The sequence below is a fragment of the Globicephala melas genome, chromosome 5 (genome assembly GCF_963455315.2).
Source record: "Globicephala melas chromosome 5, mGloMel1.2, whole genome shotgun sequence".
Taxonomy (NCBI): domain Eukaryota; kingdom Metazoa; phylum Chordata; class Mammalia; order Artiodactyla; family Delphinidae; genus Globicephala; species Globicephala melas.
The window spans coordinates 104,051,570-104,195,748 of record NC_083318.1 but is presented as its reverse complement, the minus strand read 5'-3'; the positions used below and the strand labels follow the sequence as shown (position 1 = coordinate 104,195,748).

Sequence of the window (144,179 nt, the reverse complement as noted above, 5' to 3'; positions counted from 1 at the left end):
TCCTCTCCATACTTTAGTTCTACTAGAGTATCTGTGAATCGCCAGCATTTATGGATTTACCTAGACCCTATTATGTTAGCAGAGAATGACACGAGAAGGTGGAGAGTCCGTTATAGTCATCTTCTAACTCATTTTGAAACAGATTGTTTATTCTTTTGATTAAGTTATACCTGTTCCAGCTTGTCAAGTGGCAAATTTCAACAGGCTAGGAGAAAGCCTTTAGTGAAACTTCAGTAAAATAACTGAGGCCCAAAATGTACTGACAACTTTCCTCTTTTCACAATAAACTTGGTTTGGCTCTTAACACACTTGTCTAAAATTAGCACTTGGATGAATTTTGGCATTGACCATTGTGAGAAATAAGTACTACTCCTCTTTTTTGCGAGGTACTTCCTGGATATTATGCTAACTCTAAACCCACTTCTCAAAGGTTTAATGGGAAAATCCATCTTAGCCATCAACCGTGCTGCTTGTAAGGGTCACACCAGAATCAGAGAGGCTTACATTGTTTTCAGGTAAATACAGAAAGACTCCCAATTGTCAACTGTCATGGTACCCTGTGGTCCTAAACTAGGACCTTGAAGACCGATGGCTCTCTCCTCTGCAGGGTACAGAAATCCTGACTGTGGCGGTGAGCCACCCTCCCTGGACCCACCCTAAAGCCTTCTTCTGAGCCCTTGCTATCACGCTGGGGCTCTGCCATGGGACTGCTGAGGCTCACCAGCCTCTCTCCTATTCCCTTTGAGAATATTCCCATGCTTGCTTCAGAAACACTCTTCCCCACCCCTGCCCCCATGCCACCATTCTCACTTGCCAGAAATCTACACTTCTTAATGGAAATGAGGGTTAGAAAGAGTGGGGGAATCAGACCAAAGAAAAGGGTTAAAACTGGCCCTCAATACCTTCTCAACACCAACCTGGCTAGTGAGTAAACGGCCAGTAAGTATTTTACAGTGGGGAAGGGGAGCAATTAAGAGCCTCCTCTCCCAGGCTGGGTGATAGATTTACCTCCTTGGACAATTCTATGTGTGTGACATCATTATCCCCATTTCAAAGATGAGATAACTATAGACCAGGGAAGTTCACCAAACACGTAAAATCACATGGCTACTTAGAAGTCAAGCTCAGGATTTGAACCCATGTTTGCTGACCTCACTATCATACAGCCTCAGTGGAATTCTTGGAGAGTTGAACCATCACCCTACCATCACTCTACTTTTACCCAAGCTTTCCTTTATGTTTAAACAATATTCCAAAATCAGCCAATGAAAATCTCTGATGGCAATTGAAGCTATTCAATCTGGGATTATTTTAAAGTAGAATAAAATGCTACAATGCGGATGCCCAATTATTCCACCTAAAACAGTCCAACCAGGCCTGGCTCCAAATCACCATAGTCTAAAGTTTCCTGAAATTGGGAATTCCCTGGTGGTCCAGTGTTTACAACACTTTGCTTTCACTGCCAAGGGTGCAGGTTCAATCCCTAGTTGGGGAACTAAGGTCCCACAAGCCACATAGATAGATAGACAGAGAGATAGATGATAGATAAACAGATAGGTAAAATTTCTTGAAATTAAAATACTGAGCCTGAAAATATTGGAATAGTCATAATCTACACTGGACATCAAATCCTTCCCCCAAATAGATAGGAGTTTCCACTTGACCTGAGAGCCAATCTGACCACTTGAGTTCTTTGGTTTTGGGGGGTTTTTTGGTCTAGGGATGACTAGGTCAACCTCAGAATTGGGGAGATGTGCCTTTTACTTTTATAGTCGTCCCTATAATTACAGGCACCCTAGAACTGCAAAAAGAGCACTGGTCAATGTAATTCAAATTAGCTGTTCTGAAATCTCAGTTTTTTCATCTATAAAAGGATCAAATTAGATTACATAGGCTCCTAGATTATCTCCAGTTCCAGTTAAATAGATGTTTTTAAATCAACACATGGAAAACCTAGCATCTTCTCTACCCCATCTGTGTTCCCTAACAGAATGACACTTTTAACGAGTGTCTAAGCCAGAATCCTGGAGCTATACCTGCCTCCTCTTCCCTCACCTTATCTCTCACCTCACCAACATCCTAATCCCCAGCACACACATTCAATATCAATCATCATTCCCACATTTATACTTCCAGCCCAAATCTTCCCTCTGAGCACCAGACAGATATCCAGTGCCCTCTTGATATCTCTGCCCATATGGCCAATAGGCATTTCAAGGTAGCATTGCCGAAAGTGAGCTTTTAATGTTCTCCCAAACCTGTTCCAAACCCCATTAATTAGTTGCTCAGGCCAAAAAGATTCGTGTCATCCTCAATTCCTCTCTCTCACTCCCATATCCATCATGAAAACAATTCTGTTTGCTCCACTTTGAAAATATATCCAGAATTCTGTCACCTCTTTTCATCCCCACTGCTACCCCAATCCATCTCCATCACCTCTTGTTCCCCTTTCTGCTACTCCAAACACAGCAGCCAGATTGACTCTTTGAAATATGAGATCATGTCATGCTTCAGCTCAAAATCCTTCATTAACTTCTTATCTAAAAGCTAAAGTCCTTACCATGACCTACAAGGCCATATGTTGTCCAGTCTTCTTACCTGCTACTTTACTACCTTATTAGTCAGGGTTCTCCAGAGAAACATAACCAGTAGGAGGTTTTATATACATACATACTGGCAGACAGACAGAGAGAAAGAGACAGATGTATTTCAAGGAATTGAGAAATCGGCTTATATGATTGTGGAGGCTATAAAATTTGAAATTTGTGGAGGAAGCTGGCAGGCTGGAAACTCTTGGGCAGAAGTTGATACTGCAGCCTTGAGGCAGAATTTCTTCTTACTCAGGGTGTCTTAGTTCAGGCTGCTGTAACAGAATGCCAAAGACCAGGTGGCTTATGAACAACAGAAAATTATTCTTCACACTTCTGGAGGCTGGAAGTCCAAGATTAAGACACCAGCAGATTCAGTGTCTGGTGAGAGCCTGCTTCCTGGTTCACAATCAGCCAGTCTACCTTCTCGGTGTGTTGTCACAGGACAGAAGGGACAGGGGAGCTCTCTGAGGTCTCTTTTTTTTTTTTTTAATTTATTTATTTTTGACTACGTTGGGTCTTCGTTGCTGCGCGCAAGCTTTCTCTAGTTGCAGCAAGCGGGGGCTGCTCTTTGTTGCGGTGCACAGGCTTCTTATTGCAGTGGCTTCTCTTGTTGCAGAGCATGGGCTCCAGGCGCACGGGCTTCAGTATTTGCAGCACGTGGGCTCAGTAGTTGTGGTTTGTGGGCTTAGTTGCTCCGAGGCACGTGGGATCTTCACGGACCAGGGCTCGAACCCGTGTCCCCTACACTGGCAGGCAGATTCTTAACCACTGTGCCACCAGGGAAGTCCCGTGAGGTCTCTTTTATAAGATACTAATTTCCTTCATGAGGGCTTCCAAAGGCCCTTCCAAAGGCCCCAAGTTATGATGGCCAATGTCAACTTCAATATTAGTTGTTTTGAAACGGCTGGTATAGAACTGCAATTGTGTTAGAGTGATAAATTAAGTGTGTTCCTTTAAATAAGGAATCTTGGAGGCAGCATCCGCAGGAAGAGTTCATTGGAACAGGAGTAACTGATAGAGACAAGACCCCCTGGGAAATAATCGTTACACCCCACTTGCACACTCCTTGAAATGAACCCACTGAAGGCTCTTCACTAGAGGACCCGATACCCCCTGCTGAGAGCTGTTCTAGACAGACAGCTGCTGGAGGCTCTGTCAGAGTAGAGGGCGACTTCCGCTCACAACCTGCGGCAGGACCAGAGACCACTGCTTGTGCTAAGATGCCTCCTTCCCAGACTTCTCCTTGGAGTGGTTCTTAACCCCTTTCCTATTTTCCCTACTTTGACTAACCTGTGTTTTGTGCAAAAACCAAGTGATTTGTGAATTGAATATTGGCTACATTTTGTATAGCTCTAATGTCATGATTCTTTGCTGGACCCTGAGACAAACACCACACTTCCAAATACCATTACATTGGAGATTAGATTGCAACTTGTGAACCTCCGAGGGACACAAACATTCAGTCTGTAGCACAGAGAAAGCTTGGTTTTGCTTTCAAAGGCTTGCAATGGATTCAGTGAAGCCCATCCACATTATCAAGAATAATTTCCTTTTATTTAAAGACTGCTGGTTGTAGATGTTAACCACATCTACAAAATACCTTCACACTCAACCACTGTGCCACCAGGGAAGCCCAGTCCCTTTTTTAAAAAAAATTTATTTAATTAATTTATTTTTGGCTGCATTTGGGCTTCGTTGCTGTACGCGGGCTTTCTCTAGTTGCAGTGAGTGGGGGCTACTCTTTGTTGTGGTGCTCAGGCTTCTTATTGCGGTGGCTTCTCTTATTGCGGAGCACATGCAGGCTTCAGTAGTTGTGGTACATGGGCTCAGTAGTTGTGGCGCACGGGCTTAGTTGTTCCCTGGCATGTGGGATCTTCCTGGACCAGGGTTCGAACCCATGTCCCCTGCATTGGCAGGCGGATTCTTAACCACTGTGCCACCAGGGAAGCCCCATACTAGTCCCTTGATGTTTCTCAACCCACCAGACATGCTCCCATTTCAAGACCTTTGTACATTACTCTTTTCTCTCCAGAACCTTTTCCTCCAGATATCCACATAACTAGCTCCCTCTTTCCTTTAAGACTTTTTCCTTAGGTCTTTTCAGAATTTCTCACTCCATACCTAAAACTGCAACCCTGCTTACACAGCCTACACACATTTGCATTTCTCCCTCTGTTCTCTAATCTTCTCCTTGGCACTTATCATTATGGAGCATGCTACATATGTTGCTTACTTATGCTCTTTATTGTCAATATTGCCCTTAGAGTGTAAGCTTCCCAAGGGAAGAGATTTGTTTTGTTTTTAATATTCATTTATTTATTCATTCATTCATTTGGCTGCTCTGGGTCTTAGTTATGGCATGCAGGATCTTTGTTGCCACGTATGGGAGCTTCGTTGCTGCACGCAGGATCTTTAGTTGTGGCATGGGGGATCTAGTTCCCTGACCAGGGATCGAACCCAGGCCCCCTGCATTGGGAGCTCGGAGTCTTAGCCACTGGACCACCAAGGAAGTCCAGGAGGTGATTTGTTTTTATGTATTTTGTTCACTGCTATACCCCCAATGCCTGGAACAGCCCATAAAACGTACCAAGTATTTGATATTTTTTTTAATGAATGCATATTTCTTCCATGATTCTAGCTCCTAAATATCTCCTTTGTACCACCCTCTTTTAGACCACCATCATTTCTGACCTGGATTACTGAAAAACCTCCTAACTGGTCTCCCTTCATCTCTTCTTATCCTTCTTCCAATGCAATCTCCAGCTTGCAGCGTTTCTAAATCTGATGATAGCAGTCTCCCACTCAAAACCTTTTACTAGCCCTCACTGTTGTTAAGAATCTGAGAGATTAAGCCTTTGCTGTGTCTCTATCTTCGCTCTACCTGACACTCTGTGCTCCAAGACAGAGCTTCCTATTCCTTGCATGTGCCATGATCGCTCACCTCCTGGTACCCATACACCTGGTTTCCTATGTCTGGAACATTCGTATCCCCTTCATCATCCAGCTAACCCCTTCTCACCTTATCAATTTGGCAGTACACAGAAGCCTTGATGGTGAACTAATGAACCCCTCCAGAAAGGGGGGAAAAAAGTATTTATTTGAAAAGATTACATTCTTAAACTTCTACTTGGCAGATTACTATAGTTAGACTAAACAAACTGTGGATTAAAACAATGTGCACAGATTCCATAACTTCCTCATCTTATGGCCTCCAAAGGAATAACGGCTTAGTGTTGATCTTGCTTTACACCATGATATACCACCTACCCATCATCAGTTACAATATCATATCAACTCTTCTGAGCTCTACAGTGTGCAAGTGACATTCACAGAATGGCTCTGCTCAGAAGGTCAAGTCCAACTCGGATGATACCTCTGCCAATGTTCTCTCCACATTCTCCTTTCCCTTCCCTTTCTTTTGCTATGTAAATGCTATGATTAATATTACCATCATTATTATCTGTGTTCCAAATTATAAATCGCTAGTTATGCTATTCCATCTTTTTCCCTTTCTGGTTATCATTACTTGTGTAAAAATCATTACATTTCTAAAATTGACAGTCAGAGGGGTGGCTCTCAAGAGGGATATTAATTTAAAAGAGAAAAAAAAGCAGACTAAATTCAAAAAATATTTCAGTTTAATAAGAATCTAAATGTTATAGATGGTATTAGTTTAGTCAACAAAATTTTTCCAAAAGCAACTCATCCTAAAATGTAATGCAAAGAAAAATTAATGATAAACGTGATGTGCCTTCATTCATATCAGTAGGAAAAAACTGATGTAACATGTGATCAGAGTAAACTAAATGTTTTTACTTGTTACGAAAATTTGTTGAAATGAAGCCAATGATGTAATGAAGACATGCAAACAAAACTCTTCAACTCTTAAAAAAAAAGAAAAAAGCAAGGGGGGTAGATTCTATGTTTCTAGCATTTGTTGAGAAAGTTAAACCTGTATTTGAGGAATATGAACATTCTCACCCCAAGATAACAAAAAAAATAATAAAAGGTAGTTTTCCAGGTGATCTCAGTCTGAATGAAATTTCTCAGCATCCAAACTATTTGAGCATAATGTGAACTAAGTAACATTAACAAAGTGATTTTCACTTTCTCAAAGTTTCTTAATTCTTGGATAATACAGATATCCCAGAAGGTAAAAGAATCTAGATCCTGCTATAAAATTTTTCATTGCCTTTTAGAAGTATATCAGTAGTATATGAATTTGCATGGTGTGAGTCCTCTGGTCTGGCCCACTCTGAGCAAGTGAAATATTGAACTTAGAGGCATTCAACCTGAAAACGGATTCCTGATGTTGCAGCCAGCATGAAGTCTGATCTAAATCACCTATGTTAACATTTAAATATTTAAATGGATCCATATAAACATCACTGCAAACCTGCATGCAGACTGATATAGTCAAGTACTCTTTTTTTATAAATACACTCAGGGTTAAAACTTAAAGAGCCAATTATACTCTCTCCAATGCGATATAGTATAGCCTAGGTCAGGATGCCTCAACCTTGGTACAACTGACACTTGGGGCTGGATAATTCTTTCCCTCAATGCACAGGGCTGTCTGTGGATTGTAAGATGTTTAGCAGCATCCCTGGCCTTTACCCACTAGATGCCACTAGCATGCCTGAGGTGTGACAACCAACAATGTCTCCAGTCATGGCAAACTGTCTCCTTTGGGGCAAAAGTATCCTCGGTTGAGAACTATTTGGCTGGTTGGTTTTAACTTAGTTGGTCTAAGTTAAAAGTTGGGGCTCTGCAATCTGACTTCCTGAATCCTAACTGAATGTCTTACTGGCTGTGGGACTTTAGCAAGTTACTTCACTTTTCTTTCCATCAGTTTCTTCATCTGTACAATGCTCATTCTAATAGGACCTACCTCAAATATTTCCTGTGAGGATTAAATAAGTTGTTACATAAAGCCCTTATATCAGTCTATGGCAAATAGTAAGCACTTAATAAATTTAAGCTATTACTATTATTATTATTTGGTTTATATAACCATTTACTACTTGAAAATCTACTTCATATACATGCTCTCTCATCTGAGTCTCATATCCCCCTTGTGTGTGGGTATGTGAGGAAGCTTGAACTTATGATGTGTGGGTAAAGGTCTGTGTTGGGTAAAAGCATTTTACCCAGAAGCATTTATTTTTATCATTATTTTCCAGATAAGAAAAGTGAGACATAGAAAAAATAAAAAGAATTGCTTGAAGTCATGCCACTTTTTGTGTGTGTGTGGTAAAATATACATAATATAATGTTTACTACTTTAACCATTTTTATTTGTATTTTATTTTATTTTATTTTTAAATCTTTTGGCCATGCAGCATGTCGGATCTTAGTTCCCAGACCAGGGATCCAACCTGCCCCGTGCATTGGAAACATGGAGTCTTAACCATTGGACCGCCAGGGAAGTCCCTTAACCACTTTTAAAAGTAGAGTTTAATGGCATTAAGTATATTCATGTTGTTGTGGAACCATCACCACCATTCATCTCCATAGCTGTTTTTAAACTAAAGTATAGTTGATTTAAGATATTGTGTTAGTTTCAAGTATACAACAAAGAGATCCAGTTATACATATTTTTTCAGATTACTTTCTGTTATAGCTTATTATAAGATATTGAATGTAGTTCGCTGTGCTATACAGTAAATCCTTATGTTTATATATATAGTAGTGTGTACTATTAAACTCATACTCCTAATTTATCCTTCCCTGTCCTTTCCCCTTTGGTAACCATAAGTTTATTTTCTATATCTGTGAGTCTGTTTCTGTTTTGCAACTAAATTCATTTGTATTATTTTTTTAGATTCCACATATACATGATATCACATAATATTTGTCTTTCTCAGTTTGACTTAATCCACTTAGTATGATATCCTCCAGGTCCTCCATGTTGCAGCAAATGGCAACATTTCATTAGTTTTTATGGCTGAGTAATATTCCATTGTATATATTTATCATGTCTTCTGGGAATAGGCCCTTCATCTAAATTCTTTAGGCAGCTTATGGAGAAGTAAAAAGAAAGACTTCCCAAGTCTTCTGTTTCTTAAAAATAATCAGCCTAAATTAATCTTCATGCCAAGGAGACACATTTCGGGGTGGAAAATTTTGTTCCCTTATTATGCATATATCACATTTTGTTTATCCATTTATCCATTGATGAACACTTAAGTTGTTTCCACTTTTGAGGTATTGGAAGTCACACCCCCTTGTAAGTGAATACTTCTGGCTCTTGGTCTAATGCTCTTTTCCAAATTATCACAAAGGGAACTGATATAACCTATAATCTCCCCCAAACACAAGAGGTTTTCAGGGAAATGGGCATCTCATGTAAAATGATTAGCAAATTGAGACATATTGAGCTTTTATGAATAAATCAATCAAACTAAGCTTGGTGAGTCCATGCTTTAAGATTCCTTAAGATAATATCTCTACTTTCTTCTTTTCCTTCATTAAAAAACGAAACAAAATCAAAAACATTTCACAGAGAGATACCAAGCAACCATTAGCTGATGCAGTATCTCTAGGATTATTTCTAGAGGTAAAACTTCATGGTTGTGGACAAAGAATTGTTGCCTGCCATTTTGTAAACAATAAATGTTGCTTTCCATCAAGCCATCAGCCACTGCAGCCGCCCAACCATGCACCTTGAGGGGAATTCAGGATAGAGAAAAACAGGATACTGGCCCAAAATAGTTAAGATGCATATCAAAGGAATAATGTCAAGGAGCCCAGATTCTTGCATCTTCCCATACATAGAAAAGCACTAAAATTATTAACTTGAGATGTCTGTTTTGTGTGATTAGCAATAAACTTTGATGTTTGACAACATTTTTTTTCCCAGCAAAAACTACTATATATCCTGGCTCTGAAACCACAGAAATGCATCTCGGCGGCAGGGGGCTCGGAGGAGCTCTGGCTCTTTTTGTCTCAGCATAAAAAGAATTCAGTAAAAGGCAAAGTGATAGTTAAGAAGTGATTTATTAGAATAGGACACTTGTGAGCTTACAAACAAGCAGGCAGGCAAGCAAGCGTTAGTGGGTTACATTTTTATAATCAAAGGAAGAGCGGGATTGGGGGGGGAGACCATCTTCTTCCTCCTTCTTCGAGTCTTCCATCAACTCCTCCTAACTGTTGGGTGGGGGAGTTTTTGGCACTATGTGGCCCATCCGGGACTGTCAAGGTGCTATGGAAAAATTATTTCAGGTCTCAGTATAATGATGGTCTTTCACTTTGAAGTGTCACCTTTCCCAAATTACTGCTTGTTATGTGTGAAGAGAGCATGTCCTAGGGGGTCATTAACTTGTTGACATTCACTGGGCGGGATGTAGGCCTTATTTTTCCACTATTGTTTTATTGTCTTCAGGCATGACTCATGCCTCCATTGCATGGTTTTGTTGCTAAGCAAGCCTGTCTGGCTTTGCTGCTAAGCGATTTGCTCTGTTTCACAAGTCAAGCAAGCCCACAAAGTTTCAAGATTTTCCCATTGCTTTCTTGAGTGATCGTTGACTTACTGTGGTTTCCCAAAGCCCCCTAAAGTTCCCTCTCTATCTACAGTCCCCTAGTGGGACTTCTAATTTTTTTTTTGGCTGCACCATGCAGCATGCAGGATCTTAGTTCCCCGACCAGGGATTGAACCTGGGATTGCGCCCTCGGCAGTGAAAGCACAGAGTCCTAACCACTGGACTGCCAGGGAATTCCCTAAACTAACTATTTGATTACCCTACTCTATCCCTATCAGCTCCTCCTTTACCTCTTTGGAGCAGTACACTGTCTGAGAGGGTATAACATCAGGCTATAGTCCTCAGGCCACCAAATAAAACATAATTCTCATTTTTTAGGTTGTGCATCTTTTTTTCAGTTGCCATGGTGAAACATAGAACAGAACTGCTTCTCAGAAAGTAAGTCCATATTATGCCAGAGAGCTGCTTAAGAATGATAAAAGAAAGGTGCTAATGTTTCTCCTGAATTTAAAAAAGTGAGTTTTTTTACTAGCAGAATAAAAAGAATTGGTCCTAATTAACTTTGGGCAAATAAATCAGAGTATTGATTTCACTACAGTAATAAATATTGATTTTTTTTTAATAAATTTATTTTACTTTATTTTTGGCTGTGTTGGGTCTTTGTTGCTGCGTGTGGGTTTTTCTCTTGTTGCGGAGAGCAGGGGCTACTCTTCGTTGCGGTGTGCAGGCCTCTCATTGCGGTGGTTTCTATTGTCGCGGAGCACTGGCTCTAGGTGCGCGGGCTTCAGTAGTTGTGGCGCATGGGCTTCGTTGCTCCACAGCATGTGGGATCTTCCCAAACCAGGGCTCGAACCCGTGTCCCCTGCATTGGCAGGCGGATTCTTAACCACTGTGCCACCAGGGAAGCCCCAATATTGATCATTTTTCTTCAGAAAATGTTTAAAACTATGCCTTTACTGTGGAATGTAATAGCAATTAGCACATGGGAATAGGCATGGACGATGGAGGTACAAATGTAGAGAAATGGAATGATAGATACAATAAGAGGGCACCATTTCATTGAACTGTTAGCTACCATAAATCCCATGACCTGATTTCACTCCAGTGATAAATGGTTTACTTTTAAATAACTTATGCCCTATACTATACTTGCATTCATTTTAAACTTAATTGAGTATGAGCTGAATACAAAATAAAATATCAACTTTTAAATCAAGGTACATAGATGTCAAATCAGTGCTTGAAAACTAGTAAAATATAGTATTAAACAACAACAACCAAAAAGAAAATCCAGAGAGGACTTTCTCTTGAGTTCCCTTGTCCCCATGCCAAGTTTTTACTAGCAATTGATACCACTTCAAAAGCTCAAAGTGCATCTAACGCATTAGAACACATGGACAAAGCTTGCCTGCAAATCTAGCTTACCTCTGCCAGTCCCATCAACACCTGGAACACAGCTCTTCCCTGGAGCTCTCTGAAGAGGGTGGCTCTTTGCTGGGACTAGACAGGGACTGAACCAGAGGAGAAGAGTACAGAGCAGAGCCATGAATATTATCTTGGATCTCCTCCTGCTTCTGATCATCATCATCTACTCCTACTTAGAATCCTTGGTGAAGGTTTTCATTCCCCAGAGGAGAAAATCTGTGGCTGGAGAGATTGTTCTCATTACAGGAGCTGGGCATGGAATAGGAAGGCATACTGCCTATGAATTTGCAAAACGGAAGAGCAGACTGGTTCTGTGGGATATTAATAAGGTACTGGATTCATTTACCCACCTTTTAAAGTTACAAGTGAGACAGGTGTTTAAAAACTTATTTGACTTGGGGCTCCCCTGGTGGCGCAGTGGTTGAGAGTCTGCCTGCCGATGCAGGGGACACGGGTTCATGCCCCAGTCCGGGAAGATCCCACATGCCGCGGAGTGGCTGGGCCCGTGAGCCATGGCCGCTGAGCCCGCGCGTCCGGAGCCTGTGCTCGGCAACGGGAGAAGCCACAACAGTGAGAGGCCCGAACTTATTTGACTTAACATTTGCTTATATTTGTATTTGTCTTTCTCGAAGTTTGGTAACTAAATTCCCTGGAGCCTTACTCTACATATGCATCAGGATGGGTTTTTTGTAGTAGTTGTTGTTTAAAGTACAAGTGCCATATTACCCATCACATCTAGTTGCAGAGAGCGAGTTGGAAGAGGACTATGGTCATGGCACCCAATAGCTTTTTTTTTTTTTTAAGATTTATTTTTTATTTATTTTTGGCTGTCCAGGGTCTTAGTTGTGGCATGGGATCTTCATTGAAGCATGTGGGACCTTTCATTCCTGCGTGAGGGCTTCTCTCTAGTTGTGGCATGCAGGTTTTCTCTCTCTAGTTGTGGTGCGCAGGCTTCAGCGCTCATGGGCTCTATAGTTGTGGCGCATGGGTTCCAGGGCACGTGGACTCTGTAGTTTGCATGCAGGTTCTCTAGTAAAGGAGCACAAGCTCACTAGTTGTAGCGCAAGAGCTCAGTTGCCCCTCGGCATGTGGGATCCTAGTTCCCTGACCAGGGACTGAACCCGCGTCCCCTGCATTGGAAGGCAAATTCTTTACCACTGGACCACCAGGGAAGTCCCCACCAGGATGGTTTGATGAAGGGAACATAACTGAGACCTTAGCAGTGATTTTTATGCCATGATATACAAGTTTGATAACATAGACTCAGGAGCCAGGGTACTTCCAAACTGTTTAAATTGAGCAGACAATTTCTCTCAGCCTCAGTTTCCTTATCTGAAATGGGGATAATATTGGGTTGGCCAAAAAGTTCGTTCGGGTTTTTCTGTACGATGTTCTGTAACAGAAAGAACATCTTACAGAAAAACCCGAATGAACTTTTTGGCCAACCCAATACCTCACAGGATAGGCAAGAACAGGGGTTAGCAAACTACAGCCAATGAACCAAACCTGGCCCCAGAGCAGACTGTTGAGCTAGGAATGTATTTTTTAAAGGTCTGGCAAGACAAAAACCAAATAAAAAAGAAGAATATGTGACAGAATTTCTTCGTGCCTTCTCTCACATGCACGCAATCCTAAAATTTTTACAATCTGCTAGGTGCTTTACTGCCTATTACGTAGTTGGTGCTCAACAAACATATGTTAAGTATATTGTTGAGTATTCTTCTCCATACTCAAACATCTCCTTTCATGATACCACAAAGAGCAACATCTTTCAAGCATGTTCTTTAAGCTATTAGAATGTAGCAAAACAAGTGAAAACTCGTGAGACTTACATGAGCCTTCCCTGGCAGAAAAACCATGTATAATCTCTGCGAGTTAGGCAAGCGGTGCCTCTCAGGAAATTTGCTTACAAACAAGTGGGACATTTTGGACGTGAATTTTAATCTTAAAAAAATTTCTTCTCCAATGCTTTCTCCCTCACTCTTGTCCCCTCACTGACCTACATCTTTTGGAATTTGCTTTTTTCCAATTACAGCATGGCGTTGAGGAAACTGCAGCTGAATGCAGAAAACTAGGGGCCATTACACATGTGTTTGTGGTAGACTGCAGTAACAGAGAAGAGATTTATGACTCTGTAAACCAGGTGAGACTTCAGAATACAAATTTCTTCCCATAATTTTGTGTTCCCTTACATGGAATATGAAAAGGTTCTTTGTGACTGCCTAATTTAAATTAGATTTGTTTTTTTTTTTTAGCCTCTGCTAACTGAGGTAGTTGTGTGAACAAGGAAGGACATAAACCTTTTCCTTCCATATAATCCACTCAACTCTGCCTATTAATTAATTAATTAATCGATTAATTAATCGATTTCATTCTGGTTAGAAGTTTGAGCAGCTGCACAGAGTGACAGAGAAAAGATTTATCATCAGGGAAAAGGATAACTTTCTACTTTCATTTTAGTCCTATTACTTTTGCAGTAATTCCTTTATTTTTTCCTTTAAATATTTCCTCTTTGAGATTTTATTTATGTTGGTGCCAATCTAATCTTCTACAGAAAATATAATATTAATAATTATTATAACAATTTTTAAGGGTAAATATCAAATACAATGGACAAAGCACTCTGAAAATGGTTGTACCCTTTGATTTAATCCCTACAATAACCCTCTTAACCTCACTTGACAGGTGAGCAAACAGATTCAGAGGGTATAAGCCAGACCAGGTCATGTAGCTAGTAGGTGGCAGAGCCAGGATTACTCAATTAGTACTTTAAAAATATTTGGTAAGAACTGATATGTCAGACAAAGGTCATGTAGCTAGTAGGTAGTGAAAACAGGATTACTCAATTAGCACTTTTAAAATATTTGGTTAGAACAGATATATCAATCAACACAAATATTAATTTCATTTTATTGGTAAGTTTCAAAAAATATCTATGATGTACTGGGTACTGAAATTTAGCTGTTAAAAAAAACAGTTTACCCCAGCTTTATGACAGTGTCTTCTTGGCAAGCACTCTTTGGACTAAAGCTCTTTCCTGCCTGAACTCTGAGAGATCTCATCAAACAGAATAAAGAATCTAATCCCTGGATGATATCAGCCCCAAAACTTTAAGTTTCGATACTACACCCAATGAACGTGTTCTTTCTATTTCAACAGGTAAAGAAAGAGGTGGGTGATGTAACTATCGTGGTGAATAATGCTGGGGCAATATATCCAGCTGACCTTCTTAGTACAAAGGATGAAGAGATTACCAAAACTTTTGAGGTCAACATCCTAGGACATTTTTGGGTGAGCGTGAATCAGAAATATTCCTAGTTTGTGTATGTCTGACAATTCCTCTTAAGGTACATGAAGTTCATAATTGAGTTCACATCCTTCTGGATGGGAAACTCCATATCTTTGCCTTAAAACAACAATCATCCAATATTCGTGTCTCTGACAGAAGGGCACAAATTTCAAGGGGACATGACTCACCAGAATGTAGGCTAGTTAGTCTGCCTTATCCACCAGTACCTAACACAAATCCTGGCATGTACTGGGCACTCAAAAAATATTCATGGAGCTTTCCTAAGGATTGTCAGTGTACACCTTTTCAGTGCTTTAGAGAAAATACATACAGTGTACATTCACTTGTGACCTCATGTCATGGAATTTTAGAACAGAAAGGACAAAGAACTCACTACTTGGGTTATATAGGGGTTGGGGGTTCTTCTGGCTGGAACTCTGAGCAAAGCTCTAGGTCAGGCTGGAGCTTAGAGTTAAGGCTCTACAGACCTCTTATAATTGTTTGGTTTTGTGAGACACTGAAATATGTCTTTGTAGAGAGCATTTATATGAATTAATCTTCCAGTGCCTCAATATTAGTGTAGAACATAGGACAGATCTGGATTCTGGAAGAGAGAAGAAAAAAAGAGATGTATTCCCCCATTTTCCCAAGCCCCTCACACATGCTAATGAGAATTAATTATTATGCCCACCAAACTACTTAGAGACCCCATGTATTCGTTGTCTACAGCTGCATAACAATTATATCAAAACTTAGTGGATTGAAGCCAGAATAAATGTTCATATTCCTCTCACAGTTTCTGTGGGTCAGGAATTTGGGGGTGGCTTGGTTTGGCAATTCTGGCTCTATGAATTTGCACAGGGTCCATAGGGTGCATTTATAAAATAGTATTGATATTTCTCACCAAACAGTAAAGCTTTTTGGAGGTAAAGAAAGACTTTTTGTTTCCTGTAACATCAACATATAATGCACAGTATTACAAATAGGGAGATACTAATCTCCCTAATCATGGTACACAATGACCATGGGTCAGTACAGGACTCAGCTTTTTCTGCTCAACTTGATATAGGTACACAAGATTTTAACTCTTCTCATTAGCAAGACAAAGCCCCAAACAAACAAACAAAAAATTACGTGATACCAGATTACCATACGGAATTTTCTCAGCTCTGAAAACTCTGAATTTTTCCCTTAATAATATTGTTTAGATGATGGATCCATAAAAGAGATTTTTGATTCCCTCTGAAGGGAAGAAGAGGGATTTTAAGATGAGTTCTTGGCATGTGGTATGCAGTGCACAGCACTCGATGCCAGCTCAAACCAATTGTTTTAATCTTTTTTTCATTTCTGTCATCGGTGGAGAAGTAATCATGGAATCTTGGCATGTATTTCATTTCATCGAAAAAGTTGTCTTAAATGACATTTTGTCTTAAAAGTAAAACTACCGGACTTCCTTGGTGGCGCAGTGGTTGAGAGTCCGCCTGCCGATGCAGGGGACACGGGTTCGTGCACTGGTCTGGGAAGATCCCACATTCCGCGGAGCGGCTGGGCTCGTGAGCCATGGCCGCTGAGCCTGCGCATCCGGAGCCTGTCCTCCGAAACGGGAGAGGCCACAACAGTGAGAGGCCCGCGTACCGCAAAAATAAAATAAAATAAATAGAATAAAACTACCTAATTTGGAAACTTAACACCTGTGTCATTGTTTCTTTTGGTTCCGCAATGATCCTGAAGATCACAAAGGCACTTCTTCCAGCGATGATGCAGAGAAACCATGGCCACATTGTCACAGTGGCTTCACTATGCGGCCACGGAGTGATTCCTTATATTATTCCATATTGGTAAGTATTACTTTCTAGTAGTGCTATATATTTTTACACTTTTAAGGTTTTATTAGACCTCAGATTCCAGTCCTCATAACAGGTAATTTGTTTTATTTTTCTTTGTTTTATTTATTTATTTCTGGAGAGCTAGAATTGTGTTTTCTTCATTTTTGAATCTTCTTAGAACAAAAAGTCAAGTGCCTTGCAAAAAATAAAAGCTATAAAAAGTCTCATAGCAGATAATTTGGATTTACAGAATGTATACAGTAGTTTAGAATAAACTCTTAAAAATGACTTCTCCTAAAACAAGGAAACTGGTTTTAAATGAAAAATCATTTAAAATATTTTTAGATTTCTGAAAACTCCTCCACAGAGCAATGAAAGAAAACAGTAATGCCAAGCATGTTTCCATTGTATCCTGGAATGAGTAGATGCTCATAAAGGAAATAAGGAACTAAAAAACAAAAATAAAAACAAAAAAAAAAAAGAAGGAACTCACAGACTAAGAAGCAAAATATAAGGAAGTCCAAATGAACACAAATCTACGCCATGGCCTGCATGCCCAAGATAAGCTAAACAGAGTGGCTCCTGGATCAAAACATTTTTCAGTGTGCTTGTGCCATGAAAGATTGTGTGTGTGTGTGTGTGTGTGTGTGTGTGTGTGTGACAGAGAGAGAGAGAGAGAGAGAGAGAGAGGGATTGAGAGAAAGCCTTTACCGTATTAAAAGATGCAGATAGCATATTCCATGCTCTACCAAGGACATAAAGAAACGAAAGTGGGAACTCCCTAAAGACACACTATTTGCAAAATATCTTTTCTTCATACACTCCTTCAATGGCATCTCATTTCCTTATTCTGGTCTTATATCAACCTCATAGAAAAATTTAATTTGTTAACATTTTGGCCAATTCTTTTTGTAACAGCCAATACATGTGTATCAGTGGGTGGGGATGGGGGTGGATAGTTAGTTGGTTTATTACTTACCTACACATCCATGTTCAAGGTTGAATTTGGTCACGGACCAAATTATTTCTGACACCAAATGTAGTCACAGATGTAGTTAATTTTCGCTGTAGGTTAAGGTGTCCTTGCACATACATATGGTTGTTTCAAGCTGCCTCTAGCATCTTAAAACACAAATCAGAATTTCACAGATTAAACATTTAATATTGTTTTAATGTTTAGAAATGGGGAAACCCAATGTAACAATTGTTTTCCTTTTTTCTTTTCCTTTAAGAGAGCAGCCAGCATTTAACTTTATGGTTCTTGTCATCTGAGTCAAAAATACAATTAACATTACATAGCTTCTTATAGGTAATAAAGTTATTATGCATATGCTATTTGATTTAATCCTCAAGATGGCTCTATATTTTATTACCAGCATCTTTTTATAAATGAATTTTATTTTGTTTTTTGGCTGCACTGTGCGGCGTGTGGGATCTTAGTTCCCCAACTCAGGATCAAACCTGCACCCCCTGCATTGGAAGCGCAGAGTCTTAACCACTGGACCACCAGGGAAGTCCCTATCACCAGCATTTTAAAGATCAGAAAATCAAAGGAAGAAGACAAAGTAATATGTTGAAGGTTGCACACACTAACACACCCACATCACCTGAAGTCTTTTTACTCCAGATCTTCACAATGAAATTAAGAAGCCAAAGTGAACTCCGCATTTCAAAAGAGAAACTATCAAGAGAGAGAGAAATGTATAGAGTCCCACAGAAGTTTGTTAATACAGATATTAGTTACATAGTTTTTCTAAACATGATTTTCCTGATTCATATTTTTCAAAATAAAAACAGCAGTAAAAACTGATTAGAAAACAGTTTAAAGATTGAATGGAAAAACCTTATAGGTAGAATGAGCAGTAAGCAAGTCAATCAAAGTTATTAAAATTTGTTCTATTGTTTATCACCGCTAATTAAAAAAATCGGTAAATTTAGAATTCAGTGAAATCAGATAAGAAAATGTAAATGAAAATAGATGACCAAGTGGAAGATTTGGGGGTTTGGCTTTTATGTGTTCTCAAACAAAATCAACATTTTCCTCTCACAGAAAGCTGAGGAATGTTTCACTTTCCCTTAGCTAACAGGGGTGGATAATTCTCTTACAGTTCCAGCAAATTTGCTGCTGTTGGCTTCCACCGAGCTCTGACATCAGAATTTGAAGCCTTGGGAAAAACTGGTATCAAAACCTCGTGTCTCTGCCCAGTTTTTGTGAATACTGGGTTCACCAAAAACCCAAGCACAAGGTAAGGTCAAAATCAAGTTAAGATGGAAATATGGCATGAGAAATTGGTATGAAACCTACATGAGAAATTTTTAGGTGGGTCAAATGAGAAAATAGAAAACAAAAAAACGAAAAAGGAAAAACATTTTTTCTTATTAATGTTATTGTATTGCCTTTATGTTTTCACTTTGAAATTAGATGAACAAAGGGGAAAAATGCATTAGGGGCTAGTAGAAGTGATCAGCTGGCAATGAATCAGGCGTTGGGTATTTATTCGTGTCCAGGTGAAAGACTCAACACACACACATGTGTTAAGAGGGAGTGAGAATGGGGGTGGGTCGGATGGAGAGGTGTGCTTCGGGGGTGATGGCAAGAGTGTCCTCTCCTGGAAACCACACCCCCAAAACGAATGTTACCTCACCTCCCCCCTCCCGCTCGCGGTTCATCCTCCTCAATAGAGTATGGAAAGGCACAGGTATATGCCCCGTTTCCATATTCGACAGCACTGGCCACAGAGCTAGCACAAAGTACTCCAACGTCTTCCAAACTTGCCTGATCCTAAGCGTCATCACTGTGCTTATATAAAAAATACATGTTCTTAGGCTCTTCCTTAGAGATTCTGATTCAGTAGAGTGAAACGAGCTCCAAGAATGTTTTGCTTTGTTTACAAGGAAACCAGGTGACTCTGGAGGCAGGTTTGCAAAACATCGACATAGTAAATATAACCACATGCATTTGATCATGGCTACCACCCCGTCCTCCTTTAAAATACAAATGTTCCGAGATTCCCTGGTGGCGCAGCGGTTGAGAGTCCGCCTGCCAATGCAGGGGACCCGGGTTCGTGCCCCGGTCCGGGAAGATCCCACATGCCACGGAGTGGCTGGGCCCGTGAGCCATGGCCGCTGAGCCTGCGCGTCCGGAGGCTGTGCTCCGCAACGGGAGAGGCCACAACAGTAAGAGGCCCGTGTACCGCAAAAAAAAAAAAAGCAAATGTTCCTAGAAGCGGCAATAAGCTGAGTCTTTAACCCCTCAGTCAAGGTGAATTTCTTTTTTTTTTTTTTCTAAACTGAGAACTTTTTTTTTTTTTAAGTTTATTTATTTATTTTTGGCTGAATTGGGTCTTCCGTTGCTGCGCGCGGGCTTTCTCTAGTTGCGGCGAGCGGGGGCTACTCTTGCTTGTGGTGCGCGGGCTTCTCATTGCAGTGGCTTCTCTTGTTGCGGAGCACAGGTTCTAGGCACACGGGCTTCAGTAGTTATGGCATGAGGGCTCAGTAGTTGTGGCACACGGGCTTGCTTAGCTGCTCCACAGCATGTGGGATCTTCGCGGACCAGGGCTCGAACCTGTGTCCCCTGCATTGGCACGCAGATTCTTAACCACTGCACCACCAGGGAAGTCCAAGGTGAATTTCTTGACCAAGTACTTTGTTTCTGGTAAAGGAGGATTTGAGACGATAAGAGAGGAGAAATTGGCCCTGAAAAGAGGAATAAAGTGGAAAGGTGAGGATAAGGACCCTAAAATTAATACACCTGCTTCACAATTTGCCTTGATTCTAATAAACATTCTGCTACAGGTTAACAAAATATACTGAGCTTGCTAATCTGAAGCCAATTTATTATTGGAAAGGAATTAGTCCTAAATATAGTCATTCAAAGGAGCTAACAAATTTCCTTTTAAGCTCAGCCTCGTTTGAAGCTACTGACTCTGAAACTCTGAATTAGCTGCGTCATCTCCAGAGCTGTAGCCACTCCCTGGCAGTTGAGTCCTTAACTGTGTTAGAACACAAGTACTTAACAAGTACACGGTACCGTACGTAAGTAAATACAGTGATATAATTGGGACTCTGGGCTCAGTTTTCTGAAATAGGAAACTAGGCCCAATACAAATCCTCTTGGTAAGCATTCAGGCTTAGTGTGAGCCCAGAGTACCAGTTCTTCCAGAGGGGAAGGCAAAATAGATGACAAGAGTAAGGCTAATATGATCTCGGGTATGTGGGTTCCTGGGGGTGACCCTGGGGACTGACCCAGGCAATGCTGAAAATTTGGAATTGGTATCACCCAGACTACCTGATTCTGAACTTCCTTGGCAAAGGCTAACATGTCCATATACTAATGTGAGGCTTGGCTCAGAGACAGGGTTGATAGACCCAGGTAGGGGAAATCAGGGAGGGAAGAGGTAGTACCCAATAATTTAGAAAACTATTGATTTGTATTACTCTCTGCTGGCTTGCCACTCAAAGTCATGGAAGCCTCAATCACATAATAATCTGAAGTAAATCACATGTATCTCAGGGAAGGAAGTTATAACAGTCACTACTTACTTAACTCCTCCGCACAACCTTTGTATTCACTAAGCCATTCAGCCTATGCCTAGACAACTTAACTTTGATGCAATACTTTCAATCCATTTACATTTTAATTTCCTGTCATCATCTTGCATTAATGGGCATTCTATACTGGCCTGTGGTTATGAATACTTCTCAAGAACCCATGTATACAGTCTTCAGTATAATCAAGGTCACACCTCTAGTTGTAATGTAATACTCCCTATGCATGTCTTGAACTCTCATTAAACTTCAGCATAGGCAAGTCAGCAGTGAATCTCAAGTACTAAATGCCCTCAAAACAATCCAGCTTTGTGGGATACCTCCACAAGAAAGCAAGTGTACTTAGCTATAGATTTCTCTTCTCATAAGAAGAAAGCAAGTGTACTTAGCTATAGATTTCTCTTCTCATATCTAACAAGCCCTGAAGAAAGATGCCACATGTTTCCTTTCTGTCCTTTGATCAGTCCTACCCACTACTCTTCCTTGCCTGGCTCCTCTTCTCTTCTATTATCTAATTCCTCACCACCATTTTGATGTTTTGACTGAGTGAGCCATGAAACACACCTACTGGATGTGAAAGTAGTAGATTGTGATAACAAAACATCAGTGTGGCATGGGGGAGGGAAGGCAGGTGGCATTTGTGCAGTGACTCCTCCTAGAAGCTTTTATTTTTTATTATTATTTTTTAAATAAATTTATTTATTTAATTTATTCTTTATTTTTGGCTCCGTTGGGTCTTCGTTGCTGCGTGGGGGCTTTCTCTAGTTGCGGCGAGCGGGGGCTACTCTTCATTGTGGTGCACGGCCTTCTCATTGTGGTGGTTTCTCTTGTGGCAGAGTACAGGCTCTAGGCTTGTGGGCCTCAATAGTTGTGGTGCACGGGCTCAGTAGTTGTGGCTCATGGGCTCTAGAGTGCAGACTCAGTAGTTGTGGTGCATGGGCTTAGTTGCCCCATGGCATGTGAGATCTTCCTGGACCAGAGCTCGAACCCGTGTCCCCTGCATTGGCAGGCGGATTTTTAACCACTGCGCCACCAGGGAAGCCCCTGGAAGCTTTTAAATCCTAATTAGTGAAAAGATAATTTTCCTGCTTTTGCTAATTATAAAAAACAACAAAAAGGACCAAACTTTTCTTTTTTAATCACAGACTATTCCCTGTATTGGAAACAAATGAAGTTGCAAGAAGCTTGATAGATGGAGTACTTACCAATAAGAAAATGATTTTTGTTCCATCATATCTCAATATCTTCCTAACACTAGAGAGGTAAGTACAGCACAAAACACCTAAAATACTACAACACTGAGAGAGCTATCATTATGGAGAGTTTTTCAGCTGTGAAATTTGCCATGGAAATTCTCCATGCCTGGGGAGAAGAGTTAAGTTTCCTCTACTATTACCTTACTCAGTCTATAAAAAGAGAATGATTCATTTTCTCTACTCCATCTATTACCTCTGGCCAGTCTTTGCCAGAGACTATTCTAACTGAAGGAAAGACAGTTTAAAGAGAGAATGCAATATGGTGAACTAGCTAAAAATAAAGGGTCTATAAAGAAGCCTGCTGGGGGTTTGATTAAGACTGCATTGAATCTATAGATCAATTGGGGGAGAGCAGACATATTAACAATATTGAGTCTTCAAATCCAAGAGCACAAAGAACACAAGGTATCTTTTTATTTTTTCATCTTTCTCAATATGTCTACACAGTATTTTGTAGTTTTCAGTGTACAAATCTTACACACCTTTTGTCAGGTTTATCCCAAAGTATTTCATGGTTTTTATGCTATTGCAAATGGCATTTTTTTAAATTTTCTATTTCCCATTGTTTGTTGCTAGCATATATTTGATTTTTGCACTTTGATCTGTATTTAGCAACCTTGCTAAACTCACTTCTAGTAGCTTTTTTGTAGATTCTAACAGACATTTTTACACAAATGATCATATTTCCTGCAAATAAAGATACTTTTATTTCTTTTTTTCCAGTCTATATGTTTTTTATTTCTTGCCTTATCACACTGGCTAGAACCTCCTATGCAATGTCAGAGAGGATTGGTGAAAACACACATCCAAGTGTTGTTTCTGATCCTCAGAGGAAAGTAGTCAGTCTTTCACAATTAAGAATGATATCAGCTGTAGATTTTTTTCATTTTCTCTTTATCAGGTTGAAGAAGTTCCCTTCTATTACTACTTTGATGAGCATATTCATCAAGAGTAGATACAGATTTTGTCAAATGCTTTTACTGAATATGTTAAGGTATTATGGTCTTTCTATTTTAGTTTGTTCATATGGTGCATTACACTGACTCGTTTTAAAGATTAAACCAACCCTGCATTGTAATGTCATTGTCTGATTTTTGTGTCAGGATAACACTTACCTCATAAACTGAGTTGGAAAGTATTCCCTCCTCTTCTCTTTTCTGGAATAACTTGTGTTGAATGGGTATTATTTCCTTCTTAAACATTTTGTAGAATTCAACAGTGAAACCATCTGAGCCTGTTGTTTAGCCTCTTAGCTAAACAATAAGCTCCTCAAAGGGAGTAGCCGGTTTTTTTGTTTGTTTGTTTGTTTTGTTTGTTTGTTTTTGCGGTACGCGGGGGCCTCTCACTGTTGTGGCATCTTCCGTTGCGGAGCACAGGCTCCGGACGCGCAGGCTCAGTGGCCATGGCTCACGGGCCCAGCCGCTCCGCGGCATGTGGGATCTTCCCGGACTGGGGCACTAATCCGTGTCCCCTGCATCGGCAGGCGGACTCTCAACCACTGCGCCACCAGGGAAGCCCAGGAGTAGCTGTTTTTAAAGTACTTTAGTCTACCTTATTATAGAGGGCATAATATCAATAGATATTCAGTAAAAACTCAAGGAGAGGTGGAGAGGCAGATGGAATGGATTCTGGTGGTGTTGCTCTGTGAACTCTTAGCATCAGGATTCATTGACAGTTACAGCAATAAGCCTAGATCTTCAGTTTTAGGTCTTTACTCACATAAGATTTCATATAATAGTTTACTAATATGAGAAGGTGAGAAGAGTGGTATATATCAGTGCTTTCTTTATATTTGCATAATATTTGAACTGTGAGTATTAAAAGATACACACAAAAAAAGAGAGAGGTAGATGTGAAGAAAGAACAGAAGAAAACTAAATGCAAACCAGATAACTCTCAGGGTATTTTTAACTGACAACAAAAAAGAACTCTGGTGTCAAAGATTTTAAATTGAAATTTTTTCATCTTTTTTTCATACAGATTTCTTCCTGAACGTGCCTTGGCAGCCATAAATCATGTACTGGATATTCAATTTGAAGCAGTGGTTGGCCACAAAACCAAAATGAAATGAATAAATGTGCTCCAGGCTGAGACGTATGCACCTTAATGATGTGGAACTAAGTTTAGAGTCAATGCTTCAAAGCTCTATTTCACATTTTTCAATGCCATTAATATTAAAAACATTGGTTTGACACTAGCAGTGGTCAAATGAACAAGACTAATCACTTGTCTTTCTATTTCTCGAGATTATTTCTGTAGTTTTAATAGTCGGATCCATTTTTTATTCCATGCCTCTTAAAAACTTCTATGCTTACATAAACATACTTAAAAGGGTCATTTTTCTTTAAGAGATTTCATTTCTTTTCTTTCCGTTTAAAGGTGGACAAAGCTACCTCCCTGACCGTAAATACAAAAAGAACTTATTTACAGAGGGAAGTTTTAAGACTGTTCTTAAAGTAGTCTTCCAAACTGTAGCCAGGCCACAGAATGTCAGCAAGTACACAGTGTGAGTGAGCAGTTAGTGATCAAGTTAAGCAGGCAGCTGTGCTCCAAAAGGCAGAAAGATTACGCCTATGAAACTCAATGTTTGGGAGCTTTCTGTAGCTTCTCCATTTTTCATCAGCCCCAAACAGAGCTTTCTCACCTGATTCTGTCCCTTATATAGCTCTTATATCCACCAAGAGTGGACCCTCCACACTTTCTGCCCTTTTTATAATCTCTTAAAATACTATGACATTATAAAAGGTGACTCTCTCTTGAATCTCAGAGTATCTAAAATTTTAACCCCATGGTAACCTCTTCTTTGTAGTTTATGCTTTCACATATCATTGGTACCAGAGATGTTTAGACAGTTTTGAGCTTCAAAAATGAAAGCTAACACAGGGAAAGGAACTAGGCTGGCTACCTAATAGTGCACCACAGATCTGAGAGATGGAGGGGAAAAGAGAGTGGTCTTTTTTTTTTTCTTAATAGAAAGAAAAATCTGATTCCAACTACATCAAGAATAATCTTGTTTTCTGTGTTTTTCACACATGTTATAGGCTGCTTTTACATCGACTATCCTATTTTATCCTCATTAAAAACAAATCATTAATAAAAACAATTTCTTAAAAACAAATGATAAATGTGTTGTTGTGCTTTTAAAAAATGACCTCTTGTAGTTATAAAATTAAGAGTTTTGATTTCTAATCTCTGAGTCTCTGTGAGCCTCCTTCAGGAAGCAAGGATCTGGGTGGTAGCAGAGAGATCTTGCAGATGTTGAGGGGAACAAGGGGTTCTCCCAACTCCAGCTTCTTTGACAGTTAGGAGTGTTGGTGTATGTGCTGAAACTTACTGAGTCCTTTGTATGTGAGGCACTGAGCAGAGTACTATTGTTTTACGATTTTTTTCCTTGTTACTTTGGCAATAATTTTTGTTCATGATATTCTTTTAATTGTTTGCCTTAAAACTAAGAATTTATGAGAGAAACCTTAAAATGTATTATTTTAAAAGTATGATTATAAAACTTCAAAAGATGAATATGTATAGTAAAAAATATAAACCCACCCCGCACAATCCCAGTCCCTAAATGTACTATTAATGTACAATCTTCCTATCTTTTTCTAATGCATGCACAAGCACATATATGAGAAATACATTACATTCTTTTACTGCATGTGTTACACAAATTGTTTCAAGACACGCATTATATTCTGTAACTTGCTTTTTTAACTGACCAACACATGCCCAAAGCCTTTTCTTTCAGTATATAGAGTTTAACCTCATCCTTTTTCATGGGCACACAGTACTAAATGGTACTATATTTGATCATTCCTTTGTAATATAACATTTAGGATGTTTCCAATTTTTCTCAATTTATTTACTCTTTATTTACTTAACAAATACTTATTGAGTGTCAGCCACAGTTCTAGACTCCGGGAAACATGAGTGAATAAAGCAAACTTCTTGCCTTAATGGAGCTCACATTCTAGTAGGACAAACAACAGACTGCAGATATCATGAGAGAGAGTTTCTAAAGTAATAAGAGTTGGGACTTCCTGGTGGTACAGTGGTTAAGACTCCAAGCACCCAATGCAGGGGACCTGGGTTTGATCCTGGGTCAGGGGGTTAGATCCCACATGCCGCAGCTAAAGATCTCGCGTGCCTCAACTAAGACCCAGCCCAGCCAAATAAATAATAAAATAGTAGAGTCAAGGAAGATCTCTCTGAGAACTAACATTTTTGGGTAGAAATATGTGTGAAGTGAAAGCATGGCCTGTGCAAATATCTAGGGAAAGGAAAGTGCAAATTCTGACGAAGGAACAAACTTCTCTGAAGAGCTGTGTGAGGGCCACTGAGGCCAGAGTGGATGAGCAAGTGGGCAGTGTTGTAGGTGACGTGCCAAAAGAGATACCAGACTGTTGGAGACCACACAGGCCACAGTAAGAAGTTTTGATTCTTCTGAGTGTGAGAGAAAGGATCTGAGGATTTGAGTTAGGAACTGACCCATATAAATGAAATCCCAACATTAGATGCAAAGAAAAACTTTCCCTTTTTAGTCCAATTTTTGGCTTTAAGCCTTTGTGAGTGAAACTCAGAGAAATACCTGGAAGCACAAGTATCGAGCTCTCTTTTTCCTGTATACTTTGACTATTGACTTCTTCCTTGTCAGTTCCAGGTATGTTTCTAAATGTTTTACTATGACAATCTCCATCTCAGAAATCTCCTCAAGGGTACTCACCAACACCAAAATCCCAGTTCCAGGGCTAACTCTAGGGTGTGCAGGGCCCTGGGCAAATGTTTCCTGTGGGTTCCTGTCTATATAAATAAGTCGATTAAAAATGTATTACAGGGACTTCCCTGCCAGTCCAGTGGTTAAGACTCCACACTTCCACTGCAGGCAGCACAGGTTCGATCCCCGGATGGGGAACTAAGATCCTGCAAGCCGCATGGTGTGGCCAAAAAAAACGAAAAAGTATTATATAATTCATAGGTCCATTGAGGTACAGGGATATATTGATGAAGATTTAGAATAATAACAAAATTATTTATTGTCCACTCGATGCAAGTAAAGATTCTTCTTGGTATCCAGGTGCTATTTCTTCTTGTTTGGTTCAAGAGTCATTTCTTTTTTTTCCTTATTATCAAATGAGCCATTTCTTGCCAATTTCATATCTTTCAGCACAAGAAACGATAGTAATGCTATTATTTCTCATAACACCATGGTGCTTGTAACATGTTTGTATTAAAATAATATGAATCTTCTAGCCTCTACAACACTCTGCTACCATCTGTAACATGTTAATCACATCATTACTCTTGATTTTGTGCCATCCATTGTGCTACTTGTAAATACTAGCTTCCAGTCACTCGAAGACTGTTATGGCACTTCTTTGATAATAACCACAAATTCAAGCCTGACCCAGAGTGTGCAGGAAACGTGAATAATTTGTTTTCTGGTCATGTTAAATTTATCATTTAGAATGTTATAGCATAACATGGAACAACACATATTCTATGTCTTGCCTTGAACTCTTTAGGCCATAATTATTGCATTCCTAGAATGTGAACTTTTTCAACACTGACTGCACCTTGTCTCTCATACATCACCACCAGCAGGAAGGGGATTTTAGGCATAACAAAATAAATAGTCAAATTCATGCAAGGAATGTCTGTTTCTCATCTGGGAGAGCTTAACACACTAACCAGGGAGAAGAGAGCATCACCACATCCATCAAAAGGGTCCATTGTTGTGGTGAAGAACATCTAGAAAGCCCTCAGAAGTGATAGATGCAGCCACTCCCAAAGGACTCCTTGACCCATGGTGTAGAACCTACAAAGGGGATGGGGCAAGTGCCCTAAATGCCAGTGGCAAGGAGTGTAAGGACACCTGATGCCACCCCTGGAGCCCTTGGGTGTTATACAACAGAAGTGGCAGCATGGTTAGCACATAGACAGTGAAAGTGGATGCCTGGGCCCACACATATGGCCTGAGCAGTGGACCTTAGATAGCCTAGAGCCCTAAATTAGACCTATATCCAAAATAAGTGCGAATCACCCCAAATCAGCATGTCAGCATCACTTCAACAGCCCAATTTCACATGATCCTGCAAAGGAAATACCTTGCCAACCAGCAGCAGCAGCAATCTGCTCACCAGGCACCTCTCCTAGAACTGGGTTCTGAAAACAGCCCCAGGATGACACCATACATACAAGAGCTCCAGGACATCTGGTCAATTCCATGTGCACAGAGAGACAGACAGCTCTCCAAGGGGAGAAACAGGGCCAGCACCAAAAGAGGACTTAGAACATTTCAAAGAAGTCACTTCAAAGAGGAAGACTCTCTGAGGCGCAGGGCTGAGGCAAGGTGTCTGCGTGCCCAGGTCTAAGAGTAGCAGTGCCCAGCTCCTTCAGATTTGTGCACAGCTTAAAGGGACGCCGAAGTAAATGTATGGCTGAAGAGAAATTTTTCAGTTAGTCTCGGATCTAAATCTTATATTATGCATATGATAATGTTTTTAAGGATGAGATAACATCTAACATTCAAGTTCCCCATTTATTGAGGGCATGATACTCAAAAGACTCATCACAGCATTGCTCTATTCCCTTGCACCATGGCCATCACATGAAAGCATGTTGGAAATGCAAACTCTTAGGTCCCACCCCAGACTTACATAATCAGAGTCTGTACTTTTTTAAAGGAGTCCTAGGTGATTGATATGTACGTTAAAGTTTGAGAAGCATTGCTTTTTATGACATTAACTTTGAATTTAGTGCAGCTCCGTGTCAGAACTTGGCTGTCCTAAATATAATTACAACAAATCCAACAGTTACCTCTGTGCTTATTTCTTCACAAATTATATGAGAAACCATAGAGAGGAAATTCCAACCCCTGTCCTAAGTGTCCTTTCACACTTTCTTTTTGCTTTCTCTTGTATCTAAGATTATTAGATAGCATAACTTTTTCAATTTACTTCTTCAAATATGCTAGGTGTTTTGTTGAAAACCCCTTCTTTATTTGATTGGTTACGCTACATCTGATCAAATTTGCCTGCCAGCTGCTTGCAACAAGAATGGGATTGTAGGAAAGTTAAGTGACATGTATTTCATGAGAACTGTCTTAATCTGTTCAGACTGCTATAACAAAATACCATAAACTGGGTGGCTTATAAACAACAGAAATTTATATCTCACAGTTCTAGAGACTGGGAAATCCAAAATCAAGATGCTGGCAAATTCAATGTCTGGTGAAGGTTTTTCCCTGTGTATTCACATGGCAGAAGGGCGGTGGGGGTGAGAGATTCCTCTGGGGAATATTATTCCTCTTTAATAAGGACACTAATCCCATTCATGAGGTTTCTGCCCTCATGACCTAATCATTTCCCAAAGGCTCCACCTCTAAATACCATCACACTGGGGATTAGCTTTCCACATACGAATTTTGGAGGAACACAAAATTTCAGTCTACAGAAGGAATCTTTTATAGTAACAGTAATCACATTCTGACTTGCCTAGGACGCAATCACTTCCCATTCAAACTAGCTTTACAAACTCAGTGTGCAGTTAAAGAACGGTTATAAATTCACATCAAAATACTTATGAAAAGCAAAATCATTTACCTATTGGACTCTAATAATGAACCATTATTTCAATAGAGATTTTGTTACTTTTAAGTATGAGGCTAACCTGTGTAAATTAAGATAACAATTTCAGGGCTTCCCTGGTGGCTCAGTGGTTGAGAATCCGCCTGCCGATGCAGGGGACACGGGTTCGTGCCCTGATCCAGGAAGATCCCACATGCCGCAGAGCGGCTAGGCCCGTGAGCCGTGGCCGCTGAGCCTGCGTATCCGGAGTCTGTGTTCCGCATCGGGAGAGGCCACAACAGTGAGAGGCCCGCGTACCGCAAAAAAAAAAAAAAAAAAAAAAGATAACAATTTCAGAACAATAACTCAAAACCGAAATTGCCTATTCCAATATCTAATTCAAATAGCTAGAATTTTTTTTCTTTTGGTTTCTCAATACCTTTTTCATTCCAATGGCTCTTTATTCATTAGTTCATACTTTGTTGAATTATTTTGGTGCATTTAGTCCTCACTTTCTCCTCCATTATATTCATTCTCTTTTCAGCCTCCCCTTTCCGAGCTCTTACCCACACACTGATCTGCTCTGAAAACATACCCTATTTTTCAATCACCAAAATTATACTATCTATGTAGGAGGAAAAGAAGACCACTCAATGCTGAATTCAATTTGGAATGATATAACTTAAATACTTCAAACAATATTGTAGTTCTAGCCTACCTGGTTATCTCATAATATTGCAAATTTGAGTGCTCCTTTTTATCTTAGGGAATTCAACAAACAGAATATCCAAAATAAACAGACTGCTCCAACTCACAGACTATTTTCAAACCAAATAGGTCTTTTTCTATAGTTCATGCAAGAAAAGATATTATTCAGCATGAATTTCATTTAAAAAGTGTTGATAGGAAACAGATGATACTAGGCTATAGAAAAATTAGAGATTACGATGTGATTCTTGCTTTAAAGATTACAACAGAGTAGGGCACCAAGTACATTATAAATAACTGTTCACCCAAAGAAAAGTGAAATTAATGCCAGTGAAAATTACTAACAAAGTGAGTTAATCTGGCCTTAGGTGGTTATTTTCCCTTGGTGAAGATGTGTGTTAATAATTTCAAAGTTGAATTCAATTTTTTTAAAATCCTTCAAAATTTTCCTTAATGAAGAAATGACTGGCTGCAAAGAGTTGTTTGAATTGAATATATAATCTAAAGCAGTGGTTCTCAACCCATTTAAGTCACAGCAGCCTTTGAAAGCTTGGTGAAAGTTTTGGCTTCCCTACGGGGGGAAAAAAGCCTATGTATAAACACATAGTTCTGCATACACAGTGTGTAATAGCTAATTTATGTGCTATTTTGAAAGACTTTCTTGATAAACAAGGAAGAAGCCATTTTCTACATGGTGTCAGTATAGGTTCTTTTTCTCTGAGCAAAGTCAGTGACAAACTGACACTAAAAAATATTATTTGTTTAAAATTCTGGAGTAAAGGGGAATTCCCTGGTGGTCCAGTGGTTAGGATTCCAGGCTTTCACTGCCAAAAGCCCGGGTTTGATCCCTTGTTAGGGAACTAAGATCCTGAAAGCCATTTGGAGCAGCCAAACAAAAAAAAACTTTGGAGTCTATACACTAAAGTATTTCTAGTGGGTGGTAGGATTTGAGATGATTTTAAATTTTTTTCTAGTGTCATCTCTGTTGTCAAGATCTTTCCAGGGTTGTTGTTTTTTTTTTAATTTTGAGTTTTATTTTGACAGTTAAAAATTCAACTAAAATATTTTCATAAGAGAAATGCTATTTTCATTTTGGATCAAGAATGCTGTGTGATTATAAATAATGTTACAAAAAATATTATCCAGGAGTTAGAAACCTTTCTTTCTTTCTAAATATTTATTTATTTATTTATTTGGCTGTGCCAGGTCTTAGTTGTGGCATGCAGGATCTTTTTAGTTGTGGCATTCGGGATATTTAGTTGCGGCATGCAAACTCTTAGTTGAAGCATGCAGGATGAAGTTCCCTGACCAGGGATCAAACCTGGGCCCACTGCATTGGGAGCATGTAGTCTTAACCACTAGACCACCAGGGAAGTCCTTTCTTTTTTCCTTTCTTTCTTTCCTTTCTTTTCTTTCTTTCTTTCTTTCTTTCTTTCTTTCTTTCTTTCTTTCTTTCTTTCTTTCTTTCTTTCTTCTTCCTTTTCTTTCTTTTTTCCTTCCTTCCTTTCTTTTCTTCTTTCCTTCTTCCTTTCTTTCTTTCAGCTTTTTATTATACAGACTTCTAAAATATATTTTAAAATAGTATAATGACTCATATACCCGTCACGCTGCCTCTACAATTGTCAGCTTTTTGCCAGCTTGTTCGATCCTTATTTCTAACTGCTTCCACCTCTTCTACTATTTTTTTAAATTGTGACTTTAAAAACTACATAACATTAAATTCACCACCCTAACCACTTTGAAGTGTACAGTTCAATGGTGTTCATTGTATTGACATTCTTGTGGAACAGATTTCTAGAACTTTTTCATCCTGCAAAATTGAAACTCTCTGTCCATTAAGCACTAATTCCCTCTCCCCTCCTGCCCTCAGCTCTTAGCAACCACCTTTCTACTTTCTGTTTCTAGGATTTTGACTACTTTAGATACTTCATAGGAGTAGGACCATACAGTATTTGTCCTTTTGTCACTGGCTCACTTCATTCAGCATAATGTCCTCAAGGTTCATCTATGTGGTATTATGTGAAAGGATTTTCTTTTTTAAAGCTGCATAGTATTCCACTGTGTGTATACACCACATTTTATCTAGTCATCTGTCAATGAACATTTGGATTGCCTCCATCTCTTTCTTCTATTCTTTTTTAATATATTCTATATATGTTATTGGGAATATTCCTTATTTCATATCAATCCAATCCAAGTTAGGCCATTTCATATTAAGTAAGTCAAGCCCCTAATACAATACTATATACATCTGGGTTATCATTATGTTACATGATATATCATTGGGCAGAGGGCATAATCAAAGAAAAGAAAGAAATTTTCAGTGGGTAAAATATTCAATTTTTTAAATCTAGAAATTGTTGCATTGTTATTGATGTTCACAAATTCATCTTTCCAGAGTTTAGAGGAAACAAATTTCCCAGTCAAGCACTAAAACTGGATCATTTATAGAGAAAGTTTGCCTTAATGTGACAATTTCAGATTTTCACCAGCATCAGTGTTTCCTCTAAGATTACAAACGACTCAGATAGTAAACACATTTTAGGGAAAAATTCTTAAATCAGAAAACTACATGTTATCAGCTACATCTTACTACAAAATCAGCTTGAACATTTTAAAATCAGTGAGATAACTGGCAAAATTTGAATAAGATCTGTAGATTATAGAATGATAACAATGTCAATTTCCCAGTTTTAATAATTGTACTATGATATGTGTAAGATATTAACATTTAGAGAAATTGGTTGAAGGTTACACTTGTATTATTTTTGCCACAGTTGTGCAAATCTGAAATTATTTCAGAATAAAAAAGTTTTTGAGTGCTGGTTTCTCTATAGATAATTGGTATCTTCTGAATAAAACTTAGATTTGCCCTTATAAAATCCCAAACTTGGTGGATTAGAGATTGAGAAATGCACAGCCTGGAGGAAGGCAAAAATAAAAGTGTGATAATCTTGGTTATCCTACATCTGAGCAAGAGTAGGGCATGCTGGGAGATTCCTGCCCAGAAACCCAGCTACCTTTCTGTGGGTAAAGGACAGCTAGGTGTCAACAACCAAGCAGAGATACCCAGAAAGTTCCTAATCTTTGACTTTTTTGTAAGAACATAATTTTTATTAGCAAAAAGACAAACTAAATATGAAACTTGGAGCTATGTAGAATACAGGAGAAAGGGAGCCTAATATCATTTTAATTTATTATTTTTAGCATAAAAGAAAATATACCAGTGAAATGAACTAATTCAGCCTTCCTAATAATTGGACATCATTACATTTTTATGAATTTCTTCTCCATGCATTTTTCCTGTGTGCCTGCATGAACTTATCACAAGCTCTCCCTCTGTTCAATAAATGTGAGCTAACACTTGACCCTTTATTGTGCTATTAATATCATCTCTGAGCCTGATATTAAAAACTACGAGTAGCTATTAATTTCACAGTTGTCATTTTGCAGTAAGCAAGCACAAGTCTTATCTTAAGGATAAAGCTCTAGAGAATGGAGCCAGGTATGAAAGAAAACTCTGAGCTAAATTCATATACCACAAGTTAAATAGCTGATTTGAGAAAAATTCAAACAAGCAACCATTTTACTTAAATGGTGCCAAAGTTCCAGTTTCAGTAAACCAGATGGTTTTATATCATATAGACATTGTTGGAGTTCCTTTTCTAACTTTCTAGTTAAGTTAATATGTTGTAGATAAGACCAGCTTCATGGACATGTGTACATTTGCACAGAGTCTTATGCCCAGAAGAACCCCATGAATGATTTAATGCTCTGCTGCTGCCATCTTGAAATTCTTAATAGTTTAGGAACAAGGGATCCTGCATTTTCATTTTGCTCAGGGCCCTGCAGATTATGGATCTGGTCCTGGCTGAAGGCACCTCCAGTACCAATCAGCCCTCATCCAGGGTAAGACTTCATTGACATCATGCCTAAACCCCAGCCTCAGCCTCTGTCCCTTCAAGCTGGAAAGTAAGACTCCACCTCAAGGTGGTTTACCATTTATGTAGAGGTACTCAGTGATGGTTAATTTCTATCCCTTTCCCTCTCTCCTCCTTATTTCCCATTTTTCTGTTCCCCTTTCCTTCTTTCCCACTTTATTCTCCCTTTCTCCTTCCATTTCCTCCCCCTCCTAATTCATCTACCACATTGCCAAGTCCTTCCCCCTCATTCTGCTCCCTCTCTCTCATTTCTAATGTTTTCTAATTTCTAACCATTTGTAATGTTTTAAATTCCCATTCCTCTCTCCCCCTTCCCTTTCTATCTAACCCTCACCCACCTCCATTCCCCATTCAGGTGGGACCTTTGAGAGCTGGTGCCGCAGGACCCAGTGTGGCCAGAGACAACGAGGCTTGGTGTTTCAGCTAAGGCCAGCTCTGAACTCCAAGAGTGACCGTGCTCCGAGGGCCTTCTGATCCGCAGAGATGGAGTCAACTACAGTCCTTTGACTTTTCCAACACACATTTCAAATTTTTTATTACCTGCTTTTTAATCATTCTAGATTGAATCCAAGGAAAATTCACCTGTCAGTTAAAGGATGTCTTAGAGAGCAACTTATCTTTTTGAAACGGCCTGAAAATAGATTTGAGGGAAGAAAGCTCAGAGATCTCTAGGGCTCCTGGAATCCTGGAAATCTGGGTGGAGAGTCTGACTCTGGGGTCATTCTCATCAGCATGGAAACTATTAACGTGTTTTATTTACACTTACGTAACTTATCACCCGATGGTGGCTGCATCATATCAGAGTCTGTACACTATTCATAGAACGCTCTGCCCTCTTTTTTCAGGACCTTGCTGAACAGGAGAAAGTTGAACATTATAAACTCTGGCTGGCAATGCTTAAACAAAAACAAACCAACATAACACATCTGGAGGTGGTGTCAACACAAATGGCAGCAGTTGCTCTTGATTTGCCAGGGCCCCTGCCAAGTGGAGGCCTGATGATTTTGGTATGAAGAACTCGTTTCAGTCTCAGTTAAAGAAAATTCATTATTTGAACTGAAACATGATCCATGTTCACACAGAAGGATATCTTAGTTCAGTCAAGGAGAGATACGGGCTAATCTAGAATAGGTGCCAGAAAAGACATCACAATTCCTACTTTTAGTGGCGGGGGAGGGGGACGGGGAGTGCAAAGTGCCACTTCATTACTGTTTGCTTTCTTGATTTTTAAGGGACTGTGGTTTTCTAGAAGCAGAGAAATTGTGGAAGTAAAGAGAGAAAAAAAATATTTTCATGGGTCAGTGACCAAAAAATGTTTTGCCAAGTAAAGGAGTATGAGAAGCCTGATAATCCTTGTTGTGGTAAAACAAGATACTGTAGCAAATAACCTCCACACTTCCAGTGGTTAGCTAATACAATGAAAGTGTTTTTCTTATTCATATAAAGGACCCAGGCAGGTGTGCCTGGTCAGAGGGCAGCTGTCATGGTTATTCCAGGGTACACGGCCCTTCCTTCTTGTAGTTCTGTTTTCTAGGATCTCAGAGTTCTCTGAAGTGGATGGTGTAAGAGAGAATGGAGAAGAATGGAGAAGCCTCAGCCAATTCTAAGAAACCTGCAGCCCCACCTCATCCACAGATCAATGGAGAAACGAAATGTGCTATATCCATACAATGGAATATTATTCAGCCTTTAAAAAGGAAGGAGATTCTGACATATGCTACAACATGGGTGAACTTTGAAGATGTTATGTTAAGAGAAATAAGCCAGACACAGGAGGACAAATACTGTGTACTTCAAGTTATATGAGGTATCTAGAATAACCATACACATATAGACAGAGAGTAGAACAGTGGTTCCCAGGAGCTGGGGGGAAGGAGGACTGGGGATTGTACCTTTAAAAGGTACAGAGTTTTAGTTTGGGATGATAGAGAGTGGTGATGATTGTACAACAACGTGAATGTACTAAACACTACTGAACTGTACACTTAAAAATGGTAAATTTTGGGGCTTCCCTGGTAGCGCAGTGGTTGGGAGTCTGCCTGCCAATGCAGGGGACGCGGGTTCCGGAGGATCCGACCTGCCGCGGAGCGGATGGGCCCGTGAGCTATGGCCGCTGGACCTACGCGTCCGGATCCTCTGCTCCGCAGCGGGAGGGACCACATCAGTAAGAGGCCCGCGTACCGCAAAAAAAAAAAAAAAAAGTAAATTTTATGTTAAGCATATTTTACCATAATAAAAAAAGGCCTCAGTGTAGAACCAGTCAAGACTATCCAGGAAAAACAATCTTTGGCTGAGCAGCTGCTTTCCAGTGATACCTGCATACTGTGAGAGGGAGCATGGAGTTTGGGTGGACATTTAACTTTTTCTGCCAAACTGGGAAGGAAGAGGTACAAAGCACTGAAATATTCTTTTTAAAAATGACCCAGGACTTCCCTGGTGGCGCAGTGGTTGAGAGTCCGCCTGCCGATGCAGGGGACATGGGTTCGTGCCCCGGTCCGGGCAGATCCCACATGCCGCGGAGCAGCTGGGCCCGGGAGCCATGGCTGCTGAGCCTGCGCGTCCGGAGCCTGTGCTCCGCAACGGGAGAGGCCACGGCAGTGAGAGGCCCGCGTACCGCAAAAAAAAAAAAAAAAAGATCCATTCCTAGGGACTTCCTTGGCAGTCCAGTGGTTAAGACACTGTGCTTCCTCGCAGCGGGCACAGGTTCGATCCCTGATCGCGGAACTAAGATCCTGTATGCCACGTGGCATGGTCAAAAAAAAATAATGCTTCTTGTCAAAGGAAGCATTTGAAAATGCAGCTGAGGCATCCTTCAGACTTCAGCTTCCATGATCACCCCATCTAAATTAGCCTCTTTATCCTGTCATTCTTCACTTTATTGTATTTCTTTCATAGCACCTCCCACTGGTATTTGTTTACTATTTATTTTCTTATTTGCTTAGTGGTTCTCTCCCTTCTGAGAGAATGTAAGCTCCAAGAACTTTATCAGTCTTATTTACCACTGTATCGTAACTACCTGATAAAAGTGCCTGCTATTTATTAAGTGTTAAGTATTTCTTGAATAACTCAACATGCAAAATAGTTGTGTAAAGAAGTGTATTCATTAAGGTAACAATAATCACTTTTACAGATAAATCCCCAAATCCCAGCTGTTCATAGAGTAAGATTTTATTTATCATTCACATTGTTACCAAGAAAGGACTCGCTGCCCAACACACATAGAAGCCAATACTGTAATAGGGAAGAAACTTGCATTCTACTACAGGTCAATCACTAAAGGGATGTTGCCTATAAGCTTAAATTATACATAATGGCCTATCTCTAGGAACCCTGCCTCCCAGGTAATGAGCATTAAGCTAAAATACCTTTGTTTAGCTCATAGGAAATAACCTGACCAGGCCCACCTGTGAATAACTGCAGACAGGAGGAAATTAACACATCCCATCCAGAGGCTGATGGGAAGCTGGAAATGTTTGACTTTACTCCTTCTCCTTTCAGCATAAAAGAAGCCTGAGTACCAACTCAGGCAAGATGGTTTGGGGGGACATGAATGCACCGTCTTCTCGGTCTGCTGGCTTTCCAGATAAAGTTGCCGTTCCTTGCCCCAACAGCTTGTCTTCTCGACTTATTAGCCTGTTGTGTGGTGAGCAATACGAGCTTGGACTCGGTAACACTACTATGGCACTGGCTTTTGAGAAAAGAGCTTGATTGTGAGATTGACGACAAGGAAACAAGAGACAGGCCTCAAATCTGTCTCCCATATCTGGGGTTCGGGATGAAATTTAAGGGGTTGGGGAACAGCTTGGTATGTGGAAATGCTGGTGGGGCAGGTTTCCATCAGAGGTTTGGAAATTGGCCATTTATGGCAAAATACGGCAAAGGGCTTCAGCTCCGGATCTTCCTGGACAACAGACCCTTGGCTTCTGAAAGGGTTCCGGTGTTCAGGTTTCAGTCACATCCTGGTCCTTTGGTTCTGAGTGTTATTTGAGGTCAGAATTTTCTGTGCGCATGCTTCAGCTGCATGACTTGTGGCTTTGTTCCCTTGTCTCTGAAAAACAACTCAGAATCTTGTTGGTGACAGAGTAGAACCAGTTCAAGCTGGTTCTGTGGTTACAACATGAAATCCTTTCAGGAGACCAATTTACTCTCATGTGGCTCTGACCTCCTAGAGGGCTTTGTCCTCGACATTCTGTCACCAGAAGGTGAAAAAGAGAATGGAGGTTTTGGTAGGCTAAGCTTACAAGTGACATATATTGCTTCCTCTTGCCTTATTTTGGCTGGAACTCAGTCACATGGCTACCTCCATGCAAAACTTGTTTTGAAGCTGCAAGTTTTTGATGGATGGATGAATCGTCAGTATTAGAAGCACTAAAATTACTGTTCTTTTCCCAATGTTCCCAATGACAGCAAGATGTTCAAACATGAAAACCTAAAGGTAAATTGTTTATGTAAAATGCATTCAGTTATAACAGAATTGTAGTAAATTTAAAGGAAAATAAAATTATAAAATTACTTTTTAATAAATACTTATGGAAACTACAAGTTTAAAACATTTTATTTCCAGTAAACCTCTGGCCATATTTTTGTTGGGGGTGTCCTTAATGGCTGTGTGCTTCTCTTCCCAGCTCTGCATTCAGGGATATCACATTGGTAGCTTGAAATCTGCCATGGTGGGAGTATTTACACAGGAGAAGGGAAAAAGCCAAATATCAGGGTTTTTAACCTTCCCACCCCAGGAGAGCTAGTCGTTAAACATTTACCAGCCCTGAACCTAGCATTTGCTGCTAAGTTTACTATATGGAAATTTATATTAAGAGGTATTTTACAAACCTATTGGGAATTGTGGGCAAGTTGATCCATAAGTTCAAAAGAAATTAAACAAGTGGGAAAAAATGAAGCAATTATTATCTCTAGAAAAAGCAAAACATATAAATATACTATAATTATAATGCATTATCTGGCTCAGCTAGGGGCAAAATTTTATATAATCATTATCATGAAAGCACCGAATATGGGTTTACTCAAAACTGGAGTGTAATTATATTGGAGGGAAGAAAAACAAGAAGGAGGTCTGTGTAAGGGAGCTAAAATCTTTACCTGTTGTATTGGAAGTGGTGACAGGCATGAGAATGTCCCCTCTCAGATCTCTAGATGCAGGGAGCATATCTACCATGGGCCCAGTTACTGCACTTGGAAATCCATCACCATGTTTATGTGGAGGTCATACCCATGGTGTGCTCCCAGCCAATGACTGAGAGATAGGGGATTCCTCCGATGGGTCACTGTGACTCAAGGACTCCCCAGTTGCCTTGCTGACCTTTCCTTATAGCTGCTCTGTGGTCTAAGGTAACTCCACCCTATCTTCTGCCCTTCCCTATCTCTTGACTTAGTAAGACCTGCAGGCAGTCTGACAGCATTTCCTAGCCTTCTCCAAGGTCCCTTTCCATTTTTTCTCACAGGCATTTACCCTAAGGAAGTTCTCACTTCTCTGTCTGCCTCTTAGAGGGACTGGGCTAACGCTGAAGTCAATAATATCTAAAATTGATGAATCTAATGATTATATCTTTTTTTTCCCTTGAAATACACATGTAAATATCAGAAGAAATAGCTAAAAGCAGTAAAAGTGGTGAAGGGACACACATTTTTAAGTCTTTAGCACTACTTGACTTTTTAATATGTGTATGTATTAACTGTTTTTAACTACATGGTTTAAAAAGTAAAAGACCACTGCTCTAAATATTAGTTGCTTTAGATTGTTGAGGGGAAACAAAATTTTATCTAAACTTTATCATCTGTTCTTCTAGCAATGACTCGTTTCATTTTCATTTTGGATACCAGCAGCGACAGGCTGATTCAATAAACTCCTTGCAAACAGCTCCTCCCAGAGGGAGCAAAATTACCTGCCATCTAAGCGCCACTGCGATGAAAGTACTATTGGCAATGCCCTTGAGTTGTTCTTTCTACATTTAATATATAGAAAAGGATAATTTTGAGAGATGTTATTTTTTTTTCCTTGTCTCCTCCCCACTTCAGGTAGATAAGCCCTCACTATGACTTTTCCTTGGGGATATTTGCCAAGTCCATAAAAAGTTATATAAATCCTCAAGAAACTCACTAGAACTTTTAAACAAAATGTAGAACACCTTTTCACACATAGAAAATGTTTGATAAGGGCTTCCCTGGTGGCGCAGTGGTTGAGAGTCCACCTGCCAATGCAGGGGACACGGGTTCGTGCCCTGGTCTGGGAAGATCCCACATGCCGCAGAGCAGCTGGGCCCGGGAGCCATGGCCGCTGAGCCTGCGCATCTGGAGCCTGTGCTCCGCATCGGGAGAGGCCACAACAGTGAGAGGCCCGTGTACCGCCAAAAAAAAAAAAAAAAAAAAAGCAAAGAGACAAAGTTTTAAAACAAAAAGAGAGAAGAATAGAAAACAGGAGAACCAGAGTTCCAGAGAATACAAGAGGGGAGGAATTAACAAAGAACTATAACCAAAAAATTCCCCTATTTATTTAATCATGAATTCATTTGTTCTCTTTTCAGTTAGTGCCTTCTATATGCCAGACCCTGTGCTGGGTGATGAGAATTCAGCAGTAAACAGGAAAGCAGTAAAATTCCTTATCTCATAGACCTTACTCAGAAATGAAGGTTGTGACTTCTCAAGTAGAAAGAGCCCACTGAATAACATGTGGAATCAATGAAAAAGATTGACAGTGAGACACACCATCATAAATATTCAGAACACTGAGGATGATGAAAAACTCCTAAAATCTCCCAGAAGGAGAAAATCGTTTATACATAAAAGATTGTGAATGAAAAAATAGGCTTATCAACATTCACACTGGAAGCTAGAAGACAATGAAACAATGTCTTCACAATCCCAGGGGAAATTTTCTACCTAGAATTACATTCCCAACCTATTAATCAATATGAGGGTAGAATATAGTCATTTTCAGACATTCCAAATTTTCAGAAACTTTACCCATCATATGTCCTTTCTTGGGAAGCTACTAGAAGAGGTTCTTCACAGAATGGAAAGTAAACTAAAAAAGGTGTAGGACCTAGGAAATAGGAACTCCAACACAGGGAGGCAAAGAAAATTCTAGGACAGGATCTGTGTGTCAGGCCTAGAGGACAACCAATCCCAATCAGAACAGAAGAAAGCTCCAGGGGACAGCTGTTTGCAGAAAGAGGAAGGGGTGGGGGATAGGTAGGGGGGGAGAAAAACAGATTACTTACCTGATATACATGTATAACTTAGAGGAGATTGACCCTGCTCTCAAGACTTTTGAATGAATAAGGGGTGTGTGGATAAAAAAAGAGTATCATTGTTTTTTTAAAAAAAAGAATAAGCTTTTTAAAAAGGCAATTACTGGGATTTCCCTGGAGGTCCAGTGGTTAAGAATCCTTACTCCACTGCAGGGGACGTGGGTTCAATCCCTGGTCAGGGACTAAGATTCCGAATGCCTCGCAGGCAATTAAAAAAAAGGGGGGTGGGAATTGTAAAGGAAAGGAAAAGTAATCATAGTATGATATATGGCTCCCTTGTGAATAATGCTTACACAGTCATAATAATGTAAACTCTCAATATGTGTTTAATTAAAAAGGATCATATAACTATACTGGGAGGTTAGATGGAGGAAGATTGTGCAAGTTTAGAGAGAAGCTGTTGGAAGTGAAAGATGGTTAATTTGTAGAAAGCAATTGGGAATATGTAAAATGACAGAAAAAAAACAAGAAATAGTAGTATAAACATGTTATTTAGAAATGGGGAAATAAATTCCATGAATAGCTAGTTGAAACAAATGTTTCTTCTGGTGAGAAGAATGATGGTGGGAATGAGTGTGGCACTGGACACTGTGTTTCAGCACAAGTCTTGTTAAAATCTGAGTACATGTATTTCTCTGATAAAAATTTAAATTATGAAAAGGCAAATGGTTAAAAATTGATGCTACTTAGAGCAGTTGTCAAAAAGTATGTAATGAAATATAAAAAAATTGCTCAATAAATCTATTTTCCTTAACAGCAAAAAAAAGTGGACTTCTCTGGCTAGTTCAGACACTCATCTTCTGAATCTGAAGGAAGAGCATAGGAATAAGTCATCCATGAAAGTAAGTCCATGACTGCAGCGCAAAAAGAAATCAGGAAGCGTGCTCACTTCAGCAGCACATATACTGATTCACTTTGCTGTACAGTAGAAACTAACACAACATTGTAAAGCAACTATACTCCAATAAAAAAACAACTATCAAAAAATGAAATAAAATTTGAATCACACAGAGAAGATTAGACACTCAAATTTTATGAAGTGTTCCACATTTTGGGGGAGTTTGCGATTAGCAGAGGCAAACTAGTATATATGGAATGGATGAATAACAAGGTCCTACTGTATAGCACAGGGAACTATATTCAATACCCTATGACAAACCATAATGGAAAAGAGTATGAAAAATAATGTATATTGTATATAATGTATATTGTATATATAGATGTATAACTGAGTCACTTTGCCCTACAGCAGAAATTAACACAACATTGTAAATTAACTATACTTCAAAAAAAAAAGAGAAAGAAATGAGGAAGGGCCTAAAGCAATTTAGAAGTGGGTCTACAGTAAATCATTAAATAGACATAAAGTTTTGATCTGCCTTCTGTTCAGCATTTCTAACTGTCATGGAAGTCTTGTTTATAAGGGAACTCTGAGTCATTTGGCAGCCAGATTAGTACTCATATTCTCTTTCCTTCCTAAAAGGGAAGTGGTATAAAATTTGTGGTGTCCAAAAAGAGTAGAAACAATGTTAAATAATGATAAAATATTAAAAACAGAAAGAGATGGGGAGCAGGGAAAGAAAGAGATGGAGCGAGCAAGCAGGTGCATTAAACAGAATTTTATGACTTGACAATTTTTGTTACATTATTATATTGATATAAACTTTGGCAAAAAACTCTTTGAAGCTCCATCTGGAATGAATTTACTACTGGACCAGAAAAATAACTCAGTAAATTCTCGAAGTATTTGAAATGAAAGAGTACTATTCTTTAAATTCCTTCATTTAAATTTTGACAAAAATAAGTAAAACACAGAGATTCTCCAAGAAAGAAAAATAATGGAATAAACAAAAGGACCAAACCTCCTTTCCTCCCCTCAATGATTAATGATATAAATAAAGAAGAAGAAAATGTATTTCTTTATAATCCATTCTCAGCCATGTATCTCATTAATAGTTTGTCCTCCCTTTCACTTACTGAAATCATGCTTAATAATGTGTATCAAATGGAAGTTTTCTTTCAGAGCATATGTAGTGTCCTCTACTGGAACAGGACAGCCCCAAGCCTTCAGATGGCCTTTGTAGCAAGTTAGGGGGGAAAAGGAACAATGATGAAGGAGCCCTTCTCCTCCTTCCTCTTCTCTTTCTTCTTCCTCCTGCTCCTTCCCCTTTCCTCCTCTTTCTTTTCGAACAATCTGCTTAAACAAGAGATAAGGAGATCAGCAGAAAGAGAGTAGCTCAGCTTTGCTTAGCACCGCAATAAACAAAAACCAATTAATTACACTAGCTGAGAGTCTTCATCAGCTTAGAGTCTTAAGGAAAGGAGACGCAAAAAGAAAGCATTACCAAATGAACAATATGTGGGTCAAGGGTGAAGTATTTCTCTATCTCAGGAGCCTGGTAAAATTACTCTAGCTTGTGTTTTTTGAGGCTATTTGGCAAAATCAACTAAAAAAAGAAATAGACTACAAAAGTAAAGATGAAATATTACCTCCTCCCAAAATATGACACTGTAAATAGTTCCTGCCATAGCAGAACCTTTCAAAATCTATTTTTCTGGTGTAATGAAGTGGAAAAATTGAATTCTACAGAATTCCCTTCAGGGAGAATACTGTATCTGCACAGAAGAAATGCCTTGTCTAACCTGCGTAGGTTGGAAGCCAAGAAATTGAGAGGGTCTGAATGTGGGTAGAAAGCCCTACATAAGACAAGTGGATGGATTTTGTGGTAGTTTCAGAAGAGGAAGAGAGAGAGAAAGGAAGAAAAGAAGGGAGGGAAGATGGGGAAGATGGTGGAAGACTAAGACGCGGAGATCACCTTCCTCCCCACAGATACATCAGAAACACCTACTGAACGCTGGCAGAAGACCTCAGACCTCCCAAAAGGCAAGAAACTCCACCACGTAACTGGGTAGGGCAAAAGAAAAAAGAATAAACAGAGACAAAAGAATAGGGATGGAACCTGCCCCAGTGGGAGGGAGCTGTGAAGGAGGAAAGGTTTCCACACGGTAGAAGCCTCCTCGCGGGCGGACACTGTGGGTGGCGGAGGGGGGAAGCTTCAGAGCCACGGAGGAGAGCACAGCCACCGGGATGCGGAGGGAAAAGCAGAGAGATTCCCGCACAGAGGATCGGTGCCGACCAGCGCTCACCAGCCCGATAGGCTTGTCTGCTCACCCGCCACGACTGGCGTGGGCTAGTAGCTGAGGCTTGGGCTTCGGAGCTTACACCCCCAGGGAGAGCACTGGGGTTGGCGGTGTGAGCACAGCCTGCAGGGGGTTAGTGCGCCACAGCTAGCCGGGAGGGAGTCCGGGAAAAGTCTGGAGCTGCCAAAGAGGCAAGAGACTTTTTCTTCCCTCTTTGTTTCCTGGTGCGCGAGGAGAGGGGATTAAGAGTGCTGCTTAAAGGAGCTCCAGAGACTGGCGCGACACGCGGCTATCAGCGCGGACCCCAGAGAAGGGCATGAGACGCTAAGGCTGCTGCTGCCACCACCAAGAAGCCTGTGTGCGAGCACAGGTCACTCTCCACACCTCCCTTCCGGGGAGCCTGTGCAGCCAGCCACTGCCAGGGTCCCGGGATCCAGGGACAACTTCCCCGGGAGAACGCACGGCGAGCCTCAGGCTGGTGCAAAGTCCCAATGGCCTCTGCCGCTGCAGGCTCGGCCCACACTCCGTACCCCTCCCTCCCCCTGGCCTGAGTGAGCCCCCGAATCAGCGGCTCCTTTAACACCGTCCTGTCTGAGAGAAGAACAGATGCCCTCCTGCGACCTACATGCAGAGGCAGGGCCAAGTCCAAAGCTGAGCCCCAGGAGCTGTGCAAACAAAGAAGAGAAAGGGAAATCTCTCCCAGCAGCCTAAGGAGCAGCGGATTAAATCTCCACAATCAACTTGATGTACCCTGCATCTGTGGAATACCTGAATAGACAATGAATCATCCCAAATTGAGGAGGTAGATTTTGAGAGCAAGATTTATTATTTTTTTCCCTTTTCCTCTTTTTGTGAGTGTGTATGTGTATGCTTCTGTGTGAGATTTTGTCTGTATAGCTTTGCTTTCACCATTTGTCCTAGGGTTCTATCCGTCCGTTTTTTGTTTTTGCTTTAGTTTTTTTTAACTTCTTAAAACAATTTTTTAATAATTATTTTTTATTTTAATAACTTTATTTTATTTTATCTTTATTTTATTTTATCCTCTTTCTTTCTTTCTTTCTTTCTTTCTTTCTTTCTTTCTACTTTTTCTCCCTTTTATTCTGAGCCATGTGGATGAAAGGCTCTTGGTGCTTCAGCCAGGAGTCAGTTCTGTGCCTCTGAGGTGGGAGAGCCAACTTCAGGACACTGGTCCACAAGACACCTTCCAGCTCCACGTAATATCAAATGGTGAAAATCTCCCAGAGATCTCCATCTCAACACAAGCACCCAGCTTCACTCAACAACCAGCAAGTTACATGCTGGACACCCTATGCCAAAAAACTAGCAAGACACCCATTAGCAGAGAGGCTGCCTAAAATCATAATAAGGCCACAGACACCCCAAAAAACACCACCAGACGTGGACCTGCCCACCAGAAAGACAAGATCCAGCCTCATCCACCAGAACACAGGCACTAGTCCCCTCCACCAGGAAGCCTACACAACCCACTGAACCAACTTTTGCCACTGGGAACAGACACCCAAAACAACGGGAACTACCAACCTGCAGCCTGCAAAAAGGAGACCCCAAACACAGTAAGATAAGCAAAATGAGAAGACAGAAAAACACACAGCAGATGAAGAAGCAAAACAAAACCCCACCAGACCTAACAAATGAAGAGGAAATAGGCAGTCGACCTGAAAAAGAATTCAGAATAATGAGAGTAAAGATGATCCAAATCTTGGAAATAGAATAGAGGAAACGCAAGAAACACTTAACAAGGACCTAGAAGAACTAAAGATGAAACAAGCAATGATGAACAACACAATAAATGAAATTAAAACTACTCTAGAAGGGATCAATAGCAGAATAACTGAGGCAGAAGAACGGATAAGTGACCTGGAAGATAAAGTAGTGGAAATAACTACTGCAGAACAGAATAAAGAAAAAAGAATGAAAAGAACTCAGGACAGTCTCAGAGACTTCTGGGACAACATTAAATGCACCAACATTTGAATTATAGGGGTTCCAGAAGAAGAAGAGAAAAAGAAAGGGACTGAGAAAATATTTGAAGAGATTATAGTTGAAAACTTCCCTAATATGGGAAAGGAAATAGTTAATCAAGTCCAGGAAGCACAGAGAGTCCCATACAGGATAAATCCAAGGAGAAACACACCAAGACATATATTAATCAAACTGTCAAAAATTAAATACAAAGAAAACATATTAAAAGCAGCAAGGGAAGAATAACAAATAACACACAAGGGAATCCCCATAAGGTTAACAGCTGATCTCTCAGGAGAAACTCTGCAAGCCAGAAGGGACTGGCAGGACATATTTAAAACGATGAAGGAGAAAAACCTGCAACCAAGATTACTCTACCCAGCAAGGATCTCATTCAGATTTGATGGAGAAATTAAAACCTTTACAGACAAGCAAAGACTGAGAGACTTCAGCAGCACCAAACCAGCTTTACAACAAATGCTAAAGGATCTTCTCTAGGCAAGAAATGCAAGGGAAGGAAAAAACCTATAATAACAAACTCAAAACAATTAAGAAAATAGGAATAGGAACATACATATCGATAATTACCTTAAATGTAAATGGATTAAATGTTCCCAAAAAAAGACACAGACTGGCTGAATGGATACAAAAACAAAACCCTTATATATGCTGTCTACAAGAGACCCACTTCAGACCTAGAGACACATACCGACTGAAAGTAAGGGGATGGAAAAAGATATTCCATGCAATGTAAACCAAAAGAAAGCTGGAGTAGCAATTCTCATATCAGACAAAAAAGACTTTAAAGTAAAGACTATTAGAAGAGACAAAGAAGGACACTACATAATGATCAAGATCAAGGGATAGATCCAAGTAGAAGATATAACAATTGTAAATATTTATGCACCCAACATGGGAGCACCTCAGTACATAAGTCAAATACTTACAGCCATAAAAGGGGAAAACAACAGTAACACATTCATAGTAGGGGATTTTAACACCCCACTTTCACCAATGGACAGATCATCCAAAATGAAAATAAATAAGGAAACACAAGCTTTAAATGATACATCAAACAAGATGGACTTAATTGATATTTATAGGACATTCCATCCAAAAACAACAGAATACACATTTTTCTCAAGTGCTCATGGAACGTTCTTCAGGATAGATCATATCTTGGATCACAAATCAAGCCTTGGTAAATTTAAGAAAATTAAAATTGTATCAAGTATCTTTTCTGACCACAATGCTATGAGACTAGATATCAATTACAGGAAAAAGTTCTGTAAAAAATACAAACATATGGAGGCTAAACAATACACACTTAATAACGAAGTGATCACTGAAGAAATCAAAGAGGAAATAAAAAAATACCTGGAAACAAATGACAATGGAGACACGACGACCCAAAACCTATGGGATGCAGCAAAAACAATTCTAAGAGGGAAGTTTATAGCAATACAAGCCCACCTTAAGAAACAGGAAACATCTCGAATAAACAACCTAACCTTGCACCTAAAGCAATTAGAGAAAGAAGAACAAAAAAACCCCAAAGTTAGCAGAAGGAAACAAATCATAAAAATCAGATCAGAAATAAATGAAAAAGAAATGAAGGAAACGATAGCAAAGATCAATAAAACTAAAAGCTGGTTCTTTGAGAATAAACAAAATTGATAAACCATTAGCCAGACTCATCGAGAAAAAAAGGGAGAAGACTCAAATCAATAGAATTAGAAATGAAAAAGGAGAAATAACAACTGACACTGCAGAAATACAAAAGATCATGAGAGATTACTACAAGCAACTCTATGCCAATAAAATGGACAATCTGGAAGAAATGGACAAATTCTTAGAAATGCACAACCTGCCAAGACTGAATCAGGAAGAAATAGAAAATATGAACAGATCAATCACAAGTACTGAAATTGAAACTGTGATTAAAAATCTTCCAACAAACAAAAGCCCAGGACCAGATGGCTTCACAGGCAAATTCTATCAAACATTTAGAGAAGAGATAACACCTATCCTTCTCAAACTCTTCCAAAATATAGCAGAAGGAGGAACACTCCCAAACTCATTCTACGAGGCCACCATCACCCTGATACCAAAACCAGACAAGGATGTCACAAAGAAAGAAAACTACAGGCCATTATCACTGATGAACATAGATGCAAAAATCCTCAACAAAATACTAACAAACAGAATCCAACAGCACACTAAAAGGATCATACACCATGATCAAGTGGGGTTTATGACAGGAGTGCAAGGATTCTTCAATATATGCAAATCAATCAATGTGATAAACCATATTAACAAATTGAAGGAGAAAAACAATATGGTCATCTCAATAGATGCAGGGAAAGCTTTTGACAAAATTCAACACCCATTTATGGTAAAAACCCTCCAGAAAGTAGGCATAGAGGAACTTTCCTCAACATAATAAAGACCATATATGACAAACCCACAGCCAACATCATCCTCAATGGTGAAGAACTGAAAGCATTTCCACTAAGATCAGGAACAAGACAAGGTTGCCCACTCTCACCACTCTTATTTAACATAGTTTTGGAAGTTTTAGCCACAGCAATCAGAGAAGAAAAGGAAATAAAAGGAATCCAAATCGGAAAAGAAGAAGTAAAGCTGTCACTGTTTGCAAATGGCATGATAGTATACATAGAGAATCCTAAAGATGCTACCAGAAAACTACTAGAGCTAATCAATGAATTTGGTAAAGTAGCAGGATACAAAATTAATGCACAGAGGTCTCTGGCATTCCTATACACTAATTATGAAAAATCTGAAAGGAAAATCAAGAAAACACTCCCATTTACCATTGCAACAAAAAGAATAAAATATCTAGGAATAAACCTACCTAAGGAGACAAAAGACTTGTATGCAGAAAATTATAAGACACTGATGAAAGAAATTAAAGATGATATAAATAGATGGAGAGATATACCATGTTCTTGGATTGGAAGAATCAACATTGTGAAAATGACTACTACCCAAAGCAATCTACAGATTCAATGTAATACCTATCAAACTACCACTGGCATTTTTCACAGAACTAAAACAAAAAATTTCACAATTTGTATGGAAACACAAAAGACCCCGAATAGCCAAAGCAATCTTGAGAACGAAAAATGGAGCTGGAGGAATCAGGCTCCCTGACTTCAGACTATACTACAAATCTACAGTAATCAAGACAGTATGGTACTGGCACAAAAACAGAAAGATAGATCAATGGAACAGGATAGAAAGCCCAGAGATAAACCCACGCACATATAAACACCTTATCTTTGATAAAGGAGGCAGGAATGTACAGTGGAGAAAGGACAGCCTCTTCAATAAGTGGTGCTGGGAAAACTGGACAGGTACATGTAAAAGTATGAGATTAGAACACTCACCAACACCATACATAAAAATAGGCTAAAAATGGATTAAAGACCTAAATATAAGACCAGAAACTATCAAACTCTTAGAGGAAAACATAGGCAGGACACTCTATGACGTAAATCACAGCATGATCCTTTCTGACCCACCTCCTAGAGAGATGGAAATAAAAACAAAAATAAACAAATGGGACCTAATGAAACTTCAAAGCTTTTGCACAGCAAATGATACCATAAACAAGACCAAAAGACAACCCTCAGAATGGGAGAAAATATTTGCAAATGAAGCAACTGACAAAGGATTAATCTCCAAACGTTATAAGCAGCTCATGCAGCTCAATAACAAAAAAACAAACAACCCAATCCAAAAATGGGCAGAAGACCTAAACAGACATTTCTGCAAAGAAGATATACAGACTGCCAACAAATACATGAAAGAATGCTCAACATCATTAATTATTAGAGAAATGCAAATCAAAACTACAATGAGATATCATCTCACACCCATCAGAATGGCCATCATCAAAAAATCTAGAAACAATAAATGCTGGAGAGGGTGTGGAGAAAAGGAAACACTCTTGCACTGCTGGTGGGAATTTGAATTGGTTCAGCCACTATGGAGAACAGTATGGAGGTTCCTTAAAAAACTACAAATAGAACTACCATATGACCCAGCAATCCCACTACTGGGCATATACCCTGAGAAAACCAAAATTCAAAAAGAGTCATGTACCAAAATGTTCATTGCAGCTCTATTTACAATAGCCAGGAGATGGAAACAACCTAAATGTCCATCATTGGATGAATGGATAAAGAAGATGTGGCACATATATACAATGGAATATTACTCAGCCGTAAAAAGAAACGAAATTGAGTAATTTGTAGTGAGGTGGATGGACCTGTCATACAGAGTGAAGTAAGTCAGAAAGAGAAAGACAAATACCGTATGCTAACATTTTGTTATAAAGCAGAAACTAACACACCGTTGTAAAGCAATTATACTCCAATAAAGATATAAAAAAAAAAAGAAAAGAAAAGATGGAGTAGGGTGGTGGAAGGAGGATGACAAAAACCTACATGGTGACATCTCTTTGGGACCACCACCATTCTTCATGCAGATCTGCAGGAAAAAATCATGAAAGACTGGAAGTTTAGTGAGTAGAAAATGGTGAATACACAGATTTAATCTCCAGGGTCTCACGGGGCTGATCAGAGACAGTCTGCAGGGATGGAGAATGTTGACGGCAGAGAGCAGTGTGTGGAACAAGGAGGACGCTGGATCTTCACAGACCACGATATGAGGGTTTTAAGCAGGGTTTAGCTAGCTCTTTCAGGGACCAGGCGTCCAAATGACGTAGAGGTAACCAGTTTTTTTGTTTTATTTTGTGATTTTTTTTTTAAAAGTCTCCAGGCTGTTTTGAACTAAGGTGGAAAATTCAGTTCGATCTCAGATGAAATCATAATTTTAGAGCCAGATTTGCCTCTCATGGTTACTACCAAACTATTAGACTCCTGGTGACAGAAGGGGAATAGACCCTAATATAGCATGACCTCTGAGGGCCTTTGGAATTCAACAGTCAGTGTCACAGGGAAATCAGGGAAACTACTGAGACAGTGACTACAGACTGGAGTTGGGGGGAGTGAGGGTTAAGGGAGGTGTAATCTAAGAAAGAATGTTTCAGACAAAGACCCAGACATACCCAGTGCCATATGACCTTCTCAGAATGCAAAAGTCCAAGAAACTCCTGATGATCTAGGTGGCTGGATATTGATTTTCACCCCAACCCTTATCCTACTTTACCTACTTAAAAAGGATTTTCTGAAGACCAAATGGCTTCTGTGGGGTTGCTGATCAGGCAGATATGAGGAACTCTGGTCTAGACCACATATCACCAGTAACTAGAAACATTTTAGAAGAGAGCAGGGTTGGGAGAAGAGAATTTGAAGTTGTAAGTAGAACATACCACTGACATAGCGAAAGGATGGCAATTAATATAATGTGCAGGATCCAGCATTGGGAATTGGCTTGGATTCAAGGCACCCATGCTTTTATATTGGTGAAAAAATGCTGGCCAGAGTTCAAAAAACATTGCTACAACTCAAAAGAAAATTGCTACAACTCAAATTGGCAAATTTGGGAGCTATGCACAAATGGGAATTTGAAAAGACCTCCATATATGTGTTAATACACAGAGGACTTTTGCCATGAGAGATGCAATAAGGTGGTAGAAAACACAATTTGGAAAATAGGACCAGTTGGAGGACATTGCTCTAATAGCAATTTAAGCAAAAATTACCGTAAGAAGTCAAGTTGAAAGACCTCCTCTCCTCCCCCCACTCAGGGTGAAAAGATATATCACTTTAGATTTGGGAGCAGATGCAAAAGTAACTCACTTCCCCTTGTTCACCCTGGATCTTAGTGGCTGATTACACATACATGTATTATACCCTCTCTAACCAATAAATGATGTTCATATACAAGTCATTCGCCTAAAAAAACCCACAACTTCCCAAATTTGATTCTTGGCTGTCTTTACATATTCAGCAAACTTTGGTCCCTACTTCTGGTCTCTACCCTGGCACTCTGTCCTAACACAGGGCATTGTTTACTGTGCACAGCTCTATGGCAGAAGCAGCTCCTGTTGTCGTAGGTGAGGATTCCACAGCCTTGGGGCTGGACCCAAGAGGTAAAGAGAAGGCATCCAGATGAAAATCAATACTTATGGCCTTAGAGGTTCAAATAGCAACATTAAGTAAACTTAAGCAATATGAGAGGTAAAACAGGTCTTTCTCCAAGGATAAAAATCCTCCTAAAACAAGAACACTAGATACAAAAGATTCTAGAATAGTCCCGAGTTGTGCCTAGCAAGTGTAACTACTTGAATCCTAGCTTCTTCTAATTTTTTTCTGTCCTTGAAACAGTTTCAGGATCATTTCTAAAGAGTCCCTGCTATAGCAGGCCAGATGGAAAAAAAGAAAAAGGACGTTGTTTTCATAGTGCAGATTACAACATTGCTCTCCTTGCATCAGCTGAAAAGCAGTGATCTGAAAATTTCCTGACTTGCTCAACGATTTTATCATGTAAAGAAGGTGACCAGGGGAATTGCTCCTCTGTGAAAAACTCTGACCAGTAGGGAGGAATTTGTTGGTGAAATGAAAATGACAAGAGTCTTGGGAGAAAGTTACAGTCAGTTAGTATTAGAAATACTTAGGATGAAGAGGCAAGGACTCATGAGGCACAAAATTGCTACCTTTAAATATTCGAAGAGCATCCATGTGAAAGAGAAATTTAGATTGTTTTATGTACCCCTAAGAAGGGAAATTGGATCCAATGAATAGAAACTGCAGGGTAATAGATTTCAGTTATTATAAAGAAATAACTCTCAAAAATACTCAGTGCTCTTCAAAGATTTGATAACTATAATTATCAGTGCCACCTTTTTTGGGTTTTGCTTTATTTTTAATCTCATATTACACAAAAGTAGAGAAAGTTACTGTTAAAGGTGGGAAGTTCTCTGTTGCTAGGGGTGTCCAAGCAATGACCGGGAGGCCTTGTGGTTAGAATTTGTCCTATATGTATTGGAATACTTAGTGACATATTGGTACATAACCAACTACTCCGAAGTTTAATGGCTAAAAACAAAGGTATTTACTTAGCTCATGATTCTGTGGGTGGGCACTTTGTTGTAAATTTAGCTGGACAATTCTTTCCTGGCTAGGTCCACCCATGTGGTTATACAGCAGGGAGGAGGGTCTCAAGAGAGGAAATGTACAAAGCAGTGGCAGAACATCACTGCATCCTGTTGGCCAAAACAAGTCACAAGGTCAACCAAGATTCAGGGAGAGAGGAAATAGACTTACCTCTTGATGGCAGGGGTTAAAAAGTCATGTTGAAAAGGGCCTGGTACTTCCCTGGCAGTCCAGTGGTTAAGACTCCATGCTTCCAATACAGTGGGTGCGGGTTCGATCCCTGGTCGGGGAACTAAGATCCCACATGCCACGAGGTGCGGCCAAAAAAAAAAGGGTGGGGGGGCCTGGCTACAGGGAAGATGAGGGATTGTGTTCATTCTCACAGTCTTGTACAAAAAGTCACTCAATTATCTTTAACAGAGGAATGATGTAATCAAATAAGTGTTCCAGAATGATCACCCAGGCAATATGTTGAGAGCCATTGCTTTAACATTTCTCAACTTTTACTAAAGAAAGCATGCAAATTATATACAGTCAGTCTTCACTTTTCATGGTTCTGATATTCACAATTCAGTTCCACAGGATAGTTAAATAACACCATCCCCAAAAAATCTCTATTACCAATCTCTATTACCCTGGTAGAGTAACTGAGTAATTACGTAAGTATCAACTTTACAGCTTGCTTTTTAGTCCACAAATCACTATGTAAATAGCAGATGCACACATGATCAGTGACCAATCATGTCACTCCTTTTGAAGTCTGGCAGTGATTGGTCACTGCACATCTGGAATTCAGTTCACACACAGACAGCAAAAATGTAGTTGTGGTCCCCTCTTGTTTCCCAGCGATAAACCCATGTGACATTTTACAAAATGAATCATGGAAAGAAGGAATTGGCCAAGAAAGATGAAAGTACAGCAAAGAAACAAAAAGTGGTATCACTAGATATAAAATTCAAATCAAACATAAATGGAGTTATAAAGAGCAGACCATGGGATATTGACATTACATATGCAGCCAGAGAAACTTAGTGAAGGCAAACTTATTGACATAAATGAGGAAAGCAGTTGTAATGAAAAAGATAGAGATGCCCCAGGGGAAAAGGCAACAGAAAAACACTTTACATTAAAGCAACTCTTGGAGATATTTTACAACATTGAAAACACAAAAGATAAAATATTGGAAGCTGATCCAAACTTAGAAAGGAATATGAGAATTAGTTAAAGCTTAGAAAAGTTACCTACTCCATATCATAAGTTATGCAATTAGAAGAAGGCGGGCACTACTCAAACTATTTGTGATACATTTTTTACAAATAAACATTTAAATTCTCAATATGTCTAATGTTTTAAATTACAATGTACTAAATAAATATTAGTTTTACTATTTTTTTGATTTCCTTATACATTCATAACCAACAGTAAAACAGTTTTAATGTTTTGACAGAAGGCCGCGGAACAATTGCGGTTCTTCCCATTGATGCTGAAGATTGCTATGTATGGTTTCAGCAGACTAGTCATTTTTATGGTCCCATAGTACCAGGCAGAGAGGACTCCCTGTTCTAGATACTTCCTTCTCAGTCCATGAGATTGTTTTTTATAGTTACTAGATTTGGAATTGTTTTGAGTGTAATAACTCTGCAATTAATAAACAAAGAAAAAAATTAGATGTTAGAAAATCAAATTGAAAACAAATTGGGTTTTAATAAATAAAAGTATTTTTTAATTAGAACTTATCCCATAGCTTTAAAAAAAAAAAAAAATTAGGGGCTTCCCTGGTGGCGCAGTGGTTGAGAGTCCGCCTGCCGATGCAGGGGACACGGGTTCGTGCCCCGGTCCAGGAAGATCCCACATGCCGCGGAGCGCCTGGGCCCATGAGCCATGGCCGCTGAGCCTGCGCGTCCGGAGCCTGTGCTCCGCAACGGGAGAGGCCACAACAGTGAGAGGCCCGCGTACCGCAAAAAAAAAAAGATTAAACTGCTTTAGGATCTAGTAAAATCCTCCCAGAAGGAAAACTGGAGATATGCTTTTCCCCAAATATACTTCAGAGGCAATGATAATGATGCATAATGAGCAACAAGCAGATCTTTATCAAGAATCAAAGCTTCCTGCTAAAGAATGGAAATCAGTTACAGTCTCATCTAAAATGAAAAGCTTCCAATTTTAAAAGCATGCCAGTGTTTTTGGTGGTGGAGGCTCACTGCCAGTCTTGGACCCAGCATACTCTGTTTGCATTGGCCCCTCTGGTCATATGAGCTAGAGGAATGAATAAAAGCACCTCAAAGGCCACTTCTTCAAGTAACTTTCCTATGCCCTTTTGGTTCAGTTCAAAAATGCTGGTGAAAGCATTAAGGCTGAACACCAAATTATGTGTTCATCAAAACAAGTTCACACACCAAAAAAAGCTTTAAAAAGATAAATGACTGAATCATAGCTCTCCTCTCCCACAATTAAATGGATCCTAATAATATCTTTTTTTCTGGAAAAGAAGAAGAAAATAGGAAAAACAGTGAAAATGCAAAAGTGGGCCTTGTATATGTTACAGGAATTTCTTCTGAGACGCTCTTCATACTAAGTTACCCTTACAATCTAAATATGGATTTGTTGGGAATTCCCTGGTGGTCTAGTGGTTAGGACTCTGCACTTTCACAGCAGGGTATCTGGAGTTTGATCCCTGGTCGGGGAACTAAGATACTGCAAGCTGCATAGTGTGGCCAAATTACTATGGAGTTGTTTTTAGGTAATAAGAAAACTCATATTTATTTATTGAGCAAATATCTACATAGCTTTTACTATATGCCAAGCACTGTCCTAAACACTTTATGAATATTCACTCTGGGAATCATCTTAACAACTCTTTTGGGTATTTTTATTTACCTCATTTTAGAAGAAACTGAGGCACAGAGATGTTAAGTAACTTGCCCCTTATCATGTTACTAGTGTAGTAAATCTGGAATTTGAACGCTGGTAGACTGGTGACAGAGGCTGCACCCCTTTTCACTATGCTGTGACCTGTTGTTAATTTTTTCCATCTAACAGTTTAGTTTGGTGTGTTTTTGTATCTCTTTTCAGATCCCTCCCACTGATCTCTATTCTGCTGAAACTTGTAAAGCATTATCCTCTTTACCCATTTATAGGAACTTGCATCTGATTCCTAACCTATGATTTTCATTCAGTGTAATGGTCTATGAACATTCAGTGAGATCCCATTGTATATAAGGAAGAGATATGTCTTTGTTTATTAAAAAGACAGAGGCCTACCTATTTTTATAAAGTGACAGTCTTTGAAGAAATAATTATATTTATCCACTTTTAGTATCAGCATGTATCAGGCAATGTGCTAAGCACTTTTATGTGCAGTTTCTCCCATGCTCCACACAATAACTCTAAGATGGAGGTATTATTAGAATTCCCATTTTATAGATTAGAAAACTAAAGTTAAGAGAGGTTAAGTAACTTGTTCAAAGTGACACAGCCAGTAGGTTGTGGAGCCTAGATTCAAGGCTTAGGTTTATCTGACTCTGAAGATCATTGTTTTGTCCGTATTTCTATGCCATTCTACATCACTTTATTTCCTTAAAAGGATAGTCAAAGATAAAATTCTCCCTCTGTAAGATGATAAGCCACACAGATACCCAATGTGGCTAACCTTTTATAGTCAACAAGTCATTGATGTATGCCAAACCAGAATAAATACTACATAATAAAATTTAAAGGGAAGTTAAATCAAACTGTAATGTAAACATCCCTTCTAAGATAAATTGTCATTAATGTTTCTTACCTATTCCAGACCATGTCTCAAAAAAAAAAAAAATTCAGACACTTTACAAACACCTTACACAAGTCTTGCACAAAACACTTAACACTGATGACGTTTCCAAAAACAATTACATTTTTCATAACCTAGATGGCCTTCAAAGTGTTCAACAGTCCCAGTCATAGTTTTCAAAACCACACATTTCTCAATATTAGTGAATGAATATAACACTTCAAAAAATATGCCATGTACCCTTTCAAGCATCACTTCCTTTGAAAAAGAAATAAAAAGATGGGACTTCCCTGGTGGCACAGAGGTTAAGAATCTGCCTGCCAATGGAGGGGACATGGGTTCGAGGCCTGGTCTGGGAAGATCCCACATGGCGCGGAGCAACTGAGTCTGTGTGCCACAACTACTGAGCCTGCTCTCTACAGCCTGTAAGCCACAACTACTGAGCCTGCTCACCTAGAGCCCGTGCTCTGCAACAAGAGAAGCCACCGCAATGAGAAGCCCGTGCACCACAATGAAGAGTAGCCCCTGCTCGCCGCAACTAAAGAAAGGCCGTGCGTGGCAACAAAGACTGAACACAGCCAAAAATAATTAATTAATTAATTTTTTAAAAAAAGAGAAATAAAAAGAGTGCAAAAAGAAACAGTGTGTATTAAATTAGTTTTAGACACGGTGCCTAATGTTTTTTCAAAGCAGATTAGCTTATAACTTGGAGGCTCTTCTACATGCTTATTTATAACTTGGCTATTCTATAGTAAATGATTTTTTTTTTTTTTTTTTTTTTTGGCGGTACGCGGGCCTCTCACTACTGTGACCTCTCCCGCTGCGACCTCTCCCGCTGCAGAGCACAGGCTCTGCACGCGCAGGCTCAGCGGCCATGGCTCACGGACCCAGCCGCTCCGCGGCATGTGGGATCTTCCCGGACTGGGGCACGAACCCGTGTCCCCTGCATCGACAGGCGGACTCTCAACCACTGCGCCACCAGGGGAGCCCAAGAGTAGTAACTTTTAAGGTAAAAACTCCATTCATTTCAGAAGAACTTGTTTGGTTATGATCTTTTTACATGAACTTTACCTATTCCATTGGGAATTTAACAAAATACATTTAAGAAAACATAAAAGAAACCTGGTTTAAAATGGGATGCTTCATTACACGGCCAAATTAACCATAAAGCATCTATTCACTACTTCATCATGTCTTAATTCTCAAATTTTCCTCAGCAAGAACTCTTTGTCATTTCTGCCCCACACCAAAGCCCCATATTTTTTAAAGTTTGAATTTTCAAGAACAAATATTTTTAAGTAATAAACAATTTCCTCCATTTTATAGGTGTTGGACAGAGGGGTGCAGGAGCTGACCCTCAAAGCCATGGGTCAAGCCTGTCCTGGGAGTGGAGAAGGAAATGAGATTCACATAGAATTTGAGAGTGAAGCAAGAAACTAAGATGGGTCTGATGAGAATTAGATGAAGTAACCCCAGGAGCATCTTTGCCTTCAAACAGTGTTGAGAAGATAAGCAGAGCAGCAGGAAACTCTTCCTCAGCATGCAATTACACAAATCCACAAACACATTCCTTCCTGATGCGTTTCCCACAGTCCCTTCACCAGCCCAGGATATCTAAATCAAGTGATTTTTACCTGCATCACCTAAAGCTTGAATAAAAGTTTGAAGAATTTTTCTACACATCACTGAAAAACACATGCTATGTGGCATGGTCTCTCTCAGAGCTCACACCTGTAGTCAAATTCCTAGGCGCCTAAAATAAAGGTAGCTGCCCACTCTCAAACCAGCGCCAAAGAGAAAGTGTATCTTGCCCCCCTCATCACAGCCACCATCCCTTTTTACATATCACTCCCCCACGCTCTAGCATTACAGGGAGTTACAGCTAAGGCTAGATTGAAGGGCTTAATGAGTGGAAAGATTAAACAAAACAAAAACAAAAGAGCCATCACAAACTGCAAATTAAGGGATCAGCAAAACCCCTGCTGGTTTAAAAATCCTATTCGACCTTGCCAATGCACTAATTAATATAATAAAAGGCACAAAGATCTCGCTTAAAATTAAATGAGCAGGCTGCCCACGCAGGGCTTGCTGCCCACTCTCCGAGCAATCATCTGCTTAGAATGTAACCAATTGTCTCCTCCGGAGGTTAAAGGAAGGGAGGGAAAATTACTTTGGCAGAGAGTTTAGCAGTTAACTATGCCCTTTTGAAAATAGAATTCGTATGCTGCTTTTAATGCCAAGCACATACAATGTCAAGTAAATTGGTCTTAATACCAAACATGATAGAACTGCAGCAAATGGATAAAAGTGCTACCATTTATATTAACAAAAATAATAGGAAAAACATGGACACAATTTATCTCATAGTGTTAACCAGTATTTGAAATTTTTCTTCTTTCCAACTTTCACTCGTCTCGTATCTAGAAAAGGGCTTGGCACATACTGGGCACTCAATAAATATGTGTTTAATAATTACTCTAGTTAAAAAACTATACCCTTGTTGACGTCCCACAGACACTGTTAAAGTTAGCGTTTCAATATTAGTTCTTTTTTTAAATTTATTTTATTGAAGTATAGTTGATTTACAATGTTGTGTTAATTTCTGCTATACAGCAAAGTGATTCAGTTATAGATATACATACATTCTTTTTTACATTCTTTTCCATTATTATTTATCACAGGATATTGAATATAGTTCTCTGTGCTATACAGTAGGACCTTGTTTTTTATCAATACTAGTTCTTGATGCCCAAACTCAGAGGCCAAACATCTCGTTTTGCTTTATTCAATCCATAATCATTTATTATGCCTCTCACTGTCCTAGGCACAATAAACAACATAAAAATATTAAAGCTTCCCTGAGCAGCTTACATTCTGGTCCTCAAGAGAAAAATGCACAGATAGGAAAAGGTAACAGTACAGAGAAATAAGAACTGAGTGACTTATAGCTGGAGTAAACTGCTATACTTCTATTACTGTTTCTTGATAAATAGTAAAAGATGCCATTTAAATTTTATTTATTTATTTATTTATTTTGGCTGTGTTGGGTCATCATTTCTGTGCATGGGCTTTCTCTAGTTGCAGCGAGTGGGGGTCACTGCCATTTATTAAACATCTTCTATGCACTGGACTCTGAAGTAGGTGGTTTATGTACATAATTTCATTTAATTCTCACAGATTGCTTCACAATAGGTTTTACAATCCCTAGGTTTATAGAAAAGAAAACAGTTACTAAGAGTTACTCAAGGTGATGCCATTAGTAAAAGACCAAGTTGAGGATTCCAGATGTCTTACTTCAAAGATTACATATTCTTTCCAAGATGTCATGCTGTCTCCTATTTTTAAAAGGTAGAAAGTATGCTGTGCCTCTCCTCAGAGCTACAGAGATATTTAGGAGATGTAGCCTAGATAGTGAAATTCTGGAATTGCTAGGACATTTTGAGAAATTTATGAGAAGAAAAATGGTCCAAGAATTTGAAATCTGGATTATTTAGGAAAATTTGTGCTCTCTGTTCACTGTACATATGTAAAGAATGAAAGATCACTTAACGATAGGCAGGGAAATTTCATGAAAGGGATGAGATTTGAGCTATGCCTAGAGGAATCTAAAATTAAGATTCATCCTTAAACTCAAGGAGCAAATGGTCAAACAAAGGAGAAAGATATGAATCAATGGACATTTATACAGGATAAAGACACTTAGAACTGAACTAATTTTTCCTGTATACAATTAAAACATGGGTTTTGTAGTTAGTATGTTTAGCCTCAGGCACAGTTCTTAGTGATGGCCGTGACTCATATTGAACACATTCTTCATTTTCCTAGGACATGAAAACCAGGGTTCTTATAACTCGAAGGACCAGTGATACTATACATTTCAAAACTAAATACAGAATTTGTAATTCTGTTATATATTATTTTAAATAACAAAGGCAAAATATAATCATAAAAATTCTAGCAATAAAATAAAGCATAAAGTAAAAGTCCCCATCGCCCCCCCTTAATCCTACTCCCCTGGAATCCTCCCTTTCATTGATTATTCAACAAATATTTATTGAGTACCTACTTTGTGCCAGGCAATGTCCTATCGAGACTCTTGGACAATCCATGAACAAAATAGACAAATATTTTTGTTCTCATAGATTTTACATTCTAGAGGGAGAAAAGCAACAAATAATAAATATTTAAATTATATGGTATATTAGAAGGTGCTAAGTACTATGGGAAAAAAAAGTAAAGCAGGGCAAGGAGGGTTAGGAATGCAAGATGGGTGGGTGCAATTTTAAACAGGGAGCTCAGGTTAGGCTTCATTGAGAAGCACCATTCTCCATGCAAATCCAAATACACACTCACTATTATTTTTACAACATAAGATCATATTTTAACATCATTTTTTTCAGTTCAGAAATAGATTGTGGGTGTAATTCTGTGTCATTATGTATGGATCTGCTTCATTGTTTTTAGTCATGGCATGGTATTCCATTATATTTGTGTACCATTACTCATTTAACCAATTTTGTCTTGAAAGTTACTTAATCTGTTTCCAAGTTTTCTTACTACCACAAACAATGCTGCAGTGAACATCTTTTTATATGTATCCATGTACCTACAGAAATGCTACTGTAGGACCAAGTTCTAGAAGTGGAATTGTTGGAGCAAAGGATGGGCACATTAAATATTTGATAGAGAATGCTAAAGTGCTTCCTGAAAAGTTGTACCAATTTACACTCCTATCAGCATTATTTAAAAGTACATGTCTTTTCTCCTACACCTTCATGATCACTAGGCACTACTATTTCATTTAGTAGTCTTTGCCAATATGCCAATCTTTGCCAATATGATTGGTTTTTAAACAAAATGCTCTTGCAAAATATTTGCAGTTCTCTGATTATGATTTTATCATGTGTTTATTTTTCATTAATTTATAATAAGTATTGGTTGTCAAAATTAATTTATAAAGTAATCTACTTATGTGGTTATCTAATATTCAATTCTACAATTGTCTCCTACAAAATGCTTTAAATATTTATCAATATTAATTGAAATATTATTATTAAATTACAGAGTCCTCATAGTAGTATTCTTTAAAATGTTCTGACTTTTCACTAATTCTAGAGCCTTAATTTTCTCTTGTCTTATAAACTGTAAGTATATCATTTTAACTTAAGACTTCCAATTCATTCTCACAGCCCCTATAACATTTTATCAAAGATCTTGCTAGCTTTTCAACAAACTGGGTTATGACCCAGAAAAGAAAAACAAATGCACTTCTTTAAAATACTAAGTACAATTGGGAGCTTGAATTGAACAGTGTAAGGAGTGGGACTTTATTACAACCACCAATGAGCCAAGGACACTCTTCAGAATTATATTTGGGACTGCTCATAAGATTTATAGAAGAAACTAACTTGATTCAAAGGAGATTCAGCCATTCAGTTAAAGACTAATGGGAAGAGATACAACATTTGCTTTTTATTTTACCTCTTCTTGGCACTTCTAGGTTTTCTTTCACCCCTGACTTGTGTGTTAGATATGGTTAAGCATCCTTAATTCCCCTATGTTACAATCTTCTTTTATATGACTCAAGTTCATCTTGAGAACACGAAAATGACCACGTGAAGTCAGAACTGGGGGATACAAGAGTAAGGGCATTGCCTAAGTACTGAAGGCAGAAAGAACTCTGCCTGTTTCCACTCTTGTCCCACTACAATCCAATGTCTGCACAGTAGTGAGAATGAGAGCAAGGCTAGAAAAAAAATCAGATCACAATATTTTGCTTTCCTGATAGCTTTCCACTGCCCTTAAAACACAAAGTCCTTAAAAAGTCTGAGAGCATTTGGCTCCTGAGTATACACCTGACTCCCCTCTCCTACTTCTCTCCCACTCTGTCACCACATTCCAGCAAAACTTGCCTTTTTTCTGTATCCCAACACACCGAGTTTCTTTATACCACAAGACCTTCATATGTGCATTTCCCTCCAGCTCCAACACTTTCCCTGGGTGATCATGTGATAAGATCTTTCATAGCACATTACGGTAGGCTGTTGAAAAATATTTGTTAAAGGAAAAAGGTGGTAAATATTAGAGTTGGTCATATATTAATTCACTTAGTACATTTTGATCATCTATTATGTGCTAAGCATTGGTGATATAAAGATGAACATAAGACAAGTTACAGCCTTACTTTTCTTTTCAGTAGAAAAAGGATTGTTGTTTTAGATGCTTACAGAAATCTTAAAATACTGACTTGAAAATACCAACTTTGAAACATGATTTCTAAATCAAGAGTTAAATTAATATGGAAACAAACTAACAATAAAGCTGAAATTCAAAGATCCTTCCCCATTGTGCAAACTGATTTTTGTTTTCTTATTGAGTTTTTCCAGATGCAATTACCCAAATGTTTTCATCTTTTGGGATAGTCCTGTGACTAACTCCATGTCTGCTATAAAAACAGATTTTGGATTCTTCCCTGAGGCAGTGGTTAAGAATCCACCTGCCAATGCATGGAACAAGGGTTTGAGCCCTGGTCCAGGAAGATCACACATGCTGCGGAGCAACTAAGCCCATGCACCATAACTACTGAGCCTGAGCCCTAGAGCCCACAAGCCACAACTACTGAGCCTGTGCGCCACAACTACTGAAGCCCCCGCACCTAGAGCCCATGCTCCACATCAAAAGAAGCCACCACAATAAGAAGCCCGCACACCACAACAAAGAGTAGCCCCCACTTGCCATAATTAGAGAAAGCCCACATGCAGCAATGAAGACCCAATGCGGCCAAAAATAAAATAAATAGAATAAATAAATTTATTAAGAAAAAACAGGGGTTTCCCTGGTGGCGCAGTGGTTGAGAGTCTGCCTGTCGACGCAGGGGACACGGGTTCGTGCCCTGCTCCGGGAAGATCCCACATGCTGCGGAGCGGCTAGGCCCGTGAGCCATGACCGCTGAGCCTGTGCGTCCGGAGCCTGTGCTCCGCAATGGGAGAGGCCCGCATACCGCAAAAAAAAAAAAAGAAAAAGAAAAAACAGGTTTTATGATCTTTGATACATGTTTGCATATGTAAGTATATAAAAAGATTTTTGTAAAATCTTTTTATATACTTAAAAAAGATTTTTGTAAAATCTTCTTATCCTTGAATTCTGGATTTTTATCCTATCTGAATTATGTTTGAAATGGACAAGTATTACATATAGTAGAAGATCAATCAAATAAAAAGGATCCAGAGTAAAATTTATCCAAGAAATAAACATGGTAAATTTCAAGAAAATATGGTTAAAGAGAGGTTTTTAGAAGGCAAAGAGGAAGAAAGAGATTTCATGCTGGATGACCTAAGCCTTCAAAGGTGAAGTAGAAGACCACATCTTCTGTTGGAGTGGAAGAGTCACAGAATCTGAGGGCCTGAGAACATGGGTAAATCTTAGAGAAACACAGTGGAAAAGGTGGGAGTAATTTAAGAGGACATGAAAGTGATCAGATAGAAATTTGCAGTAATCCCAACCAATAGGGTTTTTTTTTACAGTTTCGAAATCAATAAAGAGAACAATGATAGTGTCCTAGGTTTGGAGATAACTAATAGAAATGGCAAGTGGGCAGAAAAGTCAAGGGCCCTAGGAAAAGTAAAGAGAATAGTGTAAAAATCCCATGTGCTCATCATCCATCTTCAGTAATTATCTCCTCATAGTCAATCTTATTTTATTTTTACTTCCACACTCCTCAATTCATTAGATTATTTTGAAGAAAATCCCAGATATGATACCATTTCACCTAGATTTTAGTATGTATCTCTAAGAGCTCTTAAAAAAAACCACAACATAATCACAATACTGTTATTACATCTGAAAAACTAAATTCTTAATACAAATATCCAATCCATGTTCAAGTCACTCTAACTGCTTCATAATTTTTTATAGTTTTGTCCAATTCAGAATCCAACTGGAATATACGCACTACATGTGCCTTATAGGTTTTTTTTTATCTTGTATATTCGTTTTATTTTTTTTAACATCTTTATTGGAGTATAATTGCTTTACAATGTTGTGTTAGTTTCTGCTGCATAACAAAGTGAATCAGCTATACCTATACATATATCCCCATATCCCCTCCCTCTTGCGTTTCCCTCCCACCCTCCCTATCCCACCCCTCACAAAGCTCTGAGCTGATCTCCCTGTGCTATGCAGCTGCTTCCCACTGGCTATTTATTTTGCCCACTAGCTATTTTACATTTGGTAGTGTATCTATGTCAATGCTGCTCTCTCACTTCATCCCGACTTCCCCCTCCCCGTATCCTCAAGTCCATTCTCTACGTTATAGGTTTTTTAAGTTTCTTCAAACTTATAGTTTTCCCTCCCACTCTTTCTTTCTTTGCAATTTGTTGTCGAAGAAACTAGAAGTAGGAGACACACTCAGATATGCAGCCTGGGCTAGATTTCGTAGGGCTTTATAGGCGATCGTAAGAACTTTGGGTTTTAAGTGCAATGGAAAGCCACTAGGAAAGTAAAACGTCATCTCAATTTTTTTTTTTTTTTTTTTGCGGTATGCGGGCCTCTCCCTGTTGTGGCCTCTCACGTTGCAGAGCACAGGCTCTGGACGTGCAGGCTCAGCGGCCATGGCTCATGGGCCCAGCCGCTCCACGGCATGTGGGATCTTCCCGGACCGGGGCACGAACCCGTGTTCCCTGCATCGGCAGGCGGACTCTCAACCACTGCGCCACCAGGGGAGCCCTCATCTCAATTTTTTTAGCCTCGTTCTCATTCTGGCAACTGTGTGGACAATGAATTATGGTAGGCGAGAGTGGAAACAGTCAGAGCCATCACCATCTCTAGCACTCAGGCACTGCCCTTAGTCTTATATCTCTCAGTTACTACTTCACATGAAGATTTTCCTGTTTTCAAGAAAATCAATGACTACATTGGATGTATGTAGAGGTTTTCTACCGAATAGCTCTCTTTGGGACAAAAGACAACCTTCTTTTTGGGATTCTTGATCATGAACATGAGTGAACATACAGCAGATTAATCTTGGCATGGCGGGGAATAAGTCATCACTTGCTCTGAAGTGCTCCCCTCTGTGCAGAGACAAAGTGGACCTTGGCCAGACTCTCCAGTATGAACTGAATCCCACTGTTAGCAGCTTGCAGCACAAGCCTCACTGAGTCTGCTTGAGTTGGCAGCATTAAAAGAAACTCAGCCCTTGTTAACTATCAGAGCCAAATGTCCCATCCTGTTTTTTTCCCAGCTGCCACTTCAAAATAAAGTGAATGTTTCAAAGTCTATTGAGTACTGCAAACAGAGCTCAAAGATTTAATAAAAACACACATTTCAAAGAGAATTCATATGGAAGCTTTTGAGATTGCATGCTGCTGATAACATCTGAAATGTAAGTGCCAGGAAAGGGCCTTTCCTAACCCAGGATAATTAATAATAATAAAAAATTGTTGTATTCCTCTGCTTAAAAAGATTAAAATTTCCAGTATCCTCTAGAAGGCACAATAATAGTTGTCACCATGAATTATTTTTTATAAACATATTTCCTGTTTACCAGTTCCTTTGGAACTTTGTTGCATAGTCACAATGGCAAGCCAAATAATGTGTTGGTTGAATGGATTCCATGTCAGACTGCTTGGGTTTGAATTCTAGCTCTGTTCCTTTCTTAATTGCATAACCTTAGGCAAGTTACTTAATCTCTCTTGAGTTCAGGTTTCCTCCTCTAAAAAGTGGTGATAGTAATAGGACTATGTCATAGGCTTGTGATAAGCACTAAATGAGTTAATATCTGCAATGGATTTTGAACACTAACAATAGTGTTAGAAAGTGTTAGGTATTATTAGCTACCTCCAAAGTTTTAAAATGTTGTTGAGGCTATGATTGTTTTGTTTTGATTTTTTAAGTGCACAACTTAGTGGGTTTTGGTATTTTTACATAGTTGTGCAACCATCACCACTATATAATTCCTAGTCATTCTCCACTTCCTGACAGCCATTAATACACTTTGGGGCTCTATAGATTTGTCTACTCTGGCCACTACATTTAAATGAAAGCATAGGATATGTGGCATTTTGTGTCTGATTTATTTCACTTGGCATAATGTTTTCAAGATTTATCCATGTTGTAACCTATATCAGTACTTCATTTCCTTTTAGGGCTGAATAATATTCCTTGTATGGACATACCACATTGTGTTTATCCACTATGTATCAGTTGATGGACATTTGGGTTGTTTCCAGTTTGGGGCTATTACAAATAATGCTTCTATGAATATTCACATACAAGTTTTTGTACGGACATAAGTTTTCAATTCTTTTCGGTAAATACCTGGAGTGGAATTACTGTGTCATGCGATAACTTTACTTTTAACTTTTTGAGGAGCTGCCAAACTGTTTTCCAAGGTGGTTGCACCATTTCATATTCCCACTAGCAATGTATGAGGATTACAATTTTCTTACATTCTTGTCAACACTTGTTATTGTTTGTATTTTTTATTATAGCCATCCTAGTGGGTGTGAAGTAGCATCTCACTGTGGTTTTGATTTGCAATTTTGCTAATGACTAATGATGTTAAGCATTTTTTCACATGCTTGTTGGCCATTTGTATACCTTTGTTCGAGAAATGTTTATTCAAGTCCTTTGCCCATTTTAAAATTGGGTTGTCTTGGGCTTCCCTGGTGGCGCAGTGGTTGAGAGTCTGCCTGCCAATGCAGGGGACACGGGTTCATGCCCTGATCCGGGAGGATCCCACATGCTGCAGAGCGGCTAGGCCCGTGAGCCATGGCCGCTGAGCCTGTGCGTCCGGAGCCTGTGCTCCGCAACGGGAGAGGCCACGACAGTGAGAGGCACGCATACCACAAAGAAAAAAAAAAATTGGGTTGTCTTTTTATTGTAGGATGTAAATATTCTTTATACATTCTGGATACAAATTCCTAATCAAATATATTATTTGCAAACATTTTCTCCCATTCAGTGAGTTGTCTTTTCACTTTCTTGATGATGTCTTTTGAAGCTCAGAAATTTTAGGGTTGAGGAAGCCCAACTTTAAAAATTTGCTTTTAATACTTGTGCTTTTGGTGTTGTATCTCAAGACCTAATCCTAATCCATTGCCTAATCCAAAGCCACAAAGATTTATGCCTAGGTTTTCTTCTAAGAGTTTTATAGCTTTAGTTTTGTTTTCTTTTTAATTAATTAACTTATTTATTTTTTATAGCTTTAGTTTTTACATTTAGATCTTCAATCCATTTTGAGTTAATTTTTGTGTATAGTACAAAATAGGTATCCAAATTCATTCTTCTACATGTGAATATCCAATATGTCTATCCTTCCACCAGTACCACACTGTCTTGATAACTGTAGCTTTGCAGTAAGTGTTTTTTATTTTTGGCCATACTGCCTGGCATGTGAGATCTTAGTTCCCCGACCAGGGATTGAACCTGTGCCCCCTGCAGTGGAAGTGCAGAGTCTTAACCACTAGACCTCCGGGGAGGTCCATGTAGTAATTTTTAAAATTGGGAAATGTGAATTCTCCAACTTTGTTAATTTTTTAAAGACTGTTTTTAGTTATTCTGTGTGCCTTGCATTTCCACATGAATTTTAGAATCAGCTTTTCAATTTCTGCAAAAACGGTTGCTGGGATTATGTTGAATCTCTAAATCAATCTGGAAAGTATTAACATCTTAAATGTTATTAAATCTTCCAATTTATGAACATGAGATATTTTTCCATTTATTTAGGTCTTCTTTCACTTCTTTCCACAATGTATATGGTTTTCAATGTACAAGTCTTGGATTTCTTTTGATGCTATTGTAAATGGAATTGTTTTCTTTTTTTTTTGCAGTACGCGGGCCTCTCACTGTCGTGGCCTCTCCCGTTGTGGAGCACAGGCTCCGGACGCACAGGCTTGGTGGCCATGGCTCATGGGCCCAGCCACTCCGCGGCATGTGGGATCTTCCCGGACCGGGACACAAACCTGTGTCCCCTGCATCGGCAGGCGGACTCTCAACCACTGAGCCACCAGGGAAGCCCTGGAATTATTTTCTTAATTTCATTTTTGAATTGTTTATTCTAGTATATAGAAATACAACTGATTTTTTTGTATTGATCTTGTAACCCGCAAACTTGCTGAACTTATTTATTAGCCCTAATAGTTTGTGTGTATGCATGTACTCCTTAGGTTTTTCTACATAGAAAGTCACGTCTTCCATGAATAGAGAAATTTTTACTTTTTCCTTTCCAATTTGTATGTCTTTTATTTCTCTTTCTGGGCTAATTGCCCTGGGTAAACCTCCAGTACAATGTTGGACAGAAGTGACAAGAGAGAACATCTTTGTTCCTGATATTAGGGGGAATCTTTTAGTCTTTCATCATTAAGTATGATGTTAGCTGTGATTTTTCATATTTATTCTTTGTCAGGATGAGGGAATTCTCTTCTGCGTCTAGTTGTGTGCTTTTATCATGAAATGGTGTCGGCTTTTGTCAAGTAGTTTTTCTGCATCTACTGAGATGATCATGTTTCCCTTTCATTCTTTAATATGGTATATTAAAATGATTGATTTTCATATGTTGAACTGTTCTTATATTCCTGAGATAAAATCCCTCTTGATCAAGGTGTACAATCTTTTTAATGTAATACTGGCTTCATTTCACCAGTATTTTATTGAAGACTTTTGCATTTATATCCATAAGGGATATTGGTTTATAGTTTTCTTTTCTTATGTCTTTGTTGGTATCACAGTAATACTAGCTTCATAAAATGAGTTGGGAAGTTAGAACAAATCTAGGAATCTGTCCATTTCACATAGGTTATCTAGACCTATAATTGGCATATAATTTTCATAGAATTCCCTTATAATCTCTTTTTAATTCCTGTAAGGTTGGTAGTAATGTCCATGCCTATATTTGTGATTTTAGTAATTTGAGTCTTCCTTCTTTTGTTCTTGGCCAGTCTTGCTAAACCTTTGTCATTGTGTTGATCTTTTTCAAAAAGACAGCTTTAGATTTCTTTGATTTTCTCTCTTGTTTTCATATTTTCCATTTTATATAATTCCAGTCAGTTATTATTTCCTTCCCTCTGTTTGCTTTCAGTTTAATTTTCTCTTCATTTTTTAGTTCCTTAAAATATACAATTAGGTTATTGATCTACAGTTTTTCTTCTTTTCTAATGTAGGCAAGTGCAGCTATAAATTTTTTTTCCTGCTCTAAGACTCTGCCTGTTGAGAAATCATTAAAGGCTAAATGCATGAAATATAAGATAATGCTTAGCATCCGAGGATCTTAAAGTATTAACAGGACACAGATTTTTTTTTTTTTTTTGGAAGGGAGAGCAGAAACAGAACACCTTATCATTACTAATGGTAAATTTGTATTATTATCTTTAATATACCAACTAAAAGCTATCAAGCCTAACATTATTTTCAGAAGTAGGATATAAATGATAAATATATAACTTATAACCTTTCTCTCCATTAATTTCTCCCTGTACATCAGCAAATATTTTCCTTATTCCCATGCCGATATATTTATCTCAGTCTCGTAATTTATTTATTAAACTAATGGTTGCATCAGTACGTTGCTTATTAAGACTTCCAATGAAATAAACTAGAACTAGGCTAACTTTCTGTTCCCCTAATTATCATGTTTTTAAAAAGCGTTTTTGGAAGAGAGTTCCTACTAAGAACAGCTAAATAAACTAAAATTTTAAGAAAGAAATATATACTGGAAAGTACCTCATCATTCAAGTCCCAACTCAAACAAAAAGGCTTCTTTGAAGCCTTTTCTGACCATCTAGAAAATTATGTGTCTCTATAACCTTCCAATATATTCTTTTATAGGATTTGCCATGTTTTTTTTGTTACTGTTTGTGTTATTATAGTGTCTTCTCCCATAGGCTGTTAAACTGTGAGTTCTAGGAGGGTGAGGGACAGTCTTTATTCATCACTGTGTTACCAGGACCTGACACAGTGCCTGCGACTCAACACTATTCATCTGGGAACATGGTTACCAACCAGTTCTGGGATTTTAGCCACAAGGATATGTGACACCTTGGAAGTTTGTTTCACATCTTTGGCTTCTCATTTACCTTCCATTGTCAAAGAGTTTGGGGTTGTTATTGTCATCTTCATTTTAAAATTAGAGCAACACAATACAGAGAAGTTAAATGACTTTCCAAAAGTTACATAATGAATAAAAGTCTAGTCTATAAATACATTTTCAGTCATCAACGTTCTAGAATGATGTTATGCTCTTCCCTGAGGCTGCTCCCATAAGGTGTCAATTAATGAATCAAGATAATGCTTTTTGTACTATAAGGCAAATATCCCTAAAGTAGAAGGAAAATGACAAATTTTACAAAATTTGTCTAGAAGAAAGTCTACTGTTGTTTTAAACTTTCCCTTTAACCTGGTATCAAAGCTAACTTTTAGATTGTTTCCTTTTGTTTCCATTTCTTCTACCTTGGAGGTAGAGTGCTTCCTACACTACTGCTCTACTGCACTACCACTACTACTATACCAATATATTCCAGCAGAGGGAGCTCCAAGTGTTTTACAACTATTACTATGGTGCCTTCGCTTCCTCCCACTGTGCCTATCTCAAAGACAAGCTTTGGCTTAATTCTGGTGCCAAGTCATTGAGTGGGTCTGGCTTTCCCCTGGGGGTATATTAGGAACTGGTAGGGTTTGAAAAACCTGAAGAGAGAGACTCTGTGTTTTATCATTCATATTCCATTAAGGAGCTCGTATTTAAATATACAATATGAAGTATAGAACATAATTTTTAATGCTTGATTTGTTATAGTTAGAGATCATGATAGATCATGATTCACTGATAACAACCATGCTTTTTCCCCCACAAAGGTGTAGCTTATCCAATTCATCTCAAAGGATGACACAAGTATATTTTTACATTTTATTCTTTTAGCAGGTCAAATACTTAAAAATATCTCTACAATCTACACTATGGACCCAGAACTCATCCCACTCTAAAATCTAGTGGTACATCCAAGAATTTAATGCTGATTGTGGTAAATCGTTGGCTTGCCTGGGTTTTTAGTAGTTTACGCAACATCAAAATGATAATGAAGAGTACGTTGTGGAGTGCTTCTAAAAGATTCATTTAGCTTGAAATAAGCATTTTTTAAAAAACATTTATTTAAAATAATAAATCAAAGAATAAAAAAAGAAGTGGAAAAATACTGAGTATCTTCTATAGGCTGACTATGGTGTAGGCATAAATGGTAACATGATAACAATTTCATTTACAAAAATCAATTCAAATAAACTAAGGATTTAGATATAAAATGTGAAACTCAAAAGTTTTAGAAGAAAATTTTTTAAGTCTCAGTTGGAAAGGAGATATAAAAACCTCAACCCATTAGGTAAAGATTGATAGATTTTATTATCAATACATTCTAATTAAAAACTGATTATCTAAAGATATCATTAAAAAGTAAGAAGCGGGCTTCCCTGGTGGTGCAGTGGTTGAGAGTCCGCCTGCCGATGCAGGGGACACGGGTTCATGCCCGGTCTGGGAAAATCCCACATGCCATGGAGCAGCTGGGTCCGTGAGCCATGGCCACTGAGCCTGCGTGTCTGGAGCCTCTGCTCCACAATGGGAGAGGCCACAACAGTGAGAGGACCGTGTACCACAAAAAAAAAGTAAGAAGCCACAAACTGGAAGATGTTTAATACTCAGATAATGAACAGAAGATTACTATTTAGGATATTGAAAATTATTCCTAAAAACTAATCAGAAAAAAGAACAAAAATCCAATAGAAAAATAAGGAAAAAATTGAAGAAGAATTTTGCAGAAAAGGAAATCTAAATTAGTAGTAAACATATGAAACATTAAAATCTCATTCATAACTAGATAAATTTAAATTAAAACCAGGAGATACTATTTATATTTACCAGATTGGCAAAACTTATGAAATCTGACAAAACTAAGTGCTGGTCAGAGTGTGCGATGACTGAAATCCTCAGAAACTTTCCTAAGTGTAAATCTTGGAAGACAATTTGGAATTATCTAGTGATATCAAAGTTATGAACACTGTGAAATCACAAATTCCACTTCTAGAGAAACTCTTGCATTTGCTATGTAAGCTTGTACATGTCACAAATGTACATAACAGCGTGGTCTGTAATAGAAAAAAGAAAAACTGGAAACAACTCAATACCTATCAACAGGGGGGATGAGTAAATTATGGTATAGGCATCCAATGCAATACTACACAGTAGTAAAAAAAATGAATAAACCATCAACAAGGACAAATCTTACATATAATGTTGAGCAAGAAAAGCAAGTTGCAAAAAAAATACATATAATATGATATTGCTTATTTAAAGTTCAAAAGCTTGCAAACTAAATTCATAAACATACATTCAGGATAGTATTTACCTCTGTGGGAGAGAGAGAGAAATGTGTTTGGAAAGGAACCCTCAGAGTAAGACTTTAATTATTCTTTTTACCTTATGTATACACATATACTGTTAAGTGCAGAATAAATTTAATTATTTTAAAATATTGAAAATTGTACGCATAAAACTCTATTAGCTCTGAAGGGAGAAGTCCTCTAGATAGAATGTGATGGGTCTAAATTAGAGTCATGGTTGTAGAGATAAAGCTTTAGGAGAAAATCTGTGAAATATTATGAACTAAGAAAATGCGTAATCATGTTTGATTGGATTTGAGTACAAAAAAGAAAAAAAGATTAAAAAGAAGCTCTGTTATTTCAAATTTTGGAGGCCAAGAGAGTTTAGATGGAACTGAGAGGGGTGGGAATGGCAACAGATTGGAAGTCAGGACTCAATATGCTGAAACTGAATATTGATAGGAAAGCTAATGGAGAGATGCAGTTGGTTGCTAGGTTGCTTTCACTGATGTGAAAGGTCATTGGTACAGGGGTTGAGGTTAAACTTAAGTGTGAATTAGATATCTGAAGCAAGGAGAGGTCAGAGTTCTTTCTTAGGACTGTTCTTGGAGGAAGAATAACCAACCAATTAATAAAAAGCAATGAGATCAACACTGTAAAGCAATTATACTCCAATAAAGATGTTTAAAAAAAAAAAGCAATGAGATCATAACCTCCAGCTAGTATTACAGCAGCATTGTCTTCCTACAATTGTCTTTATGTACGGAAACAAGGCAAATCATAAAAAAAGGAAAAGAATGACCAATGGGAATATTAAAAATTTCATCCTTGTTATTAATCAGAGCAATGAAATTAATTATTGGCAAAGGCTTAAAGAAGAAAATAGAGTTGATAGAACTGTCAGGAAATAAACAACCTCATACATTGCTGGTAGGAGTCACTTAGGTAAGATGTCAAAAATCTTTTGAATATATGTGTTCTCTGATGTAGCAGTTCCACTTTTGCGGAAGTACCTTGATGATTTAGTTAGAAGTTACATTTAGTTACAAGTTATACAACCTAGTAATTTTTTTTTTGAAAACTGAAAAACTCAAAATAACTAAAAGTGAAACTTGATTGAAGGAACAGTAGTAGTTAAGTCCATACAGTGAAACACTCTGCAGTCATTTTTGTTAAACATAAGTATTTTTTGACTTGTCAAGTTATTCAACATATATTCTTCAGTGGGGAAAAAAAGCAATTAAAAAAGCCTACTTTAATTCATGTAAAGAAAATGTTCCAAAATATTTTTGGAAGGTAATATTTCACATTGAGAAGTAGAGGCAGGTATTTTTGGAACTGGCAAGATATTACCAGTTGCTATTTTAGAATAGTGGTGTTATTTTTATTTTCTAATTTTTTAACAATAAGCATATATTGCTTTTATAATAAGATTTAAAAAACACTAACTTTATTTTTAATTTTTTTAAATGTCTTTGGAATTTTTCTTAGGTGGATCAATAATATGTTTAGATATGAAAGCAAAGAAAGAGGAAAATGTCAGGACAGAGAAGGTATATAAAGAAAAGTACATCTTGTATATTCCTACCACAAATGGGTTGCATATCATTGGTGATGTCATATCATTCTACCCTAGAAGTAAACTTGAAGGTAAGAATTTAAGTCCGTATTTCATTTGGGAGGTGATTCCAAGAAGCACTGGCAGCAGCAGAGAGGGAGAGAGAAAAACAAAGGGAAGGAAGCTAATTAAGGATGAATTATCATGCAGATCACCCCTGTGGGCAGCTGGGATCAAACCCCAGGGGAATTCTGGGAACCCGTGTAGAAGGTACCTCAGAGTTGCCTGCCCCCTCCCCCCATCAGGTCGGTGAGGTTGCTTGATTTTTAGTCACCAAGTCCCTTCAGTCACTATTTGAGAGCTGCTTGTGGGGAGATGGGAGACAGTAGAACTTCCCAGCGCTTCTAGTCTCCTCTGCCTTTGGGCTAGTGAGGCAGATAGAAAAAGCCATCAGGTAAAGAGTTGCAGGTGTCTGCTGATGGAAGTCTAGCTTTGACCTGCATACTCCACTATCCAACTTCAGAAACACCCCTACAAACATATCTAGACTTCTTGTGCTTTCTAATGGTGATTTTATTTATTTATTTTTATTAAAATTTTTTTTTACATTTTTATTGGAGTATAATTGCTTTACAATGTTGTGTTAGTGTCTGCTGTATAACAAAGTGAATCAGCTATATGTATACATATATCCCCATATCCCCTCCCCCTTGAGCCTCCCTCCCACCCTCCCTATCCCACCCCTCTAGGTGGTCACAAAGCACTGAGCTGATCTCCCTGTGCTATACTGCTGTTTCCCACTAGCTATCTATTTTACATTTGGTAGTGTATATAAGTCAATGCAGCTCTCTCACTTCATCCCAGCTTACCCTTCCCCCTCCCCATGTCCTCAAGTCCATTCTCTACATCTGTGTCTTTATTCCTGTCCTGCCCCTAGGTTCATCAGAACCATCTAATGGTGATTTTAGATAATTTTTTCACCTTGAGTGTCCACAAAATAATATGAAGGTATAAGCATCTGCTGGGGCAGGTAAGGGGTGGGGATAAAATCAGGGAGGGAATTAAGAAGATTACAATTTGTTTCAACTGGTCTGTGCTGAGCGCTGTGTTAGGTACTATGGAGATAGAACAGAAGCATAACTCGTAAATTCTGGTCCACAGAGCTTACAATATAACAGGATACTCACATACATTTAAAACATTTAAGTGATAATAAAGGCTGTATATGGTTAAGTGTCAGCGTGAATGATGCAGATAAAAATGCCAACTGAGGAGAGAAACATTTCTCTATTTAAAAGGGGGTCATACACTTGAATCGTAGACCAGACCTGTGGATTATATGACAGTTGAAAATGAGGGTAGGTGATAAGCCCAGCATGAACAAAAATGTCGGAGCAGGTGACTGAATATCTTCCAGTTGTCTTTCTAAATCCCTCTTCACTCTTCTCTATACAGCTTTGTGCCAGAAAATCTACGTTGATGGACAAAATTAACAGACTTCCTTATCCACTGGCTTCCAGAAGCTGCCTTTGGCAGGGGTTGTCACCTGAAGTCAAAGAGAAGGAGAGGGAGATTGGGGTACTTCTATCCTAGTACCCTTCCTGCAGGGAGTCATCAAGGCTTTATTACAGTCAGCAGGCCTCTACACACAGCTTTCTCTCCCCTCCAGTTCTGGTAACTGCTCTCTTACTATCTCAGGAGTACTGCATGCTCCTTTTAGCTTTTCCTAGAACCTGTCCACACCTTTATTAAATTTGCCTCAAATGGCTCATTAAATGTACCGTGAGTCATCTGCCAGCAGCCTGCCTGAGAGTGTGAGAGCGGGCTTCTTGGGAGGAGAGAGGAGGGAAACTTTTGTTTTTTATATAAATTTATTTATTTATTTGGCTGCATAGGGTCTTTGTTGCTGTGTGCGGGCTTTCTCTAGTTGCGGCGAGTGGGGGCTACTCTTCGCTGTGTTGCGTGGGCTTCTCATTGCGGTGGCTTCTCTTGTTGCAGAGCACCGCTCTAGGTGAACGGGCTCAGTAGTTGTGGTTCGTGGGCTCTAGAGTGCAGGCTCAGTAGTTGTGGCGCACGGGCTTAGTTGCTCCGCGGCATGTGGGATCTTCCCAGACCAGGGCTTGAACCCATGTCCCCTGCATTGGCAGGCGGATTTTTAACCACTGTGCCACCAGGGAAGCCCAAGAGAAGGGAAACTTTTGGCAGACCTTGAGGAAAGGGTTCACATTGAGAAGTAGAGGCAGGTAAGATGGACACTGCTTTTAAATTTTTTCTAAAGGAAAAAGGTAGTCCAGATTTAAGGACAGTAGCCTGAGTGAAGTTTAAAACTCCTTGACTGACATGTAAATGACTGCTTGCCAAGGCAGCACGCAGCAAAGGTGATCACATATCTTCTATCCTGAGCCCTCTTTGGCCTCATCTGTTTTCTATTCAACAGTTGTGAGCATGAAGCAAGAGTCTTATTGTGGCACCTCCAACCAGGTAGGCACGGGCTTCTGACTCAAGGCTCAGTTGATGATAAAAGTAGCAACTGGAACTTCACATATAGGCTGAACAACAGGCTACTCTATTCTAATAACCCAGTTTTGCCTCTGAGGAAATTGGCTGAAAGTTTTTCTTTTGGTTCTGCTTCCTTGAAAATGAAATGCAATTATAATAATATCTCTTTTTCAACGTTGGCTTATAAACTTCCAAAGAGAATCACTTACAAAGAGGATCTGAAAATTTGAGCTTCTTTCTGTACCATCTGTGCAGGGATTATGAGTGCGTGAGTCTGTGGTTACAGGACAGCTTGTAACCATTTAGGGGAAAATTACACCATCATCCCAAGGTTGCAACATGATAACCTCAAAGTATTGTCTTAAGGTTTCTGTGCAGAACTGTCAAGGCCTAGTGAAATAAATGCACACACCCTATCTGATTACTCAACCCTGGTTTATCTCTTTCAATCAATGGTTTTCACCTGCTGATCTCTTCCTGTCTCCTGACTATTGTTCTTCCTTCTCCACTGTCCCAGTGAAAGAACAGTCCTAAATCGTTAATTAATAAGGAAAGAAAGCCTGCAAGCCTGGGCAGTCCACTTTGCCAGTTCTAAAATTTAGAAGCAGCCACATTTTGTTTATCACATACAAATATTATCCTTTTCACAACTGGAACTTCTAACACTGGAAGGCTTGTAGTAGGACTATTTTCGTGGTTCAGTGGTCATGAGGGACCTAGGCTCTTTCTGTCATTCTTCCATCATCCTGTACATGACTTTCACCCTCAAATAACCTCATAGTCCAAGGTGGCTGCTAAAACTCAAGCCATTATTTCCAGGAAGAAAGAAGGATAAGAGAGGTACCTTCCAGCTGAATCAATTCCCTTTAAGCAGCCATCCCTAAAGTCCCATGCAACACTTGTACTTACACCTTATGAATAGAACTTTGTCAGGGAGCGTGACAAATAATTTGTTAGCTGGGTACCTAGTCATCCCTTCAAAAAAACTGGGGTTCTTTCATTAATGAAGAAGGCAGGAAGATACTGTTTAGGAACTAGCAGTATCTGCCATTCTGCACTGTAATTTAAAAAATTCAAAAAAAAAAAAAAGAAACCTTTGAGGGATAGAATTTCTTTGAGAACGTGAAGATGATATCAGAAAGCTAATGTAATATAGATCTACAGTAGTTTTCATAGAGATCATACATTTGGAATAGTATTGGAATTGAAACACAATTACATTTGTATCACTGTACCACTTTCTACCATACATATGGATACAACTTTGCTCAGAAGTGTATTGCACACATTTCAAACGTTGGAAAACAAAGTTTCTCTAAATGGGTTTTTCTAATAATTAAAGTCAGGAGACTTCTGGAGTGTGGTAGGGATAGAGGCAAAATGCTCTTATCCTGTTATGTCACGTATTGCTGGAGAGAAGATTCCACAGCTCCCACAAAGGCAGCTTGAAAGTTCAACCATGTCTAGGCAGTTCATGGGAAATGGAAAGTGATTTGACTTGGGCAGGATGGAATAGCCAAAGTGAAATGTTAAAAGTGGAGGGGGAAAAAGCAAACCTGAATTAAATGATACGTTTTAAAAACTCACCAACACAACAGGTAATTTTCCAAAGAAATAATTTAGTGCACAACCTTAACTGGCAGTGGCTATACCAAGGATGCCTTCTGTTTTAGCTCCATCTACTGACCTGCCCCCAAACTACCCAAAATAAATAATCACTCTAAACAAGAACAGTGTACCTGCTATGTAAACATATCCTCAAGTACTGTCCTCTGGTCAACGCTGCAGCCCCACTACTTCCATTCAAATCTTTAACTCAAATTCCCTGTTATATAGATACTCTGGAGGCACCAGTGAGAATTAGCCATCGTGCTTTAAGAAGCAGAGTTGAATAGTTGCAACGGAGATCTGAAGGTCCGCAAGCCTAAAATATTTTCTTCACAGAAAATATTTGTTGGGTCCTTCTTTATTGCACAAAGTTGATATGCAATCTTTTATTTCCCAAGTATTTGTTAATCAGCCACCTCATATCAAGTACTGTGCTCCTACTTTCTATTTAAGAAGTTTTCAGACAAATGAAAGAATAGATATCTAACTAAAATGCTCACTGACATGTGCTACCTGAGGGGCAAAAAATAGGTTGTAATGTGAGCACGTACAGGAAGCATTAATGTGAGCATGTACAGGAAGCATTAGAGAGGAGGGGAACTGTAACCGGGATAGACTTCCTGATGAAAACAGTAACTAGGTTGATGTTGGTTGGTGAGTAGGAGTTAACCAGGCAAAGAGGGAGAAGGCATAGCAATTACAAAGGCCCAGAGAGAAATTAGGGAAATTTAAGTATTTCAGAGATGAGAGTGAAAAATGGTCAACAAAGGCTTAGAGATACCTGTGTCAGATTAATGGCAAGGGTAATGGATGGAAGAACTATCATAAAGTAACTAAAATAGGTTAAGTCAGGCCACTAGGGTGAGGCCAGAAAATGCAGCCATCCAGTATATCATGGGGCAGAAGGCAGGAAGTGATTGTTAAGGGAAGCTGAAGCTGGCAGTTGGCTGAGGAGGAGGGTGATAAAATGGGAGTTGAGGAGTGGGAAGAAAGGTAACTGCAAACCAGTGACTCTGACCTGGACAGGAGGGGTGGTCTTGCTTGTTCAGACTCTTTAAGGAAATTTTCATAGGCAGGCAGCTGTCCAAGGGACTGCCCACTGACTGAAAGCTTTGCCTCCACTGCAAATGAAAATAAAATGGTCCCCTTCATTAGTGTTTCCAAATCCCTTGGCAGGCCCCATTTGAAATTCTTTTGGAGATTGTATAAAGCCTTTTATTCCAGGATTAGAGATAAAGACTTAACATGCAAATGTCAATTGAGGTTAAAACATTGCAATTTATTTGGACCAAAGTACAACAGACAGTGAGCCAACAGATATCAGATCTTTACCAATTTTAATTTATGGAACTTTAGGGAAGGTAAGGGGTCTCTAATGAAAGGTCCTTACTTATTAAGGCTAGTCCTGTTTATTCTCAAATGGAGCTAGGGAAGAATGAATAAAAGCTAAGAAGATATCTTTGTCATATTTAGGAAATGTGTGTTCTTTTCTTTCACTGAGGTTGTAGCAGAGGAAGAAGTTATCCTTGACTCTCCTAGGGTCTCTGTCTACCTCTGAAAACTAAACGGACAAAGACAGATGAACAGGATAAAAGCATACACATTTTACTGAATTTTTACGGGTATGTGGGAGACTTCATGTACATTCAAGAGAATGAAGACTCAAAGAAGTGACCTCAGCAAGAAGCTTTTACACCTTTTAGACAAACAATAAGTGTGTGAAGAATTGACAAGACAGTGGTGTTTGGGCTAGGGTTAGTAAGTGGTGAAGAAGTAACTAGGAAGATAAGGGTTAGTTTATCTTAGGTATGTTTATACAGACTTCTCGGCCCTAAATTCCATCTCTGGCAGTATAAATGTCTTCTTTACTCCTGGTATAGGGAGGATACTTTTTATATGGGAGTTTGATGACCTGTTTTGGGGAAGAAGAGTGAGGCGGGAATGAAGAGTGACCTTCCTGCTTCTGTTTTCTCAAATTCTTTCAGTTTAAGATATTCAGTATTACAAGGTGCCATATTTTGGGGTAGCATGTTCTGAATCCTATCAAGATGTATCTTGTTTTGTAAGATTTTATTTTTAAAAATAATTATTTGAGAGCATTGTTGTGGATATATCACATTTTAGGGAAGGATTCCCCCCCCCCCAGTTTATTGTTATTTGGTTTGAGAATTTCATTTAACTTTCAGAATTTTTGCCTGACTCCCCTCTCCCAACAAAAAGCTCTATATTGGTATACCTTATATGTTCCCCACTCCCCTTGCCACCCTCTGCATACCTTTTTATTTCTCATTATCTGTTTAGTCTGTCTCCTCCACTAGATCTTAAGTCTCCACAAGGGCAGGGACTATTTGGTTTTGTTCACTGTGTATCTCCCAGTTCCTAACTCAGTGTCTGGCATATAGTAGGTGCTCACTAAATATTTTTGAAAAAATAAATGGTAACAATATTGAAATATTGTGTATATTTCTTTGACGTTGTTAGTAACTACAAGTAGTTTGGTATTTGTCAATTAGCAGAGGAAAAAAGAGCAGTTCTGTTACATAAGCATTTTTTAGAAGATACTGCACATGCAATTAAAAAGAAGTTCAGATTATAAAAAAATTCTATTAGAACATGGTCTTATTAAATATATAGTATTACATCATGCTTCCAAATTTTACAGTGTGTGTGTGTGTGTGTGTACACTAAAACTGGTCTTGCTCTATTTTTCAAAATGTATTTACATTAAATTTGAAAAATATAATGTTCTGAAGAGAAATATTCTGAAGTATTAAGATTTATTTCTATTTCTGCTATTTAAAAAAATAAAAGTGATTTTTTTCCCCTAGAAACGAAAATTCAAAGTCATTTTGGGGTTTTTACATAAGATGCTAATGTTAAAAAAAAAAACTCTTTTCTAGCAAAATCAATCCAAACCTATGTGTTAATATTTATAAATGTACCTAGGATTGAATTTATTCTGAAACAGATTCCTAGGGTTGTGAAAGCTAGAGGTTGCTCTAACAAAAGACACATTTTGGGGAATATCCTTCTTCAAAGTTTTTTCTTTGCTCTCTCATTATCCCCCTCCTCCTACATTTCATTGACTTTATCGAAAAATCAGTTTATTTCAACATCATTTTTACTTGCAATGGTTGTTAGCAGCGAGTGCTTAGGTCAATCAATGGCTTCCGTGGGCTTATAAACTGTGGTTATGTGCTTATAAACACCAGCTGTTTTATGTATCCTTTGTAGAGCCTGTGGAGAAACTGACAGTAATAAAAGTAGAAGCCTTTTTTTCCCTTTTTTTTTTTTTTTTTTAGAGACATAAACCCTAAGAACCCTCACCATGATCAGGAGGGGACTTATAGTACTGCCACAGAAGTGAAGAAACGGGTAACTCCACAGGTATTTATGCCATGGCCTATCTAAAAATGTGTTTTGGGGACGTCCGCTAGGCCCTGGCCCGTCAGCATCCGGCAGGATAACGCTCCCAGTCGGGTGAAAACTCCAGCTACCCAATCGGAGCTGGGCTCGGAGAGCACGTGGGGCGGGGGCGGACCACCGGAGGAGGTAATTGGAAACCACACTTCCCAGAGTGCTGTGCGCAGGCGCGGGCGAGAGGACGCCAGGCACTGGCTGGGCTCGGCGAGGCCGCGCAACAGAGCGCGCGTCCGTCGGGTTCTCGCTTGGGGCTGGTAAGGCGCCGCTCGGGGCTGCGGGAACCTGATAGCGCGGCTGTATCCTTGGCGAGGCCGGGAGGAACCAAGCGGAGGGACGAGCAGAGGACTGAGGTAACCGGACGCTCGTTCCGCCTCACTTCCCTCTTCCTTTGTGCGGTGCTGTCCCCTCCTGCCAAGTCCTCCCTACCCCAGATCGTAGCGCCGCCCGGGCTCGTGCCTGCGGCGCGGGGAAACTCCAGCCCTGCGCGCAGTAACCCAAACTCCACAGCTGATAGGGTTTGGGCCCATTAAACCGCTGCACTGTTTCTGTGGCTCTCACGAGGTCGCGTTCCCCGAGGGAAACCCCAGTCTCTGACTCTGTCATTCTCGCCAGCGGCCCCCTGGCTCGCTCGTCTGGGTCTTTCGAAGAAGAGAGGGGCAAGCAGGTGGTTCTCGGGGGTCCCGGGCATGAGCAGTGCGGTGCGGCGGGCACGGGTTCGGGGTCCGGGGAGGGCGGCCCTACACCCCTGGGACCCGCGGCCTGTGGGGTGGGGCAGGCAGGCTGACTCCGGGCTCTGCGGCGCCGGACGCGCGGCCCGCCGGGGGTTAACCGCTGTCCTGGATGCTCGCTGCGGGGGCTTGCTGCCCTCCCGGAGGGTTAGCCGCCCCTCTGGGACTGGCCCGCTTGAGGGGTTCGTGGCCCGTCGGGACTGGCCGGTCCGCGGGGCTCGCTGAGGATCGGACTGCCTGGTGCTGGGGGCTTGCAGCCCGCGCCCGGTGGACCATCCGCGGGGGTGGAGACCGGATCGAAGAGTGCCTCCCGGTGAGACACCAGAAACTGCAGCCTCTTTCAAAACACGCAGCTGCTCAATGGAGTTGTTTTACAGTCACGGATGCCTGCTCTCTCCTCCTTTCTCTCAGTTCTGGGCTTAGCTTGCTGGTTTCCTGCGGGAGGCGATTTATCTACTTCGCTCGAGTTTTCTAGCCCAGGGCTGGTCCTTTACTGGATTCGCACTGTCCTAGCGTTTGGGTGCCTGCGTTTGAAAAGCTTTTTATATGTTTTCGCACTTGGCAGTGTTGGATCGGATGACTTTTTGTAGAAAATTGAACTTTTCTCAGTATTCCTTCTAATCTGCATTAATAGCATAACTACGTTTGGCCCTTTACCTTATGCTAATGTTACCACTTTGGGAGAAAGTTCTTGAAAGAAACTGGTTCGACACAGGTATTTTATCTGCTCGTTGCACGTTTTTTTTCTTTGTTTTCTTTGCATTGTTTTTTTTCCTGTGTAGGTTGATACTTGCTGACCCTTGGTGTTCTTCATTTTCATTCTATGAGGAAATCCTTTTCCTCCACCTCCCTCGAGTCTTGATCCTGCCAGAGGGTAGACTTGGGTAAGCAGAGGATCTCTCTACTTGGCGGTGGCTTTTTTCATTGGCTGCTGCTTTTCCTTCTCCTTCCTAGGGGCACCCACTTTAGTTTGTCAGTCAACCCATGACCTACTTCAAACTTTCAGTCACTTTGTATAGCGCCCTTAAGATACGAAGAGTATAAATATCAAAAGAAATCTTAAGATAGCATACTCTATTGCATTTAGCTTCATCATGTTAACAGTTAAAGCTGTTAATTCTTTCAGCATTTGATAAGATTACTATTATTTTCTAAGATGGTAATATATTCTGTAATAATTGCACATTCTGTATCCTGGCAGGAAATTTAATTCACAGCCAGTGAGGGCAATTTTAAAAAATACTATTTCCTCATTTGTTAAGAAGAAAGTGAAGCAGATAAATTAGACCTCCCCCCCAACATTTATCAAAATAGTTTATATTTAGAGCAGTTTTAGGTTCATGGCAAATTTTTTTTTTTTTTTTTGCGGTACGCGGGCCTCTCACTGTTGTGGCCTCTCCCGTTGTGGAGCACAGGCTCCGGACGTGCAGGCTCACCGGGCATGGCTCACGGGCCTAGCCGCCCCGCGGCATGTGGGATCTTCCCGGACCGGGGCACGAACCCGTGTCCCCTGCATCGGCAAGCGGACTCTCAACCACTGCGCTACCAGGGAAGCCCCGTAGCAAATTTAAGTGGGAGGTGCAGATTTCATATACCCCCTGCCCGCATATGCCCCCTGCCTTGCCCCATGTATGCACAGTCTCCCCTAACAAAATCCCCACACCAGAATGGTACACTTGTTACACTCGATGAACCTGCATTGATACATCATCACCCAAAGTCCAGAGTTTACATGAAGGTTCACTCTTGGTGTTGTACATTCTGTGGGATTAGACAAATGACCCTTTTTCAAAAAATCAAGAACTCTTTTAGAGTTGTAGAGAACTGAAAATGGGTTTGTCATTTTGAAAAGATTAAAGGGGCTATTTTGAACCTCCTAAAAATTAATTTCAAATAGCTTTTGTGTTTTAAAACATTGGATATTTAAACTGGTTTCTTATATTTGAATTTTCAACAAAGAGTCATTTATTTTTGTGTATTAAGAACTAAAGAGTTGAGGGAGAAGAAATGCTTCGTAGAATAAGAAAATGTCATATTTTTCAGTCCTGAAACTCATTAGCTTGAGAGTTTCTTCACTTTTCTGAAAAACATGTTTTATGTAAACCAATGAAGCAAGAGGAAATGGAACATTTGAAATATACTTTTTTAAAAAAATTGATGTCAGTATTCAAGATACAACTACACTAAAATCTGACCCATTAGGCTTTTTTTAAAAAAATCTATTTTCTTTGTGTGAGGGGCTCTTGTGGAAGCATCAGGATATAATAACATATTGAGCTCAGTTCTGGAACTAGGCAACTCTGGATTACAATACCAGCTCTTCAGTTGTTGGCTCTGTGACTCTGTCAAGTTATTTTCTGAACCTCTATTTCCTTAGCTGTAAAAGGGGGTAAAAATATTCATTTTTATAATGTGAAGTCATTTTATAAACTGTAATGCACTATCATATTTATCAGTGTCATTAGTCACATGCTGTATTTCAAAATGTTGCCAGTGTAGTTTATTTTCTGTTGAATACTGCTTATGTAAGTACTGTCAAACTTCTTTTTTTAAGGGTTGGCTGTACAAGAGAGTTCATTGTCTGGTTATGAATAATTTAGTTGGTTCTTGTGAGTCAGAGGTAAAATTATGGAAGAGGGTCAAAGGGACCTTGAGAAAATTTCTACTTTGTATGTGGTTCTTAACCTGGATCTGTGGATGTGTCCATAAATGGTCTTCCAAGAGTCTGAATTCTGTGTAAATTTGTGTTTTTCTGGGGAGAAGACCCACAGCTTTCAATGTATGTTTAAAAGGAGTTCACGGCCCTTTTTAACTGAACTGAAGCATTAGCTTCAGTTATCTAAGGAGGTTTCTTTACTAGATATTTTGCAGATTATTTTTAAAATTTTTTTTTGATAAAGGAAAGTGAACAGAATTTTGTGTTTGTGTATGTGTATACAGATAATTTTTGAAGCACCGTGAGTGCCTGTTTTTCTTCTAGAAATAGAGCTTGATATTTTTGATATATTATATTCATACCAATAAGAGTGCTGCTGCTTATACCTGGAGCGCACACCACTGATTGATCCATTATTGTTAGGCAGATAATGTCCACTCCTCCTCCTACCCCTCCAGGCTTGATGGGCGTTAAAATGCATGGCAAAGAATGTCACCCTGATACAATCCAGCATGTTAGAATATGATTTTGAAATGCTAAAAGATAATTTGGTTTGTTTATTCTAAAATTTGGACTTTTTTCTTTTCTCAACAAAACACCAGATGCTAAAGAAAACTAAGCATTTTCTCTTCCAAACTAGATGATGATACTTACATAGTATATTTATGTTGTAATATTTCTTTTTATATAACACGGAATGTGAAGTTATATTGAATTCTAATTGATGATCATTTTAACATTCAGCATTGCTAGTTTGGAAAGAATGTGAAATTTACAGTCAGCTTATGTAGATTAAATTTTAATTTGTGATTTTAATTATGACATTTAAAATTAATCTTATTTGCATTTTGGGAATTTCAGAAGTAGGTTAGTGTTCTAAGTTTGAGTTCATTCCTGTAATAGAGTTTGGAAGTAAGCTATATCAGACTGCCCTATTTTCTTTGTTAGTGGTAGATTGCTGGGCTATAAGGCTTTACAGTGTGAAGCGAACTTCTGTTTCTGGATCAGTTACCAGTAGCAGTCACAAGGTCTGAAGAGTATGAGGTGGATGAAGTGATGGTATACAAACTTATGAATGAGTGTATCCAGTGGAGTAATGTCGTTTTAAAAAATTATTAATTAATTAATTAATTTGTTTATTTGGCTGCGTCGGGTCTTAGTTGAGGCACGCAGGATGTTCGTTGAGGCGTGCGGGATCGTCCATTGAGGCGTGCGGGTTCTCTCTTCTGTAGTTGTGGTGTGCGGGCTTCAGGGCGCGTGGGCTCTGTAGTTTGCGGCAGGTGGGCTCTCTCATTGAGGTGCATGAACTCAGCAGTTGTGGCCTGCAGGCTTAGTTGCCCCGTGGCATGTGGGATCTTAGTTCCCTGACCAGGGATCGAACCCACGTCCCTTGCATTGGAAGGCAGATTCTTTACCACTGGACCACCAGGGAAGTCCCCCTCTTTTTTGAGTTTTTTTCTTTTATTCCCCCCTCTTTTTTTATTTTTTTATTTTTTTGCCGTATGTGGGCGTCTCACTGCTGTGGCCTCTCCCGTTGCAGAGCACAGGCTCCGGACGCGCAGGCTCAGCGGCCATGGCTCACGGGCCTAGCCGCTCCGCGGCACGTGGGATCTTCCCGGACCGGGGCACGAACCCGTGTCCCCTGCATCGGCAGGCGAACTCTCAACCACTGCGCCACCAGGGAAGCCCCTCTTTTCCCCTTGGATATTGGTATTTTCATTTGATAGCTGAATGCTTTTCAAAGTTCAAGGTTCTAAATAAATACTTGGGGATTTATAAAGTAGCAGAACTATGTTCAGCTCTCTAGATTTGCACTTTATAAAAGTAGTCTGAGAGGTCTATATGGATCTTGAAGATCAGTTAGAGATGAATGTCAGCATTTGCATAGTGTGTGTATATCTGTATACACACACACATATATATAAAAGTCACTGTGTTGCATCTTTAGTTATTTTAATGCAGAGGATTGTGTATTTCTTTAATAATGAAAGTTTGAGTTAAATTAATTGGATACAGAAAACAGGAATCATTTCAGCAAAAATTTTATCTATGGAAATACTGTCACGTTGAGAAGATCAGTGATTTTATAAGGGAAAAGAATCTGAAAAAATACGTATAAGTGAATCACTTTGCTGTTCACCTGAAACAAACACAACATTGTAAATCAACTATACTTCAATTTTTAAAAAATCTGTGATTTTATGTGTGTTCTCTTACTCTTGAACTTTAAAAAAAATTCAAAAATTTTCTGTATGGGGAGAATATTATTAACATCCATATTTAATTCTTAAAATCTATACATACCATACAAAGATGTAGTTACACTCCCTGTACAAAGACAGTTAGTGCCATCTTTGGCCTAGTGTTAAAAGTTTTGGCTGTATAGTCACGCAAGCCTGTGTTGAGTCTTGGGCATTGCCACTTATAGCTGTGTGACCTTGGGTAGGTTTCTTAACTTCTGTGAGCCTTATCGTCTACAACTGTAAATATAGGAATAATACCTCTTTGAGTTGTCCTGAGGAGTGGAATGAATAAATGTGAAATATCTAACTCAAATAATAGCAGTTACTTGTATAACTTCTGTGCCAGACAATTTATTAACTCAGTCCTTATAACAGTTTTATGGATTATGAAATTTGTACTGTAACTTTCCTCATTTTTACAGGTAAAGAAACTGAGGCTGATAAAAGGTTATATAACTTAACCAAAGTCATACATACAAAGTAGATAGTAAGCACTCAACTAATGCTGACTGTTTATTTTTTTAAAAAAAAGACTTAGAGTAATATAGCCAGTTCTCATCTTTTGCTATAGTGAAAAATGAATCTGAATGTAGATCACTATATAGCATATTTTGTTTCTTTGCTGGAAAAAACGTTGATTGAAGGATTGTGTTCCTCACCAAGGGCTGAGGATCACATAATTTGTAAAAGTAATAATGTCCATTTATTGAATGCTTGCTGTGAACTAGACACAGGGCTAAGTACTTTACTTATACTACTTCATTTATCCTTCCCAACAGTCTTACAGAAAGCTGAGGCTCAGAGTGATTTTAAGTGACTTGCCCAAGGTTACACAACTAGCAGGGACTCTCAAAACTGGCTCTAAAGTCTGCTATTAACCACTAGTTTATGTGCCTTGTGTTATATATGACTATAGATTTCTCTAAAAAGAAAGGCAACAGCTTCAATAATTTTAAATAGGAAAAAAGTACTCTCATAGTTTAGAACTAGAAGTACAATAGGCCCTCTGAATCTGCAGATTCCATATATGCAGATTCAAGGAAACTCAGATCGAAAATATTCAAGAAAAAAATTCCAGAAAGTTCCAAAAAGCAAAACTTGAATTAGCTGTGCACTGGCAACTATTTACATAGCATTTACATTGTATTAGGTATTATAATTAATCCAGAGAGGATTTAAAGTATATGAGAGGAGGATGTACATAGGTTATATGCAAATACCATGCCATTTTATATAAGGGACTTGAGCATCATTGCATTTTGGTACGAAGTGCCGTGTCCTGGAACTAATCCCCCAGGATATCAAGGGAAGACTGTAAACAGCAATTTCCCAGATCTATGGTCTTGTAGGCCAAACCCAGCTTGCTTCTGGTTTTGTAAAGTTTTATTGGAACACAACCACACTCATTACTTTATTATCTATGGGTGCTTTCCTACCACAATGGCATAGTTGAGTAGTTGGGACAGTCTCAGTGACACATAAAGCCTGAAATATTTACTGTCTGGCCCTTTACAGAAAAAGATTGTTGACCCCTGACCTAGACCAATGCTGTTCTTTTATAAATGAAGAAATTGAGACATGAGAGATTAGGTAACTTCCCAATAATGCAGTAGTTAAAATCCAATTCTGATACCTAACTCACTGTTTTTTCTCCTATACCGTGCTACTTCTTAAGTCCTATAAAATCAACAAGTGTACCATATAATCATTATATAAGGGACTTTAAAGTATTATAAAATGTTTATAATATATAGGAATATTTAACCTAGTTAAAACAGAATGCTAGCTATAATAAGAGTAAACATTTAGTCATTTCTCTTTCTTTCTTAGAATTTGAAGAGCTTTGGGATTACACTTTGTATAGCCCATGCCTTAAAGTTCTGCAGCCAGCTTTAAACTTATATTTCCTTATTTTCCTTCACAAATTTCTCTGTAAAAAATAGAGGCTTTGGAATTGTTTCATTAATTGATTGTAAACAGCAGTTCAAGTTAGAAACCTATCACATATACATCTATAAAATACAGATCATACAGTTTGTACCTAGTTTCTTCTACTTACCGTTACATTATCCGTGGAAGTTTTTAAGCATTGAGGTGATGTGTTGAGATTTGAATTTGGGAATGATAACTGGCAGCAGTAAGAAGGATGTATTGGGGAGAGAAGAGGCTGTGGGGAGGCTATAATAATAACTGTGAGATGATGGGGCCTGTGACTAAAGTGGTGTGGCTGGAGAAGCAAGGCCAACAATATGAGAAAAATTTAGGGAGGAGAATGTATGAAACTTGGTTATAGTTGGATAAAGTGGAATGGGAACTTTGAGTACATGTGAGCTATTGCATTCAATGGGCAGCCCTCTTGATCACCAAGGCTAGTTTAGGCTCTCCCATATTATCCAGCATATTTCTCTACTATTGCCTTTACCACATTATTATTATCACCTGTTTGTGTCCCGTCTAGATGATTCAAGCTCCTTAATGTTGGGAATTATGTCATGTCTTATTCATCTTTTGGGGGGACAGATTACTTTAAAAAATTAGATTATGCTTTTGCATACATTTTTTTTTTAAAAAAGAAAAATACAGGGCTTCCCTGGTGGCGCAGTGGTTGGGAGTCTGCCTGCCGATGCAGGGGACACGGGTTCGTGCCCCGGTCCGGGAGGATCCCACAGCCGCGGCTGGGCCCGTGAGCCATGGCCGCTGGGCCTGCGCGTCCGGAGCCTGTGCTCCGCAACGGGAGAGGCCACAACAGTGAGAAGCCCGCGTACCGCAAAAAAAAAAAAAAGAAAAGAAAAATACAAGAGATAGATTGGTTAAGGTATTCCTAAATTTCTTCACATTTAGGATCTGACTCTTGAAGCATTTTAATGAGTCCCTTGTTTTTCCATTCATTATAATCTCATCCATCTAGAGGATTGATGATGCAGCCTTTCTTAAGTGTGCTGTATCATCTTCTGAGGGATTTTCGTCTAGGCCACTAACAACACCATTCCTCAAATTTTAATGTGGATACTTTCTTGGTGTAATACATGTTATTTTTGCATGTATCTTAGTAGCAAAACATAATACAGCCTCACCTATTGTGGCTACTTGCCTTGCTTGTGTCTCATAAAGTAGTGCTTTTCAGACGCTGTAGTGAAAAACTAGTCTATGAACTAATACTTTGGTAAAGACAACAAAAATAAATTACTGGAAAAATGAAATGAAAAAAAGGACACACAAAATTCAAACTTCAATTTTTTATGAAATTCAACAGACATAAAATTACTTTCAAATATAGCTTTGCTATCAGAGTTTCTAGACACTCCATTTGTGTACTGCCTCACTGCAGACCTGTTTAAAAAAAAAAAACGTTTGTGGACCAGATCCATTTTGAATAGTACTGCTAGTACTGCTGTAAAGCACTTTGTTGTTGCTTTTCATATTCATCTTTGAATTTCCAGAACCTGCAATATTACATGTGATGACTGATTGAATGATTAATATAAGACAGATGGTGTTTATCCTTAACACTGACAGTGTTTGTTTTTTAATTGAAATTTCTTGAAATGTTATAAAACCACATGAGTAGTATATCCTTAGTATATATATGCATATGTTGGTTTATGTGCTTATTTTGTAAAAATAAAAGGAAGTTGCCAAACTCCAAAGAGAAGACTGATTCTTGTATAGCCATGGTAACAATTAGTCATCAGACCAATTTCAAATCTGCTTACTCAATAAATGACAGTTCTTTAGCATTCATTTTAAGTCAGTGTAATAAATCAACAACAGCTTCCCTTAGTGAACAAGATTTTGCAAGCCTCTGCAAGTCCACCAGCCACCGAACGCCACACTTCCTCGCAAGCTCTATGTAAGATTAGCAATGTGCTCTACTCAGAGGGACTATGCCTGACTAGCATGGCTCTCCCTGAAGTAAGAATTATTATTTAGCTTTGTGTTTTTTGCTTTATTTCATATATTGAGTGGGAAATATCTCATCTTTTGACACTTGGAAACAAATTATTGGTAAATTAATTTTTTAGTAGGCTTCATGTTTTTATTCAAGTAATTATCATCTGTTATCTGAGTACAACCCTGTGACTTCTATGACATTCTCAAGTAAAAATAATAATAGGGGCTCCTCTTAAGAGTTTGCAAATGCAATTCACATATTTAGGTAAACTTCAAGTCCTTTTTTTAAAAAAAAACTGTTTATACTAGACCTTTAAACTATTGTGACTGTAATAAATTAAGTGGTCCAGTTCAGACAAGGAAATGATTATTGGTAGTGAAGCCTCAGTAGAATGCCTTCTCAATAAAACAGACTCTAAAATAGAAACATCTTTCAAAATATACAGTGCAGTGAAAATGTTGTTTTTAGACCAGGGAAATGACAGTAGTATTTAACAAGCAGATTCTGATAACAAATAACAATTGTATCTAAACATGCTAATGCTAAGAAACACATTTTTTTTGTAAGTCACAGTAAATTCTTGGAAGTTTCATGTACCTTTACTGAGTAGGAACTACTGAAGCTGTAATTCAGTTTGTCAAAGCAGCAAATTTTCCTTTAATTATTGGCATAATATATTTTTTTCTGGACCATTTCATTCAAAATTTAAAATCTCTATACTCTTTGCTTTTGTAAATAAAAAGGAAATAATGAGTATAGCTTAATTTTTTTCTGACTTAAAAGTAAAAAAATAAATTTTAAGAAACATTTACCTGTGAAATGAAGTAATTCAAAAATGTCTGCTAAGTGACATCCTTTATGATTGTGATTAAAATAATATATGCAGAATTCAGTGTTATTTTAGTTAAGATAATTTATATGTTGATTTGGATAATAGAAAAACACTCTCCAGGGTTCATAATTAATCTGTTCATCCATTCCAAAAGTATTTTTAGCACCTCTGTTTACCATGTGTTGTGCTCAACATGGGAACAGTAGGAGTGCGTAGAAAGTGCCTATATTTTGGGGACTTACATAGTGTTACGGTAAAGACTAATAGTGAATAGGCAATTATTACGAGTATTATAAATTTGACTAAAAAGTTGAGTATGGTATAATCCACTATATAAGTACAATGAAAAAGATGTGATTAAATTGTTATAGGAGCACAGAGGAAGTACACCCAATCCAGACTAGGAATAAGGGAGATTTTCAGGGCTGGCCTTTTTGAGCAAATGAACCTCAGCTGAGTCTTAACAAGTGAGTAGGTGTCAGTTGATAAGACTGGGAGTTGGTAAAGGGCATTTCAAAATGAGAAGATAGCCTGAACAGAGGCAGAGAGGTATGAAATAGCATGAAGTGTGTGGAGAATTACGTGCGGTCATGTTTTCCTCTATACAACATAAGGTGGGGTTTACCATCTTATTTCACAAATCCACACGAGTTAAGTTTGGTAAATACACACACATTCTCTGTCAACTTTCAGATATAGCTCTAAAATTAATCAGAAACTGCTATAAAATATATTTTGTATCATTTAAAATCTTCTAACTGAATTGTAAAGAGTACAAACTAAGGTTATTTTAAAGAAGAATGAGTCTAATAGCACTATTGCTGCCTGTAGTAAGTACTGCATCAGTAACTATATAGCGTTGAGTTTACTTTAGAGGTGCTTTCAATCAAAGTGCCATTTGGAATTCTTTCTACTTAGTACTCTTCTGATTAATATTTAGTATAAAAGTCACTCTTTGCCTGTAAAGACCTTTCTGAGGATAATACAGTATGAGTTAATACAGTATTCTGCATAATAGTATTTCATCTTGATAGTACATGCTAAAATGTCAGATTATAAATGCAAAGAAGTTTGAAAAAAGAAAATAAAGTGGGCTGACTTCACATAGTAGTACCTTTATGCTTTTGCTGTAAGGCCTCTTTTCTGTGATTGTGAATTGTTGTGTTTACATGTAAAAGTACATTATTTTTTGTTGTGTATTTCCTGCAGTGAACCAGTAAAACCTATCTTCTTCTGTTTGAAGTATTTTTTTCTTCAGAACTTCCTATTTTGTTGGTTGATGTGACTTTACTGGCTCTTAGAGGAACAATAAAAATGACCTCAACTTCCTGTCTGCCTCAGTGTCATAATGTGCCAGGGTATGATAGAAACAAACTTCCGTGGACCATCTCTTTTTTTCTGGTGTTTTTAACCTCTTAATATATTGGGGAAGGAGGAGTATCATCTTTTTTTCTTCCTAGGAGTCAGAATCTTAGATACATTAAAAAAAATTCTGGGTTAGAGTTTAGGTGGAGTTACACTTGCACTCATTATTAATATGCAGTCTTTATAAGTCTCACAGTCAGTTCTTATTAGGATGTTATCTCTTTTTTTTTTAACGTCTTTATTGAATTTGTTACAGTAATGCTTCTGTTTTTTATGTTTTGGTTTTTTGGTCGCAAGGCATGTGGGATCTTAACTGGCCAACCAAGGATCGAACCTGCACCCCCTGCATTGGAAGGCAAAGTCTTAACCACTGGATCTCCAGGGAAGTCCCTCGGCTAAGTTCTATAGAGTGAGTGTCCTAGGGTAAATATTCTTTTCCTGCTCCTGTCTTCCTGTTCTACTTTATATAATAGACTTTTTAAAAAGTTGAAAACATTGCATTCTTTAAATAGACCATTTTAAAAGAATTTAGTATAGAAAGTTTTTGAGCTGTTGTGTCTTGCCCAAATCTGATGTCAAATGTAAAAGTAATTTTATCAAAATGAATATTTGTTAATGCCCTTTTTATAGAGCAGTCCTCTGACAAAGGAAATAATTTTATGACCATAATAAAGCCTTTTACTAGATAGAAGCTAGAGTAGTTTGATATAAGGTAAGATACGTAGATGTTTTTGAGACATAATCTTTTCAAAGAGTTCACACTGTATTAAGCAGATATGTCTAAAACACAAGGGGAAGAAAACTAAATGAATTAGAGAAGTCAAACTACTGTTTGTTTTCATAGAAGGGAGATCACATCCCATTGGAAGAATTAGAGAAGACTTCATGAAAGAAGCATTACTTAATAGGCTAGGCTTTCACATCATTGCCCCATGAGGAACAGCTTGAGAACTTGTACATAAACTTGAGGAAAATGGAATTTGAGGAAAAGTCTGTGATATAGTAGAAGAAGAATGGGCTTAATCAGAACTGAATTGAAACCCTAACTCCCACCATTTTTTAAAAAATAAATTTATTTTATTTATTTATTTTTGGCTTCATTGGGGTTTTGTTGCTGCACATGGGCTTTCTCTAGTTGCAGAGAGCGGGGGCTACTGTTCGTTGCGGTGCGTGTGCTTCTCATTGCAGTGGCTTCTCGTTGTGGAGCACGGGCTCTAGGTGTACAGGTTTCAGTAATTATGGCACACGGGCTTAGTTGCTCCGCAACGTTTGGGATCTTCCTGTACCAGGGCTCAAACTCACGTTCCCTGCATTGGCAGGCGGATTCTTAACCACTGCACCACCAGGGAAGTCCCTTCCACCATTTTCTACCTGTGTGACAGCAAGTCAGGGATGTTTAGGCTGTCTGTAATGTAGTTGTGATGCTTAAATGACAGAGTACAGTCTGCCCTCTGTATCTGCACATTCTGCATCTGTGGAAAGGGAGGGCCAGCTGTATTATGCCATTTTGTATAAGAGACTTGAGCATCGTTGGGTTTTGGTATTTGAGGGGGGTCCTGGAACCAATCCCTCATGGATGAGGGATGACTGTATATGTAAGATTTCTGGAAAAATATGTGACACCCAGTGGTTTAGTAAATAGTCCTTCCCCTCCTTTTCCCTACTTTATGTCAAAAATTAATGGAGGAAAAGATTGGGAGGTAGGCTGAAGTCAGAGCAAGGAGAGTCTTGAATGCCTGGATAAGCTGTTGAAATACATAACATTAAGCAGTTTGGAAGGGACACTTATAGCTAGATAAATCTGGCAGCCTTGCCCTTGATGGATGTTTAGGGATGGGACAAAGGAGCATTAATGGTTAATGGAAGATATGAATTAGAGTACAGTGAAAGAGAGTAGAGTTCAATGAGAGTAGGAAGAAAGAGATGAATAGGAGAGAGATTTTTCCCAAGTAGAAATCAGGGGAATTAAAACTGATGGGTCATGTAAGTCGAAAAAGGAGTCAGATTGGCTCAGGATTTGAATTAGGGCAACTGAAAAAATGGCGTTGCCACTTGCAAAAGCAGAGGAATTAGAAAAAATAGCTGGTTTTACAAGGGGGAATTAGACTTTGATTTTTCATGTATTTTTGTTCTGTAATTCTGTTTCACTTGCAGTATGCTCTGAACAGTAGTGCAGGGGTTAATAGCACAGACACTTGGAGTCCTGCTGGCTAGGTTTGAGTCCTGACTCCACCACTTAAAATTATTGTATCTTCTTGGTGAATTGACCCTTTTATGTATGTAGTGTCTTTTTTTTTTTTTTGAGGTAAACTACTCACAACATAAAATTTCCCATCTAAACCATTTTTAAGTGTACAGTACATTAGTGTTAAGTGTGTTTACATTGTGCAAAAATGAAATGCTTATACCCATTGAACGGCAACTCTTCTTTTTCCCCACCCCTCAGCCTCTGGTAATCACCATTTTATTTTTTTCTAAGAATATGACTACTTCAGATACCTCATATAAGTGGATTCATGCAGTATTTGTCTTTTTTGTGACGGCCTTATTTCACTTAGCATAAATGTCCTCAAGGTCCATCCGTGTTGTGGCATATAACAATTTTCTTTTTTTTTTAAGACTGAATAATACTCATTCTATGAATAATACTCATTCTATGTGTATACCACTTTTTCTTAATCCATTCATCCATTGATGGGCATTTAGGTTGCTTCTACCTCTTGGCTGTTGTGAATAATGCTGCAGTGAACATGGTTACGCAAATATATCTTCTTGGTCCTGTTTTCAGTTCTTTTGTATATATACACAGAAGTGGGATTGCTGCATGATGTGGTAATTCTATTTTAGATTTTTGCGGAACTGTCATACTGTTTATGTTCTATCTGTACTGTATTAATATTCCCAGCAACAGTGTGTAAGGATTCCAGTTTCTCCACATCTTGGCCAGCATTTGTTATCTTCTGTTTGTTTTGAAAGTGTGAGGTGGTATCTCATTGTGATTTTGACTTGCATTTCCCTAATGATTAGCGATGTTAAGCACCTTTTCGTATGTTTATTGGCCATTTGTATTTCTTTGGAGAAATGTTTATTCAAGTTCTTTGCCCATTTTTAATTGGATTGTCAGTTTTTTATTGTGTGTTATAGGAGTTTATTATGGATATTAACCCCTCATCAGGTATATGGTTTGCAAATATTTTCTGCCATTCTGTGGGTTGCCTTTTTACCCTGTTGATTGTTTCCTTTGCTGCACAGAAGTTTTAAAGTTTGATATAGTCCCTGTTTGTCTATTTTTTTTCTTTTGTTGCTGGTGCTTTTGGTCATATATCCAAGAAATCATTGCCAAATCCAGTGTCAAAGTGTTTTCCCCATGTTTTCTTCTAGGAGTTTTATAGTTTCAGGTCTTACATTTAGATCTTTAATATACTTTGGGTTAATTTTTGTGCATGGTGTAAGGTAAGAGTCAAACTTTATTCTTTTGCATGTGGATATCCATGTTTTATATAGTGTCTTTTTATTATCACTAGTAATTTTCTTTACTCTGAAGTTTGTGTTTGATAATGCAGCCACTTCCATTTTCTTTACTATTACTATTAGCATTACTATTAGCATGGTATATCTGTTTCTATCCTTTTAACTTATTTGTATCTTTATACTTGAAGTGGCTCTTTTCTTGTAGGCAACTTATAGTTGGGTCTCACTTTTTTTTTTTCCCCCCACTTTTTCTTATCCAGTCTGTCTTTTTCTTTTTTTTAGCCTTTATTTGAGGTAATTGTAGATTCACATGCAGTCGTAAGAAATAATAGATCTTGTATATCCTTCACCCAGTTTCCCTCAATGCTAATATCTTGCATAACTTTAGAACAATATCACAACCAAGGAATTGACATTAATATAGTCTGCTTACCTTATTCAGATTTCTCCTGTTTCACATGCACTAATTTATGAATGTATATGTTATCACATGTGTAAATTCATGTGACCACTACCACAGTCAAGATATAGTATAGTTCTATCACAAATATCTTTTGTGGTACCCATTTACAACCCCAGCCACTCCTCTTCCTTCATCTTTCCCTATCTCCTGGCAACCACTAATCTTCTCTCCATCTCTATAATTTTGTCATTTCAAGATTGTTACATAAATGGAATCATATAGTATGTAACCTTTTGAGACTTTTTTTTTTCATGCAGCATAATGTTGTATGTTTCAATGGCTTATTCTTTTTTTATTGCTGAGTAGTATTTCTGAGTCTCTGTCTTTTAGTTGGGGGTGTTTAGACCACTTATATTTAACATGATTATTGACATAGTTGGGTTTAAATCAGCCATCCTTCTCAGGTTTTGGCAAACTATGACCCAAGGGCCAAATGACACCAACTGTTTTTATAAATTAAGTTTTACTGAAATACATCTATGCTCATTTACTTACTATTGTCTGTGGTTGCTTTTGTGCTCCATTGGCAAAGTTGAGTAGTTGTGATAGAGATTTACCATCTGCGAAGCCTGAAATGCTTACTATCTGACTGTTTACCAAAGAGGTTTTCAACAACAAATTGGGGTATTTGTTTTCTATTTGTTCCATCTGTTCATTGTTTATTCTGCATCAGAAATGTGAGCTTAAAAGATAGTAGAGTGGTTGCTGCCTATTAGAACATCTACACATGCTTTCCTCAGATAAAAGTTTAGACCTGACAGAAGGTGTCTGTATTAGTTCTCTACTCTGTTTAACAGACTACCATTAACTTAGTGGCTTAAAACAACACACATTTATTATCTTTCGGTTTCTGTGAGTAAGGAGTCTGGCTTATCTGGGTCCTTTGCTCAGGATCTCACAAAAGCTGCAGTCAGGGTGTGGGCCAGTCTTTGTTATCCTGTGGATGCTTAACTATGGAAAAAATCTACTTCCAAACTCATTTAGGTTGTTGGGAGAATTTCTTTGCAGTTGTGTGACTGAGGACCCTAACTTTTTACTGACAGTCAGGTGGAGGCCTCCCTCAGGTCCTGGGGATTGCCTATAGTTTCCTGCTACGTGGCTCTCTCAAGGCTTGCAGGAGAGGCTCTCACACAAGCTTATGTAATGTAACATAATCAAGAGAGTGACAGTTCATCACCTTTCCATATTCTGTTGGTTAGAAGCAAGTCACAGGTTCTTCTCATACTCAAGGGGATTATATGAAGGCATGACTCATTAGGGGTCACCATCATGTGTCCACCACAGTAACTTTAAGAAGATACTAATAACTATTGGGATTTCCCTGGAGGTCCAGTGGTTAAGACTTCGCGCTCCTAATGCAGGGGGCATGGGTTCAATCCCTGGTTGGGGAACCTAAGATCTTGTATGCGGCGTGGCGCAGCCAAAAAAAAAAAAAGTATATTAATAACTATAATCTGTAGTCTTATATTGACCATTTTGGTTACTGTCAAAAGCTGGAAATGTTGATGCAATTAACAGTAAAGAGGTAATACAGGAAAAGACTAGTTAAGGTATTTATCTTTTTCAAAAACTGCATAATAAGTGAAGCTTCCACGCTAATAATACCAGTATTTGCAACATGGGTCATACTTTCATAAGCACTTGTAAATCCATTATTGCGTTTGATATAATTCTCAGAATAGTCTTATGAAGTAGATAGGTATACCTATTTACAGATAAAGAAATTGAGGTTAGCAAAGACTTCAAAAAAAGCCAGTAAGTGGTATAATCACAGATTTTAACTTAAAGTCTCTTTGTTTCTGTCACTAAAATAGGATTGTAGCGTAGAACTATTGGTGGTGTGAATAGTCATCAAATATGCTTTGATAATGAGTAAGTTTGACTTTATGTAAATATTAGTAAATTCGATGTGAAAATGCAAATGAAATGAGATTTTTATAATGCAAGTGTCCGTGTTTAGCAACACCGTATCTCTAATCCCCAGAATATTTCTGTAAGGTAAGTAACTGGTTTCTCTGTTTCACAGAGGAGGTAACGAAAGTTTAAGCAGATTGTCATTTACCCAAGGTTACTCAGTTGGTAAATGGTGGAACCATGATCTGACCTCAAAATCTAGGATGAACCTATTTCAGTCAAAATACCCTCTTTTTTTTTTTTTTTTTTTTTTTTTTTGCGGTACGCGGGCCTCTCACTGCTGTGGCTTCTCCCATTGCAGAGCACAGGCTCCGGATGCGCAGGCTCAGCGGCCGTGGCTCACAGGCCTAGCCGCTCCGCGGCATGTGGGATCTTCCTGGACCGGGGCACGAACCCGTGTCCCCTGCATCAGCAAGCGGACTCTCAACCACTGTGCCACCAGGGAAGCCCTACCCTCTATTTTTGCTTTGCATCATCGGATAGTCTTTAAACTTAAAATTTTTAGCTCATAGCCTCTCTTTTTGGAGATAGTGCATTCCACATCCTGAAAGTCATGTGCTATTGAATTATTCTCAAATTAGATTTTTGTTTAATGTGATAAAATACACATAGCATAAAATTTACCATCTTAATTATTTTTTTTTTTTTTGCGGTACGCGGACCTCTCACTGTTGTGGCCTCTCCCGTTGCGGAGCACAGGCTCCGGACACCCAGGCTCAGCGGCCATGGCTCACGGGCCTAGCTGCTTCGTGGCATGTGGGATCCTCCTGGACCAGGGCACGAACCCATGTCCCCTGCATTGATAGGCGGACTCTCAACCACTGCGCCACCAGAGAAGCCCAACCATCTTAATTATTTTTAAGTGCATGTTTCAATGGTATTAAATACATTCACATTGTTATGCCGTCATCACCACCATCCATTCCTATAACTCTTTTCATCTTGTAAAACTGAAACTCTGTACCCATTAAACAAGCCCCCATTCTCCTCTCCCCACAGCCGTTGGCAACCATCATTATACTTTCTGTCTTTATGATTTTGACTACTTGTACCTCATATATTAAATCATACAGTTTATCTTTTTTTGACTGGCTTATTTCACTTAGCATAATATCTTTAATGTTCTCAAGGTCTTCCACATTATGGCATATTGCAGAATTTCCTTTTTAAGGCAGAATAATATTTCATTGTATGTATATACCACATTTTGCTTATCCATTTGTCTATGGACACTTGAGTTGCTTCCACGTTTTAGCTGTCGTGATTAGAGCTGTTATGAACGTGCGTGTATAAATATCTCTTCAAGACCTTGCTTTCAGAGTCACAGACATAGAAAACAAACTTATGGTTACCAAAGGGGAAATGAGAGGGGGAGGGATAAATTAGGAGGTTGGGATTAACATATAGGTAACCAACAAGGACCTACTGTATAGCACAGGGAACTATATTCAGCATTTTATAATAACCTGTAAGGGAAAGTAATCTGAAAAAGAATATATATTATATACATATGTATATATGTGACTGAATCACTGTGCTTTACACCTGAAACTAACATGACATTGTAAATCAGTTGTACTTCAATTAAAAAAAAAGATCTTGCTTTCAATTCTTTTGGATATATATCCAGAAGTGGAATTGCTGCATGATATGGTAATTCTATTTTAAATTTTTTGAGGAACTACCACACTGTTTTCCACAGTGGCTGTACCATTTTATATTCCCACCAATAGTACACAGGGGTTCCAGTTTCTCCCCATCCGTGCCAACACTTGTTGGCTTTGGTATCAGGATAATGCTGGCCTCATAGAATCAGTGAGGAAGTGTTTCTTCCTCTTCAATTTTTTGGAAAAGTTTGAGAAGGAATGATATTAGTTCTTTAAGTGTTTGGTAAAATTTACCAGTGAAGTCATAAGGTCCAGGGCTTTTATTTGTTGGGAGATTTTTTTTTTTAACATCTTTATTGGGGTATAATTGCTTTACAATGGTGTGTTAGTTTCTGCTTTATAACAAAGTGAATCAGTTACACATATACATATGTTCCCATATCTCTTCCCTCTTGCGTCTCCCTCCCTCCCACCCTCCCTATCCCACCCCTCCAGGCGGTCACAAAGCACTGAGCCGATATCCCTGTGCCATGCGGCTGCTTCCCACTAGCTATCTACCTTACGTTTGTTAGTGTGTATATGTCCATGACTCTCGCCCTGTCACAGCTCACCCTTCCCCCTCCCATATCCTCAAGTCTGTTCTCCAGTAGGTCTGTGTCTTTATTCCTGTCTTACCCCTAGGTTCTTCATGACATTTTTTTTCCTTCTTAAATTCCATATATATGTGTTAGCATACGGTATTTGTCTTTTTCTTTCTGACTTACTTCACTCTGTATGACAGACTCTAGGTCTATCCACCTCATTACAAATAGCTCAATTTTGTTTCTTTTTATGGCTGAGTAATATTCCATTGTATATATGTGCCACATCTTCTTTATCCATTCATCCGATGATGGGCACTTAGGTTGTTTCCATCTCCGGGCTATTGTAAATAGAGCTGCAATGAACATTTTGGTGCATGACTCTTTGAATTTTGGTTTTCTCAGGGTATATGCCCAGTAGTGGGATTGCTGGGTCATATGATAGTTCTATTTGTAGTTTTTTAAGGAACCTCCATACTGTTCTCCATAGTGGCTGAACCAATTCACATTCCCACCAGCAGTGCAAGAGTGTTCCTTTTTCTCCACACGCTCTCCAGCATTTATTGTTTCTAGATTTTTTGATGATGGCCATTCTGACTGGTGTGAGATGATATCTCATTGTAGTTTTGATTTGCATTTCTCTAATAATTAATGATGTTGAGTATTCTTTCATGTGTTTGTTGGCAGTCTGTATATCCTCTTTGTAGGAAGGTCTATTTAGGTCTTCTGCCCATTTTTGTATTCGGTTTTTTTTTTTGTTATTGAGCTGCTTGTAAATTTTGGAGATTAATCCTTTGTCAGTTGCTTCATTTGCAAATATTTTCTCCCATTCTGAGAGTTGTCTTTTGGTCTTGTTTATGGTTTCCTTTGCTGCGCAAAAGCTTTTAAGTTTCATTAGGTCCCATTTGTTTATTTTTGTTTTTATTTCCATTGCTCTAGGAGGTGGGTCAGAAAGGATCTTGCTGTGATTTATGTCATAGAGTGTTCTGCCTATGTTTTCCTCTAAGAGTTTGATAGTTTCTGTCCTTACATTTAGGTCTTTAATCCATTTTGAGCTTATTTTTGTGTATGGTGTTAGGGAGTGAGCTAATCTCATACTTTTACATGTACCTGTCCAGTTCTCCCAGCACCACTTATTGAAGAGGCTGTCCTTTCTCCACTGTACATTCCTGCCACCTTTATCAAAGATAAGGTGTCCATATGTGCGTGGGTTTATCTCTGGGCTTTCTATCCTGTTCCATTGATCTATCTTTCTGTTTTTGTGCCAGTACCATACTGTCTTGATTACTGTAGATGTGTAGTATAGTCTGAAGTCAGGGAGCCAGATTCCTCCAGCTCCATTTTTCGTCCTCAAGATTGCTTTGGCTGTTCGGGGTCTTTTGTGTTTCCATACAAATTGTGAAATTTTTTGTTCTAGTTCTGTGAAAAATGCCAGTGGTAGTTTGATAGGGATTACATTGAATCTGTAGATTGCTTTGGGTAGTAGAGTCATTTTCACACTGTTGATTCTTCCAATCCAAGAACATGGTATATCTCTCCATCTATTTGTATCATCTTTAATTTCTTTCATCAGTGTCTTACAATTTTCTGCATACAGGTCTTTTGTCTCCTTAGGTAGGTTTATTCCTAGATATTTTATTCTTTTTGTTGCAATAGTAAATGGGAGTGTTTTCTTCATTTCAATTTCAGATTTTTCCTCATTAATATATAGGAATGCCAGAGATTTCTGTGCATTAATTTTGTATCCTGCTACTTTACCAAATTCACTGATTAGCTCTAGTAGTTTTCTGGTAGCATCTTTAGGATTCTCTATGTATAGTATCATGTCATCTGCAAACAGTGACAGCTTTACTTCTTCTTTTCCGATTTGTATTCCTTTTATTTCCTTTTCTTCTCTGATTGCTGTGGCTAAAACTTCCAAAACTATGTTGAATAACAGTGATGAGAGTGGGCAACCTTGTGTTGTTCCTCATCTTCGTGGAAATGCTTTCAGTTTTTCACCATTGAGGATGATGTTGGCTGTGGGCTTGTCATATATGGCCTTTATTATGTTGAGGAAAGTTCCCTCTATGCCTACTTTCTGCAGGGTTTTTATCATAAATGGGTGTTGAATTTTGTCAAAAGCTTTCTCTGCATCTATTGAGATGATTATATAGTTTTTCTCCTTCAATTTGTTAATATGGTTTATCACATTGATAGATTTGCGTATATTGAAGAATCCTTGCATTCCTGGAATAAACCCCACTTGATCATGGTTTACGATCATTTTAATGTACTGTTGGATTCTGTTTGCTAGTATTTTGTTGAGGATTTTTGCATCTATGTTCATCAGTGATAATGGCCTGTAGTTTTCTTTCTTTGTGACATCCTTGTCTGGTTTTGGTATCAAGGTGATGGTGGCCTCGTAGAAGGAATTTGGGAATGTTCCTCCTTCTGCTATATTTTGGAAGAGTTTGAGAAGGATAGGTGTTAGCTCTTCTCTAAATGTTTGATAGAATTCGCCTGTGAAGCCATCTGGTCCTGGGCTTTTGTTTGTTGGAAGGTTTTTAATCACAGTTTCAATTTCAGTGCTTGTGATTGGTCTGTTCATATTTTCTATTTCTTCCTGATTCAGTCTTGGCAGGTTGTGCATTTCTAAGAATTTGTCCATTTCTTCTAGATTGTCCATTTTATTGGCATAGAGTTGCTTGTAATAATCTCTCATGATCTTTTTTATTTCTGCAGTGTCAGTTGTTACTTCTCCTTTTTCATTTCTAATTCTATTGATTTGAGTCTTCTCCCTTTTTTTCTTGATGAGTCTGGCTAGTGGTTTATCTATTTTGTTTACCTTCTCAAAGAACCAGCTTTTAGTTTTATTGATCTTTGCTATTGTTTCCTTCATTTCTTTTTCATTTATTTCTGATCTGATTTTTATGATTTTTTTCCTTCTGCTAGCTTTGGGGTTTTTTGTTCTTCTTTCTCTAATTGCTTGAGGTGCAAGGTTAGGTTGTTTATTCAAGATGTTTCCTGCTTCTTAAGGTGGGCTTGTATTGCTATAAACATCCCCCTTAGAACTGCTTTTGCTGCATCCCATAGGTTTTGGGTCGTTGTGTCTCCATTGTCATTTGTTTCTAGGTATTTTTTGATTTCCTCTTTGATTTCTTCAGTAGTGTATTGTTTAGCCTCCATGTGTTTGTATTTTTTACAGATCTTTTCCTGTAATTGATATCTAGTCTCATGGCGTTGTGGTCGGAAAAGATACTTGATACAATTTCAGTTTTCTTAAATTTACCAAGTCTTGATTTGTGACCCAAGTTATGATCTATCCTGGAGAATGTTCCATGAGCACTTGAGAAAAATGTGTATTCTGTTGTTTTTGGATGTAGTGTCCTATAAATATCAGTTAAGTCCATCTTGTTTAATGTATCATTTAAAGCTTGTGTTTCCTTATTTATTTTCATTTTTGATGATCTGTCCATGGGTGAAAGTGGGGTGTTAAATTCCCCTACTATGAATGTGTTACTGTCGATTTCCCCTTTTATGGCTGTTAGTATTTGCGTTATGTACTGAGGTGCTCCTGTGTTGGGTGCATAAATATTTACAATTGTTACATCTTCTTCTTGGATCGATCCCTTGATCATTATGTAGTGTCCTTCTTTGTCTCTTCTAATAGTCCTTATTTTAAAGTCTATTTTGTCTGATATGAGAATTGCTACTCCAGCTTTCTTTTGGTTTCCATTTGCATGGAATATCTTTTTCCATCCCCTTACTTTCAGTCTGTATGTGTCTCTAGGTCTGTAGTGGGTCTCTTGTAGACAGCATACATATGGGTCTTGTTTTTGTATCCATTCAGCCAATCTGTGTCTTTTGGTGGGAGCATTTAGTCCATTTACATTTAAGGTAATTATCGATATGTATGTTCCTATTCCCATTTTCTAAATTGTTTTGGGTTCGTTATTATAGGTCTTTTCCTTCTCTTGTGTTTCTTGTCTAGAGAAGTTCCTTTAGCATTTGTTGTAAAGCTGGTTTGGTAGTGCTGAACTCTCTCAGCTTTTGCTTGTGTGTAAAGGTTTTAATTTCTCCATCAAATCTGAATGAGATCCTTGCTGGGTAGAGTAGTCTTGGTTGCAGGTTTTTCTCCTTCATCACTTTCAGTATGTCCTGCCACTCCCTTCTGGCTTGTAGGGTTTCTGCTGAGAGATCAGCTGTTAACCTTATGGGAATTCCCTTGTGTGTAATTTGTTGTTTTTCCCTTGCTGCTTTTAACATGCTTTCTTTGTATTTAATTTTTGACAGTTTGATTAATATGTCTTGGCGTATTTCTCCTTGGATTTATCCTGTATGGGACTCTCTGTGCTTCCTGGACTTGGTTAACTATTTCCTTTCCCATATTAGGGAAGTTTTCAACTATAATCTCTTCAAATGTTTTCTCAGTCCCTTTCTTTTTCTCTTCTTCTTCTGGAACCCCTGTAATTTAAATGTTGGTGCGTTTAATGTTGTCCCAGAGGTCTCTGAGACTGTCCTGAGTTCTTTTCATTCTTTTTTCTTTATTCTGCTCTGCAGTAGTTATTTCCACTATTTTATCTTCCAGGTCACTTATCCGTTCTTCTGCCTCAGTTATTCTGCTATTGATCCCATCTAGAGTACTTTTAATTTCATTTATTGTGTTGTTCATCATTGCTTGTTTCATCTTTATTTCTTCTAGGTCCTTCTTAACTGTTTCTTGCATTTTGTCCATTCTATTTGCAAGATTTCGGATCATCGTTACTATCATTATTCTGAATTCTTTTTCAGGTCGACTGCCTATTTCCTCTTCATTTGTCAGGTCTGGTGCATTTTTATGTTGCTCCTTCATCTGCTGTGTGTTTTTCTGTCTTCTCATTTTGCTTATCTTACTGTGTTTGGGGTCTCCTTTTTGCAGGCTGCAGGTTTGTAGTTCCCGCTGTTTTTGATGTCTATCTCCAGTGCCTAAGGTTGGTTCAGTGGGTTGTGTAGGCTTCCTGGTGGAGGGGACTAGTGCCCGTGTTGTGGTGGATGAGGCTGGATCTTGTCTTTCTGGTGGGCAGGTTCACGTCTGGTGGTGTGTTTTGGGGTGTCTGTGGCCTTATTATGATTTTAGGCAGCCTCTCTGCTAATGGGTGGGGTTGTGTTCCTGTCTTGCTAGTTGTTTGGCATAGGTTGTCCAGCACTGTAGCTTGCTGGTCGTTGAGTGAAGCTGGGTGCTGGTGTTAAGATGGAGGTCTCTGGGATATTTTCGCCATTTGATATTATGTGGAGCTGGGAGGTCTCTTGTTGACCAGTGTCCTGAAGTTGGCTCTCCTACCTCAGAGGCAGAGCCCTGACTCCTGGCTGGAGCACCAAGAGCCTTTGATCCACACGGCTCAGAATAAAAGGGAGAAAAAGTAGAGAGAATTAGTAGAAGTATGAAGAAAGAAAGGAAGGAGGGAAGGGAGGAAGGAAGAAAGAAAGAAAGAAAGAAAGAAGCAAAGAAGTAAAGAAGGCAAGAAGGAAAGCAAGGAGGGAGGGAGAGAGGAAGGAAGGAAGGAGGGAAAGAAGGAAAAAAGAAAGAAAGAAGATACAGTAAAATAAAATAAAGTATAATAAAGTTATTGAATTAAAAAATACTTATTTAGGAAAAAAAAGGGACGGATAGAACCTTAGGACAAATGTTGGAAGCAAAGCTATACAGACAAAATCTTACACAGAAGCATACACATACACCCTCACAAAAAGAGGTAAAGGGGAAAAAATCATAAATCTTGCTCTCAGAGACCACCTCCTCAATTTGGGATGATTTGTTGTCTAAAGGAGGGAAGGAAGGAAAGGAAGGAAGGAAGGAAGGAAAGAAGATAAAGTATAATAAAGTTATTAAAATTAATTATTAAGAAAAAAAAACCATGGACGGATAGAACCCTAGGACAAATGGTGGAAGCAAAACTATACAGACAAGATCTCACACAGAAGCATACACATACACATTCACAAAAAGAGGAAAAGGGGAAACAATCATAGATCTTGCTCTCGAAGCCCACCTCCTCAATTTGGGATGACTCATTGTCTATTCATGTACATGATGTACCTGTACAGATGCAGGTACATCAGGTTGATTGTGGAGCTTTAATCCGCTGCTTCTGAGGCTGCTGGGAGAGATTTCCCTTTCTCTTCTTTGTTCTCACAGCTCACAGGGGCCTCAGCTTTGGATTTGGCCCTGCCTCTGCGTGTAGGTCGCTGGAGGGCGTCTGTTTTTTGTTCAGACAGGACGGGGTTAAAGGAGCCGCTGATTCGGGGGTTCTGGCGCACTCAGGCCGGGGGGGAGGGAGGGGCACTGCGGGCGGGGCGGGTCTGCGGCGGCAGAGGCCGACATGACGTTGCACCAGCCTGAGGCCCGCCGTGCGTTCTCCCGGGGAAGTTGTCCCTGGATCCCGGGAACCTGGCAGTTGGGGGCTGCACAGGCTCCGCGGAAGAGGGGTGTGGATAGTGACCTGTGCTCGCACACAGGCCCCTTGGTGGCGGCAGCAGCAGCCTTAGCATCTCCCGCCCGTCTCTGGGGTCCGCGTTTTTAGCCGCGGCTCGCGCCCGTCTCTGGGGTTCGCGCTTTTAGCCGCGGCTCGCGCCCGTCTCTGGGGTTCGCGCTTTTAGCCGCGGCTCTCGCTCGTCTCTGGAGTTCCTTTAAGCAGCGCTCTTAAACCCCTCTCCTCGCGCACCAGGAAACAAAGAGGAAAGAAAAAGTCTCTTGCCTCTTCGGCAGGTGCAGACTTTTCCCCGGATTCCCTCCCGGCTAGCCGTGGTGCACTAACCCCTTCAGGCTATGTTCAGGCCGCTAACCGCAGTCCTCTCCCTGCGCTCCAACCGAAACTGTTGGGAGATTTTTGATTACTGATACAATCTCTTTACAAGTTATAGGTCTATTCAGATTTTCTATTTCTTTGTGATTTAGTCTTAATAGGTTTTGTGTTTCTAGGAACTTGTCCTTTTCATCTAGGTTATCCAATTTGTTGATGTACAGTTCATAATTTTCTCTTACAGTTCTTTTTATTTCTTTAGAATCAGTAGTAATGTCCCCATTTTCATTTCTGAATATAGTGATTTGAGGCTTATCTCTTTTTTCTTTTTTCTTGCGGTACGCGGGGCTCTCACTGTTGTGGCCTCTCCCGTTGCAGAGCACAGGCTCCGGATGCGCAGGCCCAGCAGCCATGGCTCACGGGCCCAGCCGCTCCGCGGCATGTGGGATCCTCCTGGACTGCGGCACAAACCCGTGTCCCCTGCATCGACAGGCGGACTCTCAACCGCTGCGCCACCAGGGAAGCCCTTCTTTTTTTTTCAATTTTATTTATCTTTGGCGGTGTTGGGTCTTCGTTGCTGCGTGGGGCTTTCTCTAGTTGCGGCGAGCAGGGGCTACTCTTTGTTGCGGTGCATTGGCTTCTCATTACGGTAGCTTCTCTTTTTGCGGAGCACGGGCTCTAGACGCACAGACTTCAGTAGTTGCGGCACAAGGGCTCAGTAGCTGTGTCCCGTGGGCTCTAGAACGCAGGCTCAGTAGTTGTGGCACATGGGCTTAGTTGCTCCATGGCATGTGGGATCTTCCCAGACCAGGGATTGAACTCATGTCCCCTTCCTTGGCAGGTGTGTTCTTAGCCACTGCACCACCAGGGAAGTCCCTCTCTTTTTTTCGTAGTCTGTCTAGCTGAAGTTTTGTCAATTTTGTTGATCTTTTCGGAGAACCAACTTTTGGCTTGATTGACTTTCCTCTATTGTTTTTCTCTTCTCTGTTTAATTTCTCTTTGCTCAAACCTTTATTATTTACTTCCTTCTGCTAGATTTGGGTTTAGTTTATTCGTCTTTTTTCTAGTTCCTGAGGTTTTAAAGTTAGGTTGTTGATTTGATTTTTTTTTTGATGTGTTTAAAACTGTAAATTTCCCCCTTAGTGGGAAATTAGCTTAGCTTTCACTGCATCTCATGTTTTAGTATGTTGTGTTTTTGTTTTCATTTGACTCTAAGTATTTTCTAATTTCTCTGTGATTTCTTCTTTGATCCATCAGTTGTCTAAAATTGTGTTAATTTCCACAATTTTGTAAATTTTTCGGTTTTCTTTTTTGTTATTGATTTCTAACTTCATTGTGTTGTGGTTAGAGAAGATACTTGGTATATCTATCTTTTAAAATCTATTGAGTCTTAATTTGTGGCCTAATATGTTGTCTCTCCTGGAAAACGTCCCATGTGCATGTACTTGAGAAGAATGTGTATTCTGTTGTTGGGTATTGTTCTGCATATGTCTGTTAGATCTAGTTGGTTTATTGTGTTAAGTCCTCTGTTTCCATACTTATGTCTGGTTGTTTTGTTCATTATTGTGAGTAGGCTATTGAAGTCTCCAACTATTATTGTAGAACTGTCTGTTTCTCCCTTCATTTCTTAGTTTTTGCTCCATATGTTTTCATGACTTGTCATTATATATGTAAATGTTTATAATTGTATATCCTTGCTGTATTGAACCTTTTATTAATATATACTGTCCTTTTTTGTTTCTTGTAACATTTTTTATTTAAAATCTTATTTTTGTCTGATACTAGTGTAGCCACTTTGGCTCTTTTTTGGTTACTGTTTGCATGGAATATTTTTTTCAATCCTTTTCATTTCAACCTGTTTGTGTTTTTGGATCTCAAATGAGTCTTGTGTAGACAGCATATAATTGGATCATGTGTTTTTATTCATTCTGCCAATCTCTGTCTTTTGATTGGAGTGTTTATTAATTCATTGATGTTTGTAGTAATTACTGATTAGGAAGGACTTATTTCTGGTATTGTGCTATTTGTTTCCTATGTGCCTTAGAGCTTTTTGAGCCTCATTTCTTGTATTAATGTCTTCTTTTGTGTTTAGTTGATTTTTTTTGTAGTGAAATGTTTAAGTTCCTTTCTTATTTTCTTATGTGTATACTCTATAGGCATTTTCTTTGTGGTTATCATGAGGATTACATTTAACATCCTACAATTATAATACTCTAATTTGAATTTATACTAGCTTAGCTTCAATAACAGACAAAAACTCTGCTTCTTTACAGTTTCATCTCTACCCTTTTCAGTTGTTGATGTCACAAAATTGCATCTTTATACATTGTGTGCCTAAAAACATGAACTAAAAATTCAAATTATTAAAATTGTTTAATTTAAATTTTATTTAAGTTTTATTTTTTACTTATTATTTTAAGTATTCTCCTAAATTATGTAGGAAACGTGATTTGGTGTAACAAAGCAAAATTACAGTAAAACTAGCTTTTTACATTAATAATTCTTTAAAAATGTATTTGTCTCTCAAATATAAAAAGTACAGTTACAAACCACTGTTACAATAATACTAGCTTTTCTACTTACCCATGTATTTACTTTTATATTCATATAGCTTTGAGTTACTGTCTAGTGTTCTTTCATCTCTTTCATCTTGTAGGTCTCCCTTGAGTTGCAGACCAGGTCTAGTGATCATGAACTCCCTCAGCTTTTGTTTATCTGGGTGTGTCTTACTTTCTCTCTCACTTTTGAAGGACAGTTTTTCTGGATATAGATCCTTCATTGACACATCTTGTCTTTTAGTACTTTTAACATATCCGCCCATTGTCTTTTGGCCTCCAAAGTTTCTGATGAGAAATCTGCTGATAATCTTATTGAGATCACTGGTATGTGATGATTCACTTCTCTTCTTGTTTTCAAGATTCTCTCTTTAGCTTTTTGGAAGTTTGATTATAATATGTCTTGGTGTGGGTCTCTTTGAGGTCATATTTTTTGGAGTCTCTTGGATGTTTATGTTCATGTCTTTCATTAAATTTGGGAAGTTTTCAGCCAGTATTTCTTCAGATATTCTCTCTGCCCTCTTCTCTGTCTTTTATCCTTCTAGGACTCTCATGATATGTATGTTGATCTGTTTGATGGTGTTCCCCAGGTCCCTTAGGTGCTGTTTATGTTTCTTCAATCTTTGTCAGACTTGATAATTTTCATTGTCTTAGCTTCAACTTTGCTAAATCTTTTTTCTACCTGCCCAGATCTGCCTTCAAATCCATCTAATGATTTTTTTTTTACATTTATTTTTGGCTGCATTGGGTCTTCATTGCTGCACGTGGTCTTTCTCTAGTTGTGGCGAGCGGGGTCTACTCTTTGTTGTGGTGCATGGGCATCTCATTGCGGTGGCTTTTCTTGTGGCGGAGCACAGGCTCTAGGCGTGTGGACTTCAGTAGTTGTGGCTAGTGAGCTCTAGAGCGTAGGCTCAGTAGTTGTGGTGCACAGGCTTAGTTGCTCCATGACATGTGAGATCTTCCCAGACCAGGGCTTGAACCTGTGTCCCCTGCATTGGCAGGCGGATTCTTAACCACTGTGCCACCAGGGAAGCCCCCCTCTAATGAATTTTTAATTTCAGTTATTAATATTACAGTTCCAGAATCTCTCTGTGGTTCCTTTTTAGGTTTTCTGTTTCTCTATTGATAGTTCCATTTTGTTAACACAAATGACTTTGTTCACATCTTCCTTTAGTTCTTTGAGCATCTTCAAGACAGTCTTTTTAAAGTCTTTGAAAAAGAACTAATGGCATTTTTACTAGACAGAGACAGTTTCTGTTGATTTATTTTTCCCCTTGAATAAGCCATACTTTTCTGTTTCTTTGTATGCCTTGTGATTTTTTTGGTTGTTAAATACTAGATGTTTGAGTCTAATAATGTGGTAACTCTGAAAATCAGATTTTTCCCTATTCCTTAAGGCTTGTTGTGGTTTTTTTGTTGTTTGGCTTTTTTTTTTTTTTAATTGTTGTGGGCTGTCTTTATGATGAAGATCAGCTTGAGGTTTAAACTTAAAGTCTTCTCAGGTCTTTTCTGAGCCTTTTCCTGGGCATGCATGGTCACTTTCTGATTTTCTTTGTATATGCAGTTGTTTTTTAATGTCTTAGTCTTTAGTGTCTTACTTCCAAAAGGGGAAATAGTGAAAAATGCAGCGGTAAAGGGCACCAGCCTTTAAAATATCGTGGAAGTCACTTCAGATGAGAGGGAGGGGCCTGCAACAGCGGGAGGAGGTGCAATCACAGTGGCTGGCCACCTCTTTGTCTGCACCTCTGTGATCAGAAACAGTAGTGAGCAATCAGAGGAGAGATCCCTGATATTCAGAGGGTAGAGTCCTTCTTGCCTACTGTGGCTTCTGCAAACTCTGTGCAAGCTGCTCCAGAAACACATGCACAGCTGCTTGCCACATGGCTGAGGGTGGGCAGCTGCTACTGTACACAGAGCTGACATTGACCAAAGTCAGCTGTAATTTACTAAGTCTTCTGGAAGTTGTAATCCTTCAGCCGACTCCAGAGTTTCAAAACAGTTACATCAGACAGATTCTGTCAGTGCAGTTGTTGTCTATGTGGGGAGACAGATTCCTTGTGCTTCTACTCCACCATCTTCCCACAATTTTCCAATTAGATTTTAAAGGAGTCCCTTCACTGATACAATTAGCTGAGGTGGCTTATGTGACATTTAGTGTAAAAATACAAAGTCACCTGTTCTTCTTTCAACAGTGATTTATATGGTCATTTTACATATACGGTATTGGTAAACTATAATTTCTAGTAATCATTTTTTGAGTGGTTGTTTTATGTGTGTTTTGTTATGTTTTTCAGTCTCAGCTAACTGGACAATGGCAGTTGAGTAGGTTTTGAAAAATGTCTGAAGTTTAGTGGACTGCATCTACCTTCTCCCCATCTACCTTTTCCCCGTCCTTTACAAAAGAATAAATGGAATGTTTGAGAAGAGAGCTGTATTAAAAGAAGAGTGTTACAAATGGCTTCAGAATCTGTAAATGCAAAACAAGCTAGGAATCGCTTCACAAAGGGGAAGAGGCAACAGCACCAGCAAGTAAAGAACAGATCTTCACTTGGTGATGGTGATGGAGAAGACTCCTTTATCTTTGAAGCAAATGAAGCTTGGAAAGATTTTCATGGTTCTCTTCTTCAGTTTTATGAAAATGGAGAACTCTGTGATATCACATTGAAGGTGAGACTGTCTTTTTTTCTTTCCTCAATCTCTTCAGTGTATTATATAAAATAAAGGTTTCTATAACCATGCAAGGCAAATTTTTGTTGCTTTACTTATTATAGTCAGAACGGTTTTAGTTTCAACCCTTTATTACATTGAAGGGGAAGGGACATAAGGGAGGGTAAGTAAAGGGAACCTAGCATAAGATAAAATTATTATACTAATTAAATGTTGATATTCACTATTTCTTAGTTTCACTTCTGAAAGTTCTGGAGCCCTAAAACAACAAATAGTTATTATTTGTGAAATGGATAAATTGCTGTTGACCAGATAAGCTTTTTTTTTTTTGGCTGCACTGTACGGCTTGCGGGATCTAAGTCCCCTGACCAGGGATTGAACCTGCACCCTCCTCAGTGAAAGTGTGGAGTCCTAACCACTGGACCACCAGGGAATTAGCTTTTAACTTGTGAATTAAAAAATCTTGATGTTGGGAATTCCCTAGTGGTCTGGTGGTTAGGACTCCATGCTTCCATTGCAGGGTACATGGGTTTGATCCCTGGTCAGGGAACTAAGATCCTGCATGCTGCCTGGCGCAGCCAAAAAAAGAAAAAAGAAAAAAAAACCAACTTGATGTATTCACTTACTTTTGATGTTGGTTAGAAGTCAGAATTCTTGGTTTTATATGTAGCTCCACTAATGTTTAACTGTGTGTTCCTATTCTGGTGTAAGCATATCTTGTTTTTCTGCACTTTTTTGCTTTATTGTGTTTCTCAGATAATGTGTTTTTTTGTTTGTTTGTTTTAAACAGATTGAAGGTTTGTGGCAGCCCTGAGTTGTCAGGTGATGGTTAGCGTTTTTTAGTCTAAACATAACTTTTATATACACCGGGAAACCAAAAAATTCATGTGACTTGCTTTATTGAGATATTTGCTTTATTGCAGTGGTCTGGAACTGAACCTGCAGTATCTCCAAGATATGCCTGTAATTTAATCTCTATTTCAATATTACCGTCTTTAAGTGAGATTGTTTATTTTTACCTGATAGTGAAGTAGAGTGTTTTTTAGACTTGGATGAAAAAGTCTTTAGTAAACTTTGTCTAAGGCCTATATGATTATGTTGCTCTGCTACAAAGGACAGTTTTAATAAAGTTGGAAAATTGATAAAGCAGTGTTGAAGAGCCTGTGTTCTAATTATTTCTCATAGCTCATTTAAAGTACTTCTTACTATTCCTATCTCTCAGTGTAATATTAAATTTTTTTGAGGATTTATGTGTATACATGCAGCATTTTCCACATGAGATTTGCCACTTTGGGATCTTTTAGATTTTGCTTTCTGCTCCTGATCAGCCAGGTTCTTAGAGCTCAGAGTTGTGGGGATTGAGGACACCCTTAGAGAATCAGATCAGGGACACTCAGCAAAAGTCTGTAAACTGAATGCATAAATTCTGAGTTTTAGGCCCAGAATGTCCAGGAGTATAGTGTTATACTGTAAATAAATGACCTACATTCTCTTTACTTAAACTTTTAATTAGGACCTACAAATATGTAAAGACACTAAGATATTGAGAAGAAAACTATTAAATAATTTTACTAGCTTTATGTGAAATTTAGCCATGTATAAATTTTAATGAAGGAAGACCTAAACTGTAGGTATAGAACACCTGATCTGTATAGTATATTATGTTTAATCTAATGCCATTCTAATTTTCAACGCAAGTGTGAAATTCAGTGACCCACACTGGATTTGACAAAAATAAAAATGTAAAATAGATTATTTGAATTTAATAAATTATCAGTTCATCATATCAGTATATGTTGGAAAATAATTAAATAGAATATTATTGATTGTATACATTTTATAATTGGATCTTAGAATAATTTTTACTAGCTACTGCATGTAAACTTTCTTAAGTGAAAAGTAAGGATACAGCCATTTTAGGGCAAGTGATAACTAATCTCATAACTTTTCTTTGTTTATTGGGTAACTTCAGCAATAGGTTGAAGTGAAAACCTCAGAAGAATCTATGGTGGAAAAAAAAAGAATATGGTGGAAACCCAAAATTACTGTGTTTGAAGCAGTGATAGAAGTCATTTAGCAATGAGAAACTTTACTAATTGAAAGGAGCTATCATTTTTATTTTTTCAACTGTAAAATTATGATGATGATTAGGTTTTTGTGAGGAATAAGTGAATTGATAACATGTGAAGTCCTTACAACAGTGCTCAGTACATAATAATAAATAATCAGCTGTTAGGATCATTATGTGTACTATTCTTGTTGTTCCAAAAGTATTAGATAATGCTGCTACAGTATATTCTTATCATTAGAAAGAACTGTAGCTTAATCTTTTAGCAGGTCTGTTATTGGATTTGTTTCTTAATTCTAATTCAACATTTCTTAAACTTTCAGAATTTTAACTGTCACAGAACAACTAAACCAAGCAGGATTATGGGTAGTTTACAATGCTCTGTTCAATACAAACTTCACTTTTTACATTCATATAACCTTGAGGATTATACTTTGATATATTCATCTCCTTTTTTTATTAGTATGCTTCATTAGATCATTATTGCTTTTAGGACAAGCATTTTAGAAAGACAGTTATCAAAACTGGTTTTATTGTTCATATGTAAGGCCATTAGTGTGTTTTTAAATTCCAAAGTGAGCACTGATATTGGAAAAACAAACTCATTTAACAGATATTTACTAAGGTCTTACCCTAGTATATGGAGAGTATAAATAAATCTGAATAACGTGCTGTACTTGCATTGAGGGAGTTTGAAATTTAGCTGGAGATAGGCACATACACAGCTAACTAAAATACAATTTAGTGATTGTCATTTTATGATATTTTTATGGAAGCATAGGAGAGGATCTGTTAACTATGTCTGAGAGGTGATTGGAAAGGCTTCACATAGGAGATTATATATAATCTTGAGGTCATTCCAAGGAAAGGTAAAACTTGTTTATATATTATTATGTATTTATTAGTGAAAATATTTTAGAACAGTATATCTAGTGGCAGCTCTAAAGTTATGTATGAGGGAAGATTCTTAAGGGCAACAATTTGGTGGGGAAAAGGCAGAGGGAAATTGTCTTGAAAGGGGTATTGCATAGCTCTCATAATGCTTAAATTATACATCATAGATCAACAAGACTAGCATCTACAAAGATGCTTTTATTTATGTTTTATGTAGTTTGAGGAAATGTCATTATCCTTGTTAAAGATCATAGTTAATTTTACCTCAAGAAGTTGATAGAGATTATTAGAGGAGGACAATCCCTTACATCACCTCTTGATGCCATCACTGATTATGTTTCAGTCATGTTGTTTGGCATTTTTTTTGAAAGTGCACGTTTCTGTGATTTTTTTTTTTAAAACAAGTATTTATAGGATTCTAATGAACACGTTCAAGACTCTAAGTGTTATAATTATTGGCTGTCAAAACTTTCAACTGATCAGGTAAGAATAAGTGCTCTGAAAGATTGCAGAGAAACAAAGTATTTGAACTGCATTATAGTAGTATACTTCCAAGAGGTAGAAATGATAAAATTGTTATCCTTATAAATGTAGCAGTTAACTCCTGACCAGAGAGCAGGCATAATCTAATAAAAGAGAAATGATAAAGGAGAAAGTGATTTTTTTAAAATATAAATTTATTTATTTTATTTATTTTTTATTTATTTTTGGCTGTGTTCGTTGCTGCACGCCAGCATTCTCTAGGTGCGGTGAGCGGGGGCTACTCTTTGTTGTGGTGTGCAGGCTTCTCATGGCGGTGGCTTCTCTTGTTGTGGAGCACAGGCTCCAGTAGTTGTGGCTCGCGGGTTCTAGAGCACAGGCTCAGTAGTTGTCGCGCATGAGCTTAGTTGCTCTGCGGCATCTTCCTGGACCAGGGCTTGAACCCATGTCCCCAGCATTGGCAGGCAGATTCTTAACCACTGCGCCACCAGGGAAGCCCGAGACAAACGTAAGGTAGATAGCTAGTGGGAAGCAGCTGCATGGCACAGGGATATCGGCTCGGTGCTTTGTGACCGCCTGGAGGGGTGGGATAGGGAGGGTGGGAGGGAGGGAGACGCAAGAGGGAAGAGATATGGGAACATATGTATATGTATAACTGATTCACTTCGTTATAAAGCAGAAACTAACACACCCTTGTAAAGCAATTATACCCCAATAAAGATGTTTAAAAAAAAGTGATTTTATATTTAACACTTAAGCATTCTGTGTTAAGAAGTCTAATAAAATGATCACTTCTACTTTTGTCCATTCAAATAGTAAGTCAGTATTTTGATTTTATTTTTAATGTTGCTCAGAAGAAGGGATATTTGAGTGTTTATATCCATAGATCCTTGTTTATTTGACCCCCAAAATGCTACCTAAAAATTATTGTTTTCATTGTGTAGGTTTTTAAAGTAAACGTAGTGAGATAAGATTGTAGAACAGTGAATGTGACTAGACATTGTGATATGGTAATTCACTACAAGCCAAGACATTGAGTCTTATACATTTAACCCCTTCTTGACCTGGCAATTAAACATGTTTATGGCTACTCTGACTGAATAAAATTGGTGGATTATTGAAAAAGAGTAGCTAATTGAGATAAAAGGGCAAAATTACAAGGGCTTAAACTGAAAAATTAGAATACAGCTTATAAATGTACATAAAAGGAGACTTGGGTATATAGGCTTTTTTCCTTCCAGTCTTCATTTCTGTTCTATGTGTTTTCTACACTTTTATTTCAATATCGGTCTCAAACATTTAGCTTGAGTTACTGTTAAGTAAAGTACTAAAAATGTCAAAGAAGTAAAAATTAAATCAATTGAAAAATTGTTCAGTTATCAACATATTGAACATTATTTATTGCTTTGAAATTTTGATGAAGGGATTATTCTCAAACACTGCTGATGGATATGTAAATTCATTCCTTGTTTTTCATGGATGGTTTGGCCGTATGTATCAAGAGCTGTAAAAAGCTTATATTTATTGACTCATTAATTCTGCTTTTCAGATTTTATCTCAAGGAAGTATTCTGAAATGTTGAAAAAACTTCCTGTTCTAAGATACTGTTTATATTTAAAATATGGAAAAGTTGTCTTAATGGCTGATATCAGAATAAATAAACTGTGTTACATCCACTGTGTAGAATAAGCATGAAGAGTTGAAAGTTTTCAGAAACTTAGGAAAAGGTGACAAAGTTCAGGACAGTCTATTATGTTTCAAAATGCATGGGAAAAAGTTAAAAGGAAATATGCCAACAGGTTGACAGTATTTGTTGAATTGTGAGTAAATTTTTTCCCTTATATTTTTCTGTACTTTCTTGATTTTACACTTTAAATATATATTGTAGTTGAGGGGAAAAAAGAAAACTTGAAAAGTAAGTGACCTTTAATGTAAGATAATAGATAGGTTCCTTTTGAAAGTCAGGGCTGATAGTTAATGGAATTTTTTATATATATATAAATTTATTTATTTATGGCTGTGTTGGGTCTTCATTGCTGCGCGCAGGCTTTCTCTAGTTGCAGTGAGCAGGAGCTACTCTTCGTTTTGGTGTGCGGGCTTCTCATTGCAGTAGCTTCTCTTGTTGCGGAGCATGGGCTCTAGGCGCGCAGGATTCAGTAGTTGTGGCTAGCGGGCTCTAGAGTGTAGGCTCAGTAGTTGTGGCGCACGGGCTTAGTTGCTCCGCGGCATGTGGAATCTTCCCAGACCAGGGCTCGAACCCATGTCCCCTGCGTTGGCAGGTGGATTCTTAACCACTGCACCACCAGGGAAGTCCCTGTTTCATTGTATTTTGATCCCTATTGGCTAATCCATGGACAGTTACTCAAGGTTTGGATTAGCGGTTTGTATTTCAAGCTTTTGTTAAAAAATAAAGGATCATTATGTTAATGTTGATATTCAACATATTTCACTACTTGGGTTTAAGCTTGACGTGTTTTCTTTTCCCCGAGCATCTTGAATTATTCATATGTTCACTTATCTAATCAAAATGTAAATTAGAAAATTCCCTAGTATCAAGGACATATGCTATAGTATTTATATCATTTTAAATGGTATAATAATGTCTAATATTTTGTAGTTTGTGTATTTTTCACCCAGTTTTAAACATCTAGTCTTTAGACTTCGATTTCTTTCATTTTAAAATTTCTGATAAAATATTTTTGGTAATTGATACTTATATTTATGTACCAGAGAAGAAAAATTTAGAAATAAACTCTTAAGAACATGAGACTGCATAGTGTCAAAGGAAAGCTAATAAATGCATAAAAGCCCATATTTTTTATTTTTGGCTGTGCTGGGTCTTCGTTTCTCTGCGAGGGCTTTCTCTAGTGGCAAGCGAGGGCCGCTCTTCATCGCGGTGTGCAGGCCTCTCACTGTCGCGGCCTCTCCTGTTTTGGAGCATAGGCTCCAGACGCGCAGGCTCAGTAGTTGTGGCTCAGGGGCCTAGTTGCTCTGCGTCATGTGGGATCCTCCCAGACCAGGGCTCGAACCCGTGTCCCCTGCATTGGCAGGCAGATTCTCAACCACTGTGCCACCAGATAAGCCCCTTGGAAGGAGTTCTTTAGACCCAACCAAGTTGTCAGTTACTTGCCGCGCAGTCTTAATTTGGATGTTTGGTGGTCGTCTGGGTGGATCTTTTCAAGTCCAAAGACATAGAGCAATAGGAGAATGAGAAAGACTGAGTGGGAAAAGCCTTGGCCTCAGTGCGCTTCTTCACGGCCAGAGAACTGGTCTCTGCCAGATCCTGCAGGCGACGTCAGCTGCCACTTAATGGGCTACTGGAATCTACATGGCTCAGGATAAGTCCCAGCCACCCTTCAGAGGGGAGCCATAGCCCAATAGGCGGATCGAGATTATGGCCTTTGAGGCCCCGCATTGGGTGCCAGAAAAGATGTTGCAGGAAAGAGAGTGGGGTGCGAGAGGATGGTCACATCCCAAGTCATGTCTGAGTCCCTGGGATGGCCACCAAGTGTGGGTTCTTGGCTTTGTGCAGGCAAGAATTCAAGAGCAAGACATAGTAAAGTGAAAAGTTTATTCAGGGAGATACACACTCCATAGACAGAGTGTGGGCCATCTTGGAAGGCAAGAGGCCAAGCCCAAATTTTTTGATGTTCCTATTTCATATATAAGGCTCAAAGATCTTTTTAAAGTTAAGATGGGTATTTATTTATTTATTTATTTTTACAAAAATGTTAGTTTGCATTAGCCCCACATTCACAAAACTTAGAAAACGAAAGAAAATGCCCAGCCATTGTAGAACTCTAACATCCAAGTATCAATTCCTTTATTCCAATCAAAAACAATGTTCCCAGAATTCAGCACAAAACTGGAAACACTGCTGCTACCAGCCATAGTCCATAACAGTAACTTTAAATTGTCCAAGGGGATTAAGGAAGCATTTTAAATACTGTCACTCCTACCGAAGGATTTTAGGCAACGAGAATTTATTCTCATACAAGAATAAATTTGCATTTTATCATTAAACAGTATGAGGGCCTTAACTGGGAATTACCAGTTTATAAACTTTCTCCCCCAAATTTGTGAATATATCTGAATGTTAAAATTTTCTTATTTAGACGATGGGTATTTATTCTAAAAGGGTGCATAAGGGTATGATTTTGTGTGTATGTGTGTATATTAAATATACATGTTTTAGTTTATTTGAATCAAATTAAAGTTACAGAGGGACAGAGCCTTATAAACAACATGAAGATAGCTTGAGGGCCATTGATTTGTACAGCTTGGATGAGAAGGCATTGTAAAAATGATGTTTATCTGAAAATTGTAGTACTTTCTTTTCTTAAAAAAAAATACTAAAAAAAAACAACAACTTTGTGTCGAGGGCTGACTTTCAGTAGATTGCAGCGAGGGAGCTCCTCTGCTACCTATAAAACCCCGACCCAGAAGCAGTCGTCTACGAATGGTTTAGCACCAATTTCCCAATGAACGTGCAGTGCGTGACAGGCAAGGGGGCGGCCGCCTTTCTGGCCGCACCTGTAGTACCTTATTTTATAGTACTATTATGTAATAGAGTCTTTGTAAGTTGTTTAATTGAGCAGGTTTATGTCATGTGAGATTTACAGATATTTACATAGAAACTAAATCTCAGTGGTGGCCAGTGCAGATGATCAAAAAAAAAAAAGATATTTTTAGACTATTTTTTAAATGTTTAATATCAGCTTTCAGATCCCATTTTAGGGCTAGTGTGAATTTGAGAACATGCCAAGCTTTCTGCTGTAGTATAGTTTACAACTTGAATCTCAGTAGACTCTAAATCCTGCCTTCTAAATTATTTTAACAAAGTGAATATAGTATAACCAACAGAAACAATCATCTTGTACTTGTTGAAATAAGTGATATTCATTCTTCCTCTACATTAGTGAAAAAAGCTGGGTAAGGGGCATTTATAAGCAAAACCTTTTATACATTGTAACATTCCTCAGGCCTTTTTCTTTAGGAGTTCTTATTTTAAAATTAGTTCCCAAATAATGAAACACAACTATAAGTGTATTACATAATCAAAATGTTACATGGAAACAGGATAATTGCTAAAACACTACTATCCTATTACTTGTACTCATTGATTATTTAACATAAAGTGCTGGGAAAACTGGATAACTACTGTGTTAAAAATAAGATGAGTAAGAGGTACAAACTATATGTATAAAATAAGGTACAAGGATATATTGTACAACACAGGGAGTATAGCCAATGTTTTATAATAACTGTAAATGGAGTATAACCTTTAAAAATTGTGAATCAGTATATTGTACAACTGTAACATATAATATTGTACAGCAACTATACATCAATAAAAAAAGATATCTGTCTTCTCAGTACCAAAAAATTCCAGATGGAAATAGATTTGTGAAAAACATAAAACTAGAAAAAATACCTGTAAATATTTATGGACTGTTAGAATGATTCCCATTTCAAGCATAGCACCTAAGGCAGAAGTCATAAGGAAAAAGATTGATTGGATTATATAAAAGTCCATAGGGAGTGAATAAAATTTTGAAGCATACTTATAAAAGAGAAGTTTTGAAATGTATATATGACAAATGACTAATATTCTAAATGTCTGAGGAGTTCTTACAAATGAGAAAAAAAGTCATAGAAAGAGTTCTTAGAAGAAATAAACGTAGTCCAAAATTTATGAATGATTCAATCATATTAGTAACAAGTAAACTAAAACAATGAGGTATTTCATACATTGAATTGGCAGATTTTTCTTAAGATAACATTCAGAATATGGCACAAATATTGTAAGCAGATCAGAAATGGACAATTTAGTAGTATGTATCCAAATTGTACTTATCCTTTGAAACAGCATTTCTGTTTTTAGGAATTTATCTCTAGGAAATAATAGAGAATGTAAACAAAGATTCTCCTACAACAAAGTTCACTACTGTGTTTGTAATGGCAGACTATTGGAAGCAATCTAATTTTTCAACAAAGTGGTGAGATTTCAGTGTTATTACATTTCTATAAGATATCATTTCAAAATGATTTAAATAGGAAATGAAAAAACTTCAGTTAAGCTCATAGTAAATACTAACATTGATTTGTTTACTCTCCTTCAATTTTCTCACTGGTAAATTGTGGATAATAATAGTATCGACTCATAGGGGCATTGGGACAATCGAGTGAGTTAATATATGAAAAGCACTTAGAATAGTGCCTGACACGATAACTGTAGTTAACAATATTGTGTTGTATATTTGAAAGTTGCTAAGAGAGTAGATCTTAAAAGTTCTCATCAGAAAGAAAAAAATTTGTAATTATATGAGGTGATGAATAGCTTACTAAAACTGTGCTAATCGTTTCACAATATATACATATATCAAATCATAATGTTGCATACCTTAAACTTATACAACATTGTATGTCAATAAAATTGGAAAAAAAGAAGGGACTCTTAGACCAAAAAAAAAGTATAGTGCCTGATACATAGTAAGTGCTAGGTGATGTTTGCTATTAGCCTCATTAATTCACAAAATGCTTCTGAAATGTGAGATAATACAGAAAAATCATAGTTTATGGTATAAAACATTATGGATACATGTATAAAAGATTTGACTCTAACTTGGAAGAAGAAAATTGCGTGACCTTAAGAAATTGGCCTAGATTGAAAGTAAGTGACAAAGGATTACATTGCTAAAACAAATACACTAAACTTGTCTGGAGTTTTTATCCCTGCTATACAGCATGTACTCAATGCTGATCTCAGGCTAATTTTGATATTAAACTGAGTCTCTCTTTGTTTTGTTTTGAACAGGTTGGCTCAAAGCTAATCTCTTGTCACAAACTGGTATTGGCTTGTGTTATTCCCTACTTCAGAGCTATGTTTCTCTCTGAAATGGCTGAAGCCAAGCAAACACTGATTGAGATCAGAGATTTTGATGGTGATGCAATAGAAGACTTGGTAAAGTTTGTCTATTCTTCACGACTCACTTTGACTGTTGACAATGTCCAGCCTCTCTTATATGCAGCCTGTATTCTACAGGTTGAACTGGTGGCTAGAGCTTGTTGTGAATACATGAAGTTACATTTTCATCCCTCCAATTGTCTGGCAGTAAGAGCCTTTGCAGAAAGTCACAATCGAATAGACTTAATGGACATGGCGGATCAGTATGCCTGTGAGCATTTTCCTGAAGTGGTGGAGTGTGAAGACTTTGTAAGTGTGTCACCCCAGCATCTCCATAAGCTTTTGTCCTCCAGTGATCTAAATATTGAGAATGAAAAGCAGGTCTATAGTGCAGCCATCAAGTGGCTTCTTGCCAATCCTCAGCATCATTCCAAATGGTTGGATGAAACACTTGCACAGGTAGGGATGAATAAGATTGTGTATAGAAATGAAATGATATGGAAGCAAATCAGCATGTTCCATTTATCATAAAAAGTGTAGATTATCCGTTGATGTAATATGATGTGAAAATGGCTTTGACTCTTTCCTACTTACTAAATCATTTAAGGATAAGTCTGAATGTGTCTTATTTGAATTAGAAAGATCATTACTTGCTTTTTAACCTGAATATTTTAAAAATCCCTTTGAGATATCTTTAGATATCATCTAAAGCAATCTAAATTGCTTTAGAACTTGGCACATTGAGCTTCATTCAGATTTTAGAAGGTAAATGAGTTTTAAAAAGAGAACATGCTGCAGTGAAAGTAGAGAATGAACTGTCCAATTGCAACTTAAATTTTATATCTGCAACTATTCACAATCTTAGGTTCGTTTGCCGCTGTTGCCGGTTGATTTTCTTATGGGTGTTGTGGCAAAAGAACAGATTGTCAAACAAAATCTAAAATGTAGAGATTTATTGGATGAAGCAAGAAATTACCACCTTCACTTGAGTAGCAGAGCAGTACCTGACTTTGAATACTCCATTCGGACTACCCCAAGGAAACATACTGCTGGTAATTAAATTACTCATTTTATCAACTCTGCTCTAAGGAATTTTGTTGTATTTGACGGTTGGTTATGTTTGCTGAAACCTAATTGTAAGATAATTAGTATCTGATTGTCTTAAAGTAATAATTGGCAAGTAAGGTTATATATGAATTCTTACTGTGCATGATTTCAGATAGTTTTACCAATAAGCCAATTTTTTAAAAAGCTGTAACAAGACTTATACACTCTGGAGAGCCTGCTGAAATATCTTTTCTTTGGGGGTCTTTTTGATTCTTCTAGGCAGAATTAGATCCTCTGTCATTTTTGCTTAAATGACACTTGCTTTTCACATCTTACTATGTTGCACTGAAATTTATTTGACATGTTTTGAGCCCTTCAGAGACAGGTAGGTATCTTAATAACTTTGTATCCCTGGTACCAAACATGGAGCTTAACACATACTGCATATTTAAATGTTTATTTTTGCATTTTATCACATCAAAAGAAAGGTACTTAATACATCTAATGTTAATAGTATAACAGACCACATTAAACTCTTAGAATATAAAGCTCTTATACTTGAGGAGGCATGCATTTTCGCCTTTATTTGCCATAATTTACAGACTTTCATGTTTTCCCAAGAAAATAGTTTTATGTTCACTTATGTTACTCTTTAAAAAGAATATATTTGTGGGATAAGGGAGAATAAATGTGGTCAGTGAATTCTGGAATCAGTACTCTGAACACAGACTTCCTGTACATCTGCTGTGACCTAATGTGGTTATTAAAAAAAGAGATCCGTGGAATAGCCTAAAAACAACAAAAGGCAGTACATGGTAATGAATAGTGGGACTTTATCTAGATAGTATAAAGAAAATTTGAATGTTGTAGATCTGCCTATGAAGAAGTAGTTCTTCTAAATAGTTTAACATGAAAAGGATGGCTTATTTTTCTTTTATAGGTTGGTTTCAAGTATTAAATTTTTGAAGTGTAGATTTTTTTTAGTTGTGAATCCTGTTTTAAGAAGTCAAGGTATTTAATTCTTCAGATTCAGACTTGAATTCAAAGATTTTGGCAGTCTAGGTTATATGCCAAATGTATTAGACCCTCATATACATGATCTCTTACATGATTGCAAGAACTTTATGAAGTAGGTTTTAGTGAAGGATTTGATCCTTATTGTGAGAAAGGTGGTGTTATTCCATTTTATGGATGAGGAAGCTAAGAATCAGAGTGAAAGGATGCCCAAGGCTACACAGAACAGTGGAGAAAGGATTTGTGTCGTGATCTTTTTACTTCATTTTAATTTTTTTCCTTCCATGTCATGTCCCTAGGTGACCTATGTAGCTGAAATATTAGGGTCCACTTAAATAAAATCTAATCAATAATTGGGATTACATTCTGGGATTATAATTCCAGCTGTGCCATAAAACATCTGTAATTTGGGGCAGATTTCTTAATCTCTGAAGGCTTCAGTTTATAAATAATTTTGACTGCAGGATCTTTAAAATCTCTTTCAACCTTAATTATTTCATTTAATTTAATTCTTTAATTCTTTTTAATTTTCAACTTTAATTCAACTTTCAACTTTAATTTAATTCTTTCATTTAATTTAATTCTTTAATTCTTTAATTTAATTCTTTTTAATTCTTTCAACTTTAATTCTCTGACTTAAAACATTGAATTGGTTGGAAAAGATAGCACAGGCAGTTCTGGTCATTCATGTATGTAGTCATTCAGCAAACATATATTAAGTGCCTACTATGTGCCGGGTTCTGGGTTAGGCATTAGAAATGCAAACACACAAATAGACTACAGCCGTTCCTATTTTGAGAGAACTTTCAGTCTGATGTAGGGAAATAGACATATGAATAAGTAAATGCCATAAAGTATTAAAGGTACTTTGATATAATCAAAAGGTATAGTGGGAAGCAAAAAGAGTGGTTATTTTTACTTTGGAAGGGACAGAGGTTTTATAGGGAAAATAACCCCCAGTCTTAGTTTTGAATAATAAATAGATGTTTTTCTGGGTGCCAGTTAGAGAAAAGGGTATTCAGTTTATTTTACATTTATTGAATGTTTAGTACACGCCAGGCACTGTACTCGTCTTTATTAGTGCATAAACGCTTAACACACTATCTTAATCTCGCTTAGACTCTGGTGACAGATATCAGCATAATAGATCATTTCAATACTGTATGTTACATGAATGAGAGTTACCAAAAGTTGTTACCAGAACATTGAGGATGATCACTATATGGGTGATGCAGGAGCTTAAACATTAAAGGAAAGACAGGGAGAAAATCGCGTTGGACAATGCAAGGCCTTTATGCTCTACTAAGGCTTTATCCTGTAGAGCAGTGGTTCTCATAGTGTGAAGCAAGTGGTGGCCTCTTGACCAGCAGCATGACCATTCACTTGGGAAGTTTTTAAAAATTCAAAATTTTGGACCTACCCCAAACCAACTGAATCAAACTCTTGGTGGGGGAGGGGTCAGGCCCAGCAATCTGTGTTTTATAAAATAGCTCCTCTGGTGATTCTGAATCAGAATAAAGGGTTTTTTTTTTTCCTTTTTTTTAATTTGGCTGAGTCGGGTCTTAGTTGTAGCACACGGGATCTTTGTTGAGGCATACAGGATCTTTTAGTTGCAGCATGTGGGATCTAGTTCCCTGACCAGGGTTCGAATCCAGGCCCCCTGCATTGGGAGCATGGGGTCTTAACCACTGCGCCACCAGGGAAGTCCCCAGAATAAAGTTTTGATTTGTTAAGAAAAATTGTGGTAAAACACATATACCATAAAAATCACCATTTTAACCATTTTTAAATGTACAATTTAGTGGCATTCAGTAAAATTTTTAAGAACTACTGATACAGGTAATGAAAAGCTGTTGAAAGAGCCTTTTAATTAGATTATTCAGTTGACAGTCTGAAAGCAAAAGAGTACTAAGTGATAAGAGAGAACAAGATTTTGCAGTAATAGCTGATGAGGGCCTGAACTAACAGTGGCTGTGGGAATAGCGAGGGAGAGAAAGGATACCTCAGGGAAGGACGAAGGTCTTTAGGTGGGTGAGGAAGGGAGATCTTTTATGATGGGTTTGAGGTGCCTCTGGGACATCAAGTGGAAATGTGGCTTAGAAGTGTAGATTGGAAGGCATTATGATACAGATGGAATTTTAAGTAAAGGGATTGAACTTTTCCTGTGTAAGCATGAAGTATGTGAGAAGTAGGCTGAGAATGAAACAGAAAACAGAAAAGAGAGAAATGATTGGAGACAAAAGGAGACTTTGATATTATGGAAATCAAGAGTTAAGGAGTTTCCAAAAAAACTAGGGTGATCAGTATATCAAATGTTGTAATTGTATTCAGTCAGAAATTAACTTTATGAGTTTGTTGGATTTTGTCATGACCTTACTAGCAAGAGCAATTTTTCAGGGTGGGTGAGGAACTCAACCGTATTATAGTGGAATGTTAACAAGCTGAGATAACTGATGTATTCTATTCTTTGAAAAGTTCAAATGAGGGGGAAGAAAAGAAAATTAGATTTTTAGTGGTATAATGACGTTAAATGCTATCCAAATAATTTTTTTTTCCTGTTAATCAAAATTTTGAGTTCGTAAGTTTTTTTCCACACTTATTTATCTATTTTTTTTTTTTTTTTTGGTTGGGGGAATTTCCTGGCAGTCTAGTGGTTAGAACTCCATTCTCTCACTGCCATGGGCCTGGGTTCAATTCCTGGTCAGGGAACTAACATCCCACAAGCCATGTGGTATGGCCAAAAAATAAAAAATAAAAATAAAATTAGCTGTAAAAAAAAAAAAAAAGGGGGAGCTGTGATTTTAACCTCTATTTTGTGGCTTTACCTTTAGGTGTGCTATTTTGTGTAGGTGGTCGCGGTGGATCGGGTGACCCCTTTCGCAGTATCGAATGCTATTCTATCAACAAAAACAGTTGGTTCTTTGGACCAGAAATGAACAGTCGAAGGCGACATGTGGGTGTAATCTCAGTGGAAGGTGGGTCTGCTTTTGTGTTAAATCACATCGTGTCACCACAATGGTCTTTTAAATATTTGAACTTTGAGAATTTCTTTCTATAAGAAAATTCCTACATTATAAAATATGTTTCAGTATATCAGGTTATTTGGTGAATGTTTACTTGTTTTATGCCCATAGATGCTCAGTGTACAATCTCTTGCATATGGATGCTTAACAGGAGATGAGTATTAAGGAAAAGGGAGTTAAAATATTCTGAGTTATATTTACAAACTAACCAAACTAAAGAAAAATATTTATTGAACACAAATAATAAATATATATTAACTTTTTTCTATACCTAATTATTATTATTGAAATGAGGTTTTTTACCTGGTTACTAAAAATGAATTAATTGCAGAACCATGGATAAATTGTTAGGAGAATTAAAAAGTCACTTTTCTTCCAGTTATAGAAGTATAAATGCTTTGGGGAGAAATAAGAAAACATATTTTCATAAAAAACAAAAATCATCTGTAACCCAGACACCTAAATAGTCACAGTTACCATTTTGGTATGTTAATAGTTCCAATTTTTATTTGTTTCATTTAGAAAAGGTTTGATATATTAAGAGTTTTATATTTTCTTTATACAAGAGCATTTTTTCATTTTATTAAACATTCTTTGCAAGGATGATTAGTGATTTCATCTACTAAGTAATAAAAAGTTGGGAAACCTAAGGGCAGGATAATGTTTGAACATTTAAATAACTTGTAAAACAGCGTGTTTCAGGCATTTTATTAAGCAGAAGCTTACATTTATTTTCATTTGACTACTGAAGTGACTTGATCATAATGTTGAACAGAAGAATATTTGTTGAAAGTTAATTGTGCTATTTTAATTATATATTGATTATATATAAATTTATTTACTTGGAAACAAATGAAAATACTTCTTTACTTTACAGGTAAAGTGTATGCAGTGGGTGGACATGATGGAAATGAACATTTAGGTAGTATGGAGATGTTTGATCCTCTCAATAATAAATGGATGATGAAGGCATCAATGAACACAAAGAGGTAGATGAGCATGGACATTTATTTTGATTTGTTGGTGGAAAATAAAGAAAGCTTCCTATAACTGAAAGGGCTAATTTTTTACTCTACATTTTTAGAAACTTTAAATACCTTCCTAAACACATTTTGTGAAAGCATCCAATGTGATGCTTCGTTATAACTTTCAAAATTTTCCTGAGAATTAAGAATAGAATCATGTCTTTGAGTATGATAATGATTGTCATAGTTTTGACTCATACCTGAGCATTTATTTAAATTTTTATTTTGAAATAATTTAAAATTTTCAGAAAAGTTTCAAAAATAGTTGCGTTCCTATGTACTAGTGGTGCTCAACTGAAGATAATTTTGCACATGGGGATACACTGACATCTAGTTTTCTATTCTTGATTAATTTAACATAGTATTTTTAACTGAGTTTTCTTGTGTGTTAGAAGTATGAAAACTTAGATGGAAATGTGAAGCGAGTTCGGCTGAAAAGAGATTTTTGGCCTTTTTTTCACTCATGAGGAGAAAGAATCTTAGTGGGGAAAACCTAGCCTTAAAATACACTACTTATCTATAAATGACATTTTAATACTTTAGTAGGGCTTGATTTATGCTACATGGTAACTACAAACAGTTTAAATTCTAACACATGAATTAAAATAGGGGAGAAAATCCTTAAGTACATTTTTAATCTTTATACTCTTGCCTCCTTATCATGCTAAGCTGGTTTTAGCTGAGAATTGAGTGAAACTTGTCTAACAAAATAGCAGTTGAATTTCTTTAATCTTCTAAAATATACCCTGAGCACTACAATAGCTTTCCAACTGTATAAAAAATAATAGAACTGCATTTATTTTCTCATGTTATTTGTTTTTATAATTTGTATCCCCCCAAATCATTGTTTCGGTGTGTATTCCAAAATAATATTCATATGTTAAATACCTGGTTTTCTGTTTTTCCCCCTTTTTCTTTTTCATCTTTTCACTAAAATGGATACTGATGTTTGTTCAAGGTATGGTTTTATTGAAACCCATCATCCTAACAGAGCATCTCTAGGGGTTGATTTATTTATTCAGCAAATACTGGTTAAATGCCCATTACAGGATATACCAAGTGCTGAAGATACAGCAATAAATAAGACAGCCATAGAGCTTACATTCTAGAAGGCAAGATAGAAATAAAGACATAATTACAAGGGTAATAATGCTAGCACTAGCGTAAGTAAAGAATGCTTGAGAGTGGAGTCCCATTTAACCTAAGGTCTGAAGGAACAAAAGAATTTAGACTCATTAAGTGGTGGGTGGTGGGTGGTGTAAGGTTGGTGGATGGAAAGAGATGAAGAGCCTTTGAAAATCTGGAGATGAATGAGAGCTGAGAGCATGAAAGAAGTCCCATGTGGCTGACAGATCAAAGGGGATAGTGTCAACAGACAGCTGAAATAGCAGGCAAAAAATAAGGGCCTTTCAAGTTTGCCAAGATTTTTTAATCTGGTGCGCTTTGAAATACACACACATTTTTTTTTTGATAGTAGGGGAGTGATAGAATCAGATTTCTCTTTTCAAAGATCCTCTGCTATGAAATGGAGAATGTATTTGAGGAAGACCAGAGTGAAAACAGTCTGGGAAACCAAAAGGGTTATTGTAATATTTTTAGTCGAAGAAATAATGGTGGCTTGGACTAAAGTGGAAGAAGTTGAGATAGAAGAAAGAGGACATATTTGAGAGAGTTCAGAAGTGTACAATCAACAAGAGTTTATAATAATTAGATGTGGGAGGCAAAAAGAACAATAAGGAAGAGGCTAAGATGATCCTTAAGTTTCTGGCTTAAACAACTGGATATGGATAGTGGTGTGACTTTCTGCATTAGGAAGAGCAAGACGGTGTACAGGATCAAGTTTTTGTTTGTCTTCTAATGGGTATATTAGTTTTCTCTTGCTGTGTAACCAATTATGACAAACTTAGAAGCTTAGAACAACATCCATTAATTAGTTCACAGTTCCACAGGTCAGAAGTCCAGGAACTGTAACTGAGTTTTCCACTTAGGCTCCACAAGACCAAAATCAAGGTGTAAGCTGTAGGCTCTAATGGAGGCTCTGGGGAAGAAACTACTTCCAAGGTCATTTAGGTTATTGATAGAATGCAGTTCTTTGTGATTGAAGGACTGAGTTTCTTGTTTTTACTGGCTGTAGGCCAGGGGTCACTCTCAGCTCCTAGAAGCCATTCTGAGGTCCTTTCCAAGTGCTCCCCTCAATCTTCAAACTAGCAGCGACTTGTAGAATCCACCACGTTCTTTGAGTTTCTGACCTGTCTTCTGCTACCAGCTGGAGAAACCTCTCTGCTTTTATAGGGCTTACGTGGTTAGATTAAGCTCATTCAGGTAATCTCCACTTTGCCATGTAACGTAGTATAATCATAGGAGTAAAACCAGAGGGTGAATATTGTGGAGGAAGACATCTTAAAATCTGCCTAGCACAAGGAGGTAGACAGTAAGTTTCACTTAGATTAAAGTTAAGGTTGAAGATCCAGACACACAGATTTGAAGTAGAAGCTGTATATATATCTGGAAATACATATTAGAGTTATAAATCTATGGAAAGAATGAAATTGCCTACAGAGAGAGTATAGGGTGATAAGAGGCCTTAGGGAACTTCATAATTCAGTGACAGCATAGAGAAGAAGGCACTGGTAAAGGAAGCTGAAAAGTACCAGCCAGAGATGTAATGGAGGAGGAAACTCAAACATGTGATGTCACAAAAATCAAGAGAGTTTTGAGGAGTAAGAAATAATCAATAGTGTCTTATGGTCTTGTGATTTAGGGGGTGGAGGGAGGGGGGAATTATATGGTCTACTCACTTCTGCCACGATATAACACTTGTATATTCTAGAGTGTACACACATGTGTTCACCTACACCTGAAAGTTTTTATAACCACAGTATTTTGTAAGTCATTGCTTTATACTCAAGGGAAAAGAAGTTAAGGACACAAAATGAATGACAACATTATCCTTAAGAATTCTTTCCTAGGATACTCTTTTGGTAAACTGAGAGTTATAATCTCAGTAGAGCAGCAGTTCTCTCCAGAAATAATAGTAGCTAATACACAGCACTGAATATGGGCTAATCACTGTTCTTGGTGCATTACCTATATTGACAAATTAATATCAGTTGTGTCTACTGCTTTCTCAAATGGGTGACAGATGAAGAAGCAAGGTAGTAAAGGTTTAAGCAATACACATTATCCAAAGTATATACCAGGTCAGTGACAGATAAATTTTAGAATCGTTCAACTTTTGATTGCTGCAGTGTGTTTTTTAAGAAATTGATATAATTTTTTTTCAGTCACCATTATGATGAATTAGCTTTTAACATGGGCTAAGTCTCTTCTGTTCCAAGATAAATAGATGCCCTTCAGAAGTTAAGCAATGTGATATAAAGCTTGTAATATAAAATTGATGTTCTTTTGTGTGATGTAATGAAACACTGCAACAAAATGTGCTCTGCAATTACGTGAATTTAGTAATGAGATTGACTTCTGACCTCTGTAGCAGACCATCTCTGTCAATTCATCAGTCTCTTAATTATGCAACTGAGTGTTTTACTAACTGAATGTTTTGGACTCCATTTATAGTATTTTGTTGGGTTTTCCTTTATTATTTCATTTAAGTTTAAAGTAACCTGTGTAGGCTATGCATTATAAAGCTCCAGAGGGCACTGTTCACATACACTTGCACAATTTGGCAACCCTGTAGCCATCTATTCAGAAGCTTTGATAAACCTAAAAATAACGGGAAAAAGCCACATTGACATTTAATGTGATAAATGGGTACATTAGCAAAATTATTTTGCTACCTTTTTTCTGGAAACAAATGGAATGCTGAAGTGTCTTTTATTGTTTTTGCAGGCGAGGAATTGCCTTGGCCTCCTTGGGAGGCCCAATTTATGCAATTGGAGGGTTAGATGACAACACTTGCTTCAACGATGTTGAGAGATACGACATAGAATCTGATCAGTGGAGTACAGTGGCACCAATGAATACTCCCCGAGGAGGAGTTGGCTCTGTGGCTCTTGTGGTAAGTTATGTTGCAGCTTGCTCACTGGATTGCATTGCATCACATACCTAACCAAATAAGGAAAGGTCTGATGTATTCATATTTCCAGTATGCAGATATTGATTACACACCAGATTGTTATATGAAATACTGCTCTCTTGCACATTCTGGTCTACCATTAGGACAGCATGTAAATCAATTCAAAATCTAATGTCTTGTGTTTTTTTTTTCTTTCTTTATTTAGAACCATGTTTATGCAGTAGGTGGCAATGATGGAGTAGCTTCTCTATCTAGTGTGGAGAGGTATGATCCACATCTCGATAAATGGATAGAAGTTAAAGAAATGGGTCAGCGAAGAGCAGGCAATGGAGTTAGTGAGCTCCATGGTTGCTTATATGTTGTTGGTGAGTGGATATTTCTCTAGTTTAATTTTTTACAGGACATACAATGATAGTGTCAGTGACACAAATTTACATTGCATTTAGGCCCAAGTGGAATCAGTCCTAAGATTTGCTTTTGAATTCTTAAGATTCATATTCAAGCTTCTTTGTTTACATCTTCATCTTTCATGTTTAAAACTCTACCTCTGTATTTTTACTTTACTTTTCTTGTCTTCATTTCAAGGGAATTGTGTTGACTAAGCAAACCAATAGGTATTTCATATGCATGATGGCAGTTAGTGTCTCTGTATTGCTTTTTGACTTACTGTATAATAGAGTTGGAGGGGAATAGCCAAAGCAATCTTGAGAAAGAAAAATGGAGGAAAAACGGAGCTGGAGGAATCAGGCTCCTGGACTTCAAACTATACTACAAAGCTACAGTAATCAAGACAGTATGGTACTGGCACAAAAATAGAAATACAGATCAATGGAACAGAATAGAAAGCCCAGAGATAAATCTACACACATATGGTCACCTTATCTTTGATAAAGGAGGCAAGAATATACAGTGGAGAAAAGACAGCCTCTTCAATAAGTGGTGCTGGGAAAACTGGACAGCTACATGTAAAAGAATGAAATTAGAACACTCCCTAACACCATACACAAAAATAAATTCAAAATGGATTAAAGACCTAAATGTAAGGCCAGACACTATTAAACTCTTAGAGGGAAACATAGGCAGAACACTCCATGACATAAACCACAGCATGATCCTTTTTGACCCACCTCCTAGAGAAATGGAAATAAAAGCAAAAATAAACAAATGAGACCTAATGAAACTTTAAAGCTTTTGCACAGCAAAGGAAACCATAAACAAGACGGAAAGACAACCCTCAGAATGTGAGAAAATATTTGCAAATGAAGCAACTGACAAAGGATTAATCTCCAAAATTTACAAGCAGCTCATGCGGCTCAATCTCAAAAAAACAAACAACCCAATCAAAAAGTGGGCAGAAGACCTGAATAGACATTTCTCCAAAGAAGATATACAGATTGCCAACAAACACATGAAAGAATGCTCAACGTCATTAATCATTAGAGAAATGCAAATCAAAACTACAATGAGATATCATCTCACACCGGTCAGAATGGCCATCATCAAAACATCTACAAACAATAAATGCTGGAGAGGGTGTGGAGAAAAGGGAACCCTCATACACTGTTGGTGGGAATGTAAATTGATACAGCCACTATGGAGAACAGTATGGAGGTTCCTTAAAGAACTAAAAATAGAACTACCATATGACCCAGCAATCCCACTACTGGGCGTATGCCCTGAGAAAACCATAATTCAAAAAGAATCATGTACCACAGTGTTCATTGCAGCTCTATTTACAATAGCCAGGACATGGAAGCAACCTAAGTGTCCATCAACAGATGAATGGATAAAGAAGATGTGGCATATATATACAATGGAATATTACCCAGCCATAAAAAGAAACAAAATTGAGTTATTTGTAGTGAGGTGGATGGACCTAGAGTCTGTCATACAGAGTGAAGTAAGAAAAAGAAATACCGTATGCTAACACATATATATGGAATCTAAGGAAAAAAAAAAAAGGTCATGAAGAACCTAGGGTCAAGACGGGAATAAAGACACAGACCTACTAGAGAATGGACTTGATACGGGGAGGGGGAAGGGTAAGCTGTGACAAAGTGAGAGTGTGGCATGGGCGTATATACACTACGAAACGTAAAATAGCTAGCTAGTGGGAAGTAGCCGCATAGCACAGGGAGATCAGCTCTGTGCGTTGTGACCACCTGGAGGGGTGGGATAGGGAGGGTGGGAGGGAGGGAGATGCAAGAGGGAAGTGATATGGGAACATATGCATAGGTATAACTGATTCACTTTGTTATAAAGCAGAAACTAACACACCATTGTAAAGCAATTATACTCCAATAAAGATGTTAAAAAAAAACTTAAAAGAGTTCTTGATAAGAGAGTGGGATATTGTTAGCACTTAAACATCTACAAGTAATAGAAGTAATACTGAGTATTTCAGTGCTTATGTGTATTGAATAAGAGAAATAACATAATTTTTTACCTTTTCAGTCTAGCCCAATCATCACAGCAGCTCTTTGAGGTAGTGAGAGACTGAGAGAGTGAATAATATAGTCACAGGCCTAAATAAGTTGACAAGGCTGGAATTTGAAGCAGGGTCTGTGAGAACCCAGAGTTCTTACACTTACACCATTGCTACCTCTCTCAGCTCCCTATCTAGCACAGGCATTGACATATGTTATATCTCAACAGGAGTATCATTGTTGCTGTTACTTGTTAAATCTTCTGGGCACTTATAGTAGAACAGACATGGTAAAAATAAGACTGACTCAGGTAGAACCTTAAAATAAAAACCCTCTTGGTCATTCAAGTTCTACTTAAAACAGGTACAACTGATTTGAATAAGAAAACTTTGAAGGTAACTGTATGTACAGGAAGCTAATTGCATCCTCCCTTTTCTGTTCCTCTGCTTTGAGTTCTTTGTTCAAAATTTATATGCATTAGCTAGGGAAATGATAGGGAGCTCATGAAAAAGAGGGCCATGAAAAATATAACTACCCTGTATTAAAAACTTAATCTCTTCTACATTAGCATTAGCAATAATTGAAAGTAGAGCCTTTGTTACAGTGAAAAAATGTTTTTTATCATGGTTGTGGTGGTGATAACACTATTACATTTGTTAAAAGTCACTGAATTATGAACTAAGATCAGTGAATTTTATTTTATTTTTTAATTAATTAATTCTTGGCTGTGTTGATTCTTTGTTGCTGTGCACGGGCTTTCGCTAGTTGTGTCTAGCGGGGGCTACTCTTTGTTGTGGTGCGTGGGCTTCTCAGTGCTGTGGCTTCTTTTCTTGTGGAGCACAGGCTCTAGGCACATGGGCTTCAGTAGTTGTGGTGCATGGGCTCAGTAGTTGCGGCTCGCGGGCTCTACAGTGCAGGCTCAGTAGTTGTGACTCACGGGCTTAGTTGCTCCACGGCATGTGGGTTCTTCCCGGACCAGGGCTCGAACCTGTGTCCCCTGCTTTGGCAGGCGGATTCTTAACCACTGCACCACCAGGGAACTCCCGATCAGTGAATTTTACCTCAATTGATTTAATAAAATTAAACCCATTAGAGAAGTTAACTTTGTTGATTTTTTTTTTTAACCTGACCTTGTTTCTAAATAGACTGTCAGAATATCAACACTTCTGTCCTCAGGAAAATAGGCTTAGTCATCAGGGAGACCTATTACTCATGTAGACTGAGGTGGAGCCTAAAAAGAGACACATACATTTTTAAAGGAAAGAGCACTGTTAAAATAGCAGTCTCTGTGTTTAACAATCAGGAACATAATAAGTAACATTGTTAAGATGATCTGTGGAGAGGACTGTCGTCATCTAGAATAGGGAGCATGAAGATGTAGTTTTGGCAAAAATTGGTAAGAATTCAGTCATAGTCCACCATCTCTGTAATTATGATTACGATTATAGTACTAAGGGAAACAGTTGGAAAACTTTGACATATTTAAATGAATCAAGTGACTTAGTGTAGTTTATTCTCTTCTCAAGCCTTCTTACTGTTTAAAAATCTAATATATACATGTACACACAAAGAGAAGGAATCTCAGTACTTTCTTGCTTGCCTCTAGGAAGCTAAGGGAAAATTATATGAATGTCCGTGGGGTTTTTTTCTCCTAAATTATCTGCTTAAATATAGGGACTTTAGTTTTTCTCACTTTAAGATTTTTAATCCTAATATTGAGGAAAATACTATTTAAATTATCTTGAATTGTAGTAAATGTATATAATAGGAGTTGGTAGTAGTGATAGATGTTGGGGTTTTCTAAAATGTTTTGAAAAGATTGGTTTGTAGAAGCTATTGAACTGAAATTTAATGGTTAATTTCTATGAAACATAATGCTATTTTAAAAATCTTTCTTTATATAGGTGGTTTTGATGATAATTCTCCTCTGAGTTCAGTTGAGCGGTATGATCCTCGAAGCAACAAGTGGGATTATGTAGCAGCCCTTACCACTCCCAGGGGTGGAGTGGGGATCGCAACAGTGATGGGCAAAATCTTTGCAGTTGGTGGTCATAATGGCAATGCATACTTAAATACAGTAGAAGCATTTGATCCAGTGCTGAATAGGTAATTTTTATTTCCTTTACACTTTAATGGGATCTTCCAGTAACAGATTATTCCGGAGTGCTAAAATGCTGCTACATGTAGTTAATAGAAAACTTTGGGGATAGCTTACTATCTTCCAAAACCAGTCCCACAATAGGGATTTTTTTGTTTTGTCTTTTGAGTAAAGTAAATCATGATTTGTTTTAAGATAACATCCTTTCTCCTCTATCTTTTCAGGTGGGAGCTTGTTGGATCTGTGTCTCACTGCAGAGCTGGAGCAGGTGTAGCTGTGTGTGCCTGTTTAACTAGCCAAATTCGAGATGTAGGTCATGGATCCAGTAATGTGGTTGACTGTATGTGACTTGAACTCCAGCCACCAACAATTTAATAACATCTGATAGGCAAGAAAGACTACCAGTATTTTGTAATGGCCACCTTTGAACAATTTTAACTACTACTAGAGTCTCATTTAAATGTAAACTGTTGTATTGTGACTAAGTGCAACTTTTGAAATGGTAGCTGAAACTACTAGTAATAAAGTTCATACTTCCCACTTTAACAAATAATGAAGTAGGGAAGGAAGACACTCTAACCTGAAACCATCTCTCCTCCAAAAAAAATGTGTTTAAAGGAGTGCCAAAACCTTGAAATTCCTTTTTTTAAAAAGTGTGTATGAATCAAAATGTAAAATGAAGTCATTTGCTGAGCTTTTGCCTAAAGGTGTTAACCTTAGGCAGTGGATTTTTCCTAGAGGGGAGATTGGAACCTATTCATCAACACAAGGATATCAGGACACATAACAGACCTGCTCCATTTGAAGATCTTTTCTACTTGGTGCTGATGAATTTATGCCTTGCTTTTTCTAGGTGTTGAGTTTTCAATTCCTTGGCTATTACAGAAATAGGAAAAATGTTTCATCTTTCTGAGTGCCCTTTAGTTGTGTTTTCAGAAGCTTATAGGAATGCTGTGGGAAGCCCTTAATTTCAGTTTGAATTGTTAGGACACCAAAAGATCTAACTGAACTAATTCCCTCTGAACGAATCTGCAGTTTTATTTTTTCATTGCATGCCGAAAGGATTTGTTTCATAATCAAAAATTGAACCAGAGGGGATATTAGAGGAGAAGGCTTTAAATTCGACATTATTCTAGTGCCCATTTGAGAGCCTTGAGAGGGAATGGTGTCCATTACATGACTCCCTAATGAGGAGACTCCAAAAATATGTTTAACACTCTTCTTTGATTTAGTCATTTCATTTTGAACCCAAGATTTATTATCTATTTTGTTATTTGCCACCATCATAGTTTTTCTAAACTGTACAGAGTCTGGATTTATTTATTTTCAGTAAATGAATGCATTTTTACAAAAACCCTTTATAGATTGTAGTTGAACTGTTGAATACTTCAAGTCCATCATTACCAATAAAAGATACTGTAAAAACAGAAAGATTGAAACTGTTTTTCCTGTTATATTTAATTCTCTCCAGTATATTTATTGAACTTTAATTGAAAATATTTCTTTAGATTACTTTAAAGCCCAGGATATTGATATATCTACTGATCTAACAGCTCTTCATGGTTTTAGCAGCATTATAAAGTGGCTTATTTGTTACATGTGTATATTTTTATAAATATTTATGAAGAATATTAAAATATTATATTTTGTATTTGCAGTGCAAGTTTGGTACCTCTCTTTTAGGCCTTCCTAAATTTTCCTTTAGTCATGCCTTAGAATTTAGTATAGTTTACTGCTGTCAGTCATCTTGTTCACAAGGAAGCTGCGGCAATGAAGAACACTACTCCGTCTGTCCAGCCCTGAAGCTCATTGCCTAGTAGCTGTGATGGTCCTTATTAAATGGCAACCTAGGCTTGTCAGTACAGTAAGGCAGAAGGCCACATTCCAAAAGCCAGTGCCTTGGATATATTAGATCAAAAAAATAAGAAGAAAAAATTGTAAGTGGGCTCAGCTAGCAGATAAAGGTCTATCGTGAAGCAGATTTAAATGTCCCAGTTTTTTGCTGTCAGCCTGTGGGCAAGTCCATAAGTCATTGCTGGATCTGAACCAGTGTTCTCTTGTACAATTGTAACCGTATTTCAGTCAATCCCAAAAGCATTTAACTCCGTAGCACTCAGTGGACTGGCTACAACTGGCTGGATGTGGAGGATAAGGCTCAAAACCTGGCTTCAGCTATTTCTTATGTCTAATGGAGTTCTTGTATTATAATGCTTGTCTAGGTATGGTTACTAGTGTGTTACATGTATTTTTGTGGGGGAGGGGATCTTTTATTCTTTCTAAGATCATTTAAAATGTTTTTTTCTTTAACATATTTCTGCCTTTGTCATGTGTATAGCATTTAGGAACATGAAGGTGTTACATTTCCATTACTGGTTTTATCTATACAGTAGTCATCTAACATTACTAAGTTGGTACCCTAGCTACCCATAAAATATGAACTACTCATAAGGGAAGTAAAGTGAAGTAAATGGAACATGTGGCTGGCTGTTACATCATGTGTGGGTAGTCAGAAGCACAGCCTTGAAGGACCTGACAATGGTTTGAAAAATTAATAGTAGAGTCAATATGCACCGTCTCTTTATTAGAAACATATTCTTTGAGATATGAAATGTGAATCAGGCTGAAGGAATCATGCAACTGAAAGGTGATTATATTCACAGGAACAGAAGGATGAAATATTCAAAGAAGATGGCTACTTAATTGTGAGGCCTATCCCTTTAACCTCAGATGTTAAGATCACCTACCAAAAAGACATAAAGTAGAGCTAAAATTCTAAATTATAAATGGAAAAAAGAAAAAGTAAAAATTTGCATATTTCTTTGAAAAGTATTTCTAGTTGCTTCTGTGTGATTCTCCCGAATAGTTATTAAAGCCACTGCTTTTACTGTGTTGTACTGCCACTTTAAAAACAAATTACTTGATACTGTTTTTGACTAATTTCATTATATTCTGTGTAACTAATTTATTTTTAAATGTTTGAATAAACTGTGTACTCTAAGGAGTATTATTCATTCTCTTAATTCCTAAATGCATTTTAAACTTACAGTGCTGTTAAATGCCTAGATAAGAGATTGTTGAAATTGCAGAAACTACTCTTGCAAATGGTACACTTGAGTGTTTTGTTCCTTTTTTCTCCATGTCTTATATCATAGAAAATGCATTTAGAATCTAATTCATGTCTTATTGGTTAAGAATGTTTTCTGTGGTTTCTTGTATCAGACTTCTAAAGAAATTATATTGGGGTGTCATTGACTCTGTCTCTTTTTCTCCTTTATGTGGAGTAAACAAGTGGCAATAAAACTTCTCTATAATATTTTCTTAAAACCATGTATTAGTGTAGTAGTATTCCAGCAAATCAAAATAATAAATTATCATATATACTACCAAGTACTGAGATCAGAAAGTTGCTATTTATTGATTCAAAATATGTTGCATGTACCTATTATAAGTAGGAACTTCTTCCTATGTAGTGTTCATAACTTTGCTTTTCATTGTTTGATTGCTTTTATAGAATCTTTTCAAAACTATGTAATTGTTTATTCTTGATCCTTCAAATACAAAATTGATTTAGTAGTTGCTGGAATATTTTTCTCCTCAAAGAAAAGATCTTTATGTTTAACTGAAAATAGGAAGATTTTTGTTAACCTGTACAAAAATTAAAGGTTAAAGGCAACTGATTTGAGCAATTGTCTCTTCAGCAATTGTAGACTTGTACTATATAGAAATAAGATTCTTTATGCATTAAGATGTTGTCCTTCCAATTAGTAACCTCATGAAGCTATAATTATGTTTTTCTACTTGCCATTGCTAAAAACTTTTCTGAAACTTCTCTTTGAAAACAACCTGAACATCCATTTGTAAGTCATCCAAGAGAATTAGTCTCATCGTAGTTATATGTTAATTTGGACCAGAATCTTAATAATGGCCCTATGTAGTTTATTCATCAGACTTGATTCAAAATATTTTATGACTATCACAGGTTAAATCTACCCTCAAAGAATTAGGTTTTCCTCTACTGGAAAAAAAATTTTCAAAAGTAAACAGTTCCAATGGAAGATTTCTAAAATTACCCTGAGCAATAGTAACTTCAGTGAAAGAAGTCTATATCATCT

The 144,179-nt window shown here is 38.1% G+C and overlaps 2 protein-coding genes across 8 annotated transcripts; both read left to right on the top strand.

The window, feature by feature from the left end:
- Positions 1-11,616: 11,616 nt before the first annotated feature.
- Positions 11,617-24,487, top strand: HSD17B13 (hydroxysteroid 17-beta dehydrogenase 13). 2 transcript variants are annotated; one of them, XM_030846993.2, is made up of 7 exons: positions 11,617-11,826; positions 13,533-13,640; positions 14,657-14,788; positions 16,518-16,624; positions 18,721-18,858; positions 22,306-22,422; positions 24,397-24,487. In XM_030846993.2, the coding sequence occupies exons 1-7, from the start codon at positions 11,617-11,619 to the stop codon at positions 24,485-24,487; spliced, it is 903 nt and encodes a 300-aa protein (XP_030702853.1). The 2 variants fall into 2 exon arrangements, with proteins under 2 accessions (XP_030702853.1, XP_030702854.1); XM_030846994.1 differs by lacking the exon at positions 13,533-13,640.
- Positions 24,488-83,487: 59,000 nt separating this feature from the next.
- On the top strand, positions 83,488-143,657 carry KLHL8 (kelch like family member 8). Of its 6 annotated transcripts, none has more exons than XM_030847075.3 (12): positions 83,488-83,667; positions 84,828-84,929; positions 95,331-95,442; positions 114,680-115,052; positions 125,312-125,860; positions 126,267-126,453; positions 130,294-130,437; positions 131,363-131,474; positions 135,357-135,525; positions 135,749-135,908; positions 139,874-140,075; positions 140,292-143,656. In XM_030847075.3, the coding sequence occupies exons 4-12, from the start codon at positions 114,840-114,842 to the stop codon at positions 140,413-140,415; spliced, it is 1,860 nt and encodes a 619-aa protein (XP_030702935.1). In that variant the 5' UTR covers positions 83,488-83,667; positions 84,828-84,929; positions 95,331-95,442; positions 114,680-114,839; the 3' UTR covers positions 140,416-143,656. The 6 variants fall into 6 exon arrangements, with proteins under 6 accessions (XP_030702935.1, XP_060155618.1, XP_060155621.1 ...); XM_060299635.2 differs by having other exon boundaries at positions 95,331-95,456; XM_060299638.2 differs by lacking the exon at positions 139,874-140,075 and having other exon boundaries at positions 140,292-143,657.
- The last annotated feature ends 522 nt before the right edge of the window (positions 143,658-144,179 follow it).

Bases quoted from the DNA above. Each gene is read 5' to 3' on its own strand.
- HSD17B13 (XM_030846993.2), top strand. From the start codon at position 11,617: ATGAATATTATCTTGGATCTCCTCCTGCTTCTGATCATCATCATCTAC. The intron at 18,859-22,305 runs GTAAGGTCAAAA...TTTTAATCACAG, and splicing joins ACCAAAAACCCAAGCACAAG to ACTATTCCCTGTATTGGAAA. The intron at 22,423-24,396 runs GTAAGTACAGCA...TTTTTCATACAG, and splicing joins ATCTTCCTAACACTAGAGAG to ATTTCTTCCTGAACGTGCCT.
- KLHL8 (XM_030847078.3), top strand. From the start codon at position 114,840: ATGGCTTCAGAATCTGTAAATGCAAAACAAGCTAGGAATCGCTTCACA. The intron at 135,526-135,748 runs GTAAGTTATGTT...TTCTTTATTTAG, and splicing joins TTGGCTCTGTGGCTCTTGTG to AACCATGTTTATGCAGTAGG. The intron at 135,909-139,873 runs GTGAGTGGATAT...TTCTTTATATAG, and splicing joins TGGTTGCTTATATGTTGTTG to GTGGTTTTGATGATAATTCT.